Source organism: Uloborus diversus, chromosome 7 (assembly GCF_026930045.1).
Source record: "Uloborus diversus isolate 005 chromosome 7, Udiv.v.3.1, whole genome shotgun sequence".
Lineage (NCBI taxonomy): Eukaryota > Metazoa > Arthropoda > Arachnida > Araneae > Uloboridae > Uloborus > Uloborus diversus.
In genome coordinates, this window is record NC_072737.1 from 7,018,759 (window position 1) to 7,162,937 (window position 144,179).

At 35.3% G+C, this 144,179-nt stretch overlaps 1 protein-coding gene across 1 annotated transcript; it reads right to left on the bottom strand.

Annotated features, from left to right (window-relative positions):
• Positions 1–11,413: 11,413 nt before the first annotated feature.
• On the bottom strand, positions 11,414–112,376 carry LOC129225893 (synaptosomal-associated protein 25-like). The gene is made up of 8 exons (XM_054860423.1): positions 112,258–112,376; positions 33,409–33,533; positions 28,629–28,670; positions 26,496–26,544; positions 24,797–24,914; positions 19,424–19,552; positions 17,371–17,515; positions 11,414–11,549 (listed from the first exon to the last, which is right to left on the bottom strand). Exons 2-8 carry the CDS (start codon positions 33,502–33,504, stop codon positions 11,484–11,486), a joined length of 645 nt encoding a protein of 214 aa, XP_054716398.1. The 5' UTR covers positions 33,505–33,533; positions 112,258–112,376; the 3' UTR covers positions 11,414–11,483.
• Positions 112,377–144,179: the final 31,803 nt, after the last annotated feature.

Here is a 144,179-nt window from a genome sequence, read left to right on the forward strand (position 1 = left end):
ACCGCTTTACCTGCGCTTATACCTAGTGGGAATGGACCTATAGCTAGAATTTTGTCAAAATCCGTGACCCTCAAGGTCGTGCCGTTTGGTCGTAAGTTTAAATTAACTACCAATTGAAATCCAGTAGTAGAATGTTTTGAATCAAAATGTTTCTCAAGTTCTTTTGCAAGAAGCTAAGGATCTTAGAATAGATCGGTGCAACTTCCGGCTTCAATTTCTTAGTATAGCGGGACTTCTCCATTTAATTTCTTTACGATATGCAGCGTTTCTTAAATTGTGCTCCGCGGAACCCAGGGGTTCCATGGAAATGAATCAAGGGTTCCACGAAACTCTCATTCGTTATTTTCCTTTCTTTTTTAGAAAACTTAAAAAATCTATCAAAATACTGAATTTTTAACACTTAAAATTAAATTTCAAACTTTAAAGTTTTGTTTGTGTCTGCAAAACTTTGTTTTCTAAGCTTTCAAATTTTATTTTTTATTAGTTTTTGAAATTAAGTTTTGACATTACAAAAATTTATTTAAAATAATTTTCACTTTGACTGTAAATAAAACATTTAAAGAAAGTTGCTTCCAACTATACTACTTACGAAAAAACAGGGGTTCCACGAAAGAATTGGTTATTTAAAAGGGTTCCACTCATTAAAAAAATCAAGAAACGCTGCACAATATCCCCTTCAATCGATTATTACCACGATTTGTATTTATTCATTATTTTTACTTCCTTTTACAAAAAAGGAAGTATTGTATTCGCGAAAAAATTTTCACCCAAAAATCGGCCTTTATTTCCATTTTGCTCACCCCCAAATGAATGTTGAGTTTTTTTTCGACCCGACCACACGTGGATAAATGCCTAGGAACGTACAGACACCCGAAATATCCATTTTGACGATCCCCGAATTAATTACAACGAGTTTTCTCGTGACGTCTGTATGTACGTATGTATGTGCTTATGTGTGTATGTATGTCGCATAACTCAAGAACGGAATGTCCTAGAAAGTTGAAATTTGGTACGTAGACTCCTTGTGGGATCTAGTTGAGCACCTTCGTTTTTGGTTGCATTCGTATGCTCCAAAGGGGGTCTTTTGCCCCTTTTGGGGGGGAAATCATTGTTAATTTCGATGTAAACTCAAGTGGTGTTATAATTTGGCGGACACTTGGCGATATATCGCCAGTCTTTTCGTCGCCAAGTTTTGTCACCAACTTGGCGACAAATTTGGCGATTTTTATTTTTATTTTTAAATCTGGTTTCAATTTGGCCACTGTTGGTGATATTTAGAGAGTAAACAACTGAATCACATTAAAACTGCCAATAATGAGAAAATGACATTAAATTGGAGTAAAAGGAAGTCATGTGATGCACACATCCTCTCGTTTTTTAATGTTTTGGTGCATCGTTGTGACTCAAAAAATCATCTCGGCCTCTTGGTTTTATATTAAGCATTTTTTACTGAAGTTCCTTTTGGAATGTGTTTTCAGAAAGAAAGGTTCATTTTTTGTAAGCTTATGAACAAAAACCGTGTCAGACAGCAAACATTTCAAAAATTATCTTTATTGAGGAACGAAATTATGTACAGAAATGGTTTAACAGTACTGTGAAATAAATATTTGGTATGAACTTAACAGTATTTGCAATAAAATAACTTTTTTACACACTATAGTTAGTGCTTCAACTCAAGGCTTTCTAAAATCAGCAGTTTTCGACTTTATCAATGCTTTATAGAAACTTAAATATTTAAAAACTCTGAAGATAAAACAGTGCAAATGATTTAAAAAGTGCACAGACAGGAAAAGAAAAACAAAATACATTATAAGGTCATTCTTTTATGCAATCTAGTTAACTATTTTCATGAGCAACTGCGTTTCCTGTAAAAACTACATCGTCTTCGTTTAGCCAGCTCTGATTACTTTAAAGAGGAAAAAAAGCGTCAAAAATGTATTCAGTGATAAATAAATGTGCGATTTTTTTTTCATATCATTTTACACAATTTAACTATTTTTCATATTTTGATTTTCAGATTGAATTTACGAGGGGTGACCACAGGGGGATTATGGCTCAAGTTGCGCCGTTAAAATAGGGGGGGGGGAGAGGGGGATAATTTTTCATTTTTTCTTAAATTTTATTAATTTAAATTTGTTTATTGATTTATTTTTAATTTAAATTATTTATTTTATTTTATTCCGTTTCTATTTTATTTGTTTTATTTAGTTTGTGTGTGTGTATGTCATTGGCGTTGCATGGAATTTTTCAAATAAAATAATAATAATTGAAAATAAATAAATAAATTTTTAAAATATTTTTAAAAAATAATTAAATAAAAAATAATAAAAATAAATTTTAAAAAAGTTAAAAAAAAAGAAAAGAAAAGAAAGAGGGTCGAGAAAAATGTTTGGAGGAAATTTTCGTTATTGAACTTGTAAGGGGGGGGGGGTCACCCCTCACAAAATGAAGTCTCATAAAATGTAATTTTTTACCGATGCTTGACGTTTTCCATATTATTTTGTATTTTAATATTAATACTGCTTTAATATGCAATAATGGTTCGGCTTTCTTCAATCACCCCTTTTATAATAGATTAGTTACAAAAGTCATTAACGTCATTCCTTTAATGATGAAAATAGTTAATAACCATAATTATATAGCAATGTTAATTTGAACTATATTAACATTTATCATTTAAAGTTATTAGATATCTGGCGAACATTTTTTCGGCAGATAATAGTTTTGGAAAGACTACTTGAGCTATTGCTGAGCAGTATTTCGTTACAAAATTTGCGTTTAAAAACAGACAATAGATTTCATTGAATATTTAATTGTTTAATCAATTGAAGGGTTTGCAGCAACAAAGAGTTATTTCCTTTTTTCTTTTGCTCGTTTGGTTCAACAAGGAGTTATCTCCGGTTGAACCAAAGTTCTCAAGTTATTCGCTAGATTGAGTTACCTGCTTCATTCGCTTGAGACAATACGGAGTTAACTCCACGAGATTTCCCAACAATAAAAAAAATGGGGTTAACTCTTTGTTGCTGCAAACCCTTCAGTTGTTAAAATGCGCGAAAAAAGTTGATAAAATTGAGAAACTTTAACCGCCCGGTTTTGAAAATACCAACTGTCATGTTACACTTTCTTTTTTAATATAAGATAGAACACCATTTATGAATTCAAGCAAACATTAATTAATACTTAAAATAGATTCAGTGCCTACGAAAATAGCGAATTCAAAATATGCATTTTTACAATATTCTTTAGCATTCGAGAGTCATTCGCACGTACAAATCCACGTTACCATTCTTCTAATATTTACACAAGAAAAGGTTGACATTTTAAAAAATAATGTTACTATCACAATGAAAATGTTTGAACGAAATGGCGTAGAAATGCGAAGGAGAGTTTGTCTTTTTAAGATCATTTCTCATCTCAAACATATCAAAATAAAGAAATAGTTTTCTCTTAACTAATTTATTCTTTTAAATTCTAGAAACCCAATATACAACTGACGATGCCCCCCTCCATCCTCGCCGGAAACCTATTTAATAATGATCGTTTTACAATAGCAAACTAGAAAACGACTAATGAAAATTCAATTGAAGGACTCGGGGCAAGAATGATATGCCACGTGATGTGAATTTTTCAGTAGGCCAATTTCAATTTATAAAAAATATTTGTAGAATTTTTCAAAGGAATTATACTTTATATATTCTGCTATACTAAAACCAGATAAGTTTTTCTCCAAACGATATAACCCATTGTCATGTTTATTTCAATTTTAGTTATGATATGAGAAACAAAAATTTTGATCGCATTTTGATCGAAAAGTCGCTCCTAGTGGCTTGTCACATTTCGGCTTTTTTTTTTTTTTTAAGTTTTGCTTCAAGGACCTATCTTCAACTAAATTACAAATTTGATATGCCACGTGATGTGAATTTTTCAGTAGGCCAATTTCAATTTATAAAAAATATTTGTAGAATTTTTCAAAGGAATTATACTTTATATATTCTGCTATACTAAAACCAGATATGTTTTTCTCCAAACGATATAACCCATTGTCATGTTTATTTCAATTTTAGTTATGAGAAACAAAAATTTTGATCGAAAAGTCGCTCCTTGTGGCTTGTCACATTTCGGCCCCGAGCCCTTCAATTTCTAAACACTATAAACTAAATGATAAAGTTTTTTTTATTATTATTTTTTTTTAAGTTTTGCTTCAAGGACCTATCTTCAACTAAATTACAAATTTGGTTTCCATACGTTTGTGTGGAGATTTTCTTTTACGTTGCAAGACTTTAAATGTATTTTGCACAAAAGCAATGCACTAAGAAATGATCAATCATTTTGAAAATTGAAAACATGAGTCAGACATGAGAGTCCTGTGCATAAATGCCTGTTAACAAATCCTGTTGGAAATTTTATAAGGTTTAAAGTCAGATGCTCTCTTCTTGATACTGCCACGAATTAAGTACTTTTATTCTTAGTAATCCTTATTTGCTCTCCTTGGCATTTGCTGAGCCAAAAGAACTGCTAATCAAATAGTTTTTATTAGCATTTACAAGTGTTAGTACTTTGTATCACACTGTTATATTCTATCTAAACTAAAAACAATGATATAATACTTTGTAAATGATTACCACTTAAACCTATCACAGAAAATCGATCATTATGCTTTCACAATAGCTCTCTCTTCATTCAATGCATTCAAGGAAAATGCTCTTACTTCAAACACGCGAATCAAAATACAAAAAGCACATTTTTCTTTTAAAAAGGTGTATCAAATCATATTCGTCAAGAAGTATGCTTAGAGTATTCGCAATTCAAATAAACTATAAGAGGCGCTGCAGTCTCTGGCTAATGGCTGCTGAAGAAGTTAAAACCCGAACCGACCCACTTAACCTCGGTTATAACCTGCCCAAGGAGACATCGGCCTTGTCCAAGAAGGCAGTGCCTTGTCTCCTCCAAATTGAAATGTTTTGCCTCTTTGGCTAATTTCTTAAATCACCTCCAGGTGGCGTATTCAAGCTCTAAAACTGCGAATAGCCACGAAACCGAAATACATTTTAGTTCAAATGCCAGGCGATATTTTAGCTGAAATAGCCTTCAGTGTTTAATTAAAATACAAGCATAACAAGTCGGAGGTTTAAACAATACACCTTTAGGTTGGATAAAAATGAAACAACGTTTAAAAGCACAAAAATGATAAAAAGATTATAAAAACGCAGACATGTTTCGGAGGCAATAGCCTCTTTCTTCAGTGCGAAATGTTCAAATGGATGAATCAAGGTCAAGGGAAAGTTTAAATTGCGTAACCGGAAAAACATTGACCAATCAGCTATCAGCGAGTGCTAAGGCAAAATATGACGTATTCTAACATGTAAGATTGAATAAGATTGGAGAAAAATGCGGAACATTCATAAAAACTTAAATAATCTTTGCAATGAGTCTTTTGCTGTTCCGCATTTTCTCCAATCTTATTCAATCTTGCATGTTAGAATACGTCATATTTTGCCTTAGCACTCGCTGATAGCTGATTGGTCAATGTTTTTCCGGTTACGCAATTTAAACTTTCCCTTGACCTTGATTCATCCATTTGAACATTTCGCACTGAGGAAAGAGGCTATTGCCTCCGAAACATGTCTGCGTTTTTATAATCTTTTTATCATTTTTGTGCTTTTAAACGTTGTTTCATTTTTATCCAATTTATCTTGCACAAAGCTATCGCTTTTCAATCTTTTCAATACACCTTTAATTAACTTTTTACATTACTATTGTGTTATTTTTCATATTTAATGCTTTTTGAGTAAATTTAATCATTTTGAACTCACCACCGAAGATTAGTGATACAAACTTTAGGATTTCAATTCTTTTGATTATTATTATTATTATGAAAAAATTGTAAATACTCATATTATATCGTTTGAGAGCTTTTATGAACTTTTATTTTTTATAACATCTTGCGGATTATTAAAATTTAAAAGTATATTATATACTTTTGAATTTTATACGTTCTTTGATATGTCAATTCATTATCGCTCATAAAACATACTGGTTTTCAACTATCTTTTCATATTATTACAGAAAGGTTTCCCAGATATACAGATTTGTACGTGAATTAATTTTTACATGAAGGCGTTTGAAGCATACCAATTTAATCTTTCACCATTGTATCACATTCGGAAACTTAAATTTAAAGTTACCGATGATGAGAACATAAAACACATCACAACGCTAACTAATACTGCGTTATGGATAGGTGCAAAGAATATGAAATTGAAGAGCAAATGAAGAAAATCGTTTGACAATCAGAACGTTTAACAAACAGTGATCATCTTACAGATGCGTTTCAAATATATATTTATGCACACATCTTGTATTGACACATTTATTTATCTTGCCTTAAGCAATAGCATGAGCAATTATATCGATAAACTATTGTCTAGAAAGTGTTTGACTAAGCAGTGAAAAACGGACAAATATTTTTTGTCATTTTTTTACAAATGCAATAGATCAATTTTTTTTTCATAACACGTAGAGAGGAAAAGTTTACATGATTTATTTAAATATCTTATATAATTCTATGTACAGTATATGACACTGATAGTTTCACGGTTCTTTTGTTTAGCGATGCTTCGATTAAGGTACCTACTACATCGAACGTAATCGAAAACATTACGTCATACTGAAAAAAAAAGAGTAAATATTATATTAAGTTAATTGGAAGAATGACATTAGTGCAAAAGTTATTGTGAAAGTTTTCAAGTGCACTTAGAAAAATTTCGGTATTTAAATTAAAATGCAAGTAAGAAAGCATTTTGTTCAGTTGATGTAAGAATAGGATTACTTTGTTTCTTATCAAAATTTTCCTCATTGTATAGAAAGGTTTCAATCGTATTAAAATATAAAATTCGCTTTACGAAAATAACTTTTTTTTTTAAATTAATTTTTTTAAGTTTTTTGAAAACGCCAATTACGTTTTCAATTGTTAAATTAAAAAAGCAAATTTATAAGCAAATTTTCAGCCATAATGTGCAAACTTAAGCTACATCTTTGTTTAGCGCTTTGGGTAAGCTGTATTGGTGTAGCCATTTCTGATTACAGACGCTGTTAGTGTAAGAATTAAAAGGTCAGCTTTTTTCAGTTTTCCCTGCTTTAGAACAGCATTTGAGCTGGACAAAAATACTGATCAAATTTAAGTGAGAGTTTAATAACTTTTTCAGAAATTTTTCGGAAAATAAAACTGTTTTTCTCAATTTTAATTTGTTTGTCGCCTCGACGAATTTATGTTTGCCTGAATTTTCTAGCTTTTGTAAAGACGTGTGACCTTTCAGAACATTTCTTCTGTTTAATAATAATTGTAAGTAATTTCTTGGTTTCTTTTTTTTTTATTTTCTACTAGTGGTACCCGCACGGCTTTACCCATAATAGAAAACTTAAAAGGTCTTTTGGTTCGCCTGTATATTTACAAATAATGTATAGTGAATTTTCTTGCCAATTGGCTTGTGCTCATGTTACGGTTCCACGTTATGATAATTTCGCATCGCCAATTGGCTTGTGCCCATGTTACGGTTCCACGTTATGATAATTTCGTAATTGACTCGTCCATCTTATGATAATTTTGTTCTTAAAATTGGAATAGAAAAAGAACCGCATCGAATTTTCGAAAAATCGCTTCGAGGTGCCCACCCCATGCTACAAACTAATTCTGTGCCAAATTTCATGAAAATCAGCCGAACGGTCTAGGCGCTGTGCGCGTCACAGAGATCCTGACAGACAGAGATTCGGACAGAGAGACTTTCAGCTTTATTATCAGTAAAGATAAATGTAAATTAACGAAGTTTTTGAAAGCATTCAAGCAGATTCTAAAGATCGAAGCATCGCCGTATAAAGAATAGATTAATACAACTTCGAAAAGGGGCTAAAAACGAATTCAAAATCTAACTGAAGCATAATTTCTATATACATAGTGCATGCTTAGTTTACGTGCCAGCTCAAAGGTAAGTACCAAATGTAAATATATATTTTTTAAAATTTTATATCCGAAATTATCTACACTTGCCTTGAAGACTGCGCCATTTTTTCCCGCAAGTACTTAACCAAATCCTAGTCACTAATGAGAAGTATTATTCATAGAATAACTGAATAAAATAAATAAAAACACTTTACAAACAATCGTTTCCAAATTATAATTGTTGAGGAATCTTCTAATAATCGTTATTCTGCCAAATTTAGAGATAGATATAATTTTGTGTGAACATTATAGTTAACCATAGCTGATTGATTTCATAGCAAATCATTTTCGTCTTCTTTTTTGAGTTAAATCTCGTACTTAAATTTAAAAACCGTAATTCAAAGTTGCTTTGATACTCGAACATTTTACTTCATGTTTTGATTACTTCAACTGAAGTAATCAAACATAACTGCATTTATGCAGTTTATTATTTTCTTGCATGTTTCGAACAAACCTCAGGTTTCTTACTACAACTTTAGTTTTCTTCTGGCAACAAGTGGAACAAAAACGTGCCACAGATGGTGCCATGTTCCTGCCATTAAGTCACGCGTGTTAAAAAATTCCCCACAGTGCCCATTCATTGAATTTTTAAGGAAAAAAAAAACAACAAAACGTTTGTTGAAAATATCACTTCAAATAGTCACTTTCAACTTCCGAACTATCATATTTGTGAACGTATAACATAAAAAACGCAATAATTTCGTATAATCGTATATCTGGCCAGATGCGCAAAAAATTTGAAATGTAATATGAGCGGAATGTTATACAACTTCACATGCACCTTACAGATTTGGTCCAAGTACGCAAAGAATAGCAAATAAAACCAATGTACATTTTTACACTCTTTCCGGATTTTCCGAAATTGTACAAAGACTTAATAAAAAGACTTAGAGCTTTATTCTAAATGCTCTCGGTAACCTATTCGGAAGTGACGTCATTTTTAGCGTTTACTGACGAAAGAATCTCGTCACTCTCGGAGGTAGGTTACTGCCCGCATCCAGAAAAAGACTTTTTAATCGCATATGAATCTATTCGATGACTTTGAGTATCGCTAGATGATGATACCCATCGTGATGGCTAAGCTACTCGTAATGTGTGCGGCTGCATATTTTGAAACCAACGATATTAATCGTAACTTTAACTCTAAAATTTCTTCTCGCGTTTTTTTCGCGAAAAAATAAAGTAAAAATCTGAAATTAAATCTGATTTTTTTCTCCCTAACACATCTATACCTCGGAAGGTGTTGCTCAAGATTTGTATATATTCATATTAATGAACAACGAGCCATATTTTTTCGAGAATCGACATCCGAACATTGAATGGGTTAGACATCAACGTCACACTTGATAACTGTATGTCTAATTATGCATATGTACAACAAATGCCATCTACTTTAGTTTTAACACCAAAAGCACCTTATATAACGGTGCAGGTTGAGGGCAGATAATTTGTAATTTTTCCCCCCCACACATTTAAAACCACTAACACAGATGCGTAGATAAAGAGTGAACATCTGAAAAGCTTCATTAATTTTTACATAAGGGTTTATGGGTATACATAGAGAACATTGAAATAAAGAATATACTTTATAATTTCTAGGCACATTCTTCCTTTCAACATGGTCGCTTGCACGAAATAGAACGCAATAGGAGTTTTAAAAAGAATCGTCTGCCCTAAAATAATAGTCCAGAAAATGTCAGCAGCTGTTCCTCTCAACTCCTGCAAATGGTGCCATTGTGTTAAATAGTGAAGACATTTTGAGGGCCTCGTGTCAACGAACTACTTTCAGCGTTTTGAATATACTGTATTCCACCGAATAATAATTCGAATGGATGACAATAATAAAATTAATAAATGGGAAAATTAATACATGCTAAGTAAGTTTTAAATTATTTCAATAGTAATTAGAAATATAATTTCATTTTTGGCAATTGTAACACACACAGAAGCTTTGTTAAAAAATTGATATAGAAGATTCACACAATATAGATTTCACACAATAAACATCTATTAAAGCTTGATGAAAGCAAAAACTAAATATATATAAAATCGTTGACAAAGTAAACCGGAGGAAAGAAAAGAACAATAAATTTTATCTTGAAGAAAATAATGACAGTAAATAAGACACATAATTTTGAAATTTACATTAATTATACAGTTTTTAAAAGTCATTATGATGCTCCTTATTAGAGAATGGAGAGTGGAAATTGCGTATGAAATTATCATTTTAGATCTACGCAGTATGGGATGAATTTTAAAAGTTCTTACATTTTATTATCTTAATATCAAATTTGCTCAAAAACCATTGAAACTGAATACTTCACAAAATTACTGTAACATTAACTGATTGTTTTAACAATGACACATTACCCAAGTACTACGATCAGGGTCGCCGAGAGCCAAGGCGGCCTTTAAAGCCAAGGCGACTCTTAACACTATACAACTAACTAATTAAATTTTTCTACTACGATTCTGAGCCGGGCCCCCTCAAAGACCGGGAGCCTAGTTTCAGACTAGGCTGACATGGCCTCTTGTCGGCCCTGACTGCGATATCAACAAGAATGATGATCTTACACATAAATGTAAACAAAATAACAGCATGTAAAATTTATACATCAATAATAAAATAATGCAGATTTTAAGCAAAGTTCGGTTATGTATATCCTGTTTACTTTTGTTTTATTGCATAGTTGGTATAAACGCCCTTAGTTATCTCATTGGCGTCTGTTTTCTTATTTTAACCTCTATCTTCAATTTTCTTCATATAAAGTAAACTCCCGATTATCCGCTAGCGGATTATCCGCGGGGCGGATTATCTCCCGAGTCAATCAACAATCAGGAACAGGTATTTTTGCAGTAAAAAGCAAATACCAATGGCTGTTTTTTGTCGAAAATTTGTAAGTTTAAATTCAGTTGTTATTGTTTTATTTATTTATTTACTGTGCTTTCATCATCGTATAAACACTTGTTCTTTATTAAACTTTAATTCTGTTGTGCAAAAATACAAACATTTTTACTGCACTGTATATATTTCCACTATTTGAAAACAGTATTATACATCAATACAGCTAAGATTTTGAAGGAGAACAATTTTTACCTTAGTTGTCCATCACTTTAGCCATTTTGGGGTTTATTCGCGATTTTTTTTTAATTCTGCGGATAATCGATAGTTTACTGTACAGCCAAATCGTTGGGACATGGAAATGACCACTGTCAAGAAAATTGCCATTTTAGTGAGTTGTTCTTGCCTGGAAAAAGAAATGTTCTTGGGGGGGATGTTTCTCCGGTGTTCGATGGCAGAGGCCCCCGATATCACAATACTCAGTTGAAAAAGATCGTCCAACATCTCATAGTTCTTGAAACGAAATTCGATGACACGTCAACGAAACAATAGCAAACTTAGGCAGAGAAAAGATCCTTTGAATCAAGGGGGTGTTCCGAGCTAAAAGGGGCGGGTTCTGAATGTGCGACCGAGCTTTTCCGACTCTTAATCTTTCAAGAGCTTTGTTGCACGTTGGTTAGCCGCAGTGATCCTTGTCTTGTTAGACTCGGCCTGCGAAAAGAAAACAAAAACTAATTAGCACTGCTTTAAAAAAAAACTGCGAAATCAAGATTTATTGAAAAATACTGAAATAGAGCAGTTTCGACAAGTATGCAAAGCAATAGGCTCAAAAGAATTTTGCGAATTTTTTGAGATTGGTAGTTTGTTCTCTGATGGCAATACTATTTCCATGTAGAGTTTTGTCAGTTGAACATAAAGATTTTACTTCGTAGTTGGAGTAAACCTAACCTGGCAGCATCGTGAAGGCTACGCAGATCCTCGTCACAGCATTTCGATGCTGCCAAGTTAGGTTTGCCTCAACTGCTGTGGCACAATGCTATGTGGTCAGTTACAATCATGCATGAACATGCAGTTTCCTCATAGAACATAACTGTACGTTCGGGCATGATTATTCCACATGTCATTATGCTATAACTCAAATAATGTTTTGAACAAGTAGGGTAACGGACCAGTAACAGACATGCTTAAGACATCGCTCTCATGTTAACTCAATTTTCTGAGTCTTTTTATGCATTTAGACTTTTTAAGCTATTTTTCTCTCATGCAACAACGTCTCCTCTAACGCTTGGCTGCTTCTGAATCCTCCGAATGAGTTAATTTCATTTTTATTTGCTCAATTTCGAATAAAGATCCAACCCCCAGAAACAGACATCGAAAAATCTGATGAAACCCAGTAATAGACAGGATGAGGAAAGGATGAGTCATGGACAAAATTCCCCTCTTCTCTTCAAACTGTGCAAAAGTTCTTTATTCTTAGAACTAAAGCCTTATTTAGTGCAAATGAACATGAAACACCAACTAACCTTGTGGTAGCTGTTCATATTCTTCCACCACTGCCTTCTAAATACCAACTGGCTTATAATATTTCCTCTGATAACACTAGATGGTTGCACTGTATTCTTGGGCCACAGCAACATTAGTTTTACCCGCCTACCACTGCCTTGTAAATACCAACTGGCTCATAAAATTTCCTCTGATAACACTAGATGGTTGCACTGTATTCTTGGGCCACAGCAACATTAGTTTTACCCGCCTACCACTGCCTTCTAAATACCAACTGGCTTATAATATTTCCTCTGATAACACTAGATGGTTGCACTGTATTCTTGGGCCACAGCAACATTAGTTTTACCTGCCTACCACTGCCTTCTAAATACCAACTGGCTCATAAAATTTCCTCTGATAAAACTAGATGGTTGCACTGTATTCTTGGGCCACAGCAACATTAGTTTAACACGCCTACCACTGCCTTCTAAATACCAACTGGCTCATAAAATTTCCTCTGATAACACTAGATGGTTGCACTGTATTCTTGGGCCACAGCAACATTAGTTTAACACGCCTACCACTGCCTTCTAAATACCAACTGGCTCATAAAATTTCCTCTGATAAAACTAGATGGTTGCACTGTACTCTTGGGCCACAGCAACATTAGTTTTACCCGCCTACCACTGCATTGTAAATACCAACTGGCTCATAAAATTTCCTCTGATAACACTAGATGGTTGCACTGTATTCTTGGGCCACAGCAACATTAGTTTAACACGCCTACCACTGCCTTCTAAATACCAACTGGCTCATAAAATTTCCTCTGATAACACTAGATGGTTGCACTGTATTCTTGGGCCACAGCAACATTAGTTTAACACGCCTACCACTGCCTTCTAAATACCAACTGGCTCATAAAATTTCCTCTGATAAAACTAGATGGTTGCACTGTATTCTTGGGCCACAGCAACATTAGTTTAACCCGCCTACCACTGCCTTCTAAATACCAACTGGCTCATAAAATTTCCTCTGATAACACTAGATGGTTGCACTGTATTCTTCGGCCACAGCAACATTAGTTTTACCCGCCTACCACTGCCTTCTAAATACCAACTGGCTTATAATATTTCCTCTGATAACACTAGATGGTTGCACTGTATTCTTGGGCCACAGCAACATTAGTTTTACCCGCCTACCACTGCCTTGTAAATACCAACTGGCTCATAAAATTTCCTCTGATAACACTAGATGGTTGCACTGTATTCTTGGGCCACAGCAACATTAGTTTTACCCGCCTACCACTGCCTTGTAAATACCAACTGGCTCATAAAATTTCCTCTGATAAAACTAGATGGTTGCACTGTATTCTTGGGCCACAGCAACATTAGTTTAACCCGCCTACCACTGCCTTCTAAATACCAACTGGCTCATAAAATTTCCTCTGATAACACTAGATGGTTGCTCTGTATTCTTCGGCCACAGCAACATTAGATTTACCCGCCTACCACTGCCTTCTAAATACCAACTGGCTCATAAAATTTCCTCTGATAAAACTAGATGGTTGCACTGTATTCTTGGGCCACAGCAACATTAGTTTTACCCTCCTACCACTGCCTTCTAAATACCAACTGGCTTATAATATTTCCTCTGATAACACTAGATGGTTGCACTGTATTCTTGGGCCACAGCAACATTAGTTTAACCCGCCTACCACTGCCTTCTAAATACCAACTGGCTCATAAAATTTCCTCTGATAAAACTAGATGGTTGCACTGTATTCTTGGGCCACAGCAACATTAGTTTAACCCGCCTACCATTGCCTTCTAAATACCAACTGGCTCATAAAATTTCCTCTGATAAAACTAGATGGTTGCACTGTATTCTTCGGCCACAGCAACATTAGTTTTACCCGCCTACCACTGCCTTCTAAATACCAACTGGCTCATAATATTTCCTCTGATAACACTAGATGGTTGCACTGTATTCTTGGGCCACAGCAACATTAGTTTTACCCGCCTACCACTGCCTTCTAAATACCAACTGGCTCATAAAATTTCCTCTGATAACACTAGATGGTTGCACTGTATTCTTCGGCCACAGCAACATTAGTTTTACCCGCCTACCACTGCCTTGTAAATACCAACTGGCTCATAAAATTTCCTCTGATAACACTAGATGGTTGCACTGTATTCTTCGGCCACAGCAACATTAGTTTTACCCGCCTACCACTGCCTTGTAAATACCAACTGGCTCATAAAATTTCCTCTGATAACACTAGATGGTTGCACTGTATTCTTCGGCCACAGCAACATTAGTTTTACCCGCCTACCACTGCCTTGTAAATACCAACTGGCTCATAAAATTTCCTCTGATAACACTAGATGGTTGCACTGTATTCTTCGGCCACAGCAACATTAGTTTTACCCGCCTACCACTGCCTTCTAAATACCAACTGGCTCATAAAATTTCCTCTGATAACACTAGATGGTTGCACCGTATTCTTCGGCCACAGCAACATTAGTTTTACCCGCCTAAAAGGCTTATTATTTAAATCCAAACTTACGACTGTCTGTTACTGGACTCTTGTCTGTTACTGGTGCCGTTACCCTACTTTGGAAATAATCTTATAGCCTAGAAATAGTCCATGTTTAAAAACTTGAAGACATCTGAATTGAAATTAAGACAGGGGAGTTGTCAAGTTTCTGCCAAGGCCGTTAAAACCACTGGTATAGAAACCGGTTAAAACTGGCATGGCAAAAACCACTTTCTGCCACATTTGCGGCAGAAACTGGAAAAAATTCACAAAATGACAAAAGATTAATTATTGACACACAATAGAAAATACATGGAAAAAATAATTGTTAACCAAAGCACAATCATATTGCTAAATTGCAACAAATGTTACATTGTTTGGACCCTGCAGTTGCCTCTTAGAAAAGGTGGTTCAAAAAATCTAAACAGTTTCTCAATTTAATATGCACAAATGAGGAAGTTTAGAGTATTCTTGCCTCAGAAGAGCTAGCATGCAATGCATCAAGGAACAAGCAATATTCGTAAAACTTTCATTCATCGTATATTTTTTTTAAATTGGTCCACCATGTAGTAACTGGGAAAGTGATAAAAATTTGACTGGAAAAATAAGTTTCAAGAAATGGGGCCACAATTTGTTTTGCAAAAATGTGACATTAGGTACAAAACTTAGGTTAATATTGGCAAGGAAAATTCTGGCATTTTCTTCTTGAAGCACATGATAATTTCAATCACAAGCAATTTAGATAAAGCATATAAGCAAGCAAATTACAATCAGTAAGGCCTGTTGAATTCTGTATGTCCCTCCTCTTTCCTGAGAACCCACGTGATTTTTGTCCTTTGTTAGATTAATCCAAATATTTCGAGCATCTGCAATTGAAAAGTTGCCCTAAATCAAGGGCACTAGCAAAGGATTTTATTTTTTACAATGATGAAATGGTTTTAATATTTTAGTTTATTTAAACGAACATCATTTAGTTATTACTTTAAAAGTTCAGTTAAAGTTATTAAAGACGCTTTTAAGAGGATAGTGTGGACCTTGAATGCTTTTTCTTTTATTTATTAATTTTGAAATAAGAAACTGGGCATAAAAGTTAGTAAGTTTATTAGCATGCAAAATATCATGTAAAAATTCAACAAAATAAAAATTTAATTAAAATTAAAAATTTTGAAATTTAAAATAAAAATTTTAAAATGCTCCACGCGACTCAATTTTTGCTTTTTTTTCAAACAATTTGCATTTTATCAGAGAACAGAACATTGCCAAGAACTTTGGGTATCCATTTAAGGATTGGTCCATTATTAACTGCACAGTATTTTTTTTCACGTAAAGCAATAGTTTTTGTTGCGAATATTACATAAAAATCAAAACTTTAATATTTTTAAGCAACATAAAATTCTCTTAAACCTTAATGCATACCCAGTTTTATCAAAACTACCAAAGTAGCATATTCTGAAATTTGAAGCATATCGAACAAAAATTAAGTCGCATGGAGCTTTTTTCAATCTGTGTCAGCATCGAATTTTCCACTCCGAGATAAATGACGTTAAAGTCTGATTTCACTTACATTTAACGATCTTCGTATTTTAATACCTCCCGAAAGGTATTTTCACGATGACTAAATATTTGACATTAATATCAATGTAAAAAATTTTTGAAACTTAGTTTACATGTTAGACACTCAGTTTTGCTTAGTTTTTCGACTTTGTTTACATGTTTTACAGCCATTTTAATCGAAAACACGCTCTGTTAACTTTTTTTTTTTAAACGCATATAACTTCGCGATAAAACATCAGATCAACAAGAGGTTTTTTTTTCATACGATTCAGCACACTTCATATATTGTTACTTCCACGGAATAAAAAAAATCATATTTTTGACCGATTTGAGCTATTTGGAAGGTCCACGGTCCTGTTGAGTTTTGAAAGTTGAGTAAGCCAGTTTCAACTGGTTTTTATTGGTTATAACCAGTTTCTGCCACTGGCACGGCAAAAACTAGTTTCTGCTAACAGAAAGCCAATTCTGAATCAGGAACTAGCTCATAACGCCGCTTATCAAGCTGCGTTGCTTGATTCTACCAGCACATTCAAGCAACGCGTTTCTATATTCTTCATCAGTGCAACACCATGATGGAGAAATACTTGTGACAGCAGTTTCAAATCGCTACCTGCAAAAATTTTGCAAACTATGAAAGTTCGATCAAACAATGTTTTGTATATATGTCCAAGTTAGCATCGGCCGCCGATGCCGAATGCCGATGGCACAATTTTTGAACCATTGGCATCGATGCATCGGCCTGGTGGATGCATCGGTCGAGTCCTATTCAAATCTCGGGATACTACTCGGCAGTCTAATAAACTGGCTTGGACCAGCCTAGCTGGGCCCAGAACCTGTTGCTGGTTGTCACATTTGTTCTCTTTGAATTTTATTCACAGATAATGTTTTCGTTCGTTACAGAAAGTCTCCCTTTTTCTGTGACGTGTTTTTTAAAATGGATGCGTAGGGGCTAATCACCTTGAGGTTGATCCTGTCCAGCTGCCTGTTTTGGGACTCCATTTCGCTGCCCATGTCGATGGCCATGTTGCGTAAGTTGCCGATCATGGTGCTCACCTGCTGCATGTTGTCTTCCATTTCTTCCTCACGAGCGTCGTTCGTAATTCTAAAGTCAAAAGATAAATTATGTTACTGAAAGAAGCTATAATTTGTTTATTGATTTAATATATATATATATATATATATATATATATATATATAAACTTCGATTGTTGTTTTAGATTATTGAATCGATTGAACAATGACACCTATCGGAACTTTGCGAAATAGGGGAATGTGGTGCAAAGTTTAAAATAAGATTTCTCAATTTTTTTAAAAATGAACAGACACGGAATTTATTTAAAAAATTGCAGTACATAAAGAAATAACATTGTATTTTTATATAAGTTGCATCGAAACATTTTTTTTTAATTTTTGGTGACAAACTAGTACCTTGAAAAAAAAAAAAAAAAAAATTCACGGGGCAAAGTGAAAAATAAAATATTTTTACAATGAAATATTTTAAAAAGAATAATAAGTCTTTTTTTATAAAAGAAAATAAGTCTTTCACTTGATTATTAAAAATATTTTGACAAAATGAATAAGTGAATAAAAGAATGAATGAATAAATGAAAACATAATGAAACAATAAACGAATAAATAAATTAATTAATTTATGCAAGAGAAAAAATAAATGACAGAAAAATAAAGAATAAATAAGTTAATGAAGGAGTAAATAAATGAACTATTAAATGAAGGAATGTAAATGAATGAATAATTAAATTATTGAATTAATAATCGAAATGAAGTACTTCACTTTCCTCCGCATGAACGTGACTAATTGTACAAAACATTTAAATTACTAATACAGACAATAAATAAATAAATGCTGCACAGAATATTAATAGGTCTCAATAAATGTTTAAAATGCTAATACTGTTTGACCGCGGATTGTATGTAATTTGGCAATCTGCCAAGTGAAGACGATTCCATTTAAACTAATCTAGCAGGGGAAATAACGATGGGATTTGGATGCACGCGTTTTATAATGTCACTAGTGCCTTATTCATTTATTGCATTCTCTAAAATAAAATAAGGGAAAACAAAAATAGTTACCATGGAAACAACGAAAAAAAAAAAGAAAATATTTTCATTTCGTTCAGGAACGTAAAAGCAAAATGGTAAGCTCAAAACTTTGTTGTGAATAAATAAATCAATTAATTTTTGCCGTGAGAATAGAGATCGAATATACTTTAGATTTAAAAAATGTTGCTGTGAGCAAATTTTCACTATTACAAAACTAAGGCTAAATAATTGAGAGGCAAAAGTGCACATCTGAAACAAACCAACTAACATCCCTATAAGCAGATATGTCCATTTCCGCCTATAAACCGGATATTAGCCTTTCCGTGTAATCGATGGTCAGACAGTAATAAGAACTTTATCCCTTTTGTAATTACAAGAATGATATTTGACATACAACAAATATTGCAATATGAGTATTAATTTTTGAAAATTGCTTGTACGATCATATGCTTTGCGCTTTAGAGATAACGTTTTCCTGACTGTAATAGACAGCATGTGCCCAACTCAGTTTTCCTGACCAGGGGCTCTGGGTGCAAGGCAGATGTTCTGGTTAGGTTGTCAGCCTAACGCGGAACCCCCAGTGTTTGGTTCCCAAGTGCGCTTGGTACTCATTTTATCGACCCACTGAAGGGATGAATGGCTGAGTCAACCATGCCCAACCAAGGAATAGTATGTGTTACTACATGATTAAAATATTATCAGATAGATGGCGCTAAAATCAGGATATATTTCACCATTTCATTTTGCCCCTCATTCCCCTACTTGAGTCGCATTTATTCTTAAATAAAAAATGAATAAATAAATAAAAATAATTAATGAAACTACCACCAATTAAAGAAATAGTGACACTGAAATCAATGAGTCAAAATTTTAAAAGGGAGAGGGGTATGGAAAAAAATCGCTTTGAATTTTTATTTTACAGGGATTCAGAAATGATTTGGCTTCTCACTTGGCGATGTATCCGCCCATGGGACCGGCTCCGTTTCTATCATCCATGACTCTCGCTGGCTGATTGTTGACGATTTTACCGTCCTCGCTTGCTTTCCACGTACTTGCGTCTTCTTTGAAGTCCGAAGACCTGTTGTGGGAAAAGAAAGAAAGAATTAGGGTATAACTTTGATATACCCCCCAAAAATTACGCGCCAAATCTGGCACTCCCTACGGACTTTTTAGGGTTGCTGTTTCTTATTTTGGTGTTGCCAATTTAGGTTTTTTTCAGCTTTTAGGTTTTTCCTGTTGCCAAATTTAGTATTTTCTTGCATTTTGTACCATTTTTTGAGTTTTTTTTTAAAGTTTTGTGGCAACAATTTTTGGATTTCATATATGTTTTAGCGCCATTTCATTCATTCGCCATTTCTTTGTGAAGTGATCAAGCATATTTCTGACTTGCTGTATTTTGCTGCAAATCTGGTTGTATTTTCCAGTTATATTTTTTTTTCTATTAATTATTTTTATCTTTTAGCTTTCAATATGCCTACTGTATAAAGTGTTGTTGAAAAGTTTCAGGGAATTTTGAGTCGGAAAATTGATAGTTGTTCTTCATTTTCGTCGGGTAGGCCGACAGTTTGAAGGCCAGGTATTGTTAATTGTTTATTTTTGCAACATTTTGCTCAGGATATGCAGATTTTAATTGATTTTTTGATGGAGGTTGGATTGTTCAAGGCTGCAGTGTATAAGAAATGTTGGTCTGGTGTGAAACAGGCAAAAAACAGGTATTTTGCTTGGCGAGAAAAAAAAGTCGCCAAATTTCCGATTTGGCGGGTATATCAAAGTAGTTCCAGAATTAGTATCATCGGCACCTTATTTCCAGAAAAACGTACACTCTATTTACTTTCAATGGGTTCCCTCACATGTTGATTTCAGGGCCGTAACCAGAAAATAATTTCGGGGAGGGTTTAAAAACTTTCATGCGGAGCTTTGCGCTATATAGAAGTTTGGTAAGACCCCAGTTGGAGTATGCTGTTCAGTTTTGGTCTCCTTATCTTAAGAAAGATATTAATGTATTGGAAAGGGTTCAAAGGCGGGCTACAAGGCTAATAAATGAACTTTCCCACTTAGATTATGATTCCAGGCTTAGAAGGCTAAAAATGTACAGTCTTGAGCAAAGAAGAGACCGAGGGGACATGATTCAGCTGTTTAAATTTATTAAAACGAAAGATGTTACGGGGCTGAAGTTTAGCACTGAAAACAGGACAAGGGGTCATTGTTTTAAGCTATTTAAATCTCAGGCTAACATGGATGTTAGGAAAAATTATTATTATAGCAGGGTAGTGGAACCTCGGAACAGCTTACAGGAAGAGGTGGTAATGAGCGAGGGAGTAGATAGTTTTAAGAGGGCCATTGATCTTCACTGGGGATTGTAAATTGACCAGGACCAGTCTAGCTGGGCCCAGAGCCTGTTGCTGGTCGTCACTTTTGTATTTGTATTTGTATTTGTGCTAATGTTCAAGTCGTCGGGTTATCTATTAAGAAAGCGTTTTATGCAATTAATATCCATATGAAAGACATTTGACTTTTGGAACAATATTTTTTGGGATTTTTTAAATATAAACGAACATTTAAATGTCAAATCGAAATTTTCGGAAGGGGGGGGGGGGGTTGAACCCTACGAACTCCCCTCCTTGTATACGGCCCTTGTTGGTTTATTCGGGAATGAGAGAGCCGATTATCCGGCCAAGACTGGCTCTAATAAAACCTTGCATCAATTAACTTTCTCGGAAGTCACCTCAAACAAAAGAATGGAGCTAAATGCAATGTGGCAGACTCCTCCTGATTATCCTTGGTATTTTGGTCAAAGACTTCGATGGTCTTTCCAGGTTCGTTACACAAAAATCGTCAAATTTTCCAATATTTTTTCTTCATTCAAAAAACTTGTCCCGTTCTTTCTGCTTAAAAGGACGTTTAAATCTTGTTTCTATCTTAATTAGAACGAAAGATATAATTGTTTTTGTTGCATGCAATTAACTAATATTGTATCTAACTTTTAAACTTGAAACGCGTTTTTCTCCATGATGCAATTTTTCCCGATTTTTTGCATTCAAACTCTTATAAGTCAAGAACTAATAAAGATAAAATAATGAAATTCGGAGCATATCTTTTTTTACAGTTTACTTTAATTTTTATTCGGCATTTTTTTTTTTTTTAAAGAAAGTTTTCTGCAAAAAATGTGATTAAAATAAAAGAATCTTCGAGTTTTTCAAAAGTTTTCTTCAAATATTTCCTATTTTTTATTATTTTACCTTTTTCATCAGCCGTTAGACAGTGGCTGCAGCGCCCCCTTTCGTTTATTGGAGCTTGGAATTGTTTTGGTTCCTTCATTCCCCTGAAAAGACACAGTCTTACCAGTAAAACTGTTAAGTCGCCGGATTGAGTTCAGCCTTGTCACAATAAAGCCTTTCCCTGCATGTTAAACTATACCAAATCATATTATCAAATTATCATGCCGTGGCGCGAGTTTCATTGTCGAAACACGCGGGTTACTTTATCATCGGCTATTATTTATATGAGGATATACAGGCAAACCAAATGATCTTTTTTTTTTTACTACGGGCAAAGCCGTGAGGGTACCGCTAGTGAAAAATAAAGTGACATGGATTGCGGTATATGAGCATTTCTTATGCTGTAGACTAGCATTGTAAAAGCATTGAGTGCATTGTAAATATATGCTCTTCCAAACAATGCTTTTAAAAGTGAAATGTCTTCATAACAGTTCAAACAAACTATAAAGGGCTTTAGTTCTATAGGGAAAATTTAAAACTGTATTGTGTGTAACCACCGCTTCACCACCTGGTAATAGAGCCCCTCGAATCTACGTTTTTCCCTTATTTTAGGTTTTTTTCATTGGGTCCCAATTTTTCCGGATAATAATAATGTTGATTTAACCCGGATCGTAAGTTAATTATTTATAGAATTTTCCGCATTTTACGTCTTTCCTGGGAAGTTAAAAAAAAATAATAATAATTTGAATTTTGACATCTTGAATTCAAATTATGTTTTTCGCAATCACGAGTGTGTGTATGTATGTATGTAGGCGTGTGTGTTTGTGTGTGGGGGTATGTGTTTGTGTGTACGGGTTATGTGTATGTGTGTATGAATGTGTGTGGGGGGGTATGTGTATGTGTGTGTAGGCATATGTGTTTGTGTCTGTGTGCAGGCATGAATGTGTGGGTAGTTGTGTGTATGTGTGTGTGTATGTTTTTGTGTGTGTATGTGTGAGTGTCTGTATGTATGCGTGTGTGTATTTGTTTGTATGTGTGTATGTGTTTGTGTAGGTGTGTGTAGGTGTATGTGTGTGTATGTGTTTGTGTGTGTGTAGTTGTGTATGTGTGCGCGTGTGTGTAGGACATGGATGCAACCTGGAGACGGCTTTCGCTAGAGGTGCAGCATCGTGAGGAGCCCGTCGACGGGTGATGGTGCGGAGGGTGGCTGTGGGAAAAATCAAAGGAACGCCAAAAACAGTCAAGTGAGAACAATAAGCAATCGTGATTGCTCAAAAAAAAAAAAAAAAAGAAAGAAAGAAATGTTCTAAAATAAGCAATATTTTCCCTTTTGTGCTTTTTTAATGCTAATCCACGTTGCTGGAGATCCTTTATGAAAACCGAAATGCATTCAACAGACTCCTGTCTTCTGTCTGGTTAAAGTATTTCAACCCTGGAAGATGCTGCTTTCACTTTGAACTCAATAACTAAAAATCAATACACTATTACGGACTATTTTTAATCTAAGCGCCAGGATTCGCTACTAAATGTATTAAAATGGTACATGTATAACAATGTTCTTTTTATAAAATATAGATATTATACTTTTTGAAAGAATCATCTTTAGTACTTTTAGTTTTTCTCTGTTCGCATTCAACGTTTTTCAAACCCGGCCCCTTAGGAGCATAAAATCGAGGTTTCATTGAATTTCTCAAGAACATTAAGACCATTACCGGTAAAAAAAAGGAGAAGCAACGATTTTTTTTTTTGAATCCCCCCCCCCCCCCAAAAAAAAGCAAAGGGTATGTTTACCTCCGGGAAAAGACAGAGAGGGAAGGGTGCCCTTGGAAGAAAAATAAGACACCAAAGGAAGAACACACACACCACAGAAATCGTGTTAAAAGATGTCTTTCATTACTCAATGAAACTTGCTACATTTGGTGACTTTAAGGTCACATTTCTCGATAACTAGGACACGAGGGCAAATTATTTATGCGTCCATAAACATGTTTTTTAATGCTCTTTCGATTGTTAAAAACTTCACACGTTGTGAATATACTATGGGATCGTTTGTCGATTCAATCGTTTTAAAACCTAATTCGTCTTATTTTTCTGTACTTCAGAACCGGACGAACGCATAGTGGGGCAACCCCCCCCCCCCCCCAAAAAAAGCGCTTCTAAATGGCGCTTAAAATTTTTTCCCCCTATATTAAACCAATTGAGGATTAATAAATTTGAACAGGCCTACCTCTTAGGCAATCAGAACTGAAATTTTAGAGCTCTTTGTCCACTACAAAGCTGAAGGGAGCCTATAGAAAGTTGAAAAACCATGAGCGCGGGAGTTTAAAAAAATTGCTTTTATGCAGTCTATAATTGTTTTTCTTATTAAAGGCGGGTATATTTGGTTTCTCTCGCGTCCAACGATAGTAATAGGACGAAAAAAATGAGTAGTTGAATTCTCAAACCGAAAACCGATTTTGATCAGTACCGAAAAAATTTTAAGGTTATTTTTTTCTAAACACTCAACAAAAAAAAAATGTCCTCTTATGTCCTCTTAGAAATTAATATTAATTAGTCATCAATCGTCTGTAGAAAGATCCTGAAAAGGAACTAGCTGCGTAAACCTGCGAACTTTGGACCCTAAGCCCAAACAAATCGAAAAAAAAAAACTCCGTAATAACATGCCTGTGTAAACAAACAAGCGAGAGAGGTTTAAAAACATTTTAAAGCGCTTTTTGGCGTTTTCGCATCACTGTGGGACGTAAGTCCAAAAATTGCAATTTTCCATTTATTAGTGCATTCTATGTGGAATCCTCTTCCACATTAAACCATGTAAACGTAATTCTAAAACAAATTCTCTGTAATTATTTAACAGTGTTGAAAGAGCGCGCGTCTCATCCTTTGTATGCACCGAACAAACGTTTTCCCTCTCTCCAGTAAAGTAGCGATTATGTGAATTACGTTAGCCTGGCTCTGAGGCACTGATTTATGCTACTATTTATTCGTCTGTCGATTACATAGAACGATGGACGGAGATCACTTTATTCGTCTGTCGATTACATAGAACGATGGACGGAGATCACTGAAAACAAAATATTTTTGCGCTTAGTCGAGGCAATACTTACTTATTACAAGGACATACGCAGATACCACAGCATTTTTCCATTCCTTCCAAGTTTTTCTCGGCTTCCTTCATATCAGCATTAATTTTATCCATGTCCTCCTCGATCCGGTCCAGTTGCTCTGCGAACGAAGGAAACGTGTAACACATAAAAGTATTTTGTTACACCTTTAAAAAACATTTTAATAATTTTACTGTTTTATAGTTTTAATTGCTTACTGAGAGATGGATTGGGGTTCCTGCACTGGTTGACGTGTAATGATTTGGATTATTTTTCTTCAATAAATAAATAAATTTTCTTCAATAAAAAAAAATAAATTTTCTTCAAAAAAATAAATAAATAAATAAATAAATTTTCTTTAAAATAATAATAATAATAATAATAATTTTCTTCAACAAATAAATAAATTTTCTTTAATAAATAAATAAATTTTTTTCAATAAAAACATTATTTTTCTTCAATAAAAAAATTAATTTTCTTTAATAAATAAATAATTTTTTTTTCAATAAATATATTTTCTTCAACAAATAAATAAATAAATAATAATAATATCGCATATACTCGTATTATAGGTAGACTTGCGCCTGAGTGGACTCTCTAATATCTTAACCGGAAGGTTGGTGAAAATAAAAATTTTAGTCATGCGTCGTTTCGCGTTTCTCAGGTTTTTTTTTTCTATTTTTTAAAATTCTGATGAATTGGCTCTGAAAAACATGGAATCCAATGCAGAAGTTGTGAGCAACGTAGATAAAGCACAAATAAGCAATTGAATTGCATACGCGTGTTTCGAGGTTTCAAGGAACCCCCTTTTCAACACAACGAAGTGTGAGCTTTGGGATATAAAGTCATCCGAGAAAAAGCTCGGATCTTCCTTTCCTAGATATAAAATAACTTTGAATTATCCGCACTTTACCCCTCCATGAGGTAAACTGGAGGAATTAAAACATGGGCTTTTAAATACCTCAACGAGTGTAAACAATTCACCAAATGGTTCTGCTTTATGCTTAATCGATATGAATTCCATGTGTATAAAGTTTATCCAAATCTTCTGTAACATAAATTTTACAGTCTATAGTTTTAGGGTCTTCTCTAAAAAAAAAAAAGCTTTATTTTACTCCCCAGCTCCAACGAAGTGATGCAGTGGCTAATCGCTGGGTTTTCACGCCCAAAGGCACAGATTCGAACTTGAACCCAGTCGATCAATTTGCAAGATGTATTAAATGGACAACGTCCATGTCGTATGGTTATGCGGCATGTAAAAAGTCCACTGAAGTACTCGTTTGGTTTTGATTACTCTTAGAAAAATTATATTTCAAGTGCAGTTTCGCATCGAAGAGAGCCCAGGTGTGTCCATCTGGTGGCGAAACTGGGCGTAAAAATTCTCGTGGTAACGGTATCCACCGATAGAGCTGCCAATTGAAAGCTTAGATCTCTCAATGACAGAACTGACAGAACCAATTAGAAACTCTCAATGGTCTAAGATTGAAAGAATGGGTGCTGTAGTGGGGGATCGCACTAGCTCTGCAATAGGTAAAACCTCTAACGCCATTAGAAAGAAGAACTTATTAGTTGTGCCTGACGTTTTGGAATCTTATTTTAATCAAATGTAAGTTTTTACTTGGATATCACCGATTGAAAAGAAAAGAACTTAGTAATGATTTTTAAAGCGTAGAAAATCTTTAAACATTTAGTTGTTTCTTACCTCCTTGATCGTCCAGAGCAACGAGAGTTCGAATACCAGCTTCTTTGCTCTATAAAGATAATGAGAGAACAATAAAATCACAGTAAATGTTTAAGTAGCGTAACTCAAGTAAAGCTTAAATCAGCAGTAAAAAAATGTCAATTGTTAAAGCGCTCTGTAACATCTTGTTAACTCATGAAATTTATTTTATGATGAAATTTATTTTAAATTCTGTGAATAAGTATAATTCAATATAAATATTTATATATATATTTCAATTTATTATTTACTTTTTCATTTATTATTTGTTATATTTTTATTTATTTATTTTTTGAAAATTATTTTTTTATTTTGATTTATTTAGGCAACCAAAGTTCTAAAAATAGTCTACTGTCCGATTCTCCCGAGAAGACACTTCGCCCCGCCTCCTCGAACGCAGATTTCCATTTTACACGGGGGTGATCCGTAAGCAATCCACGCACTTCCAAAGGATACAACCACACAGCAATAACTTGGGCGTGCATCTTAATGTGCAAAAAAAGTCTTAGTGCTCCTTTACATCACTTGCTTCACTTGTCTGTTGCCATTTTAGTTATTCTTACATTTTAAAAACTGCTACTTTAACAACAAAATGCTATGATCCGAATATGTCTTCTGCCGAAAACAGCAAAATAGAATCATCGGATACCACGTGACGAGGGAGGAGTCAAGTGCCTTCTCGTAGAAAACGGATAATGATGTTATTTAATTCCTGGTAACTCCTGTGACAATGTCTCTCCGTTGTAATGAAAGGTTTATCAAGTTCAGTCAAAACCGAGAATTGAGTGGGAAAATGAAACCATTAATATTTAAACAATGAAGAACAAAACGTTTTCGAATGCTTATCGAACTACGTGAGGGGAAGTTTTTCTGTATTTCTCCGGATCTAGACTTAAAATCCACAGACAAATGGCTTTGGAAATGTAGCTTCTTAGAACGAAACAGGTGACCATGAACGTTTTCATTTTACGTTGCTTTGTTTTGTTTTTTAAATGGCACAGCTATAATAAGAACAAAATAAAACGAAATAAAAGTACCATTTTTGCAAAAAATCACAAACGGAAACTGATATGTTTTGTTGCAATTAAAATTTAGTTTTCAAACTGCAATTCTATCGGTTTTTAATCGTGCAGTGATTATGATGCACACTGTAACTGCGATCAATACTGCAGACGATTTCTAACATAAACAAAGCATTTTGGGGCCTCAGTGGCCGAGCGGTCTTAGTGACTGCTTGACATTGGCACACCTGAGGCGGTGGGTTCGACTTCCACCCTCGCCCCGGTTGTACCTTCCCTTCTTTGTGATGTAAATTCCTTCATGTGTTGTTTATATGTCTAATTTCGATTTCGATTCCGAGTTACAACTGACTACAACTGTATTTATGTCGAGGACTGCATACTAAGTGCCTTGCCTCCATTATTTTTTTATACCGATAGATGGCAGCACCATCACCGGATCGAACAGTTAATGAGAATTTAGAACTAGACCAGGAGCAAATAGCTACCTGGTGCTAGCACCCCCAGAGGTATCGTTTCACTTGGAGGACATTGAGACCACGAGCATATTTAACGTCGCCCAGTCCCCTTTAATGACGACGGTGGGTCTTCGACCGTCGAGGTTCGAACTCAAGACCCTCCGGCCCCGAATCCGACACTCTACTGATCGGGCTACCACGGCCCCTTATATGTCTAATAAAAAATATATCATGCGTAAGGGAGGCAGTGCACTCAGATTGTAGTCCTCATCAAAATAAACCTGTGCGATTAAGCACCAAAAGAAAGAAAGAAACAAAGCATTTTGCGTACATTTCTTTCTTCTGTTTACGCGATAGAACTTTGAACTTTTCAAACGAATTTGTGTTTTTCCATCGGTTGCAAATAGGAAGTTATCGAGAAAAGGCGCCATTTTTATCTTTTGAATTATAAGTTCATAAATTTTAAACTGTTACATTAATATTTTGCAATATTTACTATTTGGAATCAAACTGTGATACGAATGCTTAGAGCCGGAACTGCAAAAACGGCTTCATATCAGTTATTTCGTCTTTTCTAACAGCTTTTCGTTTAAGGATATAGCAGAGAAAAATTAAGAAGGAAAAAAAAAAAGTCTTACCTCGTCGCATAAGGCCATCATCCTCCTTGTGGATTCCAAGGACTGAAAAAAGTAAGTAAACAATCATATTTTATTCATTTGAAGAATTTGTTACAAAAATTAAAGTTACATTATGCATTTACTCAATTCTTCAGTTTTTATATGCGTTTGTTTAATTCAAGATTTTAAAAATATATGGTTTGTTTTTGCGACATTAAAGTCCTTCGCGTTACAAATGAATTTTTGTACTAAAGCCACATGAGATTCTTTGAAAATTCATTCGTATGGAATACGTGAGTGATTTAACATGTAATCTTTTTTGGTGGATTTTATTTTCCAAAAAAAAAAAAAAAAATTGAATGTTGACATTTTGAATTTAAATTATGTTTTTCGCAATCACGTGTTTTTTTGCGCGTGTACAGGCATGTGTGTGTGGGTATGTGAGTGTGTGTGTGTAGGTGTGTGTTTGTGTCTGTGTGCAGGTGTGTGTTTGTGTCTGTGTGCAGGCGCGTGTGTGGGTATGTGTGTGAGTGTGTGTGTGTTTGTGTCTGTGTGCAGGCGTGTGTGTGGGTATGTGTGTGAGTGTGTGTGTGTAGGTGTGAGTTTGTGTCTGTGTGTGTGTGTAGGCGTGTGTTTGTTTCTGTGTGCAGGCATGAGTGTGTGGTATGTGTGTTTGTGTATGTGTGTGTGAGTGTGTAGGCATGCGTGTGTGTATATATGCGTGTAGGATGTGATCGCAACCTTTAGACTGTTTTCGCTAGAGGAGCAGCATCGTGAGGCCTGCCGACGGGTGGTGCTGGCAGAGGGAGGCGGGGGGGAAAATAAAATCATAGCACGCCAAAAATAGTCAAATGAGAACAATAAGCAATCGTGATTGCTCAAAAAAACAAACTTTGTTTTCTTTGCATTAAAATTATTACAGTAAGCTTTGCTCTCAGTTTGTTAGCACACTAACAGCAAAAGGTCACATGAATTGTCGTATTTTCAAGAGAGAGAAAGAGTAAGAACTCTCTCTTCATCATCTATTCATTTCCACCTTTTCATTACCGCTTCGTTCCTATTCACTGCCGCGTTGTAAATAAATTGAACGTGTAATTGAACAGAACTAGTAATTTCCATGAGTGGACTTCGACAAAATATTTCGTTTTGGTATCAAAGGAATTTGTTGTCTGTAATTCAAGTAAATTTGCGATGCATCGTTTTTCCATTACAGAATACATTTGTAATACGTTCGCTTGAGCAGAGCAATTTTCTTCAGAAATTGAGAAAGATCTCCTCGGAAAATAAATTATTGTCAGTATTATTTTGACAATATCGATAAAGAACTATTAACCAGTCTGTAGTTATTTGGATCAATACAGTTGGGGAAAATCTAACCTAGCAGCGTCGTAATGTTGTAATTAGGATCTGTGTACCATTCACTGTGCTGTTAGGTTAGATTTGCTCCAATTATATACATGATGTGTATGTTCAATCATTTTCAAATGCTTTCAGTACAAACTAAACTCCATCACTAATAAAAAATGTAATTATATTTTAAAAGCATTTGAGTTAGTTAAGTCACAGGTCCTATGCGCCTGTTAATTTAGACACAGTCCTTGCATTTTATACGAAAGTTATATTCATTCTCAATAACTGCCCGAAGTTAAAGAAAAGCATAATTAAGAAGTATTTTCTGCTGAAGTATGTTTTTTTTTTTCTCATTACCAGTTAAGGTAAAACATTTGTAGTGGCCAGTGCTTCAGTAGTGGTCACTTCAAGTTTACTTATACACTTTAAAGAAAGAAATGAACAATAATAACGTTTTTTTTTTTTTTTTTTTTTTGAGCAATCACGATCGCTTATTGTTCTCACTTGACTGTTTTGATGTGCTATCATTTTATTTTCCCGCCAGCACCCACTGCAGCATCACCATCGACCGGCCCTCACGATGCTGCTCCTATAGTGAAAACCGTCTCCAGGTTGCATCCATTTCCTACACACACGCGCATACATACACAACTAAACACATGCGCGCACACACAAATACATACACCTACACATACATACACAAACACATACACAAAATACACAAACACACACACAAGCACACACACAAACACATACACACTCAAACACATACATATACGCGCGCTTACATACAGACACCTACACATACACACACACCTACACACAACTACCCACACACTCATCACACTCATGCCTGCACACAGACACAAACACATATGCCTACACACACATACACATTCCCCATCACACACAAACCCTCATACACACAACTACCCACACACTCATTCCTGCACACAGACACAAGCACACATGCCTACACACATACACATACCCCCTACACACAAACACACATACCCCCCCACACACATAAACACACATGCCTACATACACACACACACTCGTGATTGCGAAAAACATAATTTGAATTCAAGAGTTCAAAATCAAAATTTTTTTCTTTCTTTCTTTCTTTTTTTGTATACTTAATGTAACTATCAGTAACTAATCAGTTTCATTCATCAGTTATTTGAACCTTTAGTAAGTAATGCAAATTCTTCGGATGGGAGAATGGCAGTTGGCCACTATTGAAATTTTCAGATTTTGGAGTGGCCGCTAATGGAATTAAATTTGAGGTTTGGGACAAAATGGATAAAAAATTGAACAAATTGAAATTCTGGCATTTAAGGATCATTGGACAATTGAGGAAGAGTTGGTCTATAATATGCTCTTTGAGTTTCAAGAGAGGTAATTTATATTGTAGATCCACAGTTTAAAAACCTTCACTGTGGCCACTACTAGTGTGCTTTAAACCTTGAAGTGGCCACTACTGAAGCACAGGCCACTACTGGTGGGCTTTAAACCTTGAAGTGGCCTCTACTGAAGCGCTGGCCACTACTGGTGGGCTTTAAACCTTGAAGTGGGCCACTATTGAAGTACTGGCCACTACTGGTGTGCTTTAAACCTTGAAGTAGCCACTACTAAAGCACTGGCCACTACTGGTGTGCTTTAAACCTTGAAGTGGCCACTACTGAAGCACTGGTCAACACTGGTGAGCTTTAAACCTTGAAGTGGGCCACTACTGAAGTACTGGCCACTACTGGTGTGCTTTAAACTTTGAAGTAGCCACTACTAAAGCACTGGCCACTACTGGTGTGCTTTAAACCTTGAAGTGGCCACTACTGAAGCACTGGTCAACACTGGTGTGTTTTAAACCGTGAAGTGGGTCACTACTGATGCACTGGCCGCTACTGGTGTGCTTTAAACCATGAAGAGGTCACTACTGAAGCACAGGCCACTACTGGTGTTTTACCTTACACAGTAGAAAATTAAACATTAAGTTTATCAATTTTCCGCAATGTCATAGCAATAGCTTGATGTTAGCATCGTGTTCTTTCTCAATTTTCTCGTTTGTGTTAAAGTAAGCGTAGAAATGAAGAAATGTTAATTTTCAGACAATATCTGCAATCAATCAATCAATACACTTTTAAAGAACTTCCCATTCCGGTGATTTTATATTTCAAACTTCGCGCTTCTGGTATTCGCAACTCCAGAGCTCGAATAAGCTACCTTGCGATGATTAACAATACTATCGAAAAAGGTAAAACATTCCATTCCACTTGTTTTATTTCGGGTAAATTACAGGCTTTAGACAGTTTGTGGCGAAATGTGATTTCGGAAGAAAAGAAAATAAAGCTTCCTACAAACACGATAAAAAATTACTGTCATTCACCAAGCTTCGAAGCAAGTTATAAGCTACGGCATTTGTTTGTTTTACCTTTTTCATCCCCCATTAGACAGTGACTGCAGCGCCCCCTATAGTTTACTGGAGTTGCGAATTAAAGTTGCCATATTTTATGCGTGAGTCAGATAAATCAGTAGAATTTTTTTTTTTTAATCATTAGAATTTTTCACTGAGTCAATAGAATGTTTTTCGTTATCGTTAGGATTTTCACTTCGACATTTGAATTTTTCGTGTGTCGTTATAATTTTTCGGTCCACCATCGAAAGGAGTCATGCAGAAAGATTTTCAGCTTAATAACTTGATTATCTTCATTAGTTACGGAGATTCTACCATTTATTTCAATACCATTTACCGTGAAACTGCTTATATTCTCAATACAAAGACAAATATTTCTTAAATACTAAAAAGTATCTTTTAGGGCATAAACTACATAAAATATTTTAAGTATGTTTGTATGTTTGAACATATTCTGGAAGAATATTGTTACTGAAGCATTCATTAATAAGTGAGGCATTAATTATTAACTCTATAAGAAATCACATTATCACAAATTTTCGCTCATTTAATCAATGTTATTGTTCTAAAAACCCTTTGACTTAAAGTCAATGTACAAGTTTCCATGGAATTCAAAATTTCGTCCTTCTGTGCACATCAGGTGTCTTGTGCACGTGTAAAAGACGTCGCGGCAATGTCATGCAAATTCATTTGTATTAGGTGGGAGTTGTGTAATGTGCGAAATTGTGTGAAAATTACGCAAGTTCTTTTTACTCAGAGGTTAACAGTTTCATTACTCTTTACAATGTTTTCCTAAATTAATGGGATCATTCAATATTTTAAATTTCGAGGAAAGAAAAACTACACATCAACTTTTTTCACCAAATTGTTTTCAACTTGTTACATATATTTCAAAAATAAAAAAGATCACAGTCTTAAATTTCTTTGACCTTGGATCGAGGCACCAAACTGAAATTTATTTTTAAACTTCACCTAATCTTCTTCGACATTTCAAAGTAAAATTGGTCATAGCAACAGCAGGAATGGACTGGTACTTACATCATCGGTGACCTGGCTGGACTTGAACTGGATCTGTTCTAACTCGGACTTCCCATGCATTCCGTCCTCCCCCCCGACGTCGGCCTGTTCCGGCATCTTGGATTATGTGGATAGGGAAGCCCCGCCTGAAAAAGACAAAAACAAATTACAACACTGGCCAACCAACATAACTTATTGTTACATAAATTACAAAATTCCTATACTGAAAAACATAATGATGTGGTGAAAATGGTTTCTGAATTGACGTACAGTACAACCTGGTTTTTTTCGGATCAACTGGGACTAAAGACAATCCGGATGATCTGGGTAACAAATAAAACTGGCAATCTGGATAAACGAAAATCCGGAAAATCAGTATGATAAGTAAATCACATTCGTAAATAAGCAGACTAATCTTTTATTACAGCGAAAAACGATGCTTTGTAACAAAGTTACATAGCATTGATAGGGAAGCCCCGCCTGAAAAAGACACAAAGGATTTGCAACACTGGCCAATCAACATAACTTATTGTTACATAAATTACAAAATTGCAACTGAAAAGCACAATTATGATGTGCTGAAAATTGTTTCTAAATTGAAGTACAGTACAACCTCGTTTATACAGACCAACTGGGACTAAGGCAATTCGGATAGGCGAAAATCTGGATAATCAGGGTAGTAAGTAAAACACATTCGTAAATAAGCAGACTTATCTTTTATGACTGCAACCAAACGATGCTTTTTAACAAAATTACATAGGATTGCTACTCGCAAACACTTTTTCATTTATAGTTCCGCTGCAGTCGTGTCGGACTGACACTCCAAATACGATACCTTGTTTATAAGATGACAGTAATTTATTGTATATTCTATGCAGGAGTTGTACATTTAATCGAAATAAAAAGCAAATATTTGGCGCATTTATAGTTGCGTTCTGACTATCGTAATTAAGAATTATTGTTTAAGTGAATATGATTTCTTTTTTTGAATTCTGTAAATTTGATTCGGATAAACCGGAGATCCAGATAAACGGAAGCCGGATAAACGAGGTTCCTCTGTACTCAGCAGCAAGGGAATGTTTATGCTAAAATCTAAAACTTGGAGCAACTTGTAGAGGTGACTTGAGAAACTTTTATCTGTTTTGGGGTAACAGATGATCATAGTAGTCCTGGTAGGTGTTGCTTTACTTTAAAGCAGGGTTTAGAAAAACTTTTCAATAAATAACACAAATCCTGTTTACGGTTTGACCTTAGCACACATTTTACTCAATACTTTAAAAATCCCACTTACATCCCTTTACTTTTCATTGCCTCAATCAGTCTTTACGGCATATAGAAGTAGACCTTATAGAAATACACATTTTAACTCCAAGAGAGACAGATAATTTTGTTCGCTGTAACGGAAATGGATAAAAAATTGAATAGTTGTAATGAAATTGAAGTAATGCAATGAAAATTAAATCGAGAGTGAACATTTATTTCGTTGAAACGGATACTTCGTTGTAATGGTGTTCGCTCTAATGAGATTTTACTGCAAATACCAAAGCATTATGGGGCGGGTGGTCATCATTCATATTTTGTATCTGTTATACTGAGAGTCAGTCCAGCATGGGTTGACCTTAAAGAACCGGAAGTGTTTGGAGTCGAAAACACACAAATAAGTCACGTGGGCAAGACTTGAAGAACCAATTTTTGCATTTAGAGCTACCGGAAAAAGCACGAAACGCTCCGGCAGCTTTTTTCTGCTATAGGCAATTTGTCAAAGCTTTGATGTTTTTATCACGTGATTTAGCATTACTAGGTCACGTGAAAAACTGAGAGGGAGTTATAGTAATGCCGTCAGCAGAATAAAAGTATATGGCATAGACTCTTTGCCGGTGAAATAGCCTTCCGGGACTGACGAATCACAGAAAAGGATTCAGTAACACATAAACGAAAAAAACATCCTATTAAAAATTAATAAGATACTCATTATAGTTATCTCCAAGCTTGTAGAACATGTGTTTGAAAGTATTACAAATCATTATATGATAGCATTGATCTTAAATAGTAATTAAAGTGACTGACTGCGTAGTATAGAGTTAAATTACTTTGGTTTTTAGTAAAAGAAGAAATCTGTTTGTTTCGTTTGAAGTAAAATTTTCTCTTCACCCCTCTCTCTTTCACTGCTAAGAGCTGCATATATATTTATTCTATTTCTGTGCCTGTATGAGTTTTTTTCAAGACCATCAGTACGGAATTAATTGAGGAGAAGTGACTTTTACCATTAGCTTCACTTGTTATGCTACCAGCTGAGATTTTAGAGAAAAAAGGAAATAGAAACGATATGATAGATTTTATCATTTTCAAAAATCTTCTGTAAAAGGGACGTTTATATTTACTGCAAAGATTAGTCATTTCAACATATTGTAAAATGTTGGTGAAACTATGAGCCAAAGCGTTCAACTTTTCCTTCTTTTATGTGCTAATAATTACGGTAAAAGTTTTTTTTTAAACAGATCTTGAGTTTTCTGGAAAAGTAAAATTTATGTCAGAAAATGATTAATCTTTGCACTAGATAAAGTATGAACTAAAAAATTAATAACTAAGGCACATGCTGAAATGGTATTTTTATGCATGTATTTTATAGTTACAAGTTACCCGTTTTAAAAAAAATTTTTGTTCATATTTTTTCCCCCAGTAACATTTAGTTTCATTACATTATAGAAAGTATCATAGAAAAATTTGGATTGGTAATTAGAATTTTCAGAAGAAGGAAGGGTTACTAACTTATATGGGTATAAGATTAGGTTGATCATATTTTATTGGGAAGATGCAATGATTTCATTGAAAAGAAGAGCTATCTACAGTAACAAAATCATAAAAATTAAAAGATACATTAATTGCGGGATCTGCGGAGTAAGTATGGAAAGATTTAGAAGTGTACATTTTTAAAGAAAATAATAAGATTAAAAAACATACAGTCAATCGTCTATTAAAGTTTGTGAAATTAGATAATAATTCAGCGTCAAATTGGATTTTTTTTTGTTCAATTCAGCAAGAGCAGCATAAATATATTTACTGTGAATAGTTGACTAAAAATGTGTTCAGAAGAATTTTAAACAAAAATTCACACAATCACCAAACTCTTATGAGTTGTTTCTCACTTAATGACGTCCATATGTATTACAAACTTTAGATTAGTCAAATGTGAAGAATATTGAAAGTGGAAATAATCCTAGGCCCCACGTCGAAAATATAAATGCATTAATAGGATTTCTTTTCTTATGTTCTAAAACAAATTCCGTTTTTTCCGCCGTGATTTCCAGATTTTTCTTCCACGCCTCAAAAATCCTCGCGTGCATCTCTATCTGTTCATAACAGAAGGAAATGCAGGGAAAACCGCGATTTTACGTTTGTAAAAGGACTGGGTTAAAAAAAATAGAATACGGGAAAAGCAGAGAACGCAAATAGCAGAGACGATTCTTTAAAATGATATTAATATCTATATTTTAAGAAAAGAACATTATTATATACATCCACATTTTAAGATCATTTTAACATTTAGTTGCGACTCTGGCATTTAAGTTGAAAACATAGTCTGTAATGGTGGATTGTCATTGAGTATATAGGTAAATAGTCTTTAAAAAGAACAAAAGGGAAAATATTGCTTATTTTAGCCCATTTTTTTTTCTCTTTTTTACTTCCTTTTACAAAAAAGGAAGTATTGTATTCGCGAAAAAAATTTCCCTCAAAAATCGGCCTTCATTTCCATTTTGCTCACCCCCGAATGAATGTTGAGTTTTTCTTTCAACCCTACCAAACGTGGATATATGCCTAAGAACGTACAGACACCCGAAATATCCATTTTGCCGATCCCCGAGTTAATTACGACGAGTTTTCTCGTGACGTCTGTATGTATGTACGTATGTATGTGTGTATCATAACTCAAGAACGGAATGTCCTAGAAAGTTGAAATTAGGTACTTAGACTCCTAGTGGGGTCTAGATGTGCAACTCCTTTTTGGTTGCATTCGGATGCTCAAAAGCTTTTTTTTTTTTGCCCCTTTTGGGGGGAAATCATTGTTATTTCGATGTAAACTCAAGTTGTGTTATGATTTGGCGGACACTTGGCGATATATCGCCAGTCTTTTGGTTGCCAAGTTTTGTCGCCAACTTGGTGACAAATTTGGCGATTCTTTTTTAATTTTTTTTTTTAAATCTGGTTTCAATTTGGTCACTGTTGTTGATATTTAGAGATTAAACTATTGAATCACATTAAAACTGCGAATAATGAGAAAATGACATTAAATTGGAGTAAAAGGAAGTCATGTGATGCACACATCAGCTCGTTATTTTTTAGGGAAAACGCAACACGTGAGAAATTCCACGAATAATAAACTTACAACCCGGGATAAATTAACATTATCTGTATACGGAAAAACTGGGATATGATGATGAAAAACGTAAAATGAGGGAAAAACGTTCGGGGATGTAAAATCTGGGTTTCACTGCATAAAAAAAATCAAAGTCTAAACTGGAGAGGGAGAAGGGAGACGGGGAGGGGGGAGTGCTGATTTACTCGAAAATACCGTTAAGCAGAAAGCTTTATGCGATAATATAAATTCCCGACTTTATGCGCGACATCTCAAACAAATTCCCATTCACCTTGTGGCCAGACTACCTCTTCCCGCCAAATCGATTGCACCCAAACTCGATGCAAAACTCGTCGCATATTTTTAAAAATATCGATCACGTTCGGGGTTTGTGGAGCGCATTTACATTCACCTTTGTTTACATTTACCGTAATTAACCCTAATGGCTTTGTAGCTAAAACAGAGCTAGATGGGCGAAAATAGATTAGGAAGATAAAAAAAAAGTTAAATTATTTGAGAGGTGGTATCTACAGAAGCATATTTGAGTCACAAATTATGCTCTTTACCATACTTCCATTAATTGCCTGTTTCAATTCATCATTAGTGAGACAAACTATAGTTTCATCTAGTGACTGCAATTTTCCTATGAAAAGTTTCGGCTTTTACAAGAAAAATAGTGTTTTATTACCTGTTCAATTTATCTTACCACTGTACTATGCAGGGTGAGCCTAAACTCTTGGGAAAAGCTTTAAGGAGTGCTAGAGGGGACGATAAGAAGCAAGAACCATGTGGAGCAAATAGTCGCAAAATTAAAAGGTGACGAGCTACATGCACAGAAACTTATGTATGCAAAATAGGCCACGAATTTACTACACAAATACGAATTTATACAACATTTTATATTTTAAGAAAGGTTTAGAGCCGTTTTTAAAAGTTACAGCATGTAGTAGCTCTTATACACGCATCGCAACTGGCAACAACTGACCTCTGATCGATTAAAGTTTGTCAAAATGGTTCATTTTTGCGACAGTGAGTGTTTTGTCACTACGACGCATGTATTACAGCTTCAGGCCGCAGTTTCAACAACTGCTCTAAACATTTCTTAACAAGTAACTAAAATGAAAAATTTGAAAACCTACGACTTAGTCGCAAATGTGGAATTTAGAGTGAAAATTGAAAATCCTTTAAAAAGCCTTATGCTGTTAAAAATCAATTGTAAGTATTTTCTTTGTTGAAAATAGAAACTGGCAACAGCTAAATATTTTAAATCATTGCTTTAAATTTCCTTGTCGGCCAACAATGAGTTCGGTTACCAGTGGCGTGAATAAAGGCTTAGCCGAATTTAAAATCTGCTTTAAAAAAGCGTTATAATTCGAATTCTATATAACATGGACGTTCCAAACACATTCTATCAGACGCAGAGAAAAATACTTTATATTGGTACTAAATTTTAAAATTTTTATTTACCTGCCTGTTTGAAAATTTTGATATTTTTAGCCGTTACAAGTAAAAAAATAAAGTGAAAGACACACACTTGATTTTAAAAAAGATAAACTATTTTTGGCTATTTTACGAAGCACAATTTTATTTCCCCCTTTTTAGATCCACGGATAGTTTCCGTCGTTTCGCCCACATGAAATTCCCTAACATCTTAAAACGTAAGATTGAATAAGAAAAGTAAGAGGGGGTGGGGGGAGTGAAATTTCGTGTCAGTAAAAAGTACGAGACACCATTTAAAATTTAGCTACTTCATTAAAAAAAATATTAAGCGAACACAGAAAAAAAATAATAATAATCTTTCCACTTTAGTGCAATGGGGTCGTTTCCGAAATTTTAAAAGCATTTTTTTTTCTGAAAGTGCATGCTTAAAAACATTGGATTTGACAATTTTTTTAAATATTTTGACATAGGGTAACGATCCCAGTAATTGGAACTTTAAGAGTTTGTCCTTAAACTTACCTCAGTTTTCATTGCTTAAAAAGAAATATTCACTTGAAAATATTTTTGTATCAAAGAATGCACATCTGTGCATGTACTTAGTTCAATGAAAGCAAAAATATTTGAATTGATATTTTTATAAAAATATATGCATAAAAAGTTACCAAAATCACCAGTAATTGGCACCGGATACCCCAGTGTATGACACCTTGTGATCCAGAAATTGGCACTTGTTAATAGGAAATCACTTTATTTTTCACTTTTAGATCACATACGAATTCCATCATCATAAGAAGCATAATTAATGTTAATTTAAAGTAGGTAATTTTACATAAAGTAGTGTTAAATCACGCATCTTAATGTTGAAGAAGTATTTTAGAGAAATAAAAGTAAATTTGGAGTGTTATCCGTGTTGAAATAAAAATGGGGGAAAAAATATCGAGATAATTGCTGTTTCATTAGTCGGTATGCAGTTTTGATTTTACGAATTATAGCTGTTTCTACAGAAAAAAGAAGACCATAAAAAATAAAACTATTCTCAACAGTCGCAATATGACTGATAGCCAAACATATTTGTTTTTTGTTGTTTCTCTTAAAAATTTAACAGTATATTCTGTAAGATTCTAATCAATAGTAGAACCCATATAATATTATTGCTGCAAAAGTATCATAAATCAAACTAGTGACATATTGCACTACACATTAGTGGATATAGGCTCATGTGCCAATTACTGGAGATTAGCAAAACTGAAGCACCAGTAAATGGCATCCATCATTACTTCAAAAATCCAAAAAAGGACAAAAATATATTTCTACCCACACAAAGTAAGTTTTCAACTAAACATAACTTTTGACAACCAAAATTTAAAATACATTTTAAGTCAGCTTTTAATGGTTGATGCGCATGCTTCCCTTAAGCCAAAGAAGAAGCTTTTGCAACAAAAATGGCCGATTCGACGCGAGCCACATTTGTATCTCTTTCCTCTGCATTGCTACCATTTAGTGACATGAATTGAAGTTATAATCTTTAATGTAAATGTACATTCAGTTGATGTATAGCCTTCTTCTTTTAAAAGATAGGGTATAAATCTTAATTTAGGACATTTTTGTTCGATGTGGCAAAAAAACTCTGGTGACCTGCCAATTACTGGGGGTGTTACCCTAATTTAATATTTAAAAAAATATATATTTCAATAAGTGCACAGGTTCAATTTCATTTTTTACGCTTCTTCGTATGAGATCACAAGTGATGAAATGCAATACACGGATGCCACTAGTGTAAGCGCAATATTAAATTCGCTTCTTAATTATCATAACGTGGAAACGCGATAGACAGCAAGCGTATGCATTCAGCACGCCAAAGTTCATCACTTGTGACGTCATAAAGACCACGCCTTGTTTGAAAAATCGGACATGTTAAAAAATTAATCAAAAATCAAACGTTCTGAAAATAAAAGATTTTCTTCGCTCCATGTTTTTTTCCCCCCTTCTATTAACTTCAGTGACTAAAAGTAGTCCTTCTGACTGATGGAAACAACCCCATTAGTGCCAAAAACAGCCGACCTTCACTCGATTTCTTGTAGTACTTAAACAGATTGTAATTACACCGTTACAAAAAAACTGTTAATCCTCAAACAGACAGTCGACAAAATTTTCATGTTTCCAACAAGCGCTCTTCTTATTCCGCACGTTCGAAAATCTATTTCCGTAAAAGTTGTTTTTCTGCCAATGTAGTGTCAATGCAGGAAAAACACGATGTCCGCGCAAAAATTTTTTCCATTCCACCTCTCCCCAACTTTTTATCCCTCGACACACAAAGGAAGGGGGTTATAAGTTTGACGTGTCTGTGTATCTGTCTGTGGCACTCTAGCGCCTAAACGGTTGGACAGATTTTGAAAAAGAAAAAAAAGTTCAAAAGGAGAGTTGATCGAGAGTGTTCTTAGCTAGGTTGCGTCTTCGGATGACATTAATTAACAAAGATATTAATTAAAAACCTCTAAAAGGTTTTTCGGAATTTTTACAATGAAAATATATTTAAAATTTTTGAGCAATCACGATTGCTTATTGTTCTCATTTGACTGTTTTGATGTCCTATCATTTTATTTTCCCGCCAGCACTCTCTGCAGCATCACCGTCGACCGGCTCCTCACGATACTGCACCTATAGCGAAAACAGTCTCCAGGTTGCATCCATATACTACACACACACGCATACATACACACACTCCTACACACATACACACACGAACGCCTACACACACGCGCGCGTACGCACGCAGCACTGCATACACAACATGCACACACATGCACACACGAACGCCTACACAAACACACCCATACACACACAGCACTACGTACACAACATGCACACACATGCTTACATACACACACACACACGCACCCACACACATGCGCCTACAAAAACACGCACGCGCATACATACACACGCTCGTGATTGCGAAAAACATAATTTGAATTCAAGATCCCAAAAATTCAAATTAATTTTTTTTAATTTAGTACCAAAACAAAGAGTTTTTTTTTCTGCATCCGACAGAATGTGTTTGGAACTTCCATGTTACATAGAATTCAAATTACAACCCTTTTTACAGCAGATTTTAAATGCGACTAAGCCTTTATTCACGCGAGTGATCACCGAATTCATTGTTGGCCGACAAGGAAATGAAACCATAGACTAATAATAAGAGTAGACCGAGCTATGGCAACCCTTTTGCTGCTCATAAACCAAACCATGTGACTGATGATCCTAGCAACAGCGGGCGTTAATCATAGCAGACGATCAACGCCAGCGCGAAATAAAATAAATAGAATTGATGGAACACGGAAGAATGATCTTTTATGGAGTAGGATTTGTAAATTTGTTATTCTAAGTTGTAAATATTTTGTTAATATAGTGAGTTTTTCGTTTAGATAGTATTGTGCATTTTCTTTAGTCAATTTCAATAACTCTCTAAGCAATAAAAGATGCAAGCGACCAAGAAGAATCAGCAAACGGTAAGATTTTTACCTACAGTTTCAATTTATGATACCGATTAGTACATTTTTGCGTTAACGCAAAACGTTTACGCCATTTCGTTCACGCCAACGCTGACAGCTCCAAATGAAATAAAAGTTACCGAAAACTGATCAAAAACTATTACTAATGTCAAAATAATGCATAACTAAAAGAAAAACAGTTCAATCTCTGCACCTGGAAGTTTTTTTTAATGAAAACACATTGTCTTAAAATACATGTCGAGTGCCAAACTATAGATAATGCTGCCATCTAGCAACCATGCTGCTAAAGTCTTCGCCAAGCCCTTCCACTAGTCACATGATACATCTATGAACCAATTTTCGTTATCAGCAAGAATGAGAAAGCTCGGTCTACTCTTATTATTAGTCTATGAATGAAACACAATGATTGAAAATTTTTATCTGCTGCCAGTTTCTGTTTGTGAACAAATAAAATACTTGCAATTAATTTTTAATAGTACGTGGCTTTTAAAAGGATTTTCAATTTGCGACCCAGTTGGGGGGTTTTAAATTTTAGTTCCTTGTGAAAGAGCAAATTTACTGGGAAACTATAGTTATCAGAATTTACAGGTTGTGTGGTCCATCGCATTATAGGGCTCTTTAAAGATGAACAGAAGTACGAAAAATATTTATCATATAACTCTTCAAATAAACACATTTCTTGAATTATTTATTATTCAGTGCTGTATTGTGGAATAATGGTTTACTCTATAATTACAGTGAATGATCGTTTATATGTTTCTCTTTTATATGTTTTTATTAATTATACGTTTTTACTTCCTTTTACAAAAAAGGAAGTATTGTATTCGCAAAAAAATTTTCACTCAAAAATGGGCCTTCATTTCCATTTTTCTCACCCCCGAATGAATGTTGAGTTTTTTTTTCGACCCGACAACACGTGGAGATATGCCTAGAAACGTACAGACTCCTGAAATATCCATTTTGACGACCCCCGATTTAATTACAGTGAACTTTCTCGTGACGTCCGTATGTACGTATGTATGTGCGTATGTGTATGTATCTCGCATAACTCAAAAACGGTATATGTCCTAGAAAGTTGAAATTTGGTACGTAGACTTCTAGTGGGGTCTAGTTGCGCACCTTCTCTTTTGGTTGCATTCGGATGTTCTTAAGGGGGTCTTTTGCCCCTTTTTTAGGGGAAATCATTGTTAATTTCGATGTAAACTCAAGTGGTGTTATTATTTGTCGGACACTTGGCGATATATCGCCAGTCTTTTGGTCGCTAAGTTCTGTCGCCAACTTGGCGACAAATTTGGCGATTTTTTTTTTAAATTTGGCTTTAATTTGGCTACTGTTGGTGATATTTAGAGAGTAAACTGTTGAATCAAATTAAAATTGCCAGTAATGAGGAAATGACATTAAATTGGAGTAAAAGGAAGTCATGTGATGCTCACATCAGCTCGTTTTAATTAGTCCCTGCAGAGTCTTTTACATAGTAACGTATACCTTTCATACGTTTTTTCATTTATACGCTTTTTCCATACAGTTTCTTCAAAAACGTATAAACGGTGATTCGATGTAGGTATTTATTGGAATATTATTAAAATTTCTTTTACTATGAAACAACCATTGTTAGTCAAAAAAAAAAAACTATTGTATCGCTTTATCAAAAACCATGCAAACTGTTTTGAGTAGTGGTACAATATCTGATCAGAAATGAACTAAAAGCTTGTATTTTTAACGTAATTGCAAAATATTTCGAAAGAGAGCCTAGATCCCCTGTTTGTCCTAGGAAGTAACTTTCCTCAGACCCCCGGTATTGTTGCACACTACCGTAAACTTCCAATCTACCGTAAACTCTGTATATATACTGATTTCTATTTTCTATTAACCATTTGTAACATTTAAAAAAAAATTATGTCAAACTAGAAACACTGGATACATCACAATTTGTGTACTAACGAGCTGGTGTGTGCGTCACATGACTTCCTTCTACTCCAATTTAATGTCATTTTCTCATTATTGGCAATTTCAATGTGATTCAATAGTTTACTCTCTAAATATCACCAACAATGGCCAAATTGAAACCAGATTTAAAAAAAAAATCGCCAAATTTGTCGCGACAAAAGTTGGCAACAAAACTTGGTGACCAAAAGATTAGCGATATATCGCCAAGTGTCCGCCAAATTATAACACCACTTGAGTTTACATCGAAATTAACAATGATTTCCCCCCAAAAAGGGGCGAAAGACCCCCTTTGGAGCATCCGAATGCAACCAAAAAGGAAGGTGCACAACTAGACCCCACTAGGAGTCTATGTATCAAATTTCAACTTTCTAGGACATTCCGTTCTTGAATTATGCGACATACATACACACATACGCACATACAGACGTCACGAGAAAACGCGTTGTAATTAACTCGGGGATCGTCAAAATGGATATTTCGGGTGTCTGTACGTTCCTAGGCTCATTTTGAACCCGACCATCCACGTGTGGTCGGGTTCAAAAAATTCCTCAACATTCATTTGGGGGTGAGCAAAATGGAAATTAAGGCCGATTTCTAGGTGAAAATTTTTTCGCGAATACAATACTTCCTTTTTTGCAAAAGGAAGTAAAAATAGCTTCACCATTTCTGAACGCATAACGCAACTAAAATACCAGTTAACACTAAAATGATCCGCGCTTTCTTGATTTCTATAATGGTTTCGCTATTATCTTAATATATAAAAATCAATGTCCTGAGATAACATATATATATATATACATATATATATATATATATCAACGCACAGCCGAAACCGCTGAAGCTTCAGACTTGAAATTTGGCAGCCATGTCTGCATGATTACGAAAGTAACCACTAAGAAAGGATTTTTCGATATCTCAATTAGTTCGGGAGAAATGATTTAAAACCCCTTAATTTCTGCGAAATTAAAAACCTGTCATTGAATTCAAATCCCTTATTTTCGAAGGCTTTCCTCCATTCAAATCATTATTCAGTACTTCATCTCAACTTTTGGTCGATAGCGAACTATAAATTTGATATTGTCTTTGTTTCTCACGTGATTCTTCGAGACTTTTCTCAAGTCAAATCATAATGTTTCTGTCTTTTACTTTTATTTTTTCAAAACTATAAACGAAGTTTTTAAGAACATCATCACAGGCGGACTATCCTTTGGAATTTAGAAGAGTGCAGTTTCCTATTAAAGTTTGCTTTGCAATAACCATTAATAAGTCACAAGGACAGACATTAAAAGTAGCAGGGATCGATTTAAGAGAAGACTTTTTTTCACATGACCAAAATGTTATGTAGCTTGCTCCAAAGCCAGTTCATCAAGCAGTTTAATAATTTTAGCACCAGAAAAAAAAACTAAAAATGTTGTACACAAAGAAGTTCTAGCTTAAACATAGGTATAACAATAAAATGTGGATGACCTGTGTTTGCGAAGATAATCAATACTTTGAAAGGATCGTTAATAACAGTTTAAAGATCGGTTAAGGACAAGGGCATATATATATAAGGAGTCCAGGGTCCCCGGGATCCTCCCCAAATTAGAAAAAGTTATAGGTAATAAGTAATTATTATAGGGGATTTTCGAAACTACGTGCACCAAGCACTGTTAACCCCTGCTAATTCCATTACCCGAGCATTGCCGGGTACGGGAATGCTAGTGAAGTATATTTACTTAATGAGCGTCGGCCCGGCCCCTTTCCGTGCAGACCGGCTCAAATGCTGTTACCATGATTCACACGGAACTTACAAAATCAAACAATGTATTTCTGAGCTGCAGCATCGATTTCTGGCGACCTTTCGTCGTCATCGGGTTAGTTCTGAGAGTCATTTGTAAAAATCTGACATCTTAATTGGACAGCGCCCGGTGGGATTCGACATTTCTTCGGCGCTGGGGGGGGGGGGGGGGGGGGGGGTGAAAGCGGTTGAGGCCATTAGCATGGCTCAAGTTAAAAGCTCGAAGGATTATGTTGAATTGATTCTGTCAACTAAGAAATTCTGGAACTTGAGGCTTAAATGCGTATTTAACTTGTGTGCCCTTTTAAACCTTGACACAAAAAGGAAGGGGCTGACGTGTGTGTTTGGTATCGTAGCTCCTAAATAAATAAACCAATTATGATCATCCTTTTTTTCTTTTTTTCGAAAGAAGACTTGATCGAGAATGTTCGTGGCCAGGTCTCATCTTTGTAAGACTTTAATTACCGAAGATCTTAATTAAAAATTATTTAATTGGTATTAGTTCGCTATTTCGGCAGTGAAAACTTACTTGTACATTTGAAATATTAGTACCAATCAATAGAACGAGATTTTCTGCGGATGATCGTATTTGTTTGAAACTTAAAAATCATATAGAATTGAAATCACACTCTTCTATAGCAAAAAAAAAAAAAAAATCGACGCAATTAGAAGGAGTCGTCAGAATGAAACGAATGAATGCTTTAGTACTCTATTGCGCTATCTCTAGTATGAATGCAAGAGTCGAAACTCGTGAATTTTGAGACTTTTAAGTACTGTATATCCTGCGTCCTTTTGTTTCGCATCAACTGTAAAGACACCGCTCATTCGATCAGACTCGTAGTCTGTCCAACTTACCATGCAAAATGATCCCAGATACGCTCGATTTGAGACAATTCAAGGCATCCAGTGAGCCAGAGAAGGCGATAACGTGGAAGAGGAAGTCCCCTGGCACCCTTGCTTTGTGTGACCCAGCATTGTCCTGTTAAAAAATGGTTTTTGGGATCCACACCATGAGTGTTAACACAACAGTCTGAAACGTGTTACAAACGTACCGTGAGGCTGTCAAGGTCTTGTGGACCATTATTAGGGATGATCATGTTTCGAATACGATAGCACAATATACTGAAAAGCAAAGGCACTATAATGGCATTCACAACAGGTTCTTTAGAAGCATACTCGCTTGTCAGCATTGCCCAAATTGAACCTGGATTCGTCCCTACACTGTAAAAAAAATCTGTAAAATTTACGGAAAAAAAACTGTCAGCCAGGACGCCAGTTTTCTTCCGTTTATTTTACAGAAATCTTCCGTATTTTTATTATTTATTCAAGCTGATTTATTATTTTATGAAGATTAAAAAATGAAACTATACTTTTATAAATACATTTCAATATTTACTATACTACTACGAAATACATGTATACAAAGGTACATTTCCGAATATGCCTCTGTAACAGATGACGAAAAAACATAATAATGAAATATTGATTAGGATGCAATGAAATGGAAGTTGCAAACGATTTAAGACTTACTCGCTTTAAATAAATATAAGATCAAAAAACTCGAGCACGAGAACCAAAATCCAAACAGGCGGGCGAAATTTCGAAGAAAAACAAAGTACGCGGTGAGGCGATGGTAACAGTTAACGCTTATAACCGGTTACAGATTCAAAAAAACAGAGAAATCCAGTATTTTATTACGAACAGTTTTTTTCTGTAAAAAATACGGATAACTTCTTCAAAATTTACAGTTTTTTTTTACAGTGTAAAGACGATCTGTATCCATTCGGTTGCAGTCGAATGCCGTCGAACGTGACACTACTCCTAATGTAGACGACGGTATGAAAGTCCTTATCCTTCTTTTTAGTTCAGTGTCACACTGCACCTGCAGCTGGGGTGATTCTATTCGATGCCATGGCATGTGACGCATGGTCACCCCTGATATTAATCCACAACACCATGACAGTCTAACAGTACGTTTGGGCCATGATTCAATCACATGTGTTGGAACGTATGGCAGGCCTTCCAGGAGTCATTTTCTAACAGAACAAAGCTCGGTCACACACTGCAAAGGCGTAAGCGGATTTCTTCCACAACCAGCTCTCATAGTCAGCCCGATTCCTTTATTTCTCACGGATGGAGTATGTTTGGGATCCCTTTGGACGGTAGGTTAAACGGTCAACGAGTTTGATGGAATTAGTTATGCCTTTACAATAAATATGGAACGGGATGACGTAGGACATCGCACACGAGACAGTTATGCCTAAATGCTCTATATTATAACCTCGGTACATTCACACTAGAGGTGGCTCAACGTAAGGCCCCTATAGTGGAGGAGCCGACGCATCCGCCATTTGGGAGCAAACTTGATCCAGTGCTTCGTAGCGATAGCATTGCTGCTGATGTTTACATTTCTTTACCATGTGTTAAATGGAGTCAAATGGGTGGTTTTTCGGTTCTTAATTGTGCAAACAGCCCCAAAAAAGGATTTCAGCTCTTCAGATTTCCAGCAGATGCAAAAAGAAAAAAAAAATGGATCATTAATAGCCCGCGAAGTGATTGGCAGACTGGAAACGACGCCAACTGTTTCCAAAATGTCGCCCATGTTCACCTTCGCTCTCTGACTCTCTCGTTCCCTGTTTGGCGAATGATTGCCAATAAAGGTAGCTTTCCCTGTTGTACGCTTGCTCCAAAATGGCGAATGCGTCGGCCTCTCCAGTTGTAGGGGTTCTAGCTCACTGGGGTTCTAAAACCTCCACTCACTTGTAATTTTTCCTGTAATGAATGATCATTTGAATGAAGCCATTGCCTGTTTGGTGATATTTTGGTAGTTGAAATTGTAACCCCAACTCCAGTGGATGAACCCTAAACTCCAGTAGGTAGCGTTCATTGTTGACCACTTTTTCGTTTCTTCATTCCCCTGAAATGACACAGTCTTACCAGTAAAACAACTAAGTTGCCGGATCCAGTTCAGCCTTTACCGAACAATACTATCAAATTATCATGCTACGGCGCGAATTTCATTGCTGCTGACGTCAGACCGTTATTCGATCAGTGCATTCGCTGTTATATACATGAGGATATCATGTTTACGTATGTTAAATTTCGTTTAATTCAGACAACTCCTTCTAGGTGCGTCGAGTTTTTTTTTTTATTAAAGAGTATCTAACCTTTTTACTAATTTTAAATACAATGGGGTCGTTTCTAAAATTTTAAAAGCATTTTTTTTTTCTGAAAGAGCATGCTTAAAAATATAGGGTCTGACTTTTTTTAAAAATAATTTACTCAAGTTTAATATTTTTAAAAACTTACTTAAATCGGTGCGCTTTCATTGTTTACGTTTCTGTCGTGTGACATCACAAATGATGAAATGCCATTCAGTGTTGCCATTCACGAAGAAAAATATTTAATTCGCATCTTTACTCACGTGTATTGGCAACGATAGGGTTGATAGCAAGCGTAGAGCGAAATATTTATTTCGCTTCTTGATTATCACAACGTGGAAACGCGAAAGAAAGATGCGCCAAAGAGCTTCATTTGTGACGTCATAAAGACCACGCCTTGTTTTCAAAATCGGACATTTAAAAAAATTAATTTAAAAATAACTGTTGGGAAAATGAAAGTATTTTCTGGGTCCATGTTATTTTTTTTTTACTCATTCTATCAATTTCAGTGACTAATAGTAGTACTTTTGACTGAAGGAAACAACCCCATTGTAAGCCTCGATTCTCACGATTTCATTGTTTTCAGACAGAGACAAAAAGCTAATTGACTTAAAATGTTTATCTGTGGACATTTTGTATTTGTAAACAGATAAAATACTTAATTTTCGGGCAGAATTGAAAACCAATACGCGTGGCACATTTTAAATGTTAGTGTTCTGCTGAAATTCTATTGGCGTATACATATTTCTTTCAGCTTAGGGAACGAGTATCAAATTGACGCTAATTCTGAAATCAATTTTCCGGTAAACCTTGGAGCCATGTGTCGCAAACTTCTGAACCTGTTTGCAAGTTGGATTTTGTGTTGTAAGTGGCAAACATTCTCACCAAAGTTGCATCTCTTTTTCAATAAGTTAACTAAAAGATGCATTTTCAGTTATTTTCCGGCAAGGTACTTGCAAAAAATTCCATAGCCTTCAACGCTTCAATTTTAGTATATTTTTATTTCTTGCTTAGCTTTATTAATTCATTTTTAAGAGTCTATATTATCACCTCATTTATGATAAATTTAAAACATATTATGTTTGAAAACTTTTACGTAATATTTCAAAGGCAGCCAGACAAGTTTTTTGGGAAATTTTTAGGTTTTTATATAGCTGATAGACTATACTCTTAAAAAAGTTTCGTAGCTTTTTCGATAAAAATTTCTTTATCCACCGCGCGGCTAAAATTTCACATGCTCTTCGAACATCAGAGGGAAAAAAGAACTCTGACGCTGAAGTGCTAAAGCAAAAAGATCATTCGATTACCTAAACTCAAACCTGACCATGAATTCAAAGGTAGGCGTAATCCCTACGGACTTATACCATCTGCGAAGAAAACTGGCTCAAGGGTTCCATACCCAGGGCACGAACGAAACCACTTACGCCCCATTCCCCTGCTGTCTACCCGGCATTCCCTTTTTCGGCAATCGATATGTACATCTCTCTCTCTCTCTGGAAAATCAGCTCTTCCCGCGCGATGAAGGAACTTGGTAGTTTTCGAAAGAACTCTTAACCCCGGTAGACTCTCCTTTTGTTTTCCACGGCAGTTCTTGTTTATTGGCGGGCCGTTTACGCAAATTAAATTGCATGAAAGGGGAAAATTTATGCCTTTGAGGAAACTGCCGAGAACTCGGTTGTGGAGTGGATTTTAGAAAGGAAGAGGATAAAAAGGAATCGAGACTGATGAACCATTAAAATTATGAGAATAATGTTGTGAAGCACATAATGCAAAGTTTGAAAAGCGTATATGGAACGAAGCTTTAGGGTTGCGAGGAAAAAAAAAGGATGCTATGAAGATGAAAATAAAAAGTTTTGAGCTTTGCGAGGCTTGGCAGCAGTGATAAGTCACAATATAATTTCTTTTGCATCGTGAAAACGTTTTGAGATAGCAACAGTCATAATGTAGCAGGATGTATTTTTCGTGCGAAAAAGTTTTGAGCTTCGGGGGGAAAAAATAACCACAACAGAACTCTTTTTTTCCTCCATGTGAAAAAGTTTGAGCTGCGATACGTAAAGCAGCAGTTTCAATGGAGCCTTATATCCATGCAAAAACTTTTGAGCTTGCTCAGTGTAGCAAGTCACAATGAAACATTTTTTTTTTCAATGTGCGAAGCGATTTTGAGCTTCAGGACTCCAAGCAGCAGTTCCAATGGCGGTTGTTTTCCAGCGTGAAAACGCTTTGAGCACCAGGATGCTGAGCAGTTACTAGAATGGAACACTTTTTTTTTATATGAGAAAGTTTTTACTTCAGGTTGCTTAAGCAACAGTCACTGTGCATTTTTTTAAAACCTTATAAAAGAGTTTTGTGCTGCGGTATGCTTAGCAGGAGTCACAATAAAAAACCTTTTCAATATGAGAAAGCTCTAAACTTTGGGGGACGCTAATCAACTGCTAAAATAGAGCACCTTTTTTTAATCGTGAAAACGTTTTGAGCTTTAAGTTGTCGGAGCTTCCAGCAGATATGTTTAAGAGCGGATGCCGATTGTTGTGTGCCCTCAATTATTTTTATTTTTTTTTTTTTTTGAAAAAATATTATTTTAAATGTCTTTTTTGAGGAATTTTGGAATACAAAAAAAAAAGCTTTAAAGTGCCGTAAAATTGAGCTCGGTCATCACGGAAATTCGGTTTGAATGTGGAAAAATTTTCAGTTTCAAACGCTCAGCATCAGTTACAATGTATACCTTTTTCCGTATAAAAGATCTTAGACAGCAGTCCCACTAGGAATTTTTTTTTTGCTGTGAAAACTTTTGAACAAAGAGATGCCAAATGGCAGGCATGTTCAGACTTCTTTTGGTCTGTGATTGATGTTTATCGTTCCGGAATCCAATTGTTCCCGAAAAGCTTGGAAAAACCCTAGCTGTCACCTTCAAGAAGCTAAAATAAAATGTACGTGACAAAATAATTCGAGTAAGTTAAAATAGCTCAGAGGAAACATGAATTTCAAACTTTCGAATAATGTTTTCTGTTTAAAGAATAATTACGCTTAAATCAGTGATTAATAACAAATGCATTTTTATTAAGACATTTAGTGAGACGTGTGTTAGGGAAAAACGGTGGGCACAAAGAAATGGATCCGCTTCTTATTAACAAATCTTCTGAAAGCTTGTAAGGGCTGTTTAACGGAACGTTCGCAACCTGGTTGATTTTGAGTCGCTTACCTTGCACATCATTCCAAAATAAAAACTAAATTCGATTTATGAAAATTGAAACAAACTTACGCTCAAAATTTAAACATAAATCTAAAACTTTTACGCCCAAGTAAATAGTCTCTAAGGTAACAAATATTCCAAAGACAGTTTTAAAATCTACTCTTTCGATACTATACGAATAACTTATTAACAAAGAAAGTTTGCCAATCAATTGAAAGAGAAATCGTTTGCATGAAGTTCTACAACTGGAATTGTTTAAGTCCAGATTTTATAAAAAGACTTTTCATAGCTGTTTGTCTACTCTTCAAACGTATTAAAGTAATAACTTTGTAAACCATCGAATAGTTTAATCATGAAAAAAAAAAAAAAAAATCTACGTAAGTAGCTGACAAAAGATCATAGTAAAACATGTCTTGGGAGGCATAAATTATTTTCCCTCACCTCCCCGTTATCTAATTATAAGGTCTTAAAGTAGGGTAAGGTCACCAGTAACAGACAAGGGTCCAGTAACAGACAGGTACAGTAAAAAACCTTTTATCCGGGAACCAAAAAACCGGGAAACCAGAAAACCGGCAACTTCTGCCCGGTTTTCCAGCTATTTTTTAAAAATAAGCAGTTTTAGCAATTTTCGAAAAATTAAGCATTTTTTTTAATACAAAAATGAATAATTTCTCAATAAAACCATATTACCCAAGTATAACTCGGGAAAATGTTTGTAAACACCAACTTCAATTGGTTATACTTTATGAGTAACTCTGAAATTTTCGTCTTTTATTCTTCTAACTGAAAAGGGTCGCATTAATTTCTAAATAATTTCTAAACGATTCTTATCTAATGCAGTATTTTATTGAATGGCCTATAATTTAAGGCGTTTAGCCGAAGTGACGTAGCGAAAGTGCGGGAAACGCCGAAAACCAGATTCGCGAATTTTTCGGATAGTTAGTTGATCGTGAAATCTAGAAATCCATTAAACGCAAGACTAATAAGACTGCAAGAACTCATAAATCAAATTTCTGTTGATATTAACGAAATACAAAAGCATTAGTTATCCATACACTAAAGTAGAAAAATCGCGCATTTAGGTTTAAAAATTTATTTTTTGCCCTTCCCTTCATTTTCTTTCGTTTTAAAACATCGAAAAGTGGTGGATTTTTTTTTTCTTTTCCAAACAGAATGTGAGAGTCTCAGGTATTATGAATAACTTACCTTTTTTTGGTGTTTAAATTATTCTCTCACTATTAGTTTTTTAATATTTCGGTATTTAAAGGCATTTCTGAACTGTTTTCTTCTTATTTTAATATGCATAACTATGTATTAAAGATTTACAAAGAATCGGCCAATAGCGCTTTTTAGCGATCCAGAAAACCAGGAAATTCAGATATCCGGGATAGCGATGGTCCCGAACTTCCCGGATAATTGGTTCTTTACTGTATAAGATTTTGGATTTAAATAATATGCCTTTTAGGCGGGTAAAAACTGGTGTTGCTGTGGCCCAAGAATACGGTGCAACCATCCAGTGTTATCAGAGTGAATTTTATGAGCCAGTTGGTATTTAAAAGGCAGTGGTGGAAGAATATGAACAGACACCACGAGGAGGTCAGCCGGTGTTTCATGTTCATTTGAATCTAATAGGGCTTTAGTTCTAAGAATAAAGAACTTTTGCACATTTTGAAGAGAAAAAGGGAATTTTGTCTGTGACTCATACTTTCTTCATCCCGTCTGTTGCTGGGTATCGTCAGATTTTTTGGTGTCTGTTACCGGGGGTAGGACCTTTTTTCGAAATTGAGCAAATAAAAATAGAATTAACTCATTCAGAGGATCCAGAAGCAGTCAATTAGACGGGATGTTGTTAAAGGAGAGAAAGATAGTTTTAAAAAGTTCAAATACATCAAAAAGATCGGAAAAATTGAGTTAACCTGGGAGCGATGTCTTAAGCATGTCTGTGATTGGTGCTGTTTCCCTATGCTGTAATAGCTGGCTAGTAGTGATACCAAATTCAGACTACTCCATAAAGCTCAAATATAAGGGAAAATCTTTACCTGATGTATTAAACACTAGTGGTTCCCGCACGGCTTTGAGCGTAGTAGAAAATTAAAAGGTGTTTTGGTTCGCCTGTATATTTAGAAATAATGTATGGTGAATTTCTTGCCAATTGGCTTTCCCATGTTACGGTTCCACGTTGTGATAACTTGGTAATTTACTCGTCCGTCTTATGATATTTTGTTCGGGAAAATGTTCTTAAAATTGGAATAGAAAAAGAACAAAATCGAATTTTCGAAAAATTGCTTCGAGGTGTACACCCCCATGCTACAAACTAACTTTGTGCCAAATTTCATGAAAATCGGCCGAACGGTCTAGGCGCTACGCGCGTCACAGAGATACAGACATCCAGACAGAGAGACATTCAGCTTTATTATTAGTAAAGATAAAGAAAACGCAACATAATTTATGCGGACTAACTGGGACCAAAGGCGATATAGATGAACGAAAATCCAGATAATATGGGTAACTAGAAAAATACATTCTTAACTAAGCAGACTGATCTTTTATTACAGCAAAAAAGAGTGATTTGTACACAGCCTTCTATATATCAGGTATACGCGCTGTATTGCGCAATCGATGTCACGTGACCTCAAGCAGGCGTTGAGCGGGAAAATCCCTTTAGTTCAAACAGTGTTGTGGACTTCAAGTAGCTGCTCGTTGCGGATGCAATATTGTATTTCATCTCACAACTTTAGTATCAAATAGCAAAGTAATATTTATTCCTAATGTGTGAATACGTTATCAACTGCCTTTATGGAGACTTGAAATGATGTTTTCTTTTTTGTTCTTTGTATTTGACTGTGCTAAATCGTTACGTTTCGTCAAGTTTACATTATAAGCCGTTGGGATACTTTGGTGGTGAAAATTTAACGTATCAAATGTTTAACATCTCCAAATATGTTTGAAGCTACTATTGTTGGATTAAAAAATGTTAAGAAGGTAAGTGTGGTTACCCATGGTTATTTTTAAGCAGAATTGATAATAAAAATAAATACAGTAAAATCCCTCCTAACGGATACCCCTCTTATGTGGACAGTATTTAATTCCTCGATTCTAAGGTAAAATTAAAAGGTATTAAACCTCTGTCATGCGGAAACCCCTCTATTGCGAACAAAAATTTTTGTCTTGTTAGTGTCCGTATTAGAGGAGTTTTACTGTACTTGTTAAATAATACTTTAAGGATTTTTTACTTGTAAGGGACGAATTTTTATGTATGTTTTTTCATGCTACATATTTTATCCCTTTCGATTTTAATGACGAAGCTTTTTTGCCCTCAATTTGTCTACTGGTTATTTTTTGTAACTGTTGTTTCAAGGAACTTTTTAACATGAATTGGCTGAAGAGTGCTGTTTAATATATACATTAGATCGCGGTTCATTAAAAAGAGCAACTGTTTTAACTTTTAAAGCAGTTTCTATTTCTGTAAGGTACTGTACTCTATTATTGAAAGGTACACTTTTTTATTTATGTTTTTTTCATGTAATACACGTTTATTACTTTCGATTTTAATGACGAAGCTTTTTGCCCTCACTTTGGTAAATGATTATTTTTTGTAACTAAAATTTCAAGGAGCTTTTTAATATGAATTCTCTGAAGAGTGCAGTTTAATAGATACATGAAATCGTGACTTTTGAAAAACACCAACTTTTTCTTTTAAACCCAGCTTCTATTTGTATAAATGTATTTTTAAATGCTGTGGATTTTTTTTTTTTTTTTTGAGGAATTCATAGCAAATGAAAATGAATTGAAGCTTTTAACAACTATTAGCGAGCCATGCATTAGAAATGTGGTACATGACCATTACAAGCTTAGCTCTCTCACCATTTTCTTGATTTTGAGAAATATTATGCAAACGATTTATAACATACTGTTGAATAACTTCTCCAAAAAAAAAAAAAAAACTCACAGATAACTCACGATAAATCTAATTATATTTTTTACTCTGAAATATATGCATCAGTATTGTCCTTTTATACCAATTGTTTAGTTTGTTTCAATTGTTCAGATGTTTTGTAATTACTAGCTGCGGGCCCGGCGTTGCACGGTCTACCTAAAAAATGTAAGAGCAGTCCAGTTGATGCTTTTGTAGTACACTGACACTAGTTTCTAACGCGTTAAGGAATAAATAAATGCGCGTAAAGCAAGGTTTGCAAAACACCAGTAAAACATATTTTTGCCAAAACACCTCATCAACGTTAATAATCGTTATCAATGATACAAGTTATGAGTACATTTTCAGTCAGCACAAAAGGGGAAAATATATGCATTATCAACTATAATCTTTACTCACGTTAAACTGAATTACATCTGATAGACTATATCGGAAATATTTATGCACAATAACAATCCGCTTTTTACATAAAATAGTCTACTACCCGGCGTTGCCCGGGTGTTTATTAATGCAACATACCACTCAGATAAATATTTGGATGGATTCTATCCACATGGTCGTACAAGAATTACATCAATCCGTTTTCCAGGTACAAACCCTCAAAGAACTCAAATAACTTGTAAATCACTCATTTACTTTACGACGTGCACGGTCCTCCTCGAAAATGAAAGTTATGTCATGTGACGCGTATTTAACAATCAGGCTTGAACAAAAAAAAAAAAAAAAAAAAAACAGCAAAATTTTGCTGCAGATTACGGCAAAATAATCGAAAAGTAAACAACTTAAACACCCTGATTACAGGAAAAGCCTTAAAACAAAAGCCTAATTTTATTTCTTTATATTCGAGAAAAAGAAATGGCAACAGATCTTTCATCTCAATGATTTTCTTCACGCTGTAAATTTTAATAAAAGCGTTCATCCGGAAAGTTGAGTTGAAGCACTGAATAATAATTTGAATGGAGGAAAGCCTTCGAAAAATAGTGATTTGATTTTGAGATCTAAGAGTCATAATTAAAAGTTTTTAATTGATATCTCCGCTAATTATTATCGGAGGATTATGTTAAATAGCCAAACATGAAGACGGGAAGATGACGAATCCATCGATACCCGGTTCGATGGTCAGTTCACTGTCGTTCGGGAGAAGAAGCTTGGACATAGATAGATAGATAGATAGATAGATACTCAGATTTTATATGTATAAGATTATTGGGTATTGGAGTGATTTTTTTTTTAAATGTATGCTGTTTCTTTTGTTTGTAACAGTTAGAAATATGGCTAAATATTGTTTTTTTTTTATTCCATCTTATTTTTTTTCATTTGTCTGTATTTTTATCAAAGGAGATCAATACTACTGTAAATCATTCGTGTGAAAAATGCAAAATATTTATTAGTTTATGAATAAGAAATATGCACTTCCCGTTTATCTTCCCCGTCTGTCTTAATCATTTTACAATTTACAGTAAGCAAAATTTATTTCGTACTTTCTTTTGCATTATGATTTGTAGTTGAAGTGTATTTTCTTTTTACCCATTAAAATTTTCATTTTTATTCATTATCTATATATTTATTGCGAATATAATATTTAATGTGTCATGCATGAATTTCAATTTAGTTTACTATTTAAGAACTATTTGTGTCGATATTAAAACTCGAATGACATAAATTTTTAATTTAGAGATGTATCGGAGTATTTCATGTAAAAATTAACTGTTTTTTTTTAAATGGATTATAAAAAAATCTAAATTTTTATTAACGGTACACTATTATGAGATGTAAACAAACCGCCTTCACGGGCGGCCATGTTGAATGAGCGCGCAGGCCTTGTGTTAAGATGGCTGTGGATTTGTAGCAAAACTGCGTAGTACCGTTTCTCGCAAATACTTTAGCTCCGATCTTGCTATCGTAGTTTAAAATTATCTCTTTATATTAAAAAAAGTAAGGTCAAAGAAATTCTGAAAGGAAGTCTGTGGCAGGCCTGCGTCCAGTAGACCCCATAGCACCTACAAACTTGAAATTTTGTACAAAATTAGTTCGAGCCCCGGTGGTTTGCACTTGGGGTTTTGTTTTTCAAATTTCAAATTATTTTTTTTATACTTATTTTTTTAAGCTCAAATTTCGCGTAAGTTGCCTATTAAAGGGTGAAAATTACTTGTATATATTAATATTCAATATCGTTGGAAAAGGTGGAATTTTCCGCGTTCCACGCAATTTGTGTCAATGCTCTAACTTAATTACGGCGGGAGTTATTTGCGTTTTTAGCTCGATTTTTTTAGGCTTAGCTGAAATTTATGCACTACTTTCTTCATTAAATCTATCAGTAAAAAGTGAAGGAATTGTCCCACAGTTTTCCTTTCGACACCACTGGAAAGACCGACTTTTTTTACTCCAGATCTAACTCGACCTATGGTTGAAAAGCTAAGCTTGTATCTCTAAAGGAAAAAAAGTTACAAGCCGTTAAAAATCAAGTTTAAATAATCTCATCTCCATTAAAAGTATTGATGTTTTATTTGGCGTTGCCATAGTTACGTCTTTTCAATTCGCTTATTTCTTCTTTCTTATTCACAAACTTGAAAGGGTTTCGGGTTTAACAAAAAATCTTAAGCTCAACTCAATTCAAGCTCCGAGCTAAAGAGCAAAATACATTACTAGAGACCAGGAACATGAAAATTACTTTTCAAACGTACAAAGCTGCAGTTTTGCAATGCTCAGGAGCCCCTCAGCCCTCACGGCTCAGCAAGTTGGTACAAGTTATTTTGAAACATGGGGATGGGGTGGATTTCGCTCCAAAGTGAGCTCATAATGCGTTTTTAATCTGTTTCTTTCGAATTGACGATTTAAATCTTTGCGAATCAAATGGGATTTCAAAGCAAGCTTCGTGGGTTGGTGAGCGTGAACGAGCAGGGGGTGGAGCCCCCTAGTTTATGTAAAAAACATATCGCAGTTTAAATTATTATTTAAGCAAAAAAAAAAAAATTTTTTTTAACTTAACAAATTTCATCCGGTTAAACCGGAGATCCAGATAAATGCGAGCCGGATAAACGAAGTTCTAGTGTAGTTAGAGACTAAAAATATCTTGGGAGTTCAAATCAACTGATCAACTTTTCTCCAGGATTGATGTGTTTTTGCGTTAAAATTAATTTAATCTGTTTTTACCACAGCATATTTTTGAATTGTAAGCAAAATGTTACTTCGTTTCGTGAAAACTCTAGTTATTTTCACAGCAGTTTCGGAATAAAATTTCAGTCATCAAAAAACAGAGAAAACATGCCGTTGCGTAATGAAGAGTGATTTTTACTTTCTTCTATATAAAATATATGGAAGAAATTATTGGATTCGTGCAAATTTTCGAATTTTGAATTTTGACGGATTCGAACGTTTTAAAGGTGTGTTGAGTCAATTTCGACTATTTTTGGAAAATGTCTGTCTGTCTGTGTGTGAGTATGTGTGTGTGTGTGTGTGTGCGTGCCCGTGTGTGTGTCCGTGTGTGTGTCACGTCTGTGTGTGGCCAGTTTTTTGTGGCCGCTCTACAGCAAAAACTACCGCATGAAATCGAACGAAATTTGGTACACATATGTGCCCCTATGTAAACTTGTGCCCATTGGTTTTTGGCGCGAATTCCTCCAAGGGGGGTAGAGCAATGGGAAGTTTTTTTGAGTTACGCGTGCTTGCTATTCTTCAGGAAGTTACTGGCGGAATCAAACAAAATTTCGTCCATATGTTGCCACTAACAGGAACAGGTGCTGATTCAATTTTGGTGTCAATAACTCAAACGGGGGTTGAGCTATAGACCGTTTTTTGTCGTCAATTGTGACTGCTGTATCTCAAGAAATAATGAACGGAATTAAAGAAAAATTTATCGACAAGTAGCCCCTAGAGGGTATAAGTGCTGACTCTATTTTGGTGTCAATAGCTGAAAAGGGGGTGGCGCAATCGAACGTTCTTTTTTTTTTTGATTGTGAGTTCCGTATCTCAAGAAGTAATGCTACCTTCTGGATGAAATTTGGAATAAATGTAAATCCATATGTAAACAGGTGTTGGTTCAATTTTGGCGCCAATTGCTCCGTGGGGGGCTTTTTTTTTGTGTGTGAATAAAAATAGCTTTCTAAATGCAACAACAAGAAAAATAAATCGTAATAGATTGTCGTCTGCTGATTTCTCGTGATTTTAATTCGGAACTCCAGCGCTCGAATACGCTACCTTGCGGTGATTTATAAAACTGCGTCTGCACCTAAAACATTGCCACGTTGCGCATCACGTGTGTCTGTTGACGTAAACACAGGCAGTTTGTTCTGAGTATTTATTAACGCAATCGATGTGTCTTAGTTTGCTTTCAGCTACAGAAATTAATTCGTCACTTAGTAGTATTCTCGAGCTTCTCAAAATAATGTTAGTTTTTCTTATTTCTTTCAAAAAAGTATTAAATGGTGGAAGCGTAAACAAGAAAACTCTGGATTAACAAAATTGGATAACGTTATACCAGGTAAAAAGTTTTTATTGTTTTGTATGAATTTGTAAGAATATGAGTTTTTTTTAATCTTAAATTAATTTAACTAATCATATTTTACAGCAGCATTTAGTTGGAATGGACAGTATGCAAAATATTTTCTTGAATATATTATCGTAGAACAAAATGAATAACCGAGAAAGAATTTACTTTATTCCTTTTATTCTCAGCTGAAAGGTTTCGCCAAATTTGTTTAGGGTTATAGTAGTTTTAGTATTGTGCAAGAAAAGTAGCCTTGGCGAGTTTTCGCGTTTTTAGTTAAACCATTTTTAATTTTTATCATGAGTGGAATAAAATGATAGTAAGATTACAGAATTCGATAAGTAAAAAGAAATAATGGTCAATCAACTGAAAAGAAAACTACCACCATATATAAACTGTGAGTACACATTTTATTTATTTTGTTCTGAGTGAATTTGAATAAATATCAGTTTTTCAATTCGATGAAAAAAAAACGAACTTAACAACATTGACTGGACACTTTTCTTTAACCTAATTCCACATAAATGATTTAAATAAAATTTGTTACTACAGTATCCTACTGAAATAGACAGTATGCAAATAAATTTTCTTGAAAATATTTATCGCAGAACAGATTGAAAAATCCAGAAAGAACGTTAAGAATTTGAACAATAAAAAATAAAAGTTCGCCAAAAATCTGTTTATAGTGTTATGGTTTTAAAATTATGTGAAAGAATAATGTATCTTGACAAGATTTCGCATATCAGGTAAATTATTTCCATGACGAATGAATTAAATGCATGATTTCTTTGGATATCCAATCATATAGTCATAGAAATAAATTATCTAGTGTTAAACGTTACTCTTGACAGTCTGCCACGTATGTGCACTATGTGACAAAAATGTCAACAAATGCTGGAAATGTCACGAAACTGAACTTAATATGTACTAATGTATAGAAAAAACGGTACAGAATGAAAATGCCGTTCGAAGCGAACCAAAAATTTATGAATTCCGAATTCAACATCGTGAAAATGGCTGCTTCAGAACAACTTACTGTGTGTTCTACATTAATTGTTTACTTTCGTAATACTTTTTGGTTTCTAATCTCTTTCTATATGGGTCAGAATATCCACAAGACTTTGAAAAATCTTTTCAAACGAATAAAGCGAAAAAATCATACATACGAACAAAAATCACAACACTTTTAGCATTTTCTTCGCTACCACATGCGTTTGTTTTAGTTTTCAATTCCGCCATTAAACAGTGACTGCAGTGCCCCCTATAGTTCGTTGGAGTTGCGAATTGTATGGAAATGATCGGAAATATTATCTCAATGATTTAAAATTTTTAACTGTTGCCATCTTATGTTTGATAACAAATAAAATATTTGTAATTAATTCAAGCAAGGCTTTTAAAATAGCTTTCAATTTTTGCTCTTTGCTTTGCTTTTGTAATAATTCAGGCATTGGGATGGTCGTCAAGTTTATGCATGTGTAATTTTGTTTTTGTTGGGAATATTGCTTCCTCGTCAAGCATGGCGAGGGATCAGAAAAAAAAAGAAAAATATAGAAGAAAGTTTCGTGATGGCCACAACATACTAGTTTCCTTTTATGAACTGTTTGGGGGTATTGTTGCTTATAAAACTTTCTAAATATATAGGTTTTTTGTATTTTTACCGCATTAAATTTTAGTGTGAATGATGCGCAAAATCAAATTAAAAAGTAAAAATAAGTTGATAAAAGGCGTTAAAGGTTTTTCCGCTTGTTATATCTAGAGCTGTTTTTAAAAAATTCTAAACATTGAAAGTTTAATTCTTTGAATCGACATACTTTTGTGAAGGTACATTTACTTAAATGAAAATTGTAAAGAAGAAAATAAGATTAAAAAAACGAATGAGCATTTATGGGAAATTCTTTGCATAACTGCTAGCGAATTGAATATCAACTAGTATGTTGTGGCCATCACGAAACTTTCTTCTATATTTTTCTTTTTTTTTTCTGATCCCTCCCCATGCTTGACGAGGAAGCAATATTCCCAACAAAAACAAAATTACACATGCAAAAACTTGACGACCATCCCAATGTCTGAATTATTGCAAAAGCAAAGCAAAGAGCGAAAATTGAAAGTTATTTTAAAAGCCTTGCTTGAATTAATTACAAATATTTTATTTGTTAACAAACATAAGATGGCAATAGTTAAAAATTTTAAATCATTGAAGTAATATTTCCGATCATTTCCATACAATTAAAATCACGAGAAATACGTGGACGACAATCTATTACGATTTATCTTTCTTATTGTTGCATTAATAAAGCTATTTTTATTCGCAAAAAAAAAAAAAAAAAAAAAAACACCTCTTGGAGCGATTGGCGTCAAAATTGAACCAAAGCCTGTTTACATATGGATTCACATATATTCCAAATTTCAACCAGAACTTAGCATTACTTTGCATAATAGTTGCATATTTAAATATACCCATAACTTCATGTAAATGCCCGTGTAAAATATTCCTTATTTCGCAATAATTCATTCGTCCACGAACTATCCCATTACTAGTTTCGTATATGTTTTAAACACGAAAAACGCACGCTAAAAACTTCCATTGAATCACATACATCAATGCATTATACAAAATCACCCATTCATTCGTTTTTTTTTTAATCACAATCACTTCGTTTGAGGCAAAATCGCGGAAACAAACTGCAACATCCAAAACATTATTTTCCACTTCGAGCTTTTTCATGAAAAGCTGCCGCGCTTGACCCAGACACTGGCTGACATAACAGCCTACACATTTCAATCCTCCTTTAATCTTGTTCAACAACAAACTCTTTATTATTTTTTTTTCTACCTTTCTTTTCCTTTTCGGGAGGGTCATTCCGTTCTTCGTCGGGAAATGCCCGCCACCAAGCCACTCCGAGTAATTGAAGGGGGCATCCATATTAGATGGAAGTACCCAGCCTAATAAATGAGATCCGCCTGACAGGGGTCTGCTGCCTGCCCCCCTCCCTCCCCGCCTCCACCCTTCAATCGCTGAAAGTTGGCCGGATTATAAGTAAAAAACGGTCTTCTTTTCAGAGCAAAGAGGAGACGTTGTTACTATACCTGTGAGAGCAGGGTTCGAAAATATCATGATATTTTTGAAATTATCGGAAATATCCGATATTTTGATATATATCCGATATTTTCAATTGTCACAAACTAAAGTCTTCAAAATAGTAAATGCACCCTCAAAGCACTATTTATTTTCTTACATCATAATTACAATATGCAGACTTAAAAATTAAGACCTTTCATTATTTATATCTAATATCTGATTTTACATTTCTACCAATTTTGATGGAGTTAATTTATCATTAGCTGTTTTACTAATTTTTCTTCTGTTAGTTACTTTTACAAGTTTTATGATTCAGAAATAAAAAATAACTTTACTCGGTGCACAGTCAAAAGACATTTTCTTTTTTTCTGAGTAATGTTTAATATTTAATTAGGCACTTTTAATATGGATAAAATTGTTACATTACTGATAACTTTACAAATATAAAATACAAGTAAAAATGGAATATATTACTTTGTTATATTGATGATGTATTATACATCATAAAAATATAGTACATAACTTTTTGGCTATTTTTAATAATACATGAACAATACTACTGTGATTAATATACTTTTTATATAGAAAATACCGTAGTTGAAAAATAAATATCGAAATTATCAAAATATCATGATATTTTCAAAATAAATATCGGATATATATCGTGATATATATCGATGAACCCTGTGTAAAAGTAAAGCTAAACCCGTTCAAATGGTGTTTAAAGAACTTCAGAAGTGACTTAATCAATTACGTTTTTAATTTTTAGTTTTTAGCTGAAGAAACGTAATGGGGTCGTTTCCAAAATTTCAAAAGTAGTTTTTTTTTTTTTTTTGAAATAGCATGCTTAAAAACATAGGATCTGACCATTTTTTAAAATAATTTGTTTAAGTTTAATATTTTTAAAAAATTACTTAAATTGGAGAGCTTTCATTGTTGTTTACGGCTTCTGCCGATAACATCACAAATGATGAAACGCCATTCAGTGTTGCCATTCACAAAGCTAAATATTTAATTCGCATCTTTACTCACGTGTATTGGCAACGATATGGTTGATAGCAAGCGTAGAGTGCAATTTTAATTCGCTGCTTGATTATCATAACAAGGAAATGTAGTAGAAAGATGCGGCAAAGAGCATCATTTGTGACGTCATCAAGACCACGCCTTGTTTGAAAAATCGGACATTTTAAAAAATTAATTTAAAGAAAAAACTGTTGGAAAAATGAAAGTATTTTCTGGGTCCATGTTTTTTTTTTTTTTTTTTTTTGCTCATTCGATCCATTTTAATGACTAAAAGTACTACTTTTTACTGAAGGAAACCACCCCATTACTAGACAGTGAGTCAGTTCATTTTTTCATACTAACAAAGAGTTATTGAATATTTACATGGTATTCATATCATAACTTCATTTTACTTTAATCAAAACGGTATACAAGTTGCGTGTGTTACAAAAAATCTCGAAAAACTATGAATAGTTCAGAGAGAAAAAAATATTTGTTTCAAAATTTAATTGATACAAATAAAGAGAGATAATTTACTGTCCAACCACGGATTGCATGGAATTTTCAAATGTACAGATAAAACGAATCTATGTGAATAAGGGGGGAAAGTAAAAATTTGATGCGCATATTCCGCTCATTTGAATGAGACTCTGCTTCTGCAAGAGCTGACACCGGTAAAAAATAGTAGATTCGTCCATTTTCGGCTGTAAAACGGATGTTTGTCTTTCCATACAATCCGTGGTCAGACAGTATCTTAAAACGAATTTAACTAAGACTTTCGGTCAAAAAGTCTACAGCAAGAGTCGCCTAAGATGATTAATGTCGAACTTTCGATGAGATTTCTCTTTAATATAGGACGTATTGGGGTTGGAACTCCAGAAATAGCGATAGGTTGTAATTAGCTTCTCCTCCAATTAAATTATAATTAACACATGAACAAAAAAGTAATGGAAAATATAAAGATACTAGCGGTAGCCGCACGGCTTTGCTCGTAGTAAAAAAAATTAAAAAGGTCATTTGGTTCACCTGTATATTTACAAATAATGGATGATGAATTTTCTACGTTAGTTTGCTCACCCATGTTATGATAATTTGCTCGTCCACTTTTTTTTAATTTACTCGCTCATGTTATGATAATTTGCTCGGTAAAACGTTCTGAAAATTGGAATAGAAAAAGAACAAAACCAAATTTTCGAAAAATCGCTTCGAGATGCACATCCGCATGCTACAAACTAATTTTGTACCAAATTTCATGAAAATCGATCAAACGGTTTGGTGCTGTGTGCGTCACAGAGATATAGAGAGATAAGGACTGATATCCCGACAGAGATCCAGACAAACTTTGAGCTTTATTATTAGTAAAGATTTACAACTTCAAAAGAAGGAAAGCTTTTGATTAAATAGAAAAAAAATCTACCATACCTTCATAGTAAAAAAACATGAAGTTCACCCCAGAATTAGAAACGAGTCTACATTCCCGAATACCAATATCGACTTTCTAGCATCTAAACAATCTGCTCATATTTAGCTATGGCTGAAAATTTTGTCAAACATACCTCTTTAAAGTTTTAATCTGATTTCTAGGGACAAAATATGCCTCGCATATCTGATGAAAAAGAGACTTAAAGAAATAAATAAACGGACAAATAATGTAGCATACCTTTTTATCAACGCTACTCTAATATATATATTTTTTTTTCTGTTAAAACAAATCTTAAAACGCTTTAAAAAAGAAGAACAAAGATTTAAAAATAAAAAAAACTCGTTAAAATAAATATATTTTATTCAAAAAAAAAAAAAAAAAAAGGTTTTGAGCTCTCTTCCGGGCAACAAAAGAATTTTTTTTCCATCATGTCTCAAAAAATAAATAAATATAATTTAGAAAATAATAAAATGTCCACTTGAAAAGGTTTTTCATCATCAACACAAGAAAAAAAAGTCTGCAGAGCTCTTTCTGTTAAAACATAAATTACTCTGAATTTTGTTGCATTAGTCATTATGAATATAAAAAAAAAAATCTTTTTGAAAATTTTAGCACATGAAGAAAGAGCAATGAATTTTATTGTAAAACTTAAAATGAAACATTATTTTTTCCTTTTTCGCAGGAAATTTGTTCCTTTAGATAAAACTGAAAAATGAAGTGATTTTCTAAAAAAAGTAGATATTATAAATGAATGTTAAAATTTTTTTCATCAAATAAATGAGCGAATAAATAAATAAATAATGAAACAATATAAGAATATATACATTAATTAATTAATGTGCGAGAAAAGAAAAGAAGTGAATAAGATAGTGAACAAATAAATCAGGAAATTAGTAAAAGGAAAGTAAATTAGTTAATCAATGAATGAATAAGTAAGGATTAAAAAAATATGAAAGAATATAAACAATAGAATGATATGAGCTATATTTCACTTTGCCCCATTAGCTTTATCCAGCTTGCACTTTACAAATTATTTTGAAAATTTAAAACAAAACGAGCTAATGTGTTCATCACATGACTTCCTTTTACACCAATTTAATGTCATTTCCCCATTATGGCAATTTTAATGTGATTCAAGAGTCAACTCGCTAAATATTACCCAACAATCGCCACATCGAAACCAGATTTAAAAAAAAAAAAAATCGCCAAATTTGTCGCTAAGTGGGCGACAAAACTTGGCGACCAAAAGACTGGCGATAAATCGCCAAGTGCCCTCCAAGTTATAACACCACTTGAGTTTACATCAAAATCAACATTGAATTCCCCACAAAAAGGTGCAAAAGACCCCTTTAGAAACACCCGAATGCAACCAAAGAGGGAGGTGCACAACTAGACTCTTAGGAGTTCCTGAGTTATGCGACATACATACACACATACTTGAGTGCGTATGTGTGTATGTATGACATACATACGCACATACATACGTACATACAGACGTCACGAGAAAACTCGTTGTTATTAACTCGGGAAACGTCAAAATGGATATTTCGGGCGTCTATACGTTCTTAGGTACATATGTACGTGTGGTCGGGTACAAAAAAACTCAGCGTTCATTTGGCGGCGAGTAAAATGGAAATTAAAGCCGATTTTTGAGTGAAATTTTTTTCGCGAATACAATGCTTCCTTTTTTGAAAAAGGAAGTAAAAATGCTTAATATCAATGAAATAAGTATAGCACTTGACATCAGTAGATCTCAATTGACACTTAAAATGTTAATTATAAAAAATTATCACTTTATAAAACCAAACATTATTTTTTAAAACCGCAAAATATTATAATATGTGTATCAAATTTTGAAAATGACTTGTATTATTATTTTCTCTGACTTTTAGACTTATTTATTTTTTGACTGGAGACAACTATATGCTTAAGAACATAGTTTAAATATTGCTAGATAGGTGTCGCTGCAAATTGAAAATATTTTACCGTTTCACTTGCCCTGTTACTTCACTTTACTCCGCATTCTACTTCTGCATAAAAGAGACGTTTCATACATAAAACCTTCAAATAATGCAACGAAAAGTCGCTTTTAAACGTTGATGTTTTGAAGTCCAGATCCATCTTCGTCACAGAAACATCAGCTGATATCCGTGAAACTTCAGAATTTTGTCTGAATATTTTCTCACTTTTTTTCTTTTTTTTCGTGTTATTGTATATTTATATAGACAAGCGATAGATATATCTTCTTTATTTCTTGCACGTTTGAAACAATTCGCTGTTGAATGCCAACAGAGCTCGTGGTAACACACGCTCTTTTGGCACCAGTGCAATTATTCTACTGCGTACAGGTTTAATCACGGGCAGACAACTGTTTCCTAAACCGAAGAAAGAGATAACGATATTTTGCAATTTTCTGTGTTGTAGTATTTTGGCAGCTGTTCATTTATCTCTTATCTTGAATTTTACTTGTAATTTGTAACAAAATTTGAACTTGAAATATCTTTTTAACATTCGTCAAATTTTAGTTCGTAAAAAAAATCACTTTTTTTTGAGCAATCACGATTGCTTATTGCTTCCATTTGACTATTTTGATGTGCTATCATTTTATTTTCCCGCCAGCACCCTCTGCAGCACCACCGTCGACCGGCTCCTCACGATGCTGCTCCTATAGCAAAAACCGCCTCCAGGTTGCGTTCATATCCTACACACACGCGCATACATACACAACTACGCACACGCACGCATGCACACACGCACACAAACATACACAAACACACACACAAACTCATACACACACGCATACATACAGACTCCTACACATACACACACAAACATGTACACACACATACACACAACTACCCACACATTCATGCCTGTACACAGACACAAACACATATGCCTACACACACATACACATACCCCGCCCCCACGCACACAAACACTCATACACACAACTACCAACACAATTCCATAAAATCTAGGGACATTCAATAATGAGCTAAAGAGACATATTGGTGTGGGGAAAAGACGGTTGGTAGTATATGTTTGATACATTTGGAGAGATCTCACGCTGGCCTCGCTTGGATGGTTCTAATCAGCTGATTGATCATCATTGCTCTGTTTACAGTCTCAAAATTAAGTTAAAAGATGTCTGGTCTTTTTGAAAATTCCACATCGGTTAAACAACGTTCTGTGATTTGCTTTTTGATTGCTGAATGGGAAATACGTGCTAATGTATACTCTAAAATGATTAAAGTGTGTGGTGAAAGTTGAATGAACCGTAGGAATTTTACAAGTTGGTTGAACAGTTCAAAAACATTCAACTTCCTCACTTCAAACTCGAACCGATGACGTTGTTCACGCAGAGCATCGTGTCACAGTGAAAATGATTTCAGAAGAAGTTCAAGTTAGTGTCGGTACAGTTTATACTCAGAGTTGATGTATGGTTCTCTGAGCAAGACAACGCACGTTCTCACGTTGCTCAACTAACTGATGAAAGCACAATTAAAATGGGCTAGGACGTACTGCCTCCGAAATGGGAAGATTGGGCGTCGCAGATTGGGCGCCGTCGATTGGGTGCCGCAGATTAGGCGCCCGGAACATTGGGCGCCGAACATTTTGAGCGCCAGGAACATATGGCGCCGAGCACTTTGAGCGTCGGGAACATTGGGCCCAATGTTCCCGGCGCTCAAATTTCTCGGCGCTCTATGTTCCTGGCGCTCAATGTTCCCGGCGCTCAAAATGTTCAGCGCCCTATGTTCCCGGCGCCCAATTGACGGTGCCCAATGTGCGGCACTCAATCTTCGTAGACCGTACTCCCTCACCCCCCCCCCCTTATATCCCTGATTGAACACCCTATGATTTCCATTTGTTTGCTCCATTGAAGGAGGCGTTACGTGGGGAGAATTTCCAAGATAACGAAGGTATCAAGAAATTTTGTTGGAAATTGGCTCCGTGACATCAAGACAAAGGTTCTTTGCAACCCCTAATAAAATAGGGCTTAAGTGTTGATGCCGATTATGTTGAAAAGTAGGCTGTCTTAGTTTGCAGAAAAAAACGGTTTTTTCTCCAGGTCAGTTTGTGTATTTAATTATTCAATGACCCGCGTATACGCACGTTGACATTTCCATTCACAGGAACACATACTAATTGAGCTGTACAGTGTACAGTGTACATTTAGAAATATTCATTGCTTAAAAATAGTAACGCATGTGAAATCTAATTTTTTTTTTTTTTTTAAAGAATTTTTTCATTTGCTTTCGGGAGAAATCCTTTTTTGGGGAGAGGATCAAGCACGTAATTGCAATTACGCAAGCTTAATTTCTAAAAATAGTTAAAATTTGTCTTTAATCACAAAACAAACGTTTATCGGAATGTTGACGTCTGAATAACCAAATTTTTCTTTTACTAATTTTTTTTCCTTCTAATAATGGCAGAAACAACGTTTTTCCTGATATTTAAAAGTTACTGAGAAGTTAGGTTAGAAAATATATACATTTTTTTTTTAAATCTAAGGACTATTTTTATAAGCTTGGTTCGCACCAAAAAGTATGAAACAAAATTAAGTATATGATTTCTTCATTGCAACCTTTCAAACTTTGCCCATTGATCTTGGTATCTTTATATAGTATAGTAAAAGCTATTTTCACAAAGCGGCGTACTGCCTGTTTCTCCTCTCATGTTTTTAATTTAATTTTTATTGGCTGCCTTTGAAAAAATCTAAATATAAAGATATTAAGATCAACTGCAATTTCTGAGTGTTGTAATCAAGAAATAATACATGCTTATTTTATTTCATACTTTCAAGTGCGCAAATTCCGAAATAATTCACCATTTCGGACCTTGCTCTCTTGTCAATGATCCATTTGTGATGAGAGCATTTTTTTCGGACAAATTGTCCGATATCGGAGTTAAGTTCAACATGCATATCGTTTTTTTTTTCTTTTTTATGTATCTGTTTACAACTTTCGAAATTTACCATATAGTTTCAAGGTCATCTATATTTTAATTTTGGAAAATTTATATCTTTGAAACATTACTGATTTGATTCTCTCCGTTTTCTTTGAAATTTAATCCCAGAAGCCTGAAGCCGAGACGTGCTCAACTTTTCTCGGGGGAAAAAAATTGAAGAAAATATACAAACACGATGCTATGGGGAAAAAAAGACAAACTGAGATGGAAAAACGTCTCGCTTTCTCAGGAAAACTTGAATCGTGTTTGATTTTTTCCCATTCTTGTCTCAGTAGAAGAAGAATGATGATCTAGCATTATTTTTATGATAATAATAGTTTAGGATTTCATTTGTAGAATGAAAGCACATAACATGAAACGTGTTTCAACTATTCGATTGTAAATCTCTTTCAAAATGTTTCTTCGAATTGCGTTTTTAGAGAAAACGTTTTCTAAACTTTTTGGTAACGCATTCTAGATACCAGGAAAGAAAAGTAATGTAATAACCAGTATATGAGCAGTTAAACAGAATTCCGTTTTCAGATATTTTTGATATCATTAAAAAGAAAAACGAGCATTGAAACATTTTTGTTGACTTACATGATTATTAAAAAAAAAGAAAGAAAAACTTGGTTTTATGGTCTACTTCAGTTTACTTTAAATAATTCCATTTTATAACTTTTTTAAAGTTATTTGTGACACATTTCTGTTATCTACGAGTATATATCTATTATTTTCCATCATATTTTATTATCTTCACGAAATAAATCATGTATACTGTTTTGTCGTAAAACTTGTTTTGCTTCATTATTGTATTTGCCACTTATTTTTATATCCTTTATTTGAGGATACAAACAATTTACAAAAAGTTTTGTATTAAGGATCAATTTGTCCTTTAGTGTGTGTGTGTGTGTGATAACCGTAAAATTTTCTTTAGGACACTTTTTCAAAAATCTTTTTTTTTTTCATTAACTTAATTAGGATTTTAAATAATATTCAAATATAGGGCCATTTCATGTGACAGGACGGGGACATTTGGAGTAGTTTTGTCAGTATATTTTGTTTTATAAATATACTAGTGGCACTCGCACAGCTTCGTCCGTAATAGAAAAATTAAAGGTCTTTTGGTTCGCTTGTATATTTACAAATAATGTATGGTGAATTTTCTTGCCAATTGGCTTGTACCGACGTTACAGTTCCACGTTATGATAATTTCGTATCTCGCCCATTGGCTTGTGCCCATAGTACGGTTCCACGTTATGATAATTTCGTAATTTATGATAGTTTTTTTTTTCTTAAAATTGGAATAAAAAAAGAACCACATCGAATTTTCGAAACATCGCTTCGAGGTGCACACCCCCATGCTACATACTAACTTTGTGCCAAATTTCATGAAAATCAGCCGAACGGTCTAGGCGCTATGCGCGTCACAGACATCCAGACATCCTCCGGACAGAGAGACTTTCTGCTTTATTATTAGTAAAGAAATAAAACAAGCTGGAAATTTTATTTGCCTCGTTCCGTTCACGCATTTTATTGCGTGTCGTTCAATTATTTTCTTCAAACTGACTAACTTTTGGTGTTCTACATAGTTTTTATGACAAATCTTTCCTGTTGCTATCAAAAATAAAATTTCTAGCTTGTATTATTTGTATTCATGAAACAAAATCTAGTGACAATACTGTTCCAAATGTCCCCAACCGTCCGAGTCCAAACGAGCTGATGTGTGCATCGCATGACTTCCTTTTACTCCAATTTAATGATAATAGCGTCTTGGAGTAAGCAAGGAAACACTTTAAATATTTTCACCCCTAGTTTCTTTCGAACCGAAGCAAAACTAGTATGTTGTGGCCATCACGAAACTTTCTTCTATATTTTTCCTTTTTCTGATCCCTCCCCATGCTTGACGAGGAAGCAATATTCCCAACAAAAACAAAATGACACATGCAAAAACTTGACGACCATCCCAATGTCTGAATTATTGCTAAAGCAAAGCAAAGAGCGAAAATTGAAAGTTATTTTAAAAGCCTTGCTTGAATTAATTACAAATATTTTATTTGTTAACAAACATAAGATGGCAACAGTTAAAAATTTTAAATCGAGATAATATTTCCGATCATTTCCATACAATTAAAAGCACGAGAAATACGCAGACGATAATCTGTTACGATTTATCTTTCTTATTGTTGCATTAATAAAGCTATTTTTTATTCGCAAAAAAAAAAAAAAAAAAAAAAAATCAACACCTCTTGGAGCGATTGGCGTCAAAATTGAACCAAAGCCTGTTTACGTATGGATTCACATATATTCCAAATTTCAACCAGAACGTAGCATTACTTCTTGAGATAGGGCACTCACAATGGAAAAAAAGAACGAACGATTGCGCTACCCCCTTTTTAGCTGTTGACACCAAAATAAAATCAGCTCTTATACCCACTAAGGGCTACTTGTCAAAAATTTTTTGTTTGATTCCGTTCGTTATTTCTTGAGATACAGCAGTCACAATTGACGACAAAAAACGTTCTATAGCTCAACCCCCCTTTGAGTTATTGACACCAAAATTGAATCAGCACCTGCTCCTGTTAATGGCAACATATGGACCAAATTTTGTTTGATTCCGCCAGTTACTTCCTGAGAAATAGCAAGCACGCGTAACTCAAAAAACGTCCCATTGCTCCACCCCCCTTTGAGGAATTCGCGCCAAAAACTAATGGGCACAAGTTCACATAGGGGCACATATGTGTACCAAATTTCGTTCGATTTCATGCGGTAGTTTTTGCTGTAGAGCGGCCACAAAAAACTGGTCACACACAGACGTGACACACATACATACACACACACATACATACATACACACACACACACAGACAGACAGACATTTTCCAAAAATAGTCGAAATGAACTCAGCACACCTCAAAACGTTCGAATCCGTCAAAATTCGAAATTCGAAAATTTGCACGAATCCAATACTTTCTTCTATATATTAGATATATAAGAAAGTAAAAACGTTTTACGCAGATTTATTTCCCCATTATTGGCAATTTTAATGTGATTCAGTGGTTAACTCTTTAATAACACCAACATTGGCCAAATTAAAACCAGATTTAAAAATTAAAAAAAAAAAATTGCAAATTTGTCGCCAAGTTGGCGACAAAACTTGGTGGCCAAAAGCTTCGCGATATGTCGCCAAGTGTTTGACAAATTATAACACCACTTGAGTTAGCATTGAAATTAACAATGATCCCCCCCCCCCCCTCCAGAAAGGTGTAAAAGACCCCTTTAGGAACATCCGAATGCAACCAAAAGAGGAGGTGCACAACTAGACTACACTAGGAGTCGACGTACCAAATTTCAACTTTCTAGGACATACCGTTTTTGAGTTGTGCGAGATACATACGCACATCATACGCCCATACGCACATACATATGTACATACGGACGTCGCGAGAAAACTCGTTGTAATTAACTCGGGGATCGTCAAAATGGATATTTCGGGTGTCAGTACGTTTCTAGGCATATATCCACTTGTGGTAGGGTAAAAAAAAAAAAAAAAACTCAACATTCATTCGGGGGTGAGCAAAATGAAAATTATGGCCGATTTTTGATTGAAATTTTTTTCGCGAATACAATACTTCCTTTTTACTTTCTTCTATATCTAATATATAGAAGAAAGTATTGGATTTGTGCAAATTTTCGAATTTCGAATTTTGACGGATTTGAACGTTTTGAGGTGTGCTGAGTCCATTTCGACTATTTTTGGAAAATGTCTGTCTGTATGTGTGTGTGTATGTGTGTCACGTCTGTGTGTGACCAGTTTTTTGAGGCCGCTCTACAGCAAAAACTACCGCATGAAATCGAACGAAATTTGGTACACATATGTGCCCCTATGTGAACTTGTGCCCATTGGTTTTTAGCGTGAATTCCTCCAAGGGGGGGGGGTGGAGCAATGGGACGTTTTTTGAGTTTTGCGTGACTGCTATTCCCCAGGAAGTAACTGGCGGAATCAGACAAAATTTGGTCCATATGTTGTCCCTAACAGGTGCAGATCCTGATTCAATTTTGGTGTTAATAGCTCAAACGGGGGTTGAGCTATAGAACGTTTTTTGCCGTCAATTGTGACTGCTGTATCTCAATAAATAATGAACGTAATCAAACAAAAATTTATCGACAAGTAGCCCTTAGAGGGTATAAGAAATGATTCTATTTTGGTGTCAACAGCTGAAAAGGGGGTGGCGCAATCGAACGTTCTTTTTTTTCCATTGTGAGTGCCATATCTCAAGAAGTAATGCTACGTTTTGGATGAAATTTGGATTAAATATGAATCCATATGTAAACAGGCGTTGGTTTAATTTTGGCGCCAATCGCTCCATGGGGGGGGGGGTGATGTTTTTTTTTATTTGTGTGAAGAAAAATAGCTTTTTAATTGCAACAATAAGAAAGATAAATCGTAACAGACTGTCGTCTGCGTTCAGCTCGTGCTTTTAATTGCATAGAAATGATCCGAAATATTATCTCAATGATTTAAAATTTTTAACTGTTGCCATCTTGATTTTGTTAACAGATAAATGTTGGTAATTATTTTAAGCAAGGCTTTTAAAATAATTTTCAATTTTCATTCTTTGCTTTGCTTTTGAGATAAATCAGGAATTGGGATGGTCATCAAGTTTTGGCATGTGTAATTTTGTTTTCGTTGGGAATATTGCTTCCTCGTTAAGCATGGGGAGGGATCAGAATTATGAGAAAGATATAGAAAAAAGTTTGGTGATGGTCACAACATACTAGTTTGTAAAAGGAAGTAAAAAGTGTCAAAAGAACTAGCAAATTGCCATAGCCGCAGTTCAGGATTTATGCTGCTTTACACAAGTTTTTCCGTTAAGACAGTCATTTTGGACCACCTTCCCATCTGAATAATCTAAACACGATATTAGTTACTGCAGCAGAAAAAGCTTTATCACTTTTTAAGGATCCTATTTATATGTTAGTATTTTTTAGCTTTCTCACATTTTTTTCGTAAGTTTGACTAACTACTAGACCAACACATGTCTAATGTATTAGTACTGATGAACTTTGTTACAACCGTGATTTCTTGTTAAACTGACATTGCTACACCTAAAATTTAATCTCTCGCTTTATAAGTCACGCAAAAGTTTTTTTAATTCCGTGATGTTATGGTTTTGCTCTTATCAATTGAGCCATGACCTTGACCATATTTACCTCATTATGATGCGGGTTGGAGGCTGAATACTTTTAAAAAACTTCTACAAAAGTAACCTAGCTAAATTCAGCACCAATTACCCATGCGTATTACCCCAGAATGAGAAAAACCTTGTTATGGTCTTAGCTCAACGTATCAGAAACGCACTATACCTCACTTAAGATAAAAAAAAAAGAATTGACTTGTGGCTGTAACTATTCTCGTCATTTATGGGGGTCAGGAGGAGGCGACTGCAACCCTGACTTTGAGAAATTAATGGATTCACATATGAGTGGGCGTTGATTTTATTGTTTTTACTTCCTTTTACACAAAAGGAAGTATTGCATTCGCGAAAAAATTTTCACTCAAAAAACGACCTTAATTTCCATTTTGCTCACCCCCGAATGAATGTTGAGTTTTTTTTTCAACCCGACCACACGTGGATATATGTCTAGGAACGTACAGACACCCGAAATCTCCATTTTGACGATCCCCGAGTTAATTACAACGAGTTTTCTCGTGACGTCTGTATGTACGTATGTATGTGCGTATGTGCGTATGTATCTCGCATAACTCAAAAAACGGTATGCCCTAGAAAGTTGAAATTTGGTACTTAGACTCCTAGGGGGGCCTAGTTGTGCACCTTCAATTTTGGTTGCATTCAGATGTACCTAAGGGGGTCTTTTGACCCTTTTTGGGGGGAAATCATTATTAATTTCGATGTAAACTCAAGTGGTGTTATAATTTGTCGGACACTTGGCGATACATCGCCAGTCTTTTGGTCGCCAAGTTTTGTCGCCAACTTGGCGACAAATTTTGCGATTTTTTTTTTTTTTTTTTTAATTTGGTTTTAATATGGCCACTGTTGGTGATATTTAGAGAGTATAAACTATTGAATCACATTAAAATTGCCAATAGTGAGGAAATGACATTAAATTGGAGTAAAAGGAAGTCATGTGATGCACACATCAGCTCGTTTGGTTTTAATGCTGTTGTAAAAATCCTCACAAGCTGATTCGGTATTAATTTTCAAATGACAAAATAATTATCCAAAATAATCCTTCCCAGTTAATTAGTTTTAGACTTTTTTGGTCGTCTAATCAAATTTGTCGTTTTCCGGGACCTGAAGGAAACCAGCCGGGATACCGGGAGTATGTCTAAAATCCGGGACTGTCCCGGTCAAACCGGGACGTCTGGCAAGCCTACCTTACAGCAGGAATTAAAATGGAGAGAGCAAGTCCAACCATTGGCTAAGTGACCCAAAGACCCCAAGTCACGTGACTCATCAACGACAAATGGTTGGCACGTTTTAACAAGTGAAAGAAACCTGATTTCTTCCAATGCTTTGCTTTAAAATACATCACGTGACTTGGCTTCACGAATGAAAGTCTTCACTCCCTCTATTTTATCTCTTCTAAATGGTTGTAACCAAGGGCCACGGAATCGGAGTCAGGAGTAAAAGTTTAACATTCCAAGAGTCGGAGTCTCCCCCCCCCCTAGTCCACAACTCTGCCAGTACTTGCGGAGTCGGAGTCGTTCATTTCCCTAAGACTCCACAGCCCTGATTGTTAAGTTTATTGAGCAATCACGGTTGCTTATTGCTTTCATTTGACCGTCCTTGTCGTTGTGGTTCCTTTTTCAGCTTGGACCAGGGGCCTCTGCACCACCACCCTCCCTCGGTCTCTGTAGGCGCGCCTTCTCTGGTCCTGTCCCCCGGAATCCGGTGGCGTGCATATCCTACACACGCGTACGCCTTTACACACATACACACTGAAAAACATACACGCTGACACACACACCTGCCTTTGCACACATACACTCTCGCCTACGTGCATACACGCAGGTCTACGTACACACACACAAGCCTATAGCCTACACATGCACGCTCACACGCCTACGCCCAGGGAGGAAGGGCAGGTTTGAGCAGAAGCTGCTTCTAGAAACAATAACTCCAATGAGAAGGGTCCTGCCGGAACTTGTGATTGCGAAACACATAAATTGAATTCAAAATTTCAAAATTCAAATTAGTTTTTTCTTTTTTACTTTCTTCTATATGTAATATATAAGAAGAAAGTATTGGATTCGTGCAAATTTTCGAATTTTGACGGATTCGAACGTTTTGAGGTGTGCTGAGTCCATTTCGACTATTTTTGGAAAATGCTAAATAATGTCTGTGTGTGTGTTGTGTCTATATATATTTCGTATGGTTGCTCTTAATATGTGTTGTTCTTTTTTTGGCCGGGAAACAGCAAAACTATTATCGAAATTGACGAATTTGTACACATATGTGACCCATGTAAATGTGCCATTATTTTGGCGCGAATCCTCCAAGGGGGACGAGCAATGGGACGTTTTTGAGTTATGCGTGATTGCTATTCCTCAAGAAGTAACTGGCGGAATCAAACAAAATTTGGTCCATATGTTGCCCCCAGCTGATTCAATTTTGGTGTCAATAGCTCAAACGGGGGTTGAGTTATAGGTGAATTGTGACTGCTGTATCTATGGAATCAAACAAAAATTTTTTGACAAGTACCCTTAGTGGGTATAAGAGCGTGTCAACAGCTAAAAGGGGGTAGCGCAATCGCTCGTTCTTTTTTCCTGTGAGTGCCCTATCTCAAGAAGTAATGCTACGTTCTGTTTGAAATTTGGAATATATGTGAATCCATGCGTAAACAGGCTTTGGTTCAATTTTGACTCCAATCGAAGATGTGTTGATTTTTTTTTTCTTTTTGCAATAATTTTTTGCATTTCAAACAATATAAATTAATTCATAACCCGCTGTTCTCCTGGTTGTTTTTAATTTTAATTTTGATCTTTAATATTATTTGCTAGGGGTGTGATTTAAATTTTTAACACTTGCAAAAATTGAAATTTAACTTGCCAATATTAACAAAAACAACAAAAATGTTTAAAAAATAAAAAATTCTTTTATAGCTTTTTTTACGATTCAGATAATTCAGATATTTGAAGTCATTAATAAAAACAAAAGAAAATTTTGGGAAGGTTGAATATTGCTTCCGTCGTCAAGCAGGGGGGAGGAAGATCAGAAAAAAAAAATATAGAAGGAGTTTCGTGATGGCCACAACATACTAGTTTATTTTTACATTTGCTTTTTGTTAAAAGTTTTGGCCTGATGAAGCGGCTTCATCTTCGCCTTAAAGCATCTGTTTACTGAATTTCTCGTCAGCTTGCGTTTTATTTAGATTATCTATGCGCAAATATTTGTCTATTTATCGCTCTTTTTCGATCTTATGACTCTTCTTATCGGTTGCTCTTAACTATATACTTGTTGTATGAAAAGAAAAGGGAAAAATAGACTCTTATTATCGAAGCTCGACTGAAGCATGTGATCCAGGAAAGACATCACCATAAATAATGCTCTATTATTGTCCTCTCATCTCACAAAGAACTAGACGACGCAGCTTTCGAACAGGCTGCTCCCACACCATTACAGGGTTGTTGCTATGGCGACATGACGTTAAACAGTAGATGGCTCATTTCCAAGTGATGGTTAGCTGAATGAAAAATGCCTATTTTTAAATCTCCCCAAGTGAAGATGCATTGATTTTTTTTTCTTTGTTGTAACAATTATTCTTGCATTTTCAACACATTATTATTATTACTTTCATAACCCGCTTTTCTCCTGGATGTTTTCAAAGAGAATTTTTTGTCTCTTTAAATCGTTTTGCTAGGGGTGTCCCATAAGTTCGTAAGCACTTGCGAAAAATTGAAATTTTTTTTGCCAAGTAATAACAAAAACAACAAAAAATGTTTCCAAAATGCTAAAAATTCGATTTATAGCAAGTTTTTACGATTTTTTGGGACAGTAGTTTGAACTTCATTAATAAAAACAAAAGAAAGGATTTATAAAGGTATGAAGGGGACAAGAGAAAATCCCCGTCAGTCCGTTTTTCCAAGGAAACGGAACAATGATGCCCTCTAGTGGTTAAGAAAAAAATAACCATTGTGCAGAAAAGTAAAAAGAAATAAACAACGTTTTGCAGCCCAAAACTACGGATTACTGAAGACACGTGTTTCGGGGTTTCAAGGAACCATTTTTACAATGCAAAATAGTGAGTTTTTGGATGTAAAGACTTCCAGTTTTGCATCCAAAAGCTCACTATTTTGCCTTGAAACCGCCAAAACACGTGTCTGCAATAGTCTGTAATTTGGTGCTGTAAAACACTGATTATTTCCTTTTAGTGGTTGTCAACGTTGGTTATTTCCTTTTAGTATTTTCCCTAGTGGTTGCTGAAATATACTTTTCGTACGCTGTATCATCTTTTGTACAAAATCCTGCAATTTAGCAGAAATTTTGGTTTCAATATGGGCGGTCCTGGGTGAAAATACCGTCAAAACGAGCTTTCTTTGACTGTCCCCACAGGTTGGAATCGATAGCCTCGTGTAATAATTTCATAAAGTACTCCCTTAAGTATTAAGTTTTAATTTCAAAGCACGTTTAGTTTTGTTCTTTCTGTAGACTGCATAGAGGTTGCAAAAGATAAAAGTTTTGATTGAATCAATGTTTTAATTGCCCGATAAACAGTTTTCTTTCAAATGCTTTAAGGACCATGTTACGCTATACACTAGTGTGCTAAAACTAAGGACGAGACTGCTTTCTCAATATCACGTTGCACAATAGCTTTGCAAATCGACGCAAAATTACACCGTAAGATCTTCAAGAGGTAAGAATATGAGCAATGTCAGCAACACTTTCCAAAAAAGAAATCAGAAGTATTAACAATATATAGACATATATATTTGGGTGTCGTAAACAGGGGTGCCCTCCTAAGGGGCAAGGGCGCACTCCCCCTCAATATCGCGGAGACCCTCCAAAGAGCACGAGCCCCCCCCCCCAAATGAGAAAAATTTCCCTCAAAACAACACCCCCTCTAAACATTTCAATGACGCAGTCTGCGCCATGACCCCCATAGATGGGCACTCCTGCGTAAAGACACGGTAGAAGAGAAACATTTGTATTAGTAAAGCAGTACATTGTGTGTGCGGGGAGGGGACGGGGGTAGAGTTCTTTCAATTTTATTAATCGATAAATCAGTGGCTTTTCCTGGACCCCCCCCCCTCTTCCCCAGACGACATCCCAACCTATCCTCCATTTTACTTTGAAAGCGTCGCAGATGAAATGCACCAGCATTCATTCTCTCATGCGTCTGTTTTTATTTAAGACTAGTGGTACCCGCACGGCTTTGCCCGTAATAGAAAAATTAAAAGGTCTTTTGGTTCGCCTGTATATTTACAAATAATGTATGGTGAATTTTCTCGCCAATTGGCTTGTACCCATGTTACGGTTCCACGTTATGATAATTTCGTATCTCGCCAATTGGCTTGTGCCATGTTACGGTTCCACGTTATGATAATTTCGTAATTTACTCGTCCATCTTATGATATTTTTGTTCTTAAAATTGGAATAGAAAAAGAACCACATCGAATTTTCGAAAAATCGCTTCGAGGTGCACACCCCCATGCTACAAACTAACTTTGTGCCAAATTTCAGGAAAATCGGCCGAACGGTCTAGGCGCTATGCGCGTCACAGAGATCCAGACATCCTACAGACATCCTCCGGACAGAGAGACTTTCAGCTTTATTATTAGTAAAGATTTCTTTTATTTGAAAAGATTTAACCTGTGTTTGCGGAAAAAATAGACCGACAATTTACAAACAAGTTTCCAGAAGTTTCGCCACTATGCCACTTTTTGGGGCTTTTCTGTGGAATAAAAAAAGGTAACTAATAGGATAGGCCATCTACTTGGCACCAGTTTTTTTATTTTTTGGTCCAAGCTGAACATGTGATTGACGTCGCCAAATGGCGTAGTTCTTTGCGTACATCTAGCTATCTTTCCCTTGAACGCAGTATAGTTGTATAGTTATGTCAATATTGGTTATCCGAATATTTATGAGTTGAATAACAAAAAATAAATCAAAAATTGGTAAATAGTTGTAGTTGTGCATCTTTTATGGACCATATAGACATCTATGTAATATATGTTTACGCAAAATATACTAAACCAATTTTCACAAAACTTGTAAAGTTACCCACAAGGTTCAAAGCTTCAAAACAACCCTAAATAACTGTAGTTAAAAAATTCCTCTCATTTACTACTATCAACCAAGCAAAAATAAAAAAAGGAACAGGAAATAATTTTGGTATTGAGACGTGATATCTTTCGCTGAATAAATATTAATTTTTCTCCTAATTACTTTTGTAGGTCATCACGGATGAACTTCCCCGGGGTCTTTGTCCTCCCATTTAAGAGCACTCACTCCGCTGTTGCCAAGGGAACGAGTGTCGCGGTAACTGTCACTGCGCTCGCTGGGGAATTTTGTAATTTGTTCGTCATTTGTTATGAATCTTTGATGAAGTTACGTTGTATAAAGGGATAAATGCCACGTATTTGTAACTTTTAACGCAATGTAGCGGTTCTAAACGACCTCGAAAGTGAAGAAAATGGTGTTTACGTTTAAATTGTAGTCAAAGTAAAAGGGAAACGAATGGAATGATGATATGTTATTTTTTAATTTTCTGATTCAGATTTTATTCAGTTTTATAAGAAGAAAGAAGTTTTAGTTGTTTATTTTTTTTTAGGTCTATGTGCGGAAAAATAAGTTTTATCCGCGCTTGTTACGTTTTTCTTTACGGTTTTTAACAGCTGGCACAATTTCACGTGTAACTGACTGACATTTTCCAAGCTAAACTATAAGCCTTTCGTCACACTCCACACAAAATTTACATAATTTTAAAAATATTTTCCTCTTGTTTTTTGTTCTTTTAAAGCTGAATTTAAATGTGTCGTTTTGTTCTCAAAATAATTTTTGGCCGAATTTTTAAAAAATAATTAAAAACATGGTAACTGACTGACATGTTGGTTGCATTAATGTCAGTCAGTTACCATGTTTTGAATTATTTTTAAAAACCATCCAAAGAAAATTATGGGAACTCAATCACATCATTAAATTCAGCTTTAAAAAAACAATAAACCAAGCAAAAAGATTTTGAAAATAATGCATATTTTGCTTGGAATGTGACAAAGTGCTTATGGTTTTGCTCCAAAAATGTCAGTCAGTTACCCGTGGAATTGCCCAGCTACGATTGGCTCTTTCACTGAACAATCGGCAAGCAGCGTGATGTATAATTTTTGAATGGTTAACTTAAGCAGTCTATTGATGTAGAAAGATTAAAAAGATATAACCATATGGTGCTAGATGTAAGCTATGTACAGAGGAAAGCACCGTGGTTGTACATTAGGGTGGTTCAAAAATACATGTAAAAAATTTTTTTCTTTCTTTCTTTAAATAAAATTGCTTCAATCCAGCCGTTTGAAATGTGGGAAGGGTTTGATAATGTTTTCAATCAATCCCTTCCCACATTTAAATCGGAGGAATGAGGAGCAGTAACAGGCGAAAAATTTTCTCCAGTTAAATAAATAATTTTTGCTGTCAGATCTAGGACCATAAATTGTCTTCTCCGCTTTAAAATCAAAATTACACGAGAAGGAATTGAAAGCAGCAGAAATAGAAATGTTAAAAACTTAAATCCTTAGAAAATCCAATTTCAACTCAAACCCTTTTTTTGAAAGCAGTCTCTATAAAATACTGCGCTGCTTTAGAAAAGAAAAAAAAAAAAAAAAACGAGCACATGACTTCCTTTTACGTCAATTTAATAATAGTGGTGCCTTGGATTAAGCAAAGAAACACTTTAAATATTTTTACACCAAGTTTGTTGCGAACCGGAGCAAAACTAGTATGTTGTGGCCATCACGAAACTTTCTTCTATATTTTTCCTTTTCTGATCCCTCCCCATGCTTGACGAGGAAGCAATATTCCCAACAAAAACAAAATTACACATGCAAAAACTTGACGACCATCCCAATGTCTGAATTATTGCAAAAGCAAAGCAAAGAGCGAAAATTGAAAGTTATTTTAAAAGCCTTGCTTGAATTAATTACAAATATTTTATTTGTTAACAAACATAAGATGGCAACAGTTAAAAATTTTAAATCATTGAGATAATATTTCCGATCATTTCCATACAATTACTAGTATGTTGTGGCCATCACGAAACTTTCTTCTATATTTTTCTTTTTTTTTTCTGATCCCTCCCCATGCTTGACGAGGAAGCAATATTCCCAACAAAAACAAAATTACACATGCAAAAACTTGACGACCATCCCAATGTCTGAATTATTGCAAAAGCAAAGCAAAGAGCGAAAATTGAAAGTTATTTTAAAAGCCTTGCTTGAATTAATTACAAATATTTTATTTGTTAACAAACATAAGATGGCAACAGTTAAAAATTTTAAATCATTGAGATAATATTTCCGATCATTTCCATACAATTAAAATCACGAGAAATACGCAGACGACAATCTATTACGATTTATCTTTCTTATTGTTGCATTAATAAAGCTATTTTTATTCGAAAAAAAAAAAAATCAACACCTCTTGGAGCGATTGGCGTCAAAATTGAACCAAAGCCTGTTTACATATGGATTCACATATATTCCAAATTTCAACCAGAACGTAGCATTACTTCTTGAGATAGGGTACTCACAATGGAAAAAAAGAACGGGCGATTGCGCTACCCCCTTTTTAGCTGTTGACACCAAAATAAAATCAGCTCTTATACCCACTAAGGGCCTCATGCAAGTGAAACGTTTGCGGATTGCGAAGCCGCAATTGACGTCATCTGCGATTTGTGCCATGCAAGTTGTAACAAATTCAGCCTGCGCGGCCGCAAGTTGCAACTCAACTCTGTGGCTATAAAAATCTCGCCACAAATATTTGCGAACGGTTTTAATGGCGGACGTGTTGTTGTTGTGTGTGTTGCTCGTCGTATATTATGAACGGTGTAAAAGATCCAATTCAAATGAGGAATATGGATTTAGTTAGTTGATTACATTTATTAAAGGAAACAGCAAGATATATACTTAATAAATTGAGAATTCTTCTCGGGTGCATTCAAACAAAATGGGCTGCAAAAGAGTATGCTAGTAATACGTTAAAATCTACATACTCTATTGCTGACCTTTTTTGTTCAATAAAAGCTTAAACTGTGACGACAAGCAGGTTAGAATTGCCCTTCTCCAAGGTATTTATATTTTTTAAAAGTTCTGCTACTGTTAACCTGAGTATTATTAGCGAGAAATGATCAGAATATCTTGATATAGTTCTATTTTGGCAAAAAACTCCATTAAGAAATGAAATAACTTTGCTTTTAGCTACATGTTTTGTTCATTAAAGCCGATGGATTCAATTGGAAATCAAAATAACCAACTGTACTCTAACAGTAGAACTTCAACTATTCAAAACTCTATAAATCAACATCTTTTTTTTCTTGAATTTTACTTGAGTAAATGTTTATAACAGTCAATAATTCTGGTTTTAAAAGTTCTACTTAATTCGAAAGTTTTCCATTCAAAATGTAAATGTTTTTTTACAATGCTTATCTCTTTTAATTGATGTTTTATCTATATTTTGAATGCTTGTATGCAAAAACTGATTAAAACTTAAGGTACATTTGAATGAAGCGTTTATTGAAAAGAAGCAATTTGCTTTTAAAGTTCTCAAATAGTTTTTTTTATAATATCAGGAAAATAAGGTAAGGTAATCTGAGAATATTGATGATTCAAAATTTAAGTGAATTTCATTGCTGGAATAGTTTTATTTCAATTTTAAAATGAACTAAGGTTAAACTAAGAAATTTAACATGTCCAAAATCTGAAACAATCGGGCTAGGGAAAGCGCTTTCTCCATCTCCCGCTGGTACAGAACTAGTGTACACTAAGGTTCTTCAACTGCCTTGCATCTAGCAATGCATCTTTACAGTTAAGAGTCCATTGCTTTATCGATCAGGAATCTTGTTCAAACTAAAGCCCTCACAGGGGAGGAATTTTTGTGGACAAGACTGATATTGGGCCACTTGTTTATGCACGTAAGTAATATAGATTTAAGAATTTAAAAACAGTTAAGTAGTGTAGATGTAATAATCAGGTTTCAACTTTTTCGCTTCAGTGACCACGGAAAGTTTGATGTTATTGGAAGGGTGTGTTAAGGAATAAATCGGAATGTCTAAAAATAGATTGTGCATTTGTTAAGTTAAAATGCATGCTTTTATTTAATTTCAGTCGAACATCTGTGATTTTTTTTTTTCAAGTTGAAAAGCCGCTACATAATAAGCGCTGCTGATAGTTAGTAGTTTATTATACAGTCAGATCCGAATTAATTGGGACCAAAACTTTTATATGTTAAATCAGGGTTATTTGAAATATCCGGGTTTGAAAATTAAAAAAAAAAATGCACTTACCTTGCCTAAACCCCTAATAAGCAACTGCGCAAAAATATCCATAATTAGAAAGTGTACACTTTTTATTCAGCATTCAATGACTTTTTACATGCTAGTTAATTTGAAATTTTAAACTATCGAGCAATAGATGTTTGACAATTTCCTTGATACTTGACTCGCAAGAGTTCTCTTTCGACTTTATGGAGAGAAGAAAATACTTTTGCAGCCTGCTGCATGTGATACATGTTTTTACAGTTTCCAGGCCATGTAAAGCATTTGAAATATAAGTTTTAATGGGAGTTTCAGTATTTCTTTCTGTGTCAGAATCACTATTCCTTAGTTGCCACCTCGCCCTCCCCGTCAAAAATTGATGACTCCAAGAAGCCTTCTGCTTCGAACAATATGGATTTAGTATTTGAAAAACAATCCGATATTTACTAGCGTAAATTAACAAAGAAAATTTTTTTCGGCTGTGAAAAGAATTCGTTATTTCAGGGTTTATTATTCGGTAAAAATGGGTTTTTGCCTTTATATTAGTTGGGGGAAAAGAAAAATTTGTTGAAAAGAATTGCATTAAATTGGGGTTCGACTGTATATATATATAGTTTGTTCTAAAACCACCCTCCCTCTTCTTGGGTGCACTTGCGAATGAATCTCTTGAAAAGCAAACCACTCTAAAGATTTATTCAATTACTCAATAACCTCCTGCACATGAAACTTTTGTACATCGCAATTCCCTGCTCCAACTCCAAAAAAACCGGTTCGCATGTAAAAAGAATTTCTTCCTGAAAAAGCAGCTGTACCCATCAAGTAAAAACTCGATCCTTGTCATGCATTCTGGCAAACACCTAGCATTTACTCTGGTAGGAAGCAGAGGAAGAAAGTTCCAGATTTACATGGAAATAACCGGAATACAATATAAAACATGTTTTTTGAATTTCCATGTGAAATGCAGCAAATGGTGCAGTCAAAAAAGAACATAAGTAGAGGGTGTTCTCTCCGATATTTACCTAAAATATTCCCACTTTTTAATTTAAATATTTTTTTAATTTTAATAACTCCGATTTTAAACCTATTAGAATTCTCCCATCTTTACTTCAAGAACTACCAATGGCGGATTAACCATATCGCAATTGTGAGGGGTCCTCACAGAACAATTCACATGATAAATGCATTAGATCTATGATAGTTAACAAACCCCCCAACTTGTAAACTAGCACAGGGACACATAACCAATGTCTCTCATAAACCCACCCATATGATAATTCATGGACACCTTTCACTCAAAAGCATATCATTCAACTGCCATTTACTTTTCGGGTGTCAGTAAAACACATGGTTGGTTGATTAACTATATCGTTGTTCCAGTGGAACCCTGATGCAACTGCTAAAAGTGTAGTTTTACAGTAGAACCAAATATACATAAAACAACCGCATACAATGAAACATATTTAAGTTACTGCCCTAGTGGCTGAATGTTGCAAAACAAATCTGTCAGTGTTCCTCCATATGAGGTGGCCACGTTTGGACCCAGTGACGACAATAACTCATTTTCAATTCACTTTGCAGTTACGTCAGTATTCCACCAGAACAGCGATATGTCAAAGCTTGAAAGGTTCATCAAATTATGGTAACTGCAGGGTCTCATTCATTATTGAATAGGCCATGACCTAGGACCCCTACTTTTTAAGGGCCCCAGATGGCTGAAATTGTAAGGTTTGATAACGAGGGGGGGGGGGGGCTTGTCTGGTCTAGGAGCCCCAATATCTTAACCGGGCCAGGTTAATTTGTAGAATGAAAAAGAAAATAAAAAAACCTGTCTGAGAGCGTGACGGGGCTAACTGTCAATAGGTGATTCTGATAAAGATTTTTTGCTAAGTAAAAACAATATGATATTGGAATACATTCAATATATTTTCAATCTAGGGATTCATATCCCAACTCGCACTTATGAATGTAGAGACGTGCCTCGTATAACACGGTTAATTTGCTCTGTGTAGTATCAAAACCGTGTTATACAAGACTTTTTTATAAATGTTTTTTTACTCATTTTAACCTAATTAATCATGTACATATCATAAATCATGTCAATATGTACAATATTATATCAAAACCATGTTCCGTGTTACATCGAAACCGTTTTATACGAGACCTGGAAATAATGTAAATCAAGGAATGTGTACCGTGTTATATCGAAACCAAGTCATAAGGTGCAAATTTTATAATAGCTGAAATTTTGGCTCAATAGAACATAAAAATGAAAACTGGTAACCGGAACATGCAAAGACCCACTGATTTAAAAACAAAGAGTTGTGATCAACCATAAAACTTAATTATTTTATATATTTCAAATTAAAATTGTTATGCACAACAAGAAAGCAAATTTATAGCATAACAATTGAATTGGTTGATGTTCCTGGTATAGATACTTGCCTTCTTCGACTTTAAGTCGCGCTGCAATTTCTTCCTCTTTGTCATATTAAATCATTCCTGTATGTATACAGGGGTATCCAAAAACATGGCACATATCAAAATTTTTAAGGGGTATCTTTTTCTTTACAGAGCCTTTGTGGTACTCAAGGATGAACACATAAGAGAGCGCGAGGTATGGTAAGGGATAAAATTCAGTTCACTCTTCCTGAATTTGTTTGAAATGGAGGTTGCACTTTGAAAATAAAAAGTTTAAGACAATCTATTGTGATGTAAAGGGGTGAGTATCTGGGGAATTTGAAATCAATCGCAAGGGTGAATCTAGAAAATGTTCAAAGAGGGTGCGGTTGATTTTTTAACTAATCTCTTAGTACGTATCTGACTTACACTGGAGGGGGGGGGGGGAGCACACAAATTTTATTTAACACAACAAAAACATAGAGATCCAAGCAGGTCTCTCCAAACTAACTCATTTCCTTTCCGTTGAAAGAGGTATTTTAAAATTGCGTTTTAGAACTTCAGTTTTGTAGAAACACTTTGAAATCCCTTCTCGTAATATGATCTAAGGTTGTCTAAAACTGCGCCTTTTTGGGTCTTACGTTTCAAAAAAATAAAAACAAGCAGAGGAAAGTCACTGCACCCACTCCTTCCTGAAACAATACCCGAGATGTTTATAATCACGCCTATAAAACAAATTTTGTAAAATGCCCGGGGAGGGTCTCCAAACTCCTCATCCTAACATCATCAAAATCGTCTGAAATTACCTTTTTTAAACTTCAATTCCAAAAAGTGTCTGGGACGGAGATTCCTTACTTTAACATCATCAAGGACTGCCAATTCTTGTGTTTTAGAACTACAATTTTTTTAAATTTCCTGTGCAGTTCCCTCAGGGGAGGGGGGCGATTGCCCTTCCCTTGTAACACACTGACTCATCTCAAAAATAAGGTTAAAAAATGTGTTTCTTTTGTGGCTGTCTTGAATTTTAATAGAACTAATTAAAATGTACCAGGACATCCTACAACTCAAAATGGACAATTTTTGATTTATGGCAGTTGTATTAGGTATGCGATGTACTGTATCAAGATGCAGTTAAACTCTCTTGAAACGACCTGTGTTTATAAAGAAATCACGGCTTTTTTTTTTTGGAAAATTATTTACCATTTTGTTAGGTAGTAGAAGTCCCATTGTGTAAAGAGAAGAAAATACTAATTATTTTACATAGAAAAAAAAGCCTGTACATTTTTTTACCTGTGCACATTTTAATTTACTCGCTGATAAAAGTGTTCATCTTCCACTGTGAATTAAAAACTTATTCCGCAATTGTCGATTTTCATTTTCGTTTTCAAAAACATTCATTTATAAGAAATAAGAATTTTTTTCTGAACGTACTAATGGTAAGAGTTCAGTGTGCGTATCAGTAGTAATGTTTTTTAATACATGCAAGCAGTTCTTCGTTTTTTTCACAGTATCGCTCATTCACAGCTGTTGCGAATAATGGCTAATACGAACAAATTCGCAGATTTTTTACATTTCGTATTAACTGAGTTTAACTGTACTTTCAATCTCTCTGATACCCCTAAAAAGTTGAACAGGCAGAGCCCGATCAACCAAAAGTGATACCCAGGCTGTAGTAAGTAGTGGTATCACCATTCACCAGAAAACCCGTAAATGTTCCACGTAGCTGTTGTGTAATAGAAAAGCAGTCGAGCACTCATACTTATAATCTCACAGGTAGAATGAAAGTGGCACTAATATAATGGTATTCAAATTTAAAAAATAACCCTTTCATTCTACTTGTGCAATATATGTTGTACATTTATTGTGGTACAAATTATGAATTCATTGTATATTGCTATCTTGTACATATAAGCTAAGAAAAGCTTCACACGGAAAATTAGTGCAAAGTAATATTTATGTTTTTTTTTTGAGCAATCACTATTGCTTATTGCTTTTATTTGACTGTTTTTGGCATTCCTATCATTTTATTTTCCCACCAGCACCCTCCGCAGCATGACCGTCGACCGGCTCCTCACGATGCTACTCCTATAGCGAAAACCGTCTCCAGGTTTTGTCAATATCCTACTTACACGCATACATACACGCACCTACACACATACATACACAAACACACGCACCTACACACTCACAACTACCCACATACTCATGCCTGCACACAGACACAAACACACATGCCTACACACAAACCCCCCACACACAAACACATGCCTACATATACACACACACTCGTGATTGCGAAAAACACAATTTGAATTCAAGATAACAAAATTCAAATTAATTTTTCTCTTTTTTTTTAAATCTCTTTTCTACCGGTACCTTCATAAAGTTTTTAAAGGATATTCTTTTTTGTGTTTATATGGCAACTTTAGGGAAGAAGAGATAATCATTTTAAATTATAATGAAAATTAAGAGTATTCTGTAACACAGCTAGATCTATCATATCTTGTCAACATGGGATAAATGCAGCTGCTTTACTTAAAAAGAACTTATTCAGTTGAAGTATAGAATTTGGAAGTATATTGTAGTCTTTGATGAAACTTTTGAAGAAACAATTTTCTGTCAATATGTACAAGGAATAGAATTCAAAAAGAAATACATATGAAATTTCCATTTAGCTTGAAGCAAATAAAACTGAATTATGTTCATTTATACCAACACACTGAAAATACCATTTCAACAGAATCTTAAATACAGATCTGAAGTTGCAAATTTTCGGTTGGACAAAAATATGAACTGAAACATTACATAGCTTTGACATGTCAGGGTAAACAATCAAATCATGCATATAATATAACGATAACAAAGCTTTCAGTGATTGTTACAAGCTAAGTAAAACATTAACTAGTATATCAACTTTGAATTCAACCTTAGATCTGTGTCCTTCGAGTGTAAAATGTAAATTTATTTTATTTTCTGTGCCTACATTTAGAGTTAGGATCACTGCTGCTCGAATGAACTTATCTCTTTATCTCGTTAGTTTCAACATGTATTCAAATATGCTCCTCTAAAAAAAGAGACAAAAAAAAAGTTGATTCCTTCAAGTATTCGGTGTATCATGTTGTCAGTTGTTGAAAAAATTTAAATGATTCAGAATTTTAGACTGAAAATGCGTTTTCCCCATTTTGCTCTAATGCTCTCATCTGCGCGGCAACCATACAAATTGTAAACAGCATTTCGCGGCAGCTGGAGATCACGTGATCCGTGTCACGTGAACAGATCCCCATTGGCTGAGAATCGTTTTCATCGGTTGTAGATGCCGAGTAGGAGAAGAAAGTTGCAAAACTGCGGCGGTGTTACACTTGCATCGGATAGTGGCCGCAGGTCGCTCGCAGTCCGCTCGTAATCCGCAAATCGCAACTGCGGAGGGTGTTTCACTTGCATGAGGCCCTAAGGGCTTGTCAAAAATTTTTGTTTGATTCCGTTCGTTATTTCTTGAGATACAGCAGTCACAATTCACGACAAAAAACGTTCTATAGCTCAACCCCCGTTTGAGTTATTGACACCAAAATTGAATCAGCACCTGTTCCTGTTAATGGCAACATATGGACCAAATTTTGTTTGATTCCGCCAGTTACTTCCTGAGGAATAGCAAGCACGCGTAACTCAAAAAACGTCCCATTGCTCCACCCCCCTTGGAGGAATTCGCGCCAAAAACCAATGGGCACAAGTTCACATAGGGGCACATATGTGTACCAAATTTCGTTCGATTTCATGCGGTAGTTTTTGCTGCAGAGCGGCCACAAAAAACTGGTCACACACAGACGTGACACACATACATACACACACACATACATACATACACACACACACAGACAGACAGACATTTTCCAAAAATAGTCGAAATGGACTCAGCACACCTCAAAACGTTCGAATCCGTCAAAATTCGAAATTCGAAAATTTGCACGAATCCAATACTTTCTTCTATATATTAGATATAGAAGAAAGTAAAAATCAACACCTCTTGGAGCGATTGGCGTCAAAATTGAACCAAAGCCTGTTTACATATGGATTCACATATATTCCAAATTTCAACCAGAACGTAGCATTACTTCTTGAGATAGGGTACTCAAAATGGAAAAAAAGAACGGGTGATTGCGCTACCCCCTTTTTAGCTGTTGACACAAAAATAAAATCAGTTCTTATACCCACTAAGGGCTACTTGCCGATAAATTTTTCTTTCATTCCGTTCATTATTTCTTGAGATACAGCAGTCACAATTGACGACAAAAAACGTTCTATAGCTCAACCCCGTTTGAGTTATTGACACCAAAATTGAATCAGCACCTGTTCCTGTTAATGGCAACATATGGACCAAATTTTGTTTGATTCCGCCAGTAACTTCCTGAGGAATAGCAAGCACGCGTAACTCAAAAAACGTCCCATTGCTCCACCCCCCTTGGAGGAATTCGCGCCAAAAACCAATGGGCACAAGTTCACATAGGGGCACATATGTGTACCAAATTTCGTTCGATTTCATGCGGTAGTTTTTGCTGTAGAGCGGCCACAAAAAACTGGTCACACACAGACGTGACACACATACACACACACACACAGACAGACAGACATTTTCCAAAAATAGTCGAAATGGACTCAGCACACCTCAAAACGTTCGAATCCGTCAAAATTCGAAATTCGAAAATTTGCACGAATCCAATACTTTCTTCTATATATTAGATATAGAAGAAAGTAAAAACGTTTTACACAGATTTATTTCCCCAATACTGGACATTTTGATGTGATTCAATAATCAACTCTCTAAATATTGCCAATAGTGGCCAAAATGAAAACAGACTTGAAAAAAAAAAAAAAAAAAATGCCGCCAAGTTGACGGAAAAACGAACCAAAAGTTTGGCGATATATCGCCCAGTGTTTGCCAAATTATAACACACTTGAGTTTTTATTGAAATTAACAATGATTTCCCCCCAAAAAGGGAGGTGCACAACTAGACCTTACTAGGAGCCTACGTACCAAATTCCAACTTTCTAGGACATACCGGTCTTGCGTTATGTGACGCACATCCGCACATACGTATATACGGACGTCATGAGAAAACTCGTTGTAATTAATTCGGGGATGGGCAAAATGGATATTTCAAGTGCCTATACGTTCTTAGGCACTTGTCCACGTGTGGTCGGGTTGAAAAAAAAAAAAAACTCAACATTCATTCGGGAGTGAGTAAAATGGAAATTAAGGCCGATTTTTGAGTGAAATTTATTTTTGCGAATACAATACTTCCTTTTTTTTGTAAAAGGAAGAAATAACTAAAAACGAACCAATAAAAGAGATCAATACAGCAAAAATTGATTCACTTGAAGTGTATGTCCTAAACTATGCGGCAGCGGTTCCCAACCCATGGGCCGCGGCCAGCAAGTGGAAATGTTCATGGTTGAATACTGTAATTTTCTGTTTTAGATATTATTCATCAATTTTTTAGGTAGTAGAAGTCTTATTGTGTATCGAGGAGAAAATATTGAATGTTTTGCATAGAAAATAAAGCCCGCAACATCTGTGTACCTGTGGACATTTCAATTTCTCCCAAAGATAAAACTTTCCATTGTAGATTGAGACCTATTCCGCGATTGTCGATTATCATCTTCCTTTTTCATTATTTTCCAAAAACATTCATTGATAAGACACAAGTAATTTTTTTTCTGAATGTATTAATAGATTACAATGTGTGTATTAGTAGTAATATTTTCTAAACATATAGGGGTAAGCATTTCTTTACTTTTTCACAGCATTATTCGTTCACGGTTATTACGAAAAACAGCTAATACGAATAAATTCGTACATTTTTGACATTTCGATCGAGTTTAACTGCATATTATCGTTTCTTGCAAATACATAATTTATAGTTCAGCTGAAGTGATATCGGACTGACGCACAGTGGGGCAAAAACACCAAAAAGCGCTTATAAATGTTTTTCCCCCCTATATTAAACCAATTGAGGATTATTAAATTTGTACAGGTCTACCTCTTAAGCAATCAGAACTGGAATTTTAGAGCCCTTCGTCCAATAAAAAGCTGAAGGGAGCCCTTAGAAAGTTGAAGAACCATGAGTGAGGGAATTTACAAAAAATGCTTTTAAGCAGTCTATACTTTTTTTTATTATTAAAGGCGGGTATATTTAATTTCTCTCGTGTCCAACGACGATAGTAATATGACGAAGAGATGAATGATCGAATTCTCAAACCGGAAATTGGTTTTGATCAGCACCGAAAACTTGGCAATTCGATATAATCTTTCTCAAAACACTCTACAAAAAAAATGTCCTCCTATGTCCTCTTAGAAATTAATACTATTTAGTCATCATTGGTCTGTAGAAAGACCCTGAAAAGGAATTAGCTGCGTAAACCTGCGAACTTTGGACCCAAGACCCCAAACAAATCGAAAAACCTTCATAATAACATGCCTGGGTAAACAAACAAGCGAGAGAGGTTTAGAAACATTTTTAAACGCTTTTTGACGTTTTCGCCCCATTGTGTGACGCTCCGAGTACACCATGTTGTTTGTTAAATTGGTACTGTTACGAGTTCGGTGCAATTTCAAACTTTCTTTAAATGACGACACAGTTCTTGAGAAAACACAGGAGATTTATTTACAACTATACTAGCTTGCAAGTTAACTTGTCAGTGACGTCATTAAGCGCGGAGGAAAAACACTGAGTGAAAAGACCGCCTGTAGGTTTGTAAGGAGGATCTCCGATAAGACACCGCACTCGCAGTTGCCTGCTTGGCGAATTAATCCGCTTTGGCATACTTCAACGAGAGTGGAGCACTTGAGCAAAATCGCGCCAAACGCAGAATATCCGGAGATCGCCAACTGTTTGTGAGCTCTGATTGGCTGGTTCGTTCAGTTGCAAATGAATGTATGGATCCGCGCTGCACCGCTCTTAAAATTGAAAATATTTAACGATTCACAGAAGTTATGACAAAAAAATGTCCCTTTTGCGTCGGTTTAACTAACTAATCCGATTTCTAAAGCAAAGTGCGTAATTTCCCCCCGATTATCTGGCAAAGCGCAAGGAACTATTTCCTTCACTTGGCCGCAGCTCATTTCTCCATCGCCAAGAAAGCTTGCAATCGAGTATAGTGGCACCCGCACGGCTTTGCCCGTTATAGAAAAATTAAAAGGTCTTTTGGTTCGCCTGTATATTTACAAATAATGTATGGTGAATTTTCTCGCCAATTGGCTTGTACCCACGTTACAGTTCCACGTTATGATAATTTCGTATTTTATCATAGTTTTTTTCTTAAAATTGGAATAGAAAAAGAACCACATCGAATTTTCGAAAAATCGCTTCGAGGTGCACACCCCCATGCTACATACTAACTTTGTGCCAAATTTCATGAAAATCGGCCGAACGGTTTAGGCGCTATGCGCGTCACAGACAGACATCTTACAGATATCCTACATACATCCTACAGACATCCAGACATCCTCCGGACAGAGAGACTTTCTGCTTTATTATTAGTAAAGACTATGTACAAGAAATAACGTTTACAACTGCTAAATAAACCATAGCAATTAGGCAAATATCAACTAACACCGTAAACTCAACGGTAACACACGCATTTACATCAAAATACGCAAAAACACAGCGCAAAGGCTAATAAACCCTTTCCAACGCAACGGCTGAAACGAGACTCCACAGTTAGCAGGCAAACAGACTCTCTCCTTCACAAGACGTCCGGCGTTTTATACCCAGCAAAGAAATATCCAGAAAATCCTACTACGTTCAACCAATTTCTCATATTTTCTTTTCATTCATTCACGAATCTTATTAATCAGAAATGGGGGACCGTATACTTCATTCAAATGTAAGGGGGATGTTTATTCATTATAAGAAACTATTTGCAGGTTACGTTACTAAGATAATTTTAGATGAAAAATAATGGCATAAACGCCAAATTTAGCCAGATTGCAGCAAATTAATTATAAAAATAATTACTATTTACAGAATTTGTAACAGTACTATACTTTATAGTACGTTCTATGCAGGAGTTGCATGTTTCATCAAAACAAAAACCGAATATTTCGCGTATTTATAGTACCGTTCTTGCAATCATAGTTTAAAATTGTTATTTAAGTAAATGTATGTTTTTTAAACTGAATAAATTTGATTTGGATAAACCGCAGATCCGGATAAACGGGGGCCGGATAAACGATGTTCTACCGCATTTGACAAAAATTCGTTTAAATTTACAAAAAATGTAAAAAAAAAAAATTGCATTTTTTGTTAGTTTTACGGAATTGGGGAATCGAAACATGGTCTATAAACAGAAAAACTATCTACTTTTCTGATAACTTAGCTGTATTCATTGAAGCTTTTTTTTTTTTGTCCTATAATAGCATTCAAAAAGTATTAAGGCAAATTTTTTTCAAAAATCACAAAGAAATGGTGAAATTTTCAATTTTTGGAATTTTTAGGCTTAGTTGCGAGATCGGAAGATAATATTCGATTTCAGAACTTGTTTTTTCTTATGTCATCGCCAATCGTAATTTTCCACGCTGTTGCGATTCGAAAATAAAATGTTTTGTTTTCTTTGCTTCACCCTAATTAGAGAGTCAGAGGTCTAGTCTCTGCCCATACGTAAATAGCATACGTTAATCGTGACGTCATCGCACGAGCACATCGTAACGGACGCTAGCAACTTACGCACTCACCGTACGTACGGTAATTGCGGTAGTCTCTGCCCAAAAATACCGGAAGTTCGTTAATACTCACTGGGATAACGAACGTACGGTAAGCATTAAACCACGCCTTTCTTCCTGTCCCTGTAAGCCAATGGAAAATTATAATCGTTGACATGAGAACGCTCAGGAGACGAGGCTAGCCTCAGTTGTTTTGTTTTGATTCTCCTTCTGACGTCTGCTATCAATCACAGAAAGATGGAAAAAAATGTTCTTGTTGTTACTTACACCACTCGGGTACCCAAATCAGAAAAAAAGGGGCACAATAGAAGAACCTTTTGACCTAAGAATCATAATGATAATAAAAAAGAGCATTTTTGTTGGAGTTTTTACCATTTTTTTCGGAGATTCAGTAACAAGTTCCTAAAAATTAAAATATCAACTAGCAAAGAAAACAAAGCAATGAAAGGTTCTAATTAAATTCATTTTTAATATTTCTTAATTGATCTGTCAATATGACAATGAAATTACATAATATTCCTAATGTAGCGAAATATCATTCTTTTAAACATTATTTTGAATTGTTTTGTAAATTATCAAAATAGCTTTAACACTATAATATTTTTTAAGAATTTGGCTTAAAATACTTTTGTGCCAACTCTCAAATAAAAAACAGGCACTTCTGGCACCATGGACATATCCACCGGGGGGGGGGGGCATTTGTCAATGGAGTTTGAAAGTGTATATATACATCTTTCTTCCAAGTCCATTAAAAAAGAAAAATTATTGGTGTTGAGTTAATACTGCTATCATTTTAGAATTACATTGCTTCCAAAATCTTGGGGGGAGGGGGGGGGCTAAAAGACCAGTCCCCAAATTGTCTAAATTATGGCCCTGCCCAGGAGGACACTGAACTTAAATCTTTGGGAGGAAAAAAAGTCTTCAAGATAATTTTGCCTAATAGAACTCCTAATTTTGCTGAATCGGCAAAAAAATTTGTCGAATAAGGAAAATTTTGGGATGTCACAACGACTTTGCATTGGGACTCTCCTGGACCTTCCCTCCCCTTCCATGTTGAGATGGTGACACCCTTGTCTGGCCCTGATCCAAGGATTGGGATAACCAGGCTCTGATCTATAAATTTTGGGCCCCCCCAGGCAAAAAATTAGCAGAGCCCCTAACTGCCTACTGGAGTTCTACGTCACTGAAAGCCGGGGGCCCCTTTAGTATAGTGAGCCGCCCCGCGCTGCAGGTAAGTAGATCTGAAGCTGGGGCTAACTGAGCCCAGGCCCAAGGAGTTTAGAAACCCATCTCTCTTTAAATATCCAATGAATGAAATTTAATTTGTATTTATTAGGCTTTACATATGCAATTACGAAAAGAAAAATAATTGCTAAAATGTTTTTCGTGAATTTCTTTCTATTTGTAGTTTGAAAATTAAAACATAATTCAGAACAATTTGCATAACAGATTATCTAATAGTCGATTATATTAATTTCTGTGACTGCCTGTCCCTAACCGCATCTCCTCTGAACTGGAAATGTCTGCCAAATCAATACTGGTACTGTTGAATACATCACACTCTATAGGATTCCCCGTACCTACCATTTTTGTTCTAAACTGTTGGATGGGGACCTGAAGACAGCTGTTTTTTGATCCAGGTCAGAAGACAAGTAATCTCTGGTCTAGCACTATCAGAGGTATTAATTCTTTGAAGGACTTTGACTGCGACATATTTAACTTGCCCCAGTCACCATTAACAAACATGGAAGATCTTTGACCGGCTGGCATCGGACCTGGGACCCTTCGAGTAAGCAGGAGTCCTCCCCCAAGAGCAAAAGCACCCCCTTCCCAAAAAAAAAATACCACTCAATTTTCTTCCCCCCTTAGAAATTCTATTGGCGCAGTCTGTACCATGACCCCTTTCAGGTGGGCACCCCGAGTTAAGAGTCTGACACCTTACTAATTCGGCCAACACACCCCACCTTTGGATACAGGTTGTTAATCTCTGTATTTATTGCACCCTGTCTCACCCCTCTAAACCTTGAGGGGCCAGATATCCAGTACTGATTATGTCTTGAGGATATCCAAGGATGTCATGATACCCTAAAAAGCATAAAATCTTTGAGGCAGATGGCAAACGGGTTGGCGTGCAAAGCGAACAGGGGGGTGGGGCCCCTTGTCTAAACTATTTATTTCTGTGTCTATCTTCTCTGGATTGGCCGTGTCTATCTGTACCATTGGATACAGGGCAACTAGGGGAAGCCATTTCCACTCTTTAACACCCCTCTAAACATTTAGGGGCCTCCATTCCTGAGGATATCCAGGGATGTCTCGACACCCCTAAAATCATTAATAGTCACCTGCTGCAAATGGCTTTGAGCCCCCACAGGTGGCAACCAGGGGTTGGCGAGCCAAACGAGCAGGGGGCAGAGCCCTCTAAAATTCCATTACAATTATACTGCAGTTTGTACAGAATATGTTTTAATATTCCTTTTTATAATAAAATGACAGCTTAAGTAAAGAAATTTGTTTGAAATCATCCGATTGAAGAAACGATGAACATTAATGTAAATTTGCATTTAATGGTTCCGCAACTGTGTAAAATTTTGTGATACGTATTATGGGAATGATGATATGTATAGTGAAGAAAAATGAATTCCAGTCCATCAATTGGGTGGTAAGGGGACCCTCTGGATTTCAGAAACAATCAAATTTGGCATTATTGTGTACGCATTTTATTGTTTTCTTAATATAAAATACATTGAGCACAAATCTTCAGCCCCCCCTCCCATGGAAAATTGTGAAATGAGACCCTACTGTACCTTGAGGGGGTCCTACGGAAGTATACATGTGTACCTGAGCTTACAGCTATTATGTGCAAAGTCTATGATGGCTGCTGAGTGCTGAATTTGCTCCTTTGAGTGTTCAACAAGAAGAAGCAGAAATATTGGAATGCATCAAAGGACAAGTATTTCAGGAGTCTCATACAATGTGTTGAATAGTTTAGATGCAAAATTTGTCAAACTTTTTTTTCTGACCAAAAATGTTCAGATTAACCTCACAGCAATGGAACATTGCTTTCCATCAGCAATATTACCAGCTCATTTGCTCCTTCATCATTATGGGATTACCAACTAATTTACCTTATCATTCGGCAAACACATCATTTTTAATTCCCAGCATTCATTTATATTTTTTGATAGGAGTGAAGTAAAAGGTCTTGCAGGTTGGCCCTAGAAACATTGTTGTTTATTTTATTTGCAAAAATTAATATTATTCGACATGCAAATGGATCATATCAAATCTATAAATAAATAAATAAAATTCTCAACCTGATCATCTCAGATTTTCATGAAAGTTTTGGAAGCCCTACTCTCTGACATCTTAAATGTTACAATAAAATCCCTCCTAACAGTGTGAACCCTAACACTCTGATGCGGACAATGTTTTATTCTCCGATTGCAAGGAAAATAACATTATTAAACCTCTGTCCTGCGGACACCCCTCTTTTGCCGATAAAATTTTTTTTCCGGTTAGTGTCCGTATTAGAGGGGTTTTACTGTATATAATTAAAAAAAACACTTTCATACTTGATTAGTAATTAATTTCTGAAAGTTGTTGAAAAGCACTTTTTAACTTGCTGGCAGTGCTTAAAATTTTATAATTCAAGCTTTAAGAGAGCTACAGAGCTGTATTATAGCTCACTTTGAAGAGAAAGACATGCACTTTAGTTAAATTTTTTAATTTAAATACTTTTCGGGAAAAAATTCCCCAAAATTTTTAAATAAAAAAAAGAGAATAGTGTCATTTTGTAAAAAAAGAGCATGATTTTTACTGTATTTTAGTGAATAGGGCCAAAAATTTTCAGAGTGGGACTACGACAAAATTTTAATAAGTATGCTGTTTTAAAATTATTGGAATAGAAAAAAAATATTTAACTTGCAAATCAGAGATGAAAGATCATGAAATTATCTTTAAAATGCACTATTGTACAGCTCTGTAGCTCAAAAAAAAAAAAAAACTTAAGTTATAACTAGTGATGTGCCGGATCGTTAAATAGTGATGTGCCGGATAGTTAAAAGTTCAGATCTGCGGATAAGGATCACTTGTGTCTAGATCCGTGAGAACTTCTTGTGGGTCATCACACGCTAGAAACTGAAAGCAGATAAATTTTAAATCGTGGAGCAACAAAGAAATTCTTATTACTCGCAAGCGTAAAGGTGCAACATTGTACTCAAAATTTACTTTTATGTAAACAAGCTTATAACTCCCCACTTGGGAATTCCTAACGAATATTAAACGCAGAAAATTTCATTCTTTCAACTAGTGCCAATATTTAAACACATATAAGATCTCACTATTAAAACTACGAAAAACACTAAGTTGGTTTTTAATTAATATTTTCATTAATTCATAGGTGTCCACCAAGGGAAGGTCAGACTATGGCATTGAAAATTTTAGGAGGGTTGTTTTCAGGGGTATTTTTCTCTGTTGCATTTGGGGAAGAAGTGGACACCCCTGGGTAATTAGTGTTACAAAGACACTTTCTAAGCTAAAAACACTTTCAATCAAGTCACCTTTTGAGCGTAAAAAAGAATGATCAAAATCGTTTCATCTGTTTGGGGGCTACGATTCCACAAACACACACAAATATACATATCAAACTTATTATCTCTTTCCTAATAGAGTCGGGGTTTAAAAATTAACTTTTTTAATTTCTGAAATGATACCTTATTTAACAAAATGAAAACACTTAACTTACATAGAATTTAAGAGTGTTTCATGCCTATCTATATTTAGAATTCAAATATGTGTTGAAATTTAAGAATATAAAAGGTTTGTTTAAGATCTGGAAAAAACAGATAAGGATACACATCTTTATCTTCCCTCGGACATCCGGCATAACACTAGTCAGGATTTTTTTAAGCCAATTTTTTGTAAAAATTATCCTACAATATTTGTTGCAACTGTTCTGAGCCCACTCTGAACATTTGGGATGCATTCATACATTACAAAATAACTACATTTATAATACATTACAAAAAAAAAAAACCCTGAATTTTTGAGACACAATGTCAAAATTTAAAATTGAAAAAATATTTTTATCTGAAATATTTGTGTTGTTACACATCAAAGTAAGGCATATGCAGTTTTCTTTAAAATGAGCTATTATGCAACTCTGAAGCTCCCATAGAACTTGAGTTAGGTATAACATTTCAAAACACTGCCGGGAAAATAGTGTTTAACAAACTCAGACATTAGTTACTGATCAATTGTGTAAGATAGATTTTTTTTTTAAAGTTTATATATATTTGAGGTGTCAGAGAGTAGTAGGATTTCGCAAAGTTTCTTGAAAATCTGAAACGATCAGCTTGAGAATTTTGTTTATTTTATTGCTTGGTTTAAAATGGAATGACCCACTTACCTGTCGGAAAATAATTAATCTGTACAAACAAAATCAACAGCAAATTTCGTAGGGCCATGGTGCAAGATCTTTTACTTCACTCTTATCAATAAATATAAATGAACGCTAAGCATTAAAAATGATGTTGTGTTTGTAGAACAGTGACGAAGAATGTACTCGCAAATTAGCTGGTAACCCTATATACAGGAGGGAAATCAATGTTTCACTTCTGTGGCGTTAATCACTTAACTTTTGATCTATTTATAAAGTTTGACAAACCTTGCATCAAAAATATCCAACGCGTGTGATGATTCTTCAATACTTTTCTTTCGATAAGTTCCAATAGTTCAGCAAGTTTCATAAAACTCATTGCGCGGCGAATACAGCAGCCATCTTTGTTTTTGTTTTGACTCTTAAACGTACGTACGAAAGGTTTACGCCAGAAAAATCATGGCGTTAATTTACCGCACGTTCGCGTTTTGGCAGCTGCCTTTTGCGTCCGGTAAGAAAGGGCAGAGACTAGCGAGTTTTGTTGCGTACGTAAAAGTGACGTCACGAGTGGGCGTTGCATGCGTTAAATTTTTACGTATTGGGCAGAGACTAGGCCTCCTATAACAAATCGGACCTTGCGTGTCTGTAAAACGGTCTTCCTTACTATAGCACTTCTACTGCAGTAAAACCAATAAGGGTTAGTAGGCTAAAGTCGGAAATATCTTCACGACTGCATTATCGCTTGTATACGTGAGGTTTTTGTGAACTGCATATGTTTGGATTATTTGTTTTGAATTTTTTTTTTTTTTTTGAATAATTAGTCATTTGTAACAAAATTGTAACATAACTCCAAGTAGTAACTCCAATTGTCATAGGCGCAATATAAAACAAAGAAGTATTAGAAGTATTGATTTCAATCGAGCTCCATTTTCAGAATTTTTTGAGGTGCTGAGAATTAGAAAAAAAAAAAAAAAAACATTGCTGACTTTAAAAATTATAATAAGAGATTAGAATATACTTTAAATGTTTTTAAGATCCTTTAAAAGGAAATGTATTTTATTTACCCTCTCTCCGAAGCTGTTTGGAAGCAAACAAACAAACAGACAGACAAACATACCGACAAATACATTTCTCCATTTCAAATTCATGCTTTTGTTTTATCGCTTTATTGTTCTTTATTAATTTGTTTTAAAAATATGTTTCACTTTTACAAGAAAGTAGACTAAAAATCAGAGCTCCAAATCAAATAATCCTCATAGTTTCATATTTAATATCAAAAGTAGGATATGTCTTTGAGTTTAGCAATTTTCTCCTCCCCCTCCCCCATTCCACCCCATCTTCTCTATTTATAGTTACACGTCCACAGAGCGGAAATAAAGTTCGGAAAGTTAATGCAGACGTTCACGAAATTATCTTACAGTACAGACGCTTTATTTCCAGAGGTTTTTAACCTTCAGAAGAGTAATTACTTTCTCTTCCGTCAGACATCAGAAGAAGATATTTTTAGAATTGCTTAATTTATCGATGTGATCAGAAAACGCCATGAATGGTAATTGTGTTTCTTAAATTTGAGTTTCGTTTTCCTTTAACTTCTATGAAATATTTTATTATTATTTTTTTCTATTACTTTAATTATGCTTTCTGTACGTAAAACGTAAAAAGTATTATTTATTGAAAGCAGATGATAATCTGATGCATTACATCTATATATATAAAAATGGACTTTGGTAAATTTGTTCCCTAAGATCTCAGAAACTACCCGACAGATTTGACTGAAACTTTCACCGTTTGTTCTTTTTGGTGCTGGGGAGGTTTGTAGACCAGTTCGATAAAAATCCGATTGATAGTTCCTTTTTTATTCTAATTTGTCCAAATTTTCGCATAAATGCCCCAATATGACGGTTAAAAAATACGTGCACATATTAAAATTATGTGTCCATCGAAAGCGCTTACTTTTCTGCTGAAGATAGCATCTGTTATAAAGTTCTAAGTTGTATGAAAAACGAGCTATGGGCTTTTTTTGTTCCATGTTCGAAGGCTTTCCTCAACCCAGTTCATTATTTAGTGTATCATCTCAACTCCCAATTCATAGTTAGAATTGTTGAATGTTTTTGTGTTTCGTCTGACTGTTTGAGGCTTTTCTCAAGTCAAATCTTAAAGTAACGTTTTTTCCCCAAGATTGGCTAATAATAACTATAGATTTGGTTGATTATTTTCCATTTAAATGGAACTTTAGTGTAATTAATGGGGTTTTTTTTATTATTATTTGTGCTGATTGGATTTTTTAATCATTATCCAATCTAACAGCAGAAACCTCGCCAAAATTTATGCAGAAAGATTTCAGTAGCGGATGCATTTGGCAGTTTTTTCAACTGTCACGGTTTTTGAAGTCAAAGACTACGTAATAATGTTTGTCAGCTTTCACCATCTAAACAAAATATCTTCAATCAAAGAATCTTTAAAAACTTTTCTTACTGTAAAATAATCCAGCAACTAAATTAGGCAAATCCATAAACAGCACAAAAACTTCCATTAATGTGACTTTGTGCACAAATTCAAACCATCGCCAAATTTTACTACTTATTTTGGAAACATTACGGATGAAATTGTTTAGCGCCACTTTATGGTGACCAAAAGTATCTTAGCATATGGCGACAATATCTCTTTAACAAAAATTAGTAACACACCGTTTTACAAAGTAAGGAGGGGGAGCATTATCCAAGGTATCCCAAAACGATTCCCGCAAATTCGGTAATATTTTAAATCGCACCTAGAACCCACAATAATTGAGATTTTCCAAAATAACTAAAGTAAGTTTAAGGGGATCACGGGCGCGCGGCTACATTTTGTTAAACAGTTCGTTCTTCAATAGACATACAGAGAAGGTAAGACTCAATGTAAAATAATAATAATAATAATAAGTATTAACTGATAAATCTTTTTAAGCATGTGAAGTTTAATTTCATACTTCGGAAATTCTTCAAATTTGTATACGCTTAAATTTCGTGTTTTCGTTTCTAAATGAATACTATTTTGCTCTTTTTACTTACTGCTACTTTAGTTTTATGAGTAAGGAAGAATCTAGATTTTAAGTCACGTCAAAAAGGTGTGTTTTAAGTTCTTTCACTTAAAACAGAAAAGAAATGCAAGTAACGATTGTTTCTCATAATTATTGCTAACCCAGGCAACGCCGGGTATTTTTGCTAGTAGCTTATAAATGTTGAATAATTATACCCTGTGAGTTAAATATTTTTATTTTTATCAAAAAATAACCAATTGAGTTCAATAGGGAAAAAAACTTAAACTATGTGTTCCTGTGGGAATCTACAGCTTTTGTACGCATTCAAATTTAAAGCAAATTTTTATGATGAAAATTTAGCATCAAAACCTGTGCATATTTTTTAAGATTGTGAACTTTTTTCAAAAGAATTGGTTGGTAGAATAATTTTAAAAGCAGTTAGTTCCCCAATAATACATGGATTTTTAAAACAATCTAATAAATATTTTTAAATATATTTACAGTAAACTCCCGATTATCCGCGGAATTGGGTGGCACAAGTGCCGCGGATAATAAAAATCGCGGATAACCGCAAAGACTAAAATGGGGGACAAATCAGGTAAAAATTGTCCTATCTCAAATTCTTAACTGTATTGATGCATAACACTTTCTGCAAACAGTGAAAATATATAGAGAGTACAGTACAAATGTTTTGTATTTTTGCACAACCGAACTTAACATCAATAACAAACAAGTGTATGTACGATGAACAACGCACAAAAATAATAATAATAAAATTAAATCAAATCAATCAACCAAGCAAAAACAACTGAGTGTAAATTTACAATTTTTCAAAAAAAAAAAAAAAAAAAAAAAAAGCCACTGGTATTCGCTTTTTACTGCGAAAATACATGTTCGTGATTGTTGATTGATAATCCGCCCCGCGGATAAACCGCTCGCGGATAATCGGGAGTCTACTGTATTCAGGTACTGTGAAAACTGATTGCGTTACAAATAACTGGAATGGAATTATTATCAACTTCATTTAAACTATTTGTATTGGCTACGGTCAAAACAACAGCATGTTTTTACAAATCTTGCAGGCGTCTGCCGAAATCCGTTAATTACTACTTTGTTCCAAAACGAGCTGATGTGCGCATCACATGACTTCTTTTTACTCCAATTTAATGTCATTTGCCCATTATTGGCAGTTTTAATGTGATTCAATAGTTTACCCTCTAAATATCACCAACAATGGCGAAATTGAAACCAGATTTTAAATAAATAAATATATAAATAAATAAAAATCGTCAAATTTGGCGCCAAGTTGACGACAAAACTTGGCGACCAAAATACTGGCGATATATCGCCAACTATCCGCCAAATTATAGCACCACTTGAGTTTACATCGAAATTAACAATGATCGCCCCCCCCCCCAAAAGGGGCAAAAGACTCCTTTAGAAACACCCGAATGCAACCAAATGGGGTGTGCACAACTAGACCCCACTAGGGGTCTACGTATCAAATTTAAACTTTCTAGGACAGACCGTTCCTGAGTTATGCGATGCGACATCCATACGCACATACGTACATACAGACGTTATGAGAAAACTCGTCGTAATTAACTCGGGAATCGTCAAAATGGATATTTCGCGTGTCTATAAGTTCTTAGGGACGTATTCACGTGTGGTCAAGTCGAAAAAAAAAACCAACATTCATTCGGGAGTGAGTAAAATGGAAATTAAGGTAGATTTTTGAGTGAAATTTTTTTTCGCGAATACAATACTTCCTTCTTTGTAAAAGGAAGTAAAAAGTAAAGGTTGATTTTTTTTTCCATCCACAATTTTAGAGCCGTCTTAGACTTTTAAGTGTTTACAGTTTTTATACTTATTTTCAAACTCTTTGGAAAAATTCGATATTTCGTTAAAATTATTATTATATATTGCGATATGTTCTTATTCCCTCATTTCAATGATTCTTCTATTATTGAGATATAGTATCTTTGACATTCCTGCTTGTTCTACTTGAGGGTGGTTTCGTAGACAATCAGTGGTGAGTGTCATACCAAATACACCATTCTTCTTCACTTGAATGGTTTAACCTCCAATTTATTCTATAGTCATTTGATTTTGAGTTGTTCGTCTAAATGTTTCGCACGCATTAACAATTTTGAAACTTCAGAAAAATCTAAGCTGCTATCAAAAGGTAAATAACAAGTTAAAGATACAAATAAAAAAGAACAATTTTTTCGCTAATCGTCGCATTTCGGAAAATTTGAAAGTTTTAGGAAAATTCTTTAAAATCGCTGAAACCATCGCTGCACGAAAAAACTTGCAGCCCTGATTATAAAACTGCTCATTGTAAAAATCCGTTCAATGGACTATTTGAAGTTTTTAGCACATCCTAGTAGCATAATCATTTATCTTAACAATGCAACACCGTCAATCAGACGGTGTTGCATATCCTCTCTGATTGTCCAAATTTTAATCATATACGTTTCAAATTCTTCAATCATTTTTCATCCATCTTTGAAAGAATTGTTGGGGGACGCACCCCATCCTAAATTGTTCCCATTCCTTTAGGATATTGGTTTTCTTTAAATTTTAGTGTACGTCTCATTGCGTTTGTATTTTTTTTTAGTTTTTGTAACTTTTCTCTCTAAATTCCAAATTTTCCTAACCTGTGTTTCTAAATTTAAAACTTCGTTTATGTGTATTTTTCGACAATATTTTTCAAAATTCTAGAAGTTTTATGTGCATTATTCTACAGCACCTTTTGATACACATTTTCACATTATGAAACAACCGCTGGGACAGTATAGCCTAAGAAGTCTCTTCGCCATTAAACCAAATACAACCAACCAACCAACTTAACAAAAAATGTTATGCAGTGTAACTTCGCTTATTCGGACTAACTGGAACCAAAGGCAATTTGAAATTTGAAAGTTGTTTTCTCTACAGTGTGTTATTCTGTTATTCTACTTAGTACAGAGTACAAATGATAGCCTCGATTTCAAAAAAATCGTGTTTTCAAATCTACCCCACGTATAACAATAAGTGATGCATGAATGTAAAGAGATATATACCAAGTTCTTTGCCAATAAGGTTCAACTACAAAAACGTGCAAAATGTTCAATTTCGAAGTTGAGCCCCTATTTTCTAAGAAAAATTGGGAACGTTTTGCCTCGATTTCGTAAAATAAACGTCTTAAAAAGAAGAAAAAGGAAATGTTATAAACATTTTTATAACAAAATATCGCACTTTTTATACTTTGTATGAAAAGGTTTCATTTCTGTGATCGTAATTTTTGTAAAGGAGTTTTTTCGCGGTTACTGTTATTGTTACTCCTTGGTTTTATTTTGAAAAATATCATCAAAATTTTGCTCTGCAGCCGTATTATATTCTAGTTTTAAAAATGAGCTTTAATTTCTACGTAACTAACTTATCGGAAAAATTCACAAATTCAGCAATTCCTTCACTTTTGCTTAACCGGTCTTTTACTGTAATTATTTTGTCTTTACTTCACAGTCAGACCATGTAAAATTATTGCAGATTGTGCGAGTATTTACATATTTAGCGTTTATTTAAAAGGATTGGACTAAAATCGGGAAAACGGGAAAACTAGTCAAATTTTCAAGTGTTTTTTCCCCCCAAGAGTTCGGGTGAAGATTTTTTTAGTTCTGCCCTGCGTATGAGTCGACTTTTCGACTTTTATTCTCATTTCTTGTAGGGGAGACCGGGGGCAAGATGACGAATGTTGTAGTTTTTCCGTTTTCCACTAAGAAACAGCATCAACTGGATACTACTGGTTCTCCTATCCGCTGTTCGTTCAGCAATAGTATAAAGACGGGGAAAATAGTCATATTTGTGTTAGTTCTGAAGCTCTGATTGTTTACCGCTGATACGTTATAACTTTTTTGCATGTGTAAATAAGCTCTGCTAAAGATACAGGAATGATAGATTGTTTATCTTTAGTATTTATGAGTAACTTAGTTTATATACTGTCAATTACCATGAATAAACGTCAACTAATCGCCTTCCTTTGTGGCAATGAAGACGAATCCTTTCAAACAGGCAGTCCGGGGCACGATGACGGGTCGAAACACGGGGCAAGATGACAATACTTCTGCTTTACAAGTCCTGCTTGTAAAGAGAAATATTGTGACCCTCCAACAGAAGAATGGTTCTAGTGCTGCAATGCCAAGAGTGGTGGCGTGAGGAATGATTTTTATTTGTGACTGTTGTTAGCTGCACAATTAAACACTTCAACATTATTTTGCAATTGATGCTTTGTAAGATGTAAAAACACAGTAAAAAAATTTGTTAAAGTATATAATATATTCAAAAAAACAAATTGTGTTCAACCCTGTGTTGTCATCTTGCCCCGAGACCAAAGTCATCTTGCCCCAGTATTGAGGCAAGATGACGATTTGTTAAGGTTATGAAAAAATAAAAATATCCTTCATTTAGTTCATTTGAAAAATTAAATGATACTATATATGACACTACAAAGGACCACTCTAACAGCTCATGAAAAGGAAATTTTATTTTCCTTAAAAATAAATTAATAAACAACAAAAATTGTTAGCATAGTCATCTTGCCCCGGTCTCCCCCACTAAATTTCTCGACTTACACTGGAGTATACGGGAGTATACGGAAAATATTCGTACATTCTTTACTTTATTTATTTCCTCAGTTACATAAAAATAAGAAATCTAAAGAGTTCCCGTTAGGATAAACAAAGTGTCATTTTTAATGGGGTGCAAAGTGTTAGTTAAAGTAAGTGGGGTGGTATTTGTTGAAATACGCAGAAAGAAATATTGTTTGAGGTGCAATAAAAAGTACGTACAACAAGTGATGTATGATAAAAAGAAAATTGCTTTTTTTTTTCAAGAAAAAAAGCTGAATAATATTTTATGATAATATTGGCATTTGATGCTCCTGGTTTTCGTGTGTTCTTGGCTTTCCTGATGCTTTACGTTTTCCCTTAAGGGAATCCCAAGCTTTCAATGTCAGAATGCTGGTGGCAACAATAAAAGTAGGGGGGAGAGAGAGAGAAAGAAAAAAAAGAAAGAAAAATTTTAAATCTGAAAAAATATCTGCTGACTTCATTACTTTATGCAAACGAGAAAAAATAAATACTACAACCGATGCCATCAGCTTCTTAAAATTCAAAACATCAGTACGAGTATGCGTGCCGCTTACACAATAAAATTTGTTGTTTTGCCCATTACTCTCTATAAATCTGGAAAAGTTTCTAGAGTCTCGACACTTTCACAACACTTGAATGGACACCTGCCAAAACTGTTCAAACTCGTGCTATTTATATATAATGGGGCGCCTCATTAAAAGGGCGTCACCTCACCTGCTGTGACGCACTTTCCACCTCTCAAGCTCCACTGAATTTTTCTGGCTGATAAAATCCTCAAAAATCCAATACACTCTTTTCTTCGAAAATCCGGCATCCTTTCGGCCCGTCTCCGAATTTTTGGACACCACATGCGCACTTGTCAAACCGGTCATTCGCATGTAGATACCCGTACCGGGAACGGTTAGCGCGCTTTTTCGGATGCCGGAAAATGCATTGATTTCTCCACAGTTATCACACAAAACAAATTAAAGAATATAGAATTCACTTACTGGCTCTTTCTTCGAAACTTCTGGAAGTATCTGCCGCTACCGGCAAGTCTCGGCTTTGTATTCCTGGAGGCTCTGTGTCGTTCGAATTCCTGCCCGTGTCCGAAATCGACCACTGCAGTGAGTCTACGCGCATCCTCCCCCGCGCATCGCGGGGAGGGCGCCCCCCCAGCGCCGTCAGGGGGAATGGAACCGTTTCTCCGCAATACAAGCACCTTCTCTTTTTGACAGAACTGCTTGCTTGGCTTTTAATGGCGCAGCTTCGCTCGAGTTTTGTTGTTTTTCTCCTTCTCCACTGTCCGAGAGATAAAACTCTCATAGATCACTCATTAAGCATTTGCGCAGCACGTAAAATAATTCGAGCATTTTTAAGAGTAATTGAAAAAGTTCGGAAACGATAAATGAATCAGAATGGAAGCAATAAATTATATTTCGCTCGAAATGCTGTCGTCAAAGAACTTCTGTTATGATTCGTAAATCGATCTGGAAATTGCCCATTGTTCTGTGCTCTGTCGTTCTGACTAAATATAATTATTTTAAAGCATTCATTGTGAATTTAAATGAGCGTTAAAGAAAAAGTTTATTTAATGTTAAATGCTCTTAATCCTTTGTTTATTAATATTCGACACAATTGATACAGAAGGATCGATCTCTTTTCAGGGGTGCTCCGATGGGAGTTCAAGGGAAGCCACCGAGACCTCCAAAAAAATTTTCTCTTTTTGGTAAAATTTTTCCGGCGATTTCCGCCAAACATAGTTGCAATTTTTCTATTTTAAACGCCAGAATGTCCCACATCCCATACCGATATCTTTTCTTTCTGCAGAGTTTTGAGCTCCATTAGGCAAAATGAGAATTTCCGCCCTGCCAAAAATGTAAGTTCTTTAGGGGTGTCCCCCTAAGAGCAAGGGAGCACCCCCCCTAAAAATGCGACGAACCTCCTCAAATCGAGAGCTCCCCCCCTAAAAAAGGAACAAAATACCCCTCAAACCCCCCTAAAAATTTCAATGGCGCAGTCTGCGCCATGACCCCCTCCCCCTGGCGGACACCCCTGAGTTCAGGGCCCCTCCTGCATCTTTTTGATGAGAGAAGAGTATTAGTCCTTTATTTCCTTTTAAAAATAAATACTCATGAAATAACGTATCTCGTGGTTATCCCGGCCAGTGTGAAATCAGCATGACGACACCAGTGCATCCTATGATTGGTGTGCGACCAGCATAAAATAAGATATCCCGACAGAGATCCAGACAAACTTTGAGCTTTTTTATTAGTAAAGAAAACATTTGCTGAGAATGTCTTTCTATTTTTGAACCAGAGCCCGTGTTTTCGACTGGTAGTTATACCGGATTTGATTACACTTTTACACCATCACTCTCTCTCTGTTTTCCTTTCGAAACTAGTCTTATCAGTAGTTAAAAAAAATATGTTTCTCATTTTTCAAAACTAATGAATTGTACACAACTATCTCTTATATAATTAAAAACTGAGTGTATCTATGTATGTCCAAGCTTCTTCTCCCGAACGACAGTGAATTGACCATCGAACCAGGTATCGATGGATTCGTTATCTTCCCGTCTTCATGTTTAGCTATTTAACATAATCCTCCGCTAATAATTAGCGGAGATATCAATTAAAAACTATTAATTATGAAGCTTGGATTTTGACATGAAATCCCTATTTTTCGAAGGCTTTCCTCCATTCAAATTATTATTCAGTGCTTCATCTCAACTTTCCGCAACAACGCTTTTATTAAAATGTATAGCGTGAAGAAAATCATTGAGATGAAAGATCTGTTGCCATTTTTTTTTCTCGAATATAAACAAAAAAAAATTTTTGGTTTTTGTTTTGAGGCTTTTTCTGCTATCGGAGGTTTTAAAATGTTTACTCTTTGGTTATTTTTCCGCAACCTGCCACAAAATTTTATTGATTTTTTTTTCAAGCCTGATTTTTTGAACACGCGTCACTAGACATAACTATTATTTTCGAGGTGCACCGCGCAAAACCGGGCGACGCATCTAGTTTTTTAATAATTGCTGTAGTGCACTTGGAATGTTTCTCTTGATAATTAATTACAACGTACACAACGAAAGATGAAAATAAAAACCACTTTTCGGATTGTACTTCTCTCGTCAAGTCACAAGAAACAAGTTTGAAAAGATTCGAATGCTTGCTGTTTTCCAATTAGAATAAGAATTAGTTTTACATTCCTCAGATATTTGTCGAGAGAACAGTTATTTTGGTTCTTTTTCCCATTGCTTTTCCGTAATCAAGCGATTCTCAAAGATTTTCTCGACTTAATTAGAAAAAGAATGTCTTCGGTTGGAACAGAGAATAATGTTATCTTCGTTTCAAAGATTACTAAACCCTTCGTTTCTTTTTCATCTGCTATTCTATTTTATTAGTTTTTCAGATAGACTGGAGATGTGTCAACAAAAGTATTTGATTACGTTTAGGGTTTTGGCATTTTTAATGCGGTTGTAAAATGTTTATTTTGGATCATGTTGAGTTTAAAGTTTGAGACAAAGTAACTTTTCAGGTTTTATGTTGTAAAAGAAATCACAGGTTATAAAACTTCTATATCTTGCCTATTTAATTGCGCTTGGATGCTTTTTACGTATATAAATTATGACCATGGGAAAGAAGAGGAGAAACTTGGAACAATAACAAAAGAGCTGAGAAACGTTTCTACTAGACAACGTTTTAAAAATGGTAGAACTGGGAAATACGCAAGACCAGCGGCCGCCTTAGCAATAAAAAGCAATCCTCAAGCAGAAAAATGATACTAGTAACAGCTACAGATTTACAAAAACCGACAGAACTCTTGGATTTAAAATATCTTTCCAAAACTAATATGGTGTTTTTTTTACACGTCATAGGACTGTTATCTTATAACTCACATTACATTTCCACAATCCAGGAGCCAATTGACTCATCCTGACCTCTTAAATGGCGGGCTTGAACAAATAAAACGGGCCTTAGCGATATTTAGCTACAATTTGATAACATTTACTCCCAGATATTGATTTTCAAATTTACTTTTACTACCACAGCCTAAAATAATTGTGCTTAGCAAAGAAAACTAGACAGTAGCTCTAGATAACATGAAAAAAACAGAAAAAAAACAATAGAATAATACCTAAAAGATTTGAAAGGATCATATTTGAATGTATTATATGAATTTTTTTTTTTCGCGGAGGGAGGGGGGAGAGCACAAAATTTGCTTGTGCTTAAGTGGGGGCCCGCGAGGATCTGGACTTTGAGAACCTCTACTATTATCTGTAAACAAACATACAATAAACATTATACAATACAAACCCCGCACAACAGTCTGTCGGATTTACCTATAAGTTAAACAAGCTATGAGCTTATGGCCTCCGCTTTGTTTGGAGTCCGCAACTCCTGAAAAAGACATGATTCGTTCCAAAAAAAAAATCTGCTGTGTACCCCACACTACTTGTCAGAAGGGTCAGGATGTTTGTCTCTCGTTATTTATTTTATAAATCTCTACACCATTTCTCCTAAAACATTTTATGCATTTTTTACTGTTGATCGTTTTACATTTAATTCAGTGTTGCGTTTGTACTGGGGGTAGGGGGGGGCGATAAATAAGTAATTCGAAAGCCAACGCGAGCAAGTGACGATACGTCATCTTTACTCCTCCCTTGCTTTTCCTTTCTATTCCTGATATTTTTGTAGTCTGTAGTCTCAATTTCCCCTGATAAGGCCTCAAAATGCAGAATTTTATATCTATTTTTCAAACATTTTCCATATCGCACTTAAAGAAGTTCCATCCATAATTCTCCTGATACACCCCTCTCCCTCCAATCAGTCAGTCAAAAAAATAAATAAATGCAATAAGTAATTTATCATCGTTATAGGTTACGAATGCAAAGTGTTGCCACTATCAGAAAACTTGAGTGAATGTTAAGCAAATTAGTCAAATATCAAAAGAGCGGACACTTGTTAGTTGTGATGAATGTTGCTACGTACGGTGATTACCCGAAAATTGGACCTTATCAAAAATTAAGCTCCAGCATGATTCTCCTGAGTACTTCTTATATAAGTTCTACTCCGTCAGAGAAAACAAAGCCCCCGCAATACAAAATGCCTATATCGGTTTCTCGCTTTTAGCATAGAGCAAAAGTGACCTCAAAACGAAGGAACGAGGACTAGTTAATGTTGGTACGGAGGCCACTGCCATCTACTGGAGATATTAGAAATTTGTAACGAAGAAATTAACGATGGGTTAATCTCTTTTGAACATAACAACAGGCCACATGGATCAGTTTTCCGGGCTGAATATGGTCCAAGGGTCATAGGTTTTGAATCTTTGCTTAATATTGTTTCCCATAGAGGTGCTGGGTAATAAAACGAAATGGACAAAAATGAATTTCGTCTGACACGTTGCAGAAATAGTCAACTATACTGCGTAAGCAAAGAAATGGGCCATTTGGCGACGTCCGTCACGTGTTTGGCTTGGACAAGAGAAAATTAGTGCAAAAAAGACAGTAGTACAATTGGTTTTCAATTTTTTTTATTCCAGAGAAAATACCCAAATGTGTTCCCTCGCCCCCCCCCCTCCCAGCCAGTGGTAAACTTTCTCTTCTGACAACCTGATTGCTTACTTTCGGTCTATCCTTTCCGTGAACGGAGAGAAGTTTTCCCCTTCAGTGAAAAAGAAAAGTGTTTTTGGCACGGATTTGAGTTTGAATACTTGTGAGAACCTATTTCGAAAGTAATTCTACTCAACTCAGCCCCTCAGTCCCAATTATCCTTCCCGATTAACCGAAGGTGGGGTAAACGTTGGTAAGGTCAAAGTTCAACTTACCACAGCCACGCTATAAAAGCCAGAGAAGCTAAATGAGATTACTTGACCTATAGACTCCTCCGCACGAGTTGGTTACTTGAATCGGCTTTTCGAAAAAGTTACTTCTCAACTATAGTTGGGCAAACCTAACCTGGCAGCATTGTGATGGCTAAGCAGATCCTAATCACAGCATTACGATGCTTCCAGATTAGATTTGCCCCAACTATAGTTGACTGGCGTTATTCGTTATTTTCCCACGAGGCAACTTAGTGGAATCAACTTTTCTTCTAATCAGGCGAATTTATCTGAGCGCTGAGTTGGCTCATCTAGTTTACTCGTGTGAAAAGCGAACGCTTGGCAATGCTGCAATGAGTTGGATCAACTAAAAAGTTGTTACAACTCATCGGGATGATAATGGTACCGGCACTTGAGGGCCTGGCATGCCTGATGAGTTGACTGTCGTGTGAAGAATGCCGGGCGATTCCTTCACTTTTCACCAGGTTATACTTTCTGATAACCGCCCGTTCGAAAGTTGTTTCAACTAAGTTACCTCGTGTGAAGGAACCGTCCCATCGAGCGGGAAAGAAGCCACTGGTGAACTAACTGCATCTCTTAGCGTGTGTTTAATTTTTTTTTTTTTTTTGAGCAATCACGATTGCTTATTGTTCTCACTTGACTATTTTTCACGTTCCTTTGATTTTTCCCACCGCCACCCTCCGCACCATCACCGTCGTCGGGCTCCTCACGATGTTGCACCTCTAGCGAAAGCCGTCTCCAGGTTGCATCCATGTCCTACACACACGCGCATACATACACAACCACACAAACACATACCCCTACACACCAACACACACGCCTATTACACACACTCGTGATTGCGAGAAACATAATTTGATTTCAAGATGTAAAAATTCAAATTATTATTTTTTTTTTCACCACTACTGTGGCATTTTTTTGGCAGGAAACACCACGCAATTAATTAGCTCATGCAGTTTCAACTAAGTTACCTCGTGTGAAGGAACCGTCCCATCGAGCGGGAAAAAAGCCACTGGTGAACTAACTGCATCTCTTAGCGTGTGTTTCATTTGTCTTTTTCTTTTCACTCCACTACTGTGGCAATTTTTTGGCAGGAAACACCACGCAATTAACTAGTTCTCACGCAGTTTCAACTAAGTTACCTCGTTTGAAGGAACCGTCCCATTCGAGCGGGAAAGAAGCCATTGATGAACTAACTGCATTTCTTAGCGTGTGTTTCATTTGTTTTGTTTTTTTACTCCACTACTATGGCAATTTTTTGGCAGGAAACACCACGCAATTAACTAGTTCTCACGCAGTTTCAACTAAGTTACCTCGTTTGAAGGAACCGTCCCATTCGAGCGGGAAAGAAGCCATTGATGAACTAACTGCATTTCTTATCGTGTGTTTCATTCGTTTTGTTTTTTTACTCCACTACTATGGCAATTTTTTGGCAGGAAACACCACGCAATTAAGTAGTTCTCACGCAGTTTCAACTAAGTTACCTCGTTTGAAGGAACCGTCCCATTCGAGCGGGAAAGAAGCCATTGATGAACTAACTGCATTTCTTATCGTGTGTTTCATTTGTTTTGTTTGTTTACTCCACTACTATGGCAATTTTTTGGCAGGAAACACCACGCAATTAACTAGTTCTCACGCAGTTTCAACTAAGTTACCTCGTTTGAAGGAACCGTCCCATCGAGCGGGAAAGAAGCCATTGATGAACTAACTGCATTTCTTAGCGTGTGTTTCATTTGTTTTGTTTTTTTACTCCACTACTATGGCAATTTTTTGGCAGGAAACACCACGCAATTAACTAGTTCTCACGCAGTTTCAACTAAGTTACCTCGTGTGAAGGAACCGTCCCATTCGAGCGGGAAAGAAGCCATTGATGAACTAACTGCATTTCTTAGCATGTGTTTCATTTGTTTTGTTTTTTTACCCACTACTATGGCAATTTTTTGGCAGGAAACACCACGCAATTAACTAGTTCTCACGCAGTTTCAACTGTTACCCGTTTGATGGAACGTCCTATCAAGCGGAAAGAAGCATTGATGAACTAACTGCATTTCTTAGCGTGTGTTTCATCTGTTTTTTTTTTTCACTCCACTACTATGGCAATTTTTTAGCAGGAAACACCACGCAATTAATTAGCTCATGCAGTTTCAACTAAGTTACCGCGTGTGAAGGAACCGTCCCATCGAGCGGGAAAGAAGCCACTGGTGAACTAACTGCATCTCTTAGCGTGTGTTTCATTTGTCTTTTTTTTTCACTCCACTACTGTGGCAATTTTTTGGCAGGAAACACCACGCAATTAACTAGTTCTCACGCAGTTTCAACTAAGTTACCTCGTTTGAAGGAACCGTCCCATTCGAGCGGGAAAGAAGCCATTGATGAACTAACTGCATTTCTTAGCGTGTGTTTCATTTGTTTTGTTTTTTTACTCCACTACTATGGCAATTTTTTGGCAGGAAACACCACGCAATTAACTAGTTCTCACGCAGTTTCAACTAAGTTACCTCGTTTGAAGGAACCGTCCCATTCGAGCGGGAAAGAAGCCATTGATGAACTAACTGCATTTCTTAGCGTGTGTTTCATTTGTTTTGTTTTCTTACTCCACTACTATGGCAATTTTTTGGCAGGAAACACCACGCAATTAACTAGTTCTCACGCAGTTTCAACTAAGTTACCTCGTTTGAAGGAACCGTCCCATTCGAGCGGGAAAGAAGCCATTGATGAACTAACTGCATCTCTTAGCGTGTGTTTCATTTGTTTTGTTTTTTACTCCACTACTGTGGCAATTTTTTGGCAGGAAACACCACGCAATTAACTAGTTCTCACGCAGTTTCAACTAAGTTACCTCGTTTGAAGGAACCGTCCCATTCGAGCGGGAAAGAAGCCATTGATGAACTAACTGCATTTCTTAGCGTGTGTTTCATTTGTTTTGTTTTTTTATTCCACTACTGTAGCAATTTTTTGGCAGGAAACACCACGCAATTAACTAGTTCTCACGCAGTTTCAACTAAGTTACCTCGTTTGAAGGAACTGTCCTATCAAGCGGGAAAGAAGCCACTGGTGAAGTAACTGCATCTCTTAAAGTGGGTTTTATTTTATTTATTTATTTATTTATTTATTTTTTTTTTGAGAAATCACGATTGCTTATTGTTCTCACTTGACTGTTTTGATGTCCTTTGATTTTATTTTCCCACCGCCACAATCTGCAGCATCACCGTCGACCGGGTCCTCACGATGCTGCTCCTCTAGCGAAAGCAGTCTCCAGGTTGCATCCATGTCCTACACACACGTGCATTCATACACAACTACACACACACACACACAACACACTACACACACACACCACACACACATACACAAACACATACACACAACTACCCACACATTCATGCCTGCACACAGACACAAACACATATGCCTACACACACATACACATACCATCCCCCACACACACATTCATATACACAACTACACACACACTTATGCCAGCCCACAGACACAAACACACATGCCTACACACACATACCCCCTACACACAAACACACATGCCTACACACACACATACCCCCTACACACAAACACACATACCCCCACACACAAACACACACGCCTACATACAAACACTCTTTATTGCGAGAAACATAATTTGAATTCAAGATGTCAAAATTCAAATTAAATTTTCTTTTTTTTTTTACTCCACTACTGTGGCAATATTTTGGCAGGAAGCACCACGCAATTAACTAGTTCTCACGCAGTTTCAACAGACAGTTTGAGCACAACAGTTCAATTGTTGAGTTTAACACCTCTACGTGTGTGGGTATTTCAGTCTCAGTTCGATTCAACTTTATAGTTATTCGGAGTCGAATGAAATTTCAATTTTTTTTGAGCTGCAAGTTCAATTGATTGTTGAATATGTTGGTGCTCAACTATGCATTTCTCCATCCAATTTGTCTCAAAGCTGTGATATACGAACAATTTGAACTGTCAGTTTGAACTCAGCAGTTGAATTTCTCTGTTGGTGCTTCTAGAGTAACAATTCAACTGACAGTTTCACTAACTGTACTTGTGAAGCATATTTTAATACATGGGACAATCCTTATCTGTCAGCATTGTGAAAGCTACGCATATCCTAATCACAGCCTTACGGTGGTGCCAGGTTAGGCTTGCCCCAACTATAGTTGGCCGCGTTTTGGTGTTGCCCATTAAAACTTTTCAACCATAAAGTACACAAAAATTAAGTGTAACAAAAAATCATACATGTTTTTGAAACCGTTTTCCTAAAAAGTAGAATAAATTGAAATTCGCACTTGAATTTATGCTAAAACTTCTGACATGATTTTAAATTGCAAAATTTTATTAAGAGGGGCTTCATCAATAAAATCCAAACATTATTTTAATTTAAAAATTAAACAATTAAGGGTAATGAATTTCAGTAAATAACTCTCGATATGTACGGATATTTTCGAAACAAGTTTCATTTTTTCCTTTCTTCTATATCTAATATATAGAAGAAAGTATTGGATTCCCGTAATTTTCGAATTTCGAATTTTGACGGATTCGAACGTTTTGAGGTGTGCGTTGAGTCCATTTCGACCATTTTTGGAAAATGTCTGTCTGTCTGTGTGTGTGTATGTATGTGTGTGTGTGTATGTGTGTATGTGTGTCACGTCTGTGTGTGACCAGTTTTTTGTGGCCGCTCTACAACAAAAACTACTGCATGAAATCGAACGAAATTTGGTACACATATGTGCCCCTATGTGAACTTGTGCCCATTGGTTTTTGGCGCGAATTCTTCCAAGGGGGGTGGAGCAATGGGACGTTTTTTGAGTTACGCGTGCTTGCTATTCCTCAGGAAGTAACTGGCGGAATCAAACAAAATTTGGTCCATATGTTGTATTAACAGGAACAGGTGCTGATTCAATTTCGGTGTCAATAACTCAAACGGGGGTTGAGCTATAGAACGTTTTTTGTCGTCAATTGTGACTGCTGTATCTCAAGAAATAATGAACGGAATGAAAGAAAAATTTATCGGCAAGTAGCCCTTAGTGGGTATAAGAACTGATTTTATTTTTGTGTCAACAGCTAAAAAGGGGGTAGCGCAATCACCCGTTCTTTTTTTCCATTTTGAGTGCCCTATCTCAAGAAGTAATGCTACGTTCTGGTTGAAATTTGGAATATATGTGAATCCATATGTAAACAGGCTTTGGTTCAATTTTGACGCCGATCGCTCCAAGAGGTGTTGATTTTTTTTTTTTTTTTGCGAATAAAAATATTTTTATTAATGCAACAATAAGAAAGATAAATCGTAATAGATTGTCGTCTGCGTATTTCTCGTGATTTTAATTGTATGGAAATGATAGGAAATATTATCTCAATGATTTAAAATTTTGAACTGTTGCCATCTTATGTTTGTTAACAAATAAAATATTTGTAATTCATTCAAGCAAGGCTTTTAAAATAACTTTCAATTTTCGCTCTTTGCTTTGCTTTGCAATAATTCAGACATTGGGATGGTCGTCAAGTTTTTGCATGTGTAATTTTGTTTTTGTTGGGAATATTGCTTCCTCGTCAAGCATGGGGAGGGATCAGAAAAAGAAAAATATAGAAGAAAGTTTCGTGATGGCCACAACATACCAGTTTTCCTTTCTGGCTCATTGAAGAAACGATCGGTATAGATCCCGCCGATGAGCACGGAGTGCGACTTTTATGGAGGAGAGGGGCGGGAATTGCGTCGTAGCGACATCGATTCCTTCCGCTCGCGCTGGCATCCGTCCAATTCACGTGACTCACGAGTCAAAAACAAAGAATGAATCCAGAGAAAGTTTGCAGATCGATGTAAACCTCAATATGAGCACTAGGCACCTCCAGCCCGATGACATCTCTGAAAAAGTTTTTAAATCGCTCCGTGGGGAGGGGTAATCGCTCCCCATTCTGATGTTTTCTAGAGATCCGCTCATCCGTATCCAACCAACCAAACTGTCTTATTATCCGAGCGTTCTTGGTCACCATCAGTAGCGAATCTTGTGGGCGGCTATGAGGCTGCAGCCGCCTCCAAAGACCAGAACTCAGTTCTTTTGTTTTAAATGTCTATGCATTTGATGTAAAATAAAATTTAAAAGAGATATAATTTCTTACATCTATCCTACCTTTATCATTTAATTTGTTTTCTATCTTCTTAAGGTTGATATCGATACACGATTTTGCGATAGTAAAGGGATGTAGTTTTCCGAAAATTTTAAATACCGGAAATTTTGCCATACCTGTTCAAAAAATACTCCCTAAAAATAGAAAGGAAAAAAAATGCAAGCCTCATAGCTACTTGTTTTCATTTCTCTTTATTTAATTGTCGCTTTTAGTAACAATTCTTAAAATTTTGTCTTCTTTTTCGCTGTATTTAAATAGTAATTAATGATTTTGCAACTATTATTTCTTCTATTTCGTGTACACCACCTGTAATTGCATTTTTTTATATACACTAACGTTTAAACATTAAATTTTCACTACTGAATACCATTGTTTTTAAAAAAAACGCCCTCGTTTACTACACCAATGAACTTTGATGATGTCAAGAAGACAAAATTTTAATGACCTCAGCCACCCCCAGAATAAAATCCTGGATTCGCCACTGATCTCCATTGTATTAACTGGTCAGTGAAATCGAAAACATTTCTGCTCTCAGTAGAGGAAGTGGTCCAAAAAAAACGGACTACCACTTTCATTTTGCTACCTACCGATTTCTTATTCACTCAAAACGGATAATTTTAGTGTCATTTGCTTTCAAACCCAAAACACCAGTTTTTGTTGCCTATAATTATGATCCGACAAAGAAGGCAAAATGACGGTTTTTCAAAGGGTGGTCCAACACAAGCTATTTGAGGAAAAACTATTTTAGCTCATAGGAAATAAGCTAAAAGCAAGAATTTTTTTATTCAAAAAATTTATAAAATATCATCTTAGATATTTTATGAAAAATAAAAATAATTTCCTTCACTTTTTACTTGTAGAAGTCACAAATGTCATAAAAATCGATTTATGATGCAAGTCTTTGCAATCTTGCGACCGCGACTGCTCTTTTGCTTTGAAATAGTATAGATTGGAGATATTAATACAGACTAACTTGTTTGGACATTGAAGCTTGACCACTTGGTAGTTGATTCGGGGTGATAAAGTCTCCCAAAGTACAAAATAAGGCTAGTTCCTTTTTGGACCACCATTGGTAGTCCGTTTTTAGATCATCCAGTACTTCCAGTTTATGGTGTACAGCTGCCGACAGTTTATACTTCTACCTTTAGTAGCATATCCAACATATGTTTTCCATTCGAATGAAATATTCTGTTTTTAGGATGTGCCTTAGTCATTCACCCAAGGACAAGGAAAAGATGTGTAGATATGTCCCTTTAAAAATAAAACAAAAAATGTTCATTGTCCTAAAGGTCCCCCTCCCTAACTTGGGGCACATAACATTTTGATCTTTCTTTCATGTATGCAGTAAATATTGTAATAATCGGTATCTTGAGTTCAAATTTCAGGTAAAGATCTTACCATTTGCCGATTCTTTTTGGACGTTTGCATCTTTGACTTCATAAAGAGTTATTAAAATTGATTAAAAAATTCACAGTACTATCTAAACGAAGAAAATTCAATATATTAACAAATATTTACAACTTCAAAGAGCAAGCTTTACAAATCTGACTGTATTGAAAAATCATTTTTTGGTGTTCCAACGATTCTATTTATTTTTATCTCAATCAGTTCACTTTAAATCAGAAAAGCGGTGGGCGGAAGGAAAAGTTCAAAAAATAAAAGTTCAAGGCTGACCTTGATCAATTGCGACAAGATAATAGTCTGGGACTCCATCCATTATTTTAAAGAAGTTTTGTTTACAACTCAATAAAGAAAAAAATATCATTGGATAGAAATAATATAATCTTGTAAATGGTTCAAAGATTTCAGAATGTATATTTGCCCCTGAAAACATTGAATGTCTTTCCTAATTCTATTGAATGTAATACCTTCGCGTTCTCCAATTTATTTGGAAGAATAAAAGTAATTGGTGAACGTAAATAATTCTTAATGCACCTGATTTTTTTTTTCTACATCTTCTTTATTTCGCATCTTTTGACATTCATTTTCTTTCCTTCATAATACGTGAAATTAACAACAAATAAATTAGTCTCATCTATACTTTGAGACTCATTTTCATTAGTAGAGCTAACATATGTAAACTTTTGGCAAAACATCTTTTGCTCATCATTAGATTCCTTTTTTTTTCCTTTGAAAATGACATTTTTTCTGCCATGTAAAGGTATGGCACATTTATTGTCATCAGAATAGTCATCATTTAAAAAAACAAATTTTATTTATGCTTTTTTCCGAATACAAATATACTTTTTTTCCTCAATATTTCTTTTAGTCACTTTTTATGACTTAGTACTCTAACTTTATGAATAAATTAGGTATATTGAATTAGTTAAATGGAAATGAATTTGCTCAAACAAGGCACAGGTACACAGCTGCGATGAATTGTGAAACAAATTCAAACTAACGCTGCTCATTTAGGGTAGGTAACAAAAGTTATTTCCATACATAAAAATCGCATATCTTTTCGAAGTGTTCAAAATTAATAAATTAACCCATAAAGCTGACACATCAAAAATTAACTCACATAGCCTCAACAGACCTCTAAAGACTACTATTCAATTATTTTGTAACACCATTTATCTCTTACTGGTCAAATACTGACGGGTGTACCTGCCCACAAAACTAAATTCGGCAAGATGTCCCAAGTTAGGGTAGTGTCCCAAGTATAGGCACTTGATTGTACTAAACCATTACTAAGAAAAGCAAATATTTCGAATCGACTGTCCTCCAAAAAATCCTATATAATTTACTTTTACTTTGTTTTGAGCTAGAAACCACTTAATCTACGAATAACTTAGAACGATTTAAATTATCTTGTTTATTATTCTACCTAGACTGTAGTTGATTGACATGTCCTTCTATTACTTTCGTTGATAATACATTTCTTCTCGTAGTTTGGTTGAAAGAAACTTGGCGACAAATGAAACCCTAAAGCTCAATCACACTGTAAAAACTTCTTATTGAATGCTGTATGAGAATTTTATCGCCAATTTGCCGTGTTCCAAGCTATGATAATGCCCCCCCCCCTCCACACACACAAAGTTTCATTAAAATGTAAAAAATACACAAAGAAGTAAATCAGGTTGTCAAGAAAAAAATTCATTTTTATCAACTTGCATTGAGAATATTTGCTATCAATTATTTGCCATACGTTAAAATCCTTCTTAGAATAGAATAAACTGATAAATTTTAACAACGAACTACAATAAACGAAACCAAGAGTTGCCACTGAATAAATGAGAGCTGAAATAAAAATATAAATTAATTTTAAACAATTAGTGCTGTAGACGATAAATTTTACTTGGTTCCTATGAAGGCTAAACGCATTGCTACTATTATATATGTGAAAGTTTGTCTGTATGGATGTATGGATGTTTGTTACTCTTTCACGCAAAACTACTGAACGGATTTTCAAAACTTACAATAATATAGCTTATGCATCAGAATAACACATAGGGTAGTTTTCGTCCCGTTATGGGAGGGCAAAACCCCCTTGGGGGCAATAAAACACAATTTTTGTATAAATTCTCTAATATTGGGATGAAAAAATACTTGCACATATTTACATTATATGTCCATCGAAAGCTCTGATTTTTCTGATGAAGATGGCACCTGTTCGAAATTTCTAAGTAGAATAAAAAACGAGTTATGAGCTTTTTAGATCCATGTTCGAAGGCTTTCCTCAACTCAATACAGTATTTAGTGTATCATCTCAACTCCCCGTCGATAGCGACAATTGTTGTATTGTTGACTTTCTTTGCTTTTCGTGATTGTTCAAGGCTTTTCTCAAGTCAAATCTTGAAGTAAGATTTTTGCACAAGATTGGCAAATAATACATGATTTGGCTGATCATTTTCCACTTAAACGGAACTTTACTGTAATTAATGGTTTTTATTATTATTTATGCTGATTGAACGCTTACTCATTATCCAATCAACCAGCAGATCGCCAAAATTTTTGCAGAAAGATTTTCGTAGCTGATGCATTTGGCAGTTTTTTCAACGTCGCTGTTTTTGAAGCCGAAGACTACGTCATAATGTTTCTCAGCTTTCACCATGTGAACAAAATATCGCCAATCAAAGAATTTTCAAAAGACTTTTTTACTGTGTTAAATAATCCAGCAACTAAATTAGGCAAATCCATAAAACTTCCATTAATTTTCCTTTTTGCACAATTTCAAACAATCACCAGATTTTACAACTTATTTTGGAAACATTTCGGATGAAACTGTTTAGCGCCATTTTATGGTGACCAAAAGTATCTCAGAATCTGGCGACGATATCTCTGTAACGAAAATTAGTATCATATCGTTTTACAAAGGAAGGAAAGAAGGGGGGAGAATCATCGAAGGTACCCCAAAATGACTCTCGCAAATTCGGTAAAATCGCACCAAGAGCCCACAATGATTGAAATTTCTCAAAATAGCTAAAGCAAGTATAAGGGGATTACGAGCGCAGCTACTTTTTTTTAAATCACTTCGTACTTCATTAGCCATACAGAGAAGGTTTTAGACTCCATGTTAAAAAAAAAGTATCAACAGATTAATCTTTTTAAACATGAGAAGATTAATTTCATGTTTTTTAAATTTGTGTATATGCTTAAACATAGTGCTTTCGTTTCTAAATCAATACTACTTTGTTCTTTATACTTATTGCTATTTTAGTTTTATGGGTAAGGAAGAAACTCGATTTTTAATCACGTCAAAAGATGTGTTTTAAATTCTTTCACTTAAAACAGAAAACAAAAGCAAGTAACGATTTTTCTTTCTGACTATTACTGATTCCAGGCAACGGCTAAAATATAAAATAATGTTTATTATAACACTAGCAAACATACCCAGCGTTGGCTGTGTCAGTAAAAATATTGAGAAACAACTTGTGCTTTTCTTTATTTATTTTTAACTGTGCTCCGTGGTTTCACCCGCGTTATTAAGACAACAATGTATTTAAAAAATTATTTTAAGTACACCACGCTATGATATATATATATATATATATATATATACTAGCAAAAATACCCGGCGTTGCCAGGGTCAGTAATAATTATGAGAAACAATCGTTACTTGCCCTTGTTTTCTGTTTTAAGCGAAAGAATTTAAAACAAACCTTTTTGACGTGATTAAAAATCGAGCTTCTTCCTTACTCATTAAACTAAAATAGCAATAAGTATAAAGAACAAAATAGTATTCAATTAGAAAATTAGAAACGAAAGCACGACATTTAAGCATATACAAATTTGAAGAATTTCCGAAATATGAAGTTAAACTTTACATGTTTAAAAAGATTTATCTGTCAGTACTTTTTTTTTAAATCTAAAACCTTCTCTGTATGGCTATTGATGTACGAACTGTTTTTAAAAATGTAGCCTCCCGTGTTCCCCTTACACTTGCTTTAGTTATTTTGGGAAATTTCAATTTTTGTGAGCACTTGATGTGGTTTAAAATCTTACCAAATTTGCGAGAATCATTTTGGGACACTTTCGATAATACTCACCCTCCTTACTAATTTTTATTATAGAAATATTGTTGCCAGATGCTGAGATACTTTTGGTCAAACAAAAATGGCGCTAAACGATTTCATCCGAAATGTTTCAAAAATAAGAAGTAAAATTTGGCGATTGTTTGAAATCGTGCAAAAAGAAAAATTAATGGAAGTTTTTGTGCGGTTTATGGATTTGCCTAATTTAGTTGTTGAATTATTTTACACAGTATTTTTTTTTTTTTTTAAGCATCTTTGATTGGCGATATTTTGTTTATATGGTGAAAGCTGAGAAACATTATTACGTAGTCTTTGGGCTCAAAAACTGCGACAGTGGAAAAAACTGCCAAATGCATCAGCTACTGAAATCTTTCTGAAAAAATTCTGGCGATATTTCTGCTGGTTGGTTGGATATAGTGAGCGAGTGTCCAATCAGCATAAATAATAATAATAAACCATTAATTACATAAGTTCCGTTTAAAAGTAAAATGATCAGCCAAATCCATTTATTTTTAGCCAATCTTGTGGGAAAACGTTACTTTAAGATTTGACTTGAGAAAAGCCTCAAAAAGTCAGACGAAACGCAAAAATATTCAACAATACAACAATTCTTGGAAGTTGAGATGACACACTAAATAATGACTTGGGTTGATGAAAGCCTTCGAACAGGGAACAAAAAAGCTCATAACTCGTTTTTTATACAGCTTAGAAACTTCGAACAGATGCTATCTTCAGCAGAAAAATTGGAGCTTTCGATGAACATATAATGTTAATATGTGCACGTTTTTTTCCATCCCTATATTGGGGCATTTGTGCGAAAATTGGGACTAAAATTGGAATAAAAAGGGAACTATCAATCGGATTTTTTTCGAACTGGTCTATAAACCTTCCCAGTACCAAACTGAACAAACGGTGAAAGTTTCAGCCAAATCTGCTGGGTAGCTTCTGAGATCTTAGGGAACAAATTTACCAAACTCCATTTATATATATATATATATATATATATATATATATATATATATATATATATATATATTAGGGTGTCCCAAGATATAATGGCGAAAAAAACATTTGTGAAATCGAATACGCATACCCTCCAAATTTTTTCCATTTTACCTCAGAAACATGAGAAAAAAGTTTCATTGCAATAAAATAACGGGAACCCGTGCCGACTTGAGGTCAAAGTTGGACCTGAAATCCTGTACGGTGACCACAGTGGAAAGATTGCTAACTGTATAATTCCTTACTACACGCGGCATCAATTTATTTAAAGCAGATATTTACAACAATATTAGACTACAAGAAACATTACTGTACATATTTTTATTTCAATGTTTGCTTTTTGCAGTCAGGATAGAGCTTCTGGTGCTCTTGAACGCAACGTAACACAAATTGTTTTTGTTCCTCATCAGCTGTAAGCAAACCATGAAAGACCTGCATCATTTTTACCTCTTTTTCAGCTGCATCGTTTACTGCTCTAAACATTGAGACAGTCTTTTTCACATCAAAGAATGAAATATTATTGACCATACCATAAAAGCTGGATGAATTTTTGTAGAGCAGCTTTTGAGATAATTGGGTCCACATTTTCGTACACTTTTTCGAAAAGCATATATCTTTGTTGGGTGTTTTGACTGCCAAAATGCATTGAAGCCATGGTTTCACGTATATTGTTACTACAAACAAGCAGACATCAAACAATGTTTCATTTTCCTTCGTATCTAATTTTAGTTGTGAACTAAATAGTAATAGTTTTAGGGAGTAAATCGCTCGAGCCGTCCATCGAGCTTGGTGCATGGCTCCCGATGGTCTTATTTTAAATTCATTTTCTGTATCTCCACCTACAAATATGATAGGCAGTTCTATCAACTCTTGATAGTCATCCCTGACCATAATATTAGTGAGTTCAGCACGGTAAAAGTCAAGTAAATACAGTCAAACCTCGTTATCGCGACACCCGGATTTCACGACACTCCGGATGTCACGTCACTTTTTCAAAGTCCCGAACCTATGCCACATAATTTTAACGTTAAGTAGCTCCGGATTTTACGACAGTCTTTTTGGTGCACCTCCGGTTACGACGACACTTCGAACAGCGCCGACTGGATCAAATATTTCTTTGCAATTGTTAACTTTTCTGTAAAATAATGAAAACATCAGGAAATGCTTGTTGTAGGAACTTCGGACTCTGCAAGAGATTTGACCAGGCATGACACCTCAAGAATGGGGGGGGGGGGCAAGTAGATAAATTCTGAAAGGTACAGGTTTCATACTTTGACAAGAGGGACAATAGAAAGGAATTCAAAGCAGGTGGAGAGTCTTAATTAGTTTCTTTCTTGCTGATACTTTCGTGGAAAAGAGGAGTGTTAAAAATGCTATAGAAAAGTTATTTAGTTAGAAAAGTTTTTAGTTACACAAAAAATAATAATAATATTTGAAAATTTTTTTAAGAAACAAATATTTTTTTTATATCTACCAATAATTCAAATTTACATTAGTTAAATCTAATTTAAAATGTATATATACATACTACTATTTTCTTCATTAAATCTAATTTTAATGTTAACAAATGTATAATTATGAATTTTTAAATATTCCGGTTATGACGTCGCTCCGGCTATGACGACACTTTGTTGACAGTCCTAAAGGTGTCGTGATAACGAGGTTCGACTGTATTCCAAGTTAGGCTACAGTTCGTAACAACTCCGCAGCTCCTGCATAGCATTGTATTTTAGTGGGATAGATCAGTTCATATATAAGATGGTGGCAAGCAAAGGAAAGCATTTCTCTATCAAATATTTGCTCAAGAATAGCGCAAGAACCACTTAAAGGACCTGTTTTGGAAGCTGTAGTATCACAACAAAGAGTTTTGTACTTTGTCTTCGAGATTCCAATCTAAAACTGCCTTTCAAACAGCCTGTGTTTGTTCTTTTCCTGTAGAATTATCCAGTTTAGACTCAGCAATGAGTTGATTGTCACATCCTTATGAAATAACTATAAATAAGTGATATTCTTTTGATTTTTGAGCACTCAAAGCAGGCAACAGTTTATTCACTACATGTGGTACCTTGCACTGAAAACCAATTTTTATTCTTTCCTCGTGCTCCTTCCGCTTTTCGGTTCAAATTCTTTGAATTGAAGATATCTATGGGAAATTCATCAATGTTACACCCAAGTGCGTCAATAGTAGCTTCAAAAATAAACACATAATCTCGTATACTTGGACACCTGTCCAATGCAGCAACTGACTTTGGAGTAATAAAATCGCTCCCCATTACATATTTACTTGTTCCAGGTTCTGATAATTCTTGTTCCAGGTTCTGGAATACTTGTTCCAGGTTCTGGAATACTTGTTCCAGGTTCTAATATACTTGTTCCAGGTTCTAATATACTTGTTCCAGGTTCTGATAAACTTGTTCCAGGTACTGCTTTATATGTTTCAGGGAAATCTTCTGAATTAATATTTTCACTAGAGCTCGAAGAGGAATTTTCTTGTACAGGTTCATGCAATTCCGAGGATGTTGAAGCGGAATCGTATTTCATGCGCCTGTTTTCTTCTTTGACAGCTCAAAGTCGAGCCCTTTCCTCTTTGTCGGCCAGTTTTTTATCCACTCCACCTAAAGTGACCACATCGGCCGGGCTCTCTTTGGAGTCGCAAGAAAATCCCATCTTCCTCTATTTTGACTAACCGAAGTGCATCAGCATGTGCAATATTGAATAAATTGTTTAAATTACTCTCAAATTCTTGTTGGTGCTGCATGAATACTTCTTGCAGTTTTTTTGCATTTTTTTTTGTAAGTCTCTTCAAATTTGATATAGGTTTCTAAGTTTATTCACAGAATTTGGCTACGATTTGGTGGGAATGAGTGCCTTTTCCCAAAAGATGATGCATTCCCGAATAGCAAGATTGGCACTTTCACTGATGGTTAAATTTACTTCTCGAATGTTATAAAACAAAACAGACAGAACTTGTCCGTTAGAGGGAAGTTTCAAACTCGTAATTTGGTGTTTTACGACTCCTATTAAAAATATCTCTTTTTTCGAACTTTGCAATTCCAGTGCCATGTTTCGTTCCCTATCGAACGACTATACTGCGCTCGCTGACCGGAATGTATTCGTACTGACACGTTTGACGGTTTGCGAATTGCCACGGATAAGCCCCTCCCCCCCACACACATATATTTTTTTTCTGTTTTCATTTGTTTTCTGTCATTATTTACAGCTGTTTTGAGCTTCGCAAAGTATCGCGTCGCCAGCGTTCGCTTGCTTATGAATACACGTGCTATTTACACGTTTAGGCCTTTAGGCTCAAGTCGGCACGGGTTACCGTGCTTCAAATTGCATGAAACTTTTTTTACAACGGTTTTGATGTAAAAGGAAAAAAATAAGAGGGTATGCGTTTAAAAAAAACGACTTTCATTTTTTTGGGACACCCTAATATATATATATATATATATATATATATAATAATAATATGTATAGTAAAAAATTACACACCTTTATCCACATCGATGTTTTCCGTTAAATAAGAAAAAAAATCAATAATAAACATATGAAAACCATTGGTTTATAAATTAATTAACTTTTTGATGAGCTGGGGTTATAAATGCTGAAAACCTTCCCGCCTACAGTCGGGTTCGAACCCGATACACTAGGGTTACTGGCCCAGCGCTTTACCAACTGAGATATTTCGGCAACAGAAGTGAGAGCTATTGATGAAACAAAAAATGCATCATGATTATTATTAATTTTAATTTATTGCTGCCCCACTCCTATTAGTCATAGCGTGATGCTATATAGCGTATAGCCTATAAATGGACTATTCAACACAAAAATATTTTTTCATTTCGAACCAGTAGTTCCTGAGATTAGCGCGTTCAAACAAACAAACTCTTCAACGTTATAGTATAACTAGTGGCACCCGCACGGCTTTGTCCGTAGTAGAAAATTAAAAGGTCTTTTGGTTCGCCTGTATGTTTACAAATAATGTATGATGAATTTCTCGCCAATTGACTTTTGCCCATGTTACGGTTCCACGTTATGATAACTTGGTAATTTACTCGTCCATCTCATGATAATTTTGCTCGGGAAAATGTTCTTAAAATTGGAATAGAAAAAGAACAAAATCGAGTTTTCGAAAAATCGCTTCGAGGTGCACTCCCCCATGCTACAAACTAATTCTGTGCCAAATTTCATGAAAATCGGCCGAACGGTCTAGGCGCTATGCACGTCACAGAGATCCTGACAGACAGAGATCCGGACAGAGAGACTTTCAGCTTTATTATTAGTAAAGATAAAGATAAAGATTAGTATAGATTCAAAACGAAAAACAAATGTGAGAAGGTAAAGCTGAAAATTTGTGTAACATTACAACGTTTTACAACATGGAGTGAATAACTGGTTCCATTTCTTGATTGTGAAAACTTTTAATTCGTCAGGAACGAATTTAAAGTTTTTTTTTTTTTTTTTTTTTCATGAATCATTAAACGCAAGCCCGACATTCTGCCATAAAACTTGAGAGCTCCCTTCTCTGCTTGCGTAAATAAGAGGACATTGTTTCGTTCGATCGTCGATGTTTCCATTTCTCGAATGGAACCCATAACCTTACATTTACTCGATGGGTCTCTCTCCCGCCGTTTCTTTTTCTCGAATGCAGAAGACACTGCATCATTTGTCGCCTAATGACTCCGACGGGTGTTCCGAAGATGAATTATGCATGGAAAACTCGCGGGAAAAGAAGTAAAAGAATCTTTTCTCAATATTCCACCGCGGTGTAGTTACAGATTCTTTATTTTCCTGCATAATCGCGTAAGATATCATCGGGGAGCGAAAATGATATATGGCAATTAAAGCGCAGAGCTGCGTAAAGTTGGTGCTTCACGAACGTTGGCTTCAACTCTGGGGACAAAAGAGGTTGATCTCTTAAAATCTTAGGGCAGTAAACAAATATTAATAGAGCGAGATCTTCCTACGCTTGATCTACCCACATCGAGTTTCCAAAAATTGTTACCATAGATGAAGAGCTGTAAATAAAACGCGAAAGTAAGAACTTCTACCTCTTTCACGTGAACTAATCAGGGTTCCCAGGGGCTGAAAGTTGCCTAGAAATAAGTACCTTACCCTCATCAAGGTTCCGAAGATCTTTATCATACATGAAGAGTAAAAGACGGGAATAAAACGTCTAAGTAAGGTTGCCTACCTTTCCCGGGTCCCTATGATTGGATCACTTTTGGGCAACCCTATACCATCTTTTTTGTAATATTTTTACACTGTTAAAAATTCAGGAAGATTTTCTGGTAATTGTTACTGTAAAATTGCATCGCCGATTTTTACGGTAATTTATACCGGAGAAATAAGCGATCCCAGCGCCAACTGGTTGCTGTGGCCTACCGAGGAAACCGTAAAGTTTTACAGTAATATTTGATTTTTACGGTAATAGTTACTGGCAACATGGATGCCAGTAACAATTACCGTAAATTTTCCGGAAAATTTTTAACAGTGTACCTACATTTTTTATACAACTTATGCGGAAACTCGATGATAGTAAATTATCTCCCTCTTTGAGCACCTTTTAGCCCTTTTCAACCCTGATTAGCGACCCGAAAAGAGTAGGCAACCGTACATAAGCGTTTTATTTCCATCTTTTACTCATCATTTATGATAACAATTTTCGAAAGCTCGACGAGGATAAATTACTTAATTTTTGGCACCTTTCAACCCCTGGCAACCCTGATTAGTTCACGTCAAAGAGGTAGAAATTCTTACTTTCGCGTTTTATTTACAACTTTTACTCTTCATCCACGATGACAATTTTTTGAAACTCGATGAGGGAGGTCAAGCCTAGTGGGATCTTAGGGGCCATTCATTAATTACGTAAAGGTCCCAAGGGGGAGGGGGGTTGAAAAAAACTCTACATACCCTTACTTTGGGGGGGAGGGGCAAACCCATTCTTATAATATTTTCCAAGTTGATATTTCATATTAGAAATCGCGCACTCAAGTGATTTGGCAGTGATCATATTTTATTTGCGTCTGAAAGGTTAAAAACATATTAGGATGAGCTGTTTTTTATTTGTTTTACAAAGAATGAATTAGTGCAAAAAATAATAAAAGAATCGCACTATGTATGGTATGTTTTATTTTTAATTAGAATCTCATCATATACAAAAAAAAAAATTTGTCGAAAAAACATTCAGTCTAGATTTTAGGAAATATTTCTTACACAAAAAGGTTTAAATTTAATAATAGTGAATTTAACAACGATTCCAGCGATGTAAGATTCGTTATTTTTGAAAACTGAAATGGAATCTTACGTAAGAATAGGGGGGAGGGGTTTGAAAAATCTTGCGTACCCTTACATGGGTGGAGGGGTGTCAAAAATGGCCAAAATTATCCTTACGTAGTTAATGAATGGCCCCTTAGACTATAAATATTGTCAATAATTCATGATCAAAATCCTAAGCATGTTTCATCCGACTTATTCTTACTCTTGAAGGCTTTTGGTTAAATTGTCTTCGAAGAACCATTACAAACAGGTTGGTCCAAACAAATGGGTAGGTACTGAGTTTTTGAGGTGCTAAACGCAAATGCTTCTGAGCTCATCTCTTTACTGTAGTATATTTTTCTTTCTTTTTTAAACGTCATCGGGAGTATGATATATTTCATACATCATGTTTTGCATTGAACCAATGTGGAGTGGATTAATTTAAAACACAGAATGGCGCATCTCTCTCTGCAGAGAATGTCAGGACTAGATTAACACATAGCAACATGGGGGCATGGGTCCTGGGCATTATATTTGCTTGTATTAAAACTGTAGCTAAGAAATTTTCAAAACTGCAGTGATTTCATGTCGCACAAGGGTCATTCTCTAGAATTGTGGAATTTTCCCTCCCATGGTCGCTGCAACCTCATAAATCTTTTTAAATTATTTTTTTTTAATTCTATTTATTTGTCGTCATCTACCAAACAAAATAACATGGATTTAACAGTGATAGACAATACCTATTTTTTTACGAAATACACAGCCATTTCAGTCAATTCCAGCCGAAGACTGCAGTTTCGTGCTTATTAGCACTCATCAGCCCGGCATAGGAGTGACCAAGCTGGAGGTGGAAAACCTCTTAAGGAAGCCAAGAGTGCCAAACGAACTAGTAGCTAATACAGAATTAGCACGAATTAGATTCGTGCTAATAAGCACGAAATTGCAGCCCTCGGCTGGAATTGACTGAGCTGGCGGTGTATTTCGTGTATTTCTGCCTTAGCCCTGGCTATAGGACGGTAATTTACTGAATATACCATGCCTTGCCTTCAATCCTCGCGTTGAACCGAACCATTGCTTCGGTCCCTCGTCTGGTCTGCGCTAATTCTATATTAGCTACCAGTTTGTTTGGCACTCTTGGCTTCCTTAAGAGGTTTTCCACCTCCAGCTCAGTCACTTTCCTATGCCGGGCTGATGAGTGCTAATAAGCACGAAACTGCAGTCCTCGGCTGGAATTGACTGAGCTGGCTGTGTATTTCGTGTATTTCTGCCTTAGCCCTGGCTATAGGACGGTAAACTTACTGAATAATACCTATTTTTGTTGAGACTAAAAAGATATACTAAAAATTCATTACCATCCACTGTCCATCGACTCAATGTTTGTCTTTTGTGATCTAACTATACTGCAAATAAAACTAAAAAATGCCTTGAAAAAATTTCTTCATAATTGCCTCACATCCTCAAATTCAAAGCAAAGTTTTTCTTGTTTGATTGCAATTTTGAAATTTTAGTGAAACAGTTTTAACTTGTCCCTCACATTTTGCATCATTGCCATCCAACAGTTTTTACTCTTTCATAACCACTTGGTGGTACTATTAACCCAAACAGTATTCAGTTTTAGTAGCAGCCACCTTAAGTTTGTTTGAAAAGCAAAAATTTACTGTGTGGAAATCTTCATGCGTCTTGCTGAGATGTGTAGCTATCAAATTAAGTAGAAAATTTTTTATTGCTGTCATTACCATCGATACCTATTGACAGTTATTTTGAACATTATTATGTATTTTTGTTTTTTATTTGCTTACATTAGATGAACCTTTGATCAAAATGTAAAAAATGTTTAGAATGGTAGCTACAGTTTAGTTCATGACAAGTAAAATAAAGTGAAATATCATTACCATCCACGTCATTACCATCCAGCACAAAGCATAAAGATTTGGTTGGTAATGACAGACTGAGGATAGAATAAAATTATTTGCTTTGTTTTTTTAATTACTGTCCAACCACGGATTGCATGGAATTTTCAAACATCCAGATAAGACGAATCTATGTGAATAAGGGGGAAAAGTAAAAATTTGATGCGCGTATTCCGCTCATTTTAATGAGACTCTGCTTCTGCAAAAGCTGACATCGCTAAAAAATAATAAATTCGTCCATTTCCGGCTGTAAAACGGATGTTTGTCTTTCCATACAATCCGTAGTCAGACAGTATATACCTTTTTACCTTAATTTAGTACATTGAATTGTTTTTAATATTTTAGATACATAATTTTCTTAAACTTATTTTTTAAAAATTATCTTATGTAATAAGTACCTGTTGGGCAGTGGGTTGCTGTATTTTTAATGGTCAATGATTCCCAGTTAACTATCATTTTGTAAAGTACATTATATTTCAAATTGATTGGTTTTAAATGTAATTTGTCATAGGATGATAACTAATTCAGACCTTAATGTACAGGTGTTGTTGATTCAAACCAAAGTAATAGTCTGAAAATCCACTTTATGTCCAGATCAATCCAAAACAAAAAGTACACTCCTGGTTATGAAAATTGCAACACCATGAAGGAAGCATCATAGTTGAATGAAATTTAATACTCAGTTGAGTGGTAATGGTACAATTAAATGATTTCATTTTCAAAGCAAACAAACAATAAAAAGAGATAGAAATTAGTATTTTGTGTGGCTACCATGCGCCGCAATAAGAGCTGCTACACGTACGATTCGGCATGGAGTGAAACAAAGTTTGAATATCTGCCTGCGGAAGAGTATTCCATATTGTTTGTATGCGCAACCAAAGTTCGTCTGTCGAAGCAACATTACGAGGATCACGAGCGGGACTCCGCCCAACGAAATCCCACACATGTTCAATCGGTGACATATCCGGGGAATATGCAGGCCAAGGAAGAAGCTGTATTTGCTGCGAATCAAGGTGGGATTTGACAGTCCTGGCGACATGTGGACGGCCATTATCCTGTTGGAATACAGCCCCTGACAATCCTTGCAGGAAAGGAATAGCTTGGGGCTGTAAAACTTCGTTTATGTATCGGGTACTGCTCAAATTGCCCACAATTCGTAGCAATTGTGATCGTGCATGATATGCTATGGCACCCCAGACCATAATTCCGGGTGTTCGTTCACTGTGGCGTTCGATAATGCACTCCGGAATGTGCCGTTCACCGGCATAGCGCCTGACACGAATTCGGCCATCATGGTGCCACAAATTAAAGCGGGATTCGTCAGAAAAGACGACCTGCTGCCAATCAGCACGCCAGCTCCTATGCACATTGGCTCATTGTAGCCGCAGGCGGCGATGGTTTTGCGTGAGAGGAATCCTGTATAAAGGAATCCTTGCGCGCAGCCCATGCTGCAGCAGACGTCTCCGAATTGATGAAGCTCACAATGAAACACCTGTAGCTGTTGACCACTGTCCTCCCAATTGTTTAGAAGAAGCTGTGCGGTCCGTCAGCGCCATACGCACCATGTGTCTGTCATTGCGATCTGACGTCACATTTCGGGGTCCACTCCCGGATTTCCGAGCTGTCCGACCCTCGTCCGTCCACTGCTTCCAAACACGCATGATTGTGCTGCTGTTGCGCTGCACACGAGCGGCTACTGCACGATAAGACAATCCAGCTTCACGAAGGCCGACGATTCTGCCCCGTTCAAACTCCAAAATTTGCTGAAATTTCGCTTTTTTTCGTCGAAGAGGCAAAGTAAAGATTCAGTTAACGTTTACTCTAGCACAGCGGTTCCCAACCTTTTTCTCTTTGCGAACCCCTTGGAACAGGCAAAAAAGTTCGCGAACCCCCTGATGTTGAAATTAGTAACATCTAAGAAACAATAAAAAAACAGCATGTTTGCTTTCCATTTTTTGCAGCATTTGATTGCAATAAACAAAACTATAATTGTAAAATATCATTAAGTGCAAACATTAATAAAAAGTTAAAACTACATCTACAAGAAAAATTATAAACAAGAAGTTTTATAAACCAACTTTTTTTTAAAGCATACTTTAAATTGGGGAAAAAATCCTTAATGCGATATTTGTGGCTGTTTGACGGAACAAAGAAACTGAAAGTTTGGTTCAATGTCTGACAGTTTGAGTCTTAAATCAGGCTCTGCATTCAATCTGCTTCGGTATTTATCTTTGAGATAAGTATAGGAGGAAAATCCTTTCTCGCACAGATATGTTGTATAAAATGGTAATAAAATTCGAATTGCTTTTTTGGACAAAACGGTATAGTCATTTCTTACACTGAGCCAGAAGTCAATTAACGAGAGCTCTTTAAAGGTAGTTTTCAATGAATTATCACAGGATAACTCGATGAGCATTTCCTTTTCAGGTAATGTCAGGGTGTTCTCTAAGCATGGATTTCCTTCAAAAGGATTGCGTATCCAGTTGTTTGAGAGAGGGACGTTACGCCTATTAGGAAAATACTCGTCAAAAGTTAGTTCAAGATGTTGCAGATGTTCACATACATTTCTTTTAACGCTTTCATCAAGTTTCATTGAGTTTTCTGATAAAAAAACTACTAAGAGAAGTGAAACAAGAAAACTCACCCATTTTCAGGCATTGGATCCAGAAATTCAATTTTTTTACCATAGCTTCAATTTTATCATATACAACGAAAATATTAACACCTGCACCTTGCAAGGATAGATTTAATTCATTTAATTTTGAAAAGATGTCAGCTAAATATGCAAGCCTCTGCATCCAAAGAGCCCCTGCACCCAATTCCTCACAAAGCGCGTAAAATAGACGGGAGTTTGTGGCACGTGATTTTATGAAATTTACAATTTTTACCGCATCATTCAAAGTAGCGGATAATTCTGCGGGAATACGCTTACATGCTAATGCTTGTCTATGAATGCAGCAATGAGTCCATTCAATTTTCTCGTTAATCTTCTTTACTCGCACCACAAAGCCAACAAATTTTCCTATCATGTTCGAAAATTGCTTCTCCAGTTGTGTTGGTTTTCAAAGGTTTTGCAAATAGTACATCTTCTTTAATTGTATCGTTAAAAATATACCTAACATAGACAAGTAATATTGCAGCGTTTGCTACTTCAGTCGACTCATCAAGCTGGATCGCAAAATTATTCTCTTTTATTCTATTCACAAGTTCTTTTTCCACATTACTTGCCAAATCAGTAATTCTGCGTGATACTGTGTTGTTTGATAGCGGAACCAGGTCAATTTTTTTTGCTGACTTTTCTCCCAGCATACACTTAGCAATATCTTTAGCACACGGTCCAATTAAATTTTCTGCAATTGTATGTGGCTGTCCAGATCTTGCAATTCTATAACTGACTCGATATGAAGCTTCAAGGGCCACTTTACTATCTTCGTTGGATTCTAACAGGAACGTAGAGACGCTACACTTTTTATTATATTCCAATTTTCTTTTAAAATATTCGATAGGTTTGTCCTTGTGTGTCGGATGCTTTGTTTCGAGGTGTCTTCTCAGAAGTGACGGTTTCAAACTGCTGTTCGCTAGAACTTCGTTGCAGAGAAGACAAAGCGGTCTAGGTTCAGACTCTTCTCCAGTAAAATAAAAGCCCATTTGTAAATAGTCACTGTCATATTTTCGCTTTTTTCCTTTTTTCTCCCCTAGTTCACTTTTCTGTTTAGTCGGGGGAGGCGGCAGTTCATTACAGCTATCTATTTCAATATCCTGTGTTGATTCGAAAGTTACTGCTGATGTTGAGGGTTGATCGATTGACTGCTTGTCCATTTGTCGCTCAACCAAACTACCAGTTTTCAACCATCGATCCATAACAGCAGAAAGTTATTAAATCATAAAAATTACCAACACGATTATAACTTCACAAACAGAGTAGCAAGTTCACGTAGCAAAACCAATTGCAAACAAAATCACTTGTTTTCAAGCATCTCTAAAGTATCTCTAAATACGTCTGTTAACAACTATTTCCCCAGAACTATGAGCATGCTGATGTTATATATTTTTGAAAACGAACAGATGGGTAAAATCCAGTAATAAATTTTAAGTTTGGAGCCTTTTGCTGTCATGTCTGCTATTCGATGACTGAATTCGACGGAAATTCCCGAGTTATATTTCAACCAGATTAGAAATAATACCCCTATGATGCATTGTTTGAGAATTCTTTATTTTTTTCGACATATGTATATTATGTATATTGTTTGATTGACTCCACGCGATGGCGCCTTTTTAAGGTCATCGTGATCCCCGCCACAGCTTAATACAACGTTTCTGCATGGCGCCTCGCAATAAAGAAGGAAGGATATCTCTTTTTGTTGTCTATCGAAAAAAAAAATGAGAAAATTTCTTTTTAACCAAGATTATAAAACCGCTGAAAGATTTTTTTTTTTTTTTTTGAGCTTAATACAAGAGTCTGGCGCGTTTTCAAATTAAAAAAAAAATTTAGTAACTATGTGTGCAAATTGAATATTTTATAATTTTTTACCAAACTAGGAAAAATCAGCCATTGCACCGAAATTTTCGCGAACCCCCTTCCTGCACCTCGCGAACCCCTGGGGGTTCGCGAACCACTGGTTGGGAACCTCTGCTCTAGCATATAACCACCGATAATCACACACGCCTCGCTACAGCCGTCTATTTATATTCGGCTCGATCCGCCGTTCAGAGGGCGCTGCTCAGCATACGCATGCGCTACCGATCTGCAATTCTAATCATTTGCATATCATGCCCTACTTTACATTTTCTGCAATTTTCAGCTCATTCGCGTAAGTCCTTCGTGGTGTTTCAATTTTCACAAACAGGAGTGTAATTTTGTTGGTCCACAGAAAAGGACAAGCACCAGATAGCCACAGAACACATTTTTTGCGTTATTAAAGATCCTCCTATACTCATTTCTCGTAGATGTTTTTTTTTTTTTTTTTTTTTGTGTGTAGCAAAAGAGGAACATAATTCGGTAGAGAAACTCGCAGCATCTGTATTTAATGCAGAATAAATACATAAATAATGACGTCATAGTATTCTGTTTTGAAAAAAAACATAGCATTTTGACATTAATTTTACTGTATGTTCGCTTAAAGTTATTTTAAACATGTATACGTCATTTCCAACCTGCCATGATCATTACCATCCTTCCAGAGTCAATACCGTACTTGCTACAGAATTGCTTGTCCTCAAACTATTCATGCTCATTTTTTTTTAATAAATTCATTTTAAATAGTTAGTTCTAATAGTATTTTCGAAAACATATTTACTTTAGGTTATAAGACTTAATTTGAACGAGTGAAAATGAATGATGTAATGCATTCAGTATATTTTTATTAAAGAAAAAAAGAATCTCAAAATTATTTTTAATTTATTAAAAGACTTAAAATGATGTATTTGTTCTTTATTTTCTGTCAGGCTATTGCTGGTACTCAATTGTAAACCTTAAAACTACTTTTTTTTTTTTTAATGGAATCTCTACATGATGTTTTAACATGGGATGTTGTCCATTTACAAACTAAAGCATTATTATCTGCATAATAAATGTACATGTTTAATGAACTATTGTAGTTTTACCAAGACACATATCTTGTCTTTCAAAAAAATGCCTAACTGCATCTTTCCTGAAAAGTTCAAAAATTAAAAATTCAGGATTGCAATATTCCACGTTGCAGGAAAATGATCCATAGATGTGAATATTGTAACGGATTCGGTGCGACTTCCACTTTCTTGAAATGAAGATACAGTTCTTGATAAAAACACAGGAAATTTATTTACACTATGTACAGGAAAGATCTTCAGCAACTGCTAAATTATTCATCAGCAATTAAGCAATTATCACACAACACCGTAAACTCAACGTTTACACACGTATTTACTTCCAAATACGAAAACAACACAGCGAAATGCCTCGCTATAAACAGAGCTAATCCACACTCAGCTCAAATTCTCAATCGAAACTAAACTGTTTATCCATCGCTAACGGCTTAAATACACCGAAAAGAAATTTCTCAAATATTCCACACGCTTCTGTAAAGTAGTAGACCGTTATCAATGAAAAGAAAGAAAATAGGGGTCGTATATTTTAGCCGAATGAAAAGGGGTTGTATATTCATTACGGGAAACTATTTACAGGTTACGTTACTACAATAATTACTATTTACAGAATTTGTAACATTGCCCCCTTCCTAAGGACTGCACGTCCCGGGCAGTACAATCCCCAGAAAGGGTGCCAAACTTCTATCACAAGTTTACAAATATACACATTAATTA

Bases quoted from the DNA above. Each gene is read 5' to 3' on its own strand.
- LOC129225893 (XM_054860423.1), bottom strand. From the start codon at position 33,504: ATGCCGGAACAGGCCGACGTCGGGGGGGAGGACGGAATGCATGGGAAG. The intron at 28,671-33,408 runs GTAAGTACCAGT...TACTTTTTTCAG, and splicing joins CCAGCCAGGTCACCGATGAT to TCCTTGGAATCCACAAGGAG. The intron at 19,553-24,796 runs GTAAGTATTGCC...TTCCCACAACAG, and splicing joins TGCGTATGTCCTTGTAATAA to GTCTTCGGACTTCAAAGAAG.